Below are 122,643 nucleotides of genomic sequence, written 5' to 3' on the forward strand. Positions count from 1 at the left end.
AGTGAATCAGAGAGGGAATACAAATCAGATACGCACAGGGCACTGAAAAAAATGCCAGATCGCCCCTAAAGCTAATATTTATACACTCAAAGGCATTCGGTGCCAGCAGGGAAGGCAGGCAACTGCTTGGGCTGACAAAAGTTAAACTATGTACAGCACTGCGTGCAAATTTTGCAGATGACACTATGAGTGGCAGACTTCCCTAATAGGGCCCCGACTCTCACTCTGTTGCAATTAGCGCATGATTCAGTGTAAACAAACAGGTCTAACGAAACAAGGAAAACCAGCTGATGAAAATCAAGTTATCTTTCTGGGAGAGAAAAAAGAGGAACGGGAGAAAAAAGCAAGATAGTGGTAAGTGGAGCAGTGGATATAGTAGTAGTAGCCGCTAGTGTAGCTGTAATTGTGGTGAACAGAACTTCCACTGGTTTCACATTGTTTCTTTTGTTTACTTTGACATTTAACATGAGTTAACTTAGTTAACTAAGTTATGGAGGTCTGGTGGCTCAGTGGTAGATTGGTGGTAACATTGGGTTGGGATGCAGAAGGCAGTGGGATCATCCCACCCCAGGCCATCAAAGGGATCCTTGGTGCCGGTCCCGAGCCCAGATAAAATGCAGGAAGGGCATCTGGCATAAAAAAACTCATGCCAAATCAATGTGCCCAACAAGTTGCGCTGTGGCAACACCTGAAGGGACAAGCCGAAAACTCTTCACTTACCTGACTAAGTTAGCAGTTTCCAGCTTTACTGGAGTCACCATAAGTCAACTTGTTAGCTAAGGAGGCTAGGAGCTAGGAGGCTGCAAATAATCAGCTACCTGGGAAAATCTTTTTTCTGTAGTAAACTAATGAAAGCTCTGTCTGACTACAGTAACTGTCAAGCTATTAATTTTGTCTTTTTTTTTTTGGTCCTTTCGGCTTCTCCCGTGAGTTCAGGGTCACCACAGCGGATCATTGTCCGCATGTTGATTTTGTTTTTATTTTTTACGCCAGATGACCTTCCTGATGCAACCCTCTCAATTTCTACTGAGCTTGGACCGGCACTGCACAGCTGGGGAGGGGAAGGGGCTGTTAGGGGAAACTGTCAAGCTATGAATGCTGAGTTATAAAATTTAGCAAAGAAAGTCGAACAAGTGTATTAAAAATTACTATGGTATATTACTTTAAGTTATTGTGCTATATGCAGGGTGGTGTGGTGTGTAGTTTATTATATTTTCCATATCTTAAGCAAAGTGCTTTTATGATGCATATATTTTTGCCTACAAAATGCTCAAAAGAGTTTGGAGGCTGAGGACAGAAGGCAGGTACGACTGCCAGAAAAGCCACCCTGGCAGGTGAGAACCTGCCTTTTCAAACTTGAGGAAGTGCAGAATGGACCAATCCGTTACCAATCAAGATCTGCCCCTCATTCCAGCCCATCAAACAAGGCATCTACATATTAGCCACACGAATCCACACAAAGAGCACTCACTCTCACTCCAAACCCGTCACACAACACAATTACAAAGCAACAAATTAAATTACATATTTTGAGGGCTGTAACAGTAATTATAGACTATTTACAATTTCCTTTCCAGCCTATGTCATTCACCACCTGACCACCAGATGCCTTCAGAGCGTCTTTCTCTTTCCAGCCCATTCTGATTCCAAACGTGTCTGAAAAGCTGCTGCTTAGTCCAGTCATTTTTGCATTACATGCTGACACTTACGGTACCAATTTGTGTTGGTGATCAATGCACAGAGCTTTCATGGTACGACAGAAACCCTAATGCTTCAATTTATGAGGTCAAGCATTTGTTCACAAAAATGTTGTGGATATTGGTGGAAAAATAGAAGATACATTCATCCTCACTCAATGAGGATTACTTTTATAGTTTTACTTTCAACCTGGGATTCTCCTATTTCTTGCTCGATGAAATCAGTAGTGACCTACAGCAAGGCAGGATATTTAAGCAGCAACAACAACAGCAAATCAGCAATTTGTGTTTTGTGCTGCTTGTTGCAATGTTGCTTTTCCAAAGATGTATTTCCTGGTTCTCTATCTCTAGTACAAAATGGCGACATTTATTAAAAGCAAAGACCCTATTTTAAAAATGTCTGTTTGACAAACCTCAGAACCGGATGATTGGCAGTATATTCTGATTTTTACATCTTCAATATTTTCTTCTGTAAAAGACCAAGTTGTTAATCCAAATAGTCAAATTTACACTGAAACCAGGATTATTTTTTTCAGTTATTTAAAGGGTTGTTTCAATTAGTGCTACAAAAATATAGGCTACTTCAAAACTGAGCTAAAGTATCTGGGGATACTAAGCATTCGTATTTTAACTGTTTGGCATTTGAATGCATATAAATCTACGATACATTACACTCACAACATATACACACCCACAGCACACACACACACTGACAGGCAGGCAGGCAATATTGATCTGGAGGAGGGAGCCATAAAACGAGAGGTGATGGATCGTTGCAGTGGGTGGCTTGGCCTTGTCGCTGGTGATTTTCATGGCCGTAGATGTGAGCTCTCCACTAACTGACCGAAGAGGGATGACCAGTTTCTACATATTGACTTTCCATCTAACACCTGTAAAAAAAAAAAAAAACAGTTATGCCCCTGTGGTGTACAGGGGTTTCCCTGAGAGCTGCAAACTTTGCCATGCCAACTGACATATTTGATGACAAAGACTGCATCGTGGTATTGTCTTAGCAGAGGTAGATTGTTGAATTATATTTGATACTAATAAAACAAGATACATAAAGCACAACAAGAGTCATACAGAACAATCTTCAGAGACAACAGGATAAAGGAGTCCTGCAGCAGATGCTACGTTCCCCACTGAGCCTGATCTCAGCATGGCCGAGCCAGTCTGGAATTACAGACGGAAGACTCACAGAACATCTGTGACAAGTTCTCTGATCCTTCGAAAGACCTATCAAATACCTTTTGTGCGTTTGTTGCTATAAAGACAAAGGATGGCCATTAAAAATGTGGATATGATTTAGATTTACTGTTTACTGCACTTGTAGATAGTACAATTATAGGGGTATTATTTTTATAACGCATGTTCACGCCGGATGTCTCTCTTCGGAAAAGGATTAAACTCCCTGATTGTCTTTTTTTTTTCATAAGAGCAGTCTGGTCAAGTGATGACGCACAAGGAGTCCAGGGAGAGGGAGAGAGAGACAGAGCGAGAGAGGGAGAGAGAGAGAGCGTTTCTTCAGTGAGCGTCCCGCTCTGTGACAGTGACACAGGTCTCTGTCTTTTCTCACTGAGGCTGGAAGATGTCAGAGATGCTGAAGTAGATGGAAAACGCCATTTGTAATTTCCAGTTTCCAACTCTCACTTCTCCGAGGACAAACTGTCACTAAAAGGAGAAAAGACGCACAGAGACGCGCGTAATTCCTCTGTGCGTCTTTGTCGCGCCATGCCTATCCTCCTGTGACCGCCCTCCTGTATTTCACCTTCTTGGACGAACTTTCTTGCTGCATGCGGGGAAGGGACCGCTCGCACTGAAATCATGAAAACGACGCGGAAATGTCGCGCGTTGCTGTCGGTGGGTCTGAACCTGGTGGCCCTGTTCTTTTCCACAACTGCCTTCGTCACCACGTACTGGTGCGAGGGCACCCAGCGCGTCCCAAAGCCCAATTGCAGCAAACAGCGGCGCCACAACTGCATCGACTACGGCGTAAACGAGACGGACCAGAACAAGGTGCACTACAGCTGGGAGACCGGGGATGACCGCTTCCTCTTCCGCCGCTTCCACACCGGCATCTGGTACTCCTGCGAGGAGAACATCCACGAGGCAGGTGGGCACATCCGTCCTGAGGTGACAAGAGTTCAGCGCTGCTCCCGTGTAGAAAGGCGCAGAGCAAACAGTATCATCTGATATTATAGTTCAGTTGAGTCAACCTGCCCCCAAAATATAGTTTGATTTCGATTTCTGAATTTGCTCTACTAAAATTAATAAAGCATATTGAGTAATCACAGTATTTTTGCTCACACAGAAAAATGTATTTAGGGAAAACAGACTTTAACCAAATTGTTTGCCCATATATGATTAGTTTTAGAGTGTCACGGACCTGAACACTGACACAAACATGTTAAATGCATAGAAATAAAGGAAAAGTCCAGAGGTGGAATCTAGCTTCTTCCTTGTGCTGAAAAGCTGATTCAGTTATTACATTAGCTGATTGAAAAGTAATGTCACTTCATGAAAAGTTCCTCCTGTTGATGTTGGTATTTAAAAAGACCCAAAGTTTCAGTTTTACCTTGAAAAAAAGATGAGAACCTACACTGTGGGGGTGCATTTGTTTTTGATACAAAGGGGGGCCCAAAAGTAATTCACCTGCATGTTCTTCAGATGCTGAGTCCCAAACTGAATTTATCCGTGATGAGGGTAAAGTTAAGGTAAATTTAGGATTAGTTAAGTGCTCGTTACGGTTAAAGTTAGTTACTCCAAAAAGTATTGTAAGTCAATGGAACTGTTTGGCTACTGTAGGTTTGGTCACTAAAAACAACTTGCTAAGGTTTTAGAAAAGATTGTTTACCTTCGTTGTCATGGTTACAGCACAGATAAGAGAATGAAATGGGCATGGGGAAATGAGCAGCGGTCACCCATATCAAAGCGAACCCACAGGATTTGCTCCTGTAAAAATTACTATTGCCACTAGAGGTACCAATATACCAATATATACATTGTTAAAGTTGCCATTAGTCTAGTCAGACAGAGAGACAGTTTAACGAGACCAACATCCAGACAAAGTTAACTTCCAGAGAAAATAAAGTTGACCATCTTGTCTGGAGTCTATGATCTTTATCTGCCTCCAGCTGCCTCGGTGAAGGACAGTCTCTTTTATTGGCATGGTGCCCATCCCATTAACATTGCTAAGGTTCTAAAGAGTCTCCTGTGTCATATTTCATGTGTGTAAAATCTAAAAGCCTTGCAGCGTTATTATGTGGGTTGGCGAATGAGATACGGCTGCAGCAATGGAGGCTTGTTAGCCTTTTTCAGCCTCACTTAATTGAAACAAGACCCTCAGGAAAACAAATGTGATTGGCTCGATCACTTTATACAGTATGCATATACATATAATACATTTTGTATTAAGTAAATTTTTTGTCGTTATTATTATTTTTGTTGATATGCAAACTATAAATTGTATTTATTACATAATTTCTATTCCTGTATCTGTCAATAATGTCATGAAAGTCACATTTTGGCTCAGTTTAATGACATTTGCACGGTGCCAGTTTCTTGCTGAGCTTCATACTCTTGTGGTGAAAAAACAAGACATTTTAAAAGTAAAAACAATGTCTGAATTACCTGTCAGATCAGTCCTCTTAATGTGATTGATCCTGGCCTTTGAGCCAAACAAGCAGTGAAGTATTCTTCAGTGTATTTATATTACAGTTTGGTATGTCTGGCTTTGCAGGATAAAGAGGGTTTTGACATCACATACGTCACTGAGCAGAGAGTTATGTTAATTAAGATTTTACAGTGTGACTCCCTTCCTCTCATTCAATCACCCCTCTCTTCAACGTCTGTCTCTATTATCGTTATTGTCTTAATAGAACAAAAAAATCCCTCCTTGTTCTACCTCTTCCACTTCCACTAAGGAGGACAGTGAAGAAAGCAGATCCTGAGGAGGTGACACAAACACTGAGATGTGACTAATTAACATTGTTATTGATGGATAAGTGAACAATTGTATAACTGGATTTACTTTCAGGCTCAGTAATCCATTAAAATTTTTATTTGAATATAAAACAAGCATAGTCCATCTTTATTTATTTTACTCTTATTCTTCCCTACCTTTGATCAAGGCAGTTACAGTATGCAGTAATAAAATACATAAGATAAACACACAAATAGCTAATAAAATAAAGAGAAAACATATTGCAGAGCTGAATTAAATTTTGAACTTTTACGTTTGAGGCTATAAAAATATCACAACTTGAGTCTTATTGTCTCTGGTCCATGATAATTATCAGTAATGATATGAGGTCAAATCTGCCTTCAATAAAACATCTTTTATAGTTTTATGATCATGTTTTTAGCTTCTCTAACGACAGGAAGAAATGTGTGGCTTTTAAATACTGAAAAATCAATCAACTTAAAATGTATAAAAATATAATTGCTAATGATAACATTATGTTTGCCTTCCTGCTTTGAACAAAATGTTGCCAGCCCACATATTCTGGGCATCATTTACATGTTTACTAAAATATAATTAGGGATTCAGAGATGTAACTCAACTTGTATCTATGAGAAATACTCAAAAACAGTTTAAATGTTTTTACCGTTCTTTTAAAATGTGGATTTCAGCACCCCTACTAAAAGGTTTGGGGTTCAATCCCTGGAGTAGCTTTCAAAGTTCACACAAACACTTGAGCCTTGGTTTGCAACATATAAGTTACAGTTGTGTCTGTTGTGACAGAAAACAACATGCTGACATTTTATGGAACAGTGAGAATGGACCCCCCCCCCCCAACCCCCAATGTCAAACATGATTGTTGTTTGTAGTCATTTTGTATCAAGTTATGGTAAATTTCATTTTTGGTGTAGTCGTTTAGTATTTCTGTGTAGCTGTTTTGTGCCTTTTATGTTGCTTTTGTGCCATTGTGATAAGGTTCTGTCATTTAACTGAGCCCTACAACTTTAATAGAAGAATTATTACTAGTTACATACATACCCAGGGGCTCCCCTGTCTCTCCAGCTCCTGGGAATGTGCCCACTAAGCCTGTTTGTTAATCTAATTATGGATGCATACAATATATTTGCTTCCAGATAGATGCACTCTATAAAATCTGACAAAGTAATTCTCCAAATCCTTAAAAACTAACTGTTGTAAACTAAACAAAATTCTACATGGCTGCTGCAGACCATTACTGCTGCTAAATATTAAAACAGATTTTTTTCCTGCTGAAGCCTGATAAGAGGAATATTTTCGTCTAAAAAAATACGCAAACTCTACACATGAATAATTTCTTAGTTTGCTTTTTACCAAGGTCCGTTTTGGAGAAGTATTCTATATTTTGGGTGCATATGGGGAAACACAAATATGAAATATTCTTTGGAAATATAACTGCTACTTCCACTATCTTTGCCTTACTTGAAACACCATGTCACTTACTACTACTGGAAATAGGGGGAAAGCCTTTATATTTACAAATTAAATATAAAATTCAAGGCCCACATGATTAATCAATGCCACCATCAGAAGCAGGTTATAGAGAAGATTAACAAATCTTTTCTTCAGTATCTGCATCTTCCCTCAGTGCAAACAGAAGTGTGCCAGTGTCAGTGAAGCCTGGTCAGGCAGATTGATGTCGTACAACTTTACTGCTTCTATTCATCAGTCTCACTGTGCTGCTCTTCAGTGTCTGAGTGCTGTGAAATTTGTTTTAAACCCATTCCTCTCGAAGAATTCAAAAATATGATTAAACAACATAAGTCAGACCTGCTGAAAAGTCTGCTTATTTGTGTGCAGGCCCTGACTTCACTAAAGGTTTTAACCCTTGTTTTTTATGATTGTGAGTTTGAATGTGATTTTACCGCTGCAAATTCTTTACGCCGGTCAGCCACAACATTGATACCAGCTGGTGATCTCAGAGTAGGCTCTTCGACTGGTCTGCAGCTGTGGGTGCTGATCCCTGTCTACCACAACATTAAAACTGCCTGGTGGATTTAATGCTGTGGGTGATTGCTGTATATTATCATTCATCTCGCTGCTGTCACATCTATAGGGATAGAGTGAGATGAGGCCACCAAGGCAATTACAGGTTAAATTAAAAAACACTATCTTGCTGTAATGATCACTTGAGTGAGGCTTACTCACTTCATTACATCACTACAATCTGGCACGACTTGCAAAGAGGCTCATAAGCAGCTCAGCTCGATACTGTTTTAACAGCAGTAATGAGAACACTTGCTCCAGGAAGAGACTTTGGTTTGCACAAGGTTTAACATCAAAATTGAATTTTTATATACACTTCCGTGTTTCTATTTGCCCCTTTCAGCAGCCATTTTTATTTCTATGCATTTGTTTGAAAGGCAGTCTTACATTTAGTTTGGTGTGACTGCAGTATTTGCTGTTCTTTGGTACCTCGTTTTCTTCCTCCTGTATAAGTATTAACTGGTTTTTGCAGATGAGGACTGAGGTCTCAGTGACAGAAAACTTACAGATTTATAAGTTATATAGTGGCTGATGACAGGATAATGAGGTCAACTTGTTAATTTACATGCCGCAAACTGGACAGATTTCAGCCTTCACTGATAGGAGCCAGTTCAACATGGATATAGTTAGACAGGGTCACTGGTTAACAGCTTGGTCACACTAGTACCTAAAATCAAAAAAATGTGATTGTGCTAAACTTAATCCTCGATAAGTTAATGATATAGGCACTATAAATAGTCAAAGCCATGCGTGTGTGTTTTGTGGTCGGCTGTAGCATAAAAACTTGCTCATGTGATACATTTGGAAAAGTTGCACTTCGTCATTGCTGTTTTCGGTGAAGCAGATGGAAGTGAATTGAGGTGTCTTCGGGTGCAACTACATCAATTTAAATAAGTGTGGATTGTGGAAATCAGGCTTAAATGCGTGCACTCAGGTGTGGCTGGATAATGCAGACAGGGACCCAACGGTAGAAGTAATGGTACGTTAGCTGTTATTTCACAAAACCATTCATTCTCATTACAGCTGAAATTAGCCTCAAATGACACTGGATTACCGATTAAACAGAATGCAGAGCTGCTGACTGCAAGGAGAGGGAGTAATGAATGACTGGTGTGAAAGTGAGAGTTTAAGACTGAAAAACACAAGAAAAGACATGTGAAATCACCTGAAGCCTTTTTTTAATTTTTATTATAACCCAATAGACTGGGAGTGTGATAACTGGGATTTTTTGGTCAATTGACATTTTAGAACAGCATCATCTCCTGTGTGCTGCAGGAAAGTGTAGGAATACTGATTGTGCTGTTAGTTAGTCTTGTCGTCAGGTCACAGACAAGCCGGCTCACACTTTAATTACATTTTAAATTCATGTCCTAATCAGATGCTGTGCTACTCACCTTTTGGCTGTGGCACATTTTCACTGCATCTCAGCAAGTCTTCAACACATCTGACTGTTTTTCCCACCGGCTCTTCGCACGTCCCTCAAGTTTAACCTTGGAAAAGATGAATTATAACTACCTTAATTGTGAATTTCTGCAGTATTTTGTCAGAACGTATACTACATTTATAGCAGGTGAGCAACAGACCAACTTGTAGCTGAAGTTATTATCATTTAATTCTTGTTTTAGTTTAGGGGTAAGCAAGGACAGTAAGGAAAACTCAAATGCACGATGACTTGGAAACATTGCACTATGGTGATAGTCACACTGGGATTATAGTTTGCACCTGGCAGACAGGTGAAATAAAAAAACAGGAGAATAAGCAGAGAAGCAAGGCATAAACAAGTGGATAACAAACCGGCAGCCAGACACCATAGACAATGTGAAAATCTGGTGCTGAAAGCCTCTGTTTATAGTGGCAGGTTGATAAGGGGATGATGGACAGCTGAGCGGGACTGTGAGAGGGTCAAATGATCTCCAGAGGAGAGAAACTCACTGAAGGAAACCAAAGGGCATGTGTGACATGACAGATGGTGTGTTTCATTAATCGTTTGCCACGGCGTCCTTCACTTTGCTTTGGCACCATGTAAGTGGCTTTGTAAGAGCAGATTTAAGATGATGTTTTTATCTGGAGACACCAAAGTTGATGAGCTGATGGAAACAGACCGATACTGTTTCAAACACAAATTGCAGGTTGGGTAGTACACACAGTGTCCTGTATAGTATAGTCATCATTCATGTTCTCATTTGTCCATTGGAGAGGGACAGAAGTGGACTTGTGTTTTAAGTGTGTTGGATCTTCACAGTGGGTAAAATATTCAACACATCAACATTTTCATTTTGTCAAACATACAGTACATCCAGTGAAGCCATTTACATAAAATTAGGACCAAACATTGGCATTAAGTCAAAATAGTTATGTGCATTAAACTGAAATCACAGAGGAACAAAATATACTAAGAAAAGCACTGAACAAGATATTTCCATAAATTACATCTCTTTAACTGTGCTAATTAGATACAGTAAGTTACACCATGTGGCACTTCCACTTTTTTAAAAGGATTAGCCATCTGTGAATGCATCATCTGTTAAAAAGCGTTCATGCAAGAAACATGCAGGAAAAATATTCTGCTGGGTTAAAACACAATTGACTGAGCAATTCCAACAATTGTATTTTCTTTGCAGTATTGGATAGGAGTTGCTATACTGCTACATCGCTATGATTTCTAGTCAATAGAGTCAATGACAAAACATTTTTTATCTATTAAATATAATAGAGAAATAAAATATATTGCCTGAATGAACTGAAGTTGTACAGAAGTCCATCCCCCGGAAAATGACTGATGCCTAACACTGGAACGCTAAATTAAAATAAATAAAAAACAAGAAATAATAAATAAACAATAAATTAAAAACAAAGACAAAGCTAAGTTTTTTGTAAAATAAATAATTAAACTTTTAAATTATTTTATTTTGATCATTATCTGGTGTTGATCACTTATAAATATTTGTTTTGTCAGTTTTCTGGCATATAACTTACTATAGTTCTACTAATACGTGCTTGTGACATTGGTCCCAAAATGGTACTAGGAGAGTCAGTGACTCAAAAGGGGAAGAGTGTGTTTAAAGTTTGTTACATACATACTGTGTTGAATATTCAAAAATGCATGTTTCATATTGTCAGGTGAACAGAAGCGACCATATCTGGTGTATTTCATTGTAGTTTTCTTTGTAGACTCAAGTTTTAGCTCAGGTTCCTTCATCTGTGGTTGTGGAGTGTGTGGGTTGGGGTTCAGTGTGCATGGTGGTGTGAAGGTGTTGGTGCTCAGACTGAGAATGGATGGGCCTGCCTGCTGCCTGTAACACTGCAGAGACTGAGTTATAGCTCATGTCGTGGCTGCTGATCTGTGACTTGCGGGGTCCCACCAAGCTCTGATTAACTCTCTGCAGCCTGAACGTTGGAGAAATACTGTAAATGTAATAAGCCAAGATCAGACAGATACTGATGATACACTGAACAGAGACCCAGACCCTGAAAGGAGACAAGCAACTATATACAAAAATCACTATAAGCTTCACGGAGTCACTCAGAGGAGACATAGGCCATCAGGGTGCTACACTCTAGATGCAGCATCTCTGTGCCAGCTGCTCAGACTTTTTGCTGTCTGATACTCACATTTTGAATATGATCTCCACCCTTCTACATGATCACCTCAGTGCATCATCCTGCCAGATTTTATGTAGCTGCAACAGAGGATAGTAATGACCTTTGGCCACAGCAGTCAGCCTTTTAACCTACTCATATCAGAGTAACCTCTGTATCTACAGATGTGGATGACATTGATATTGGAGCAAAGTCAGCAGGAGGACGAAGCAAAGGGGAAGCAGGCAAAAAAAGCAAAGTCCAAAACCAAGAGGCCAAGAACTGGCAGGCAAACTAAATGAGTAGGAAACGCTGGAAGTTTACAACTGAGATACTAATGGGGCATCTCCAAGGGAGCTAGAGAGGTGATGATAAACAGGTGTGCAGGTGGGCCTGTCGAAATTATGGTAGTGAAACAGGTGGGAGAGCTAAGCTCTGAAATGACAAGAAAGTTAGGAAAAGGCTAAAATACAGGGAAAAATAAAGTCTGACACATACTTTCAGTTCAGGAAGCACTGTAGACCTGAAGCAGTTAGCTTAGTGGGTTAGTGTGTTAATCAACTGACAAATAAGGGTGAATTTTTGTTAGTTAGATGAAAAACTATTTGAATGTTTACATGGATAATGAATAATGAGTAATCTGAGTGATCACTTGTATGTATTGATGGTTGGTTAAATGCTTACGGCTCTTCATCTACTCAACATTCAGTAAAAACACACTTGTTCTACGACTGTTCTTGATTCAAACATCGTGGGTCTTGTGATGGAGGGTGGATGTTGTTATTCTTTAGTAGCTGTATTTTTTATTTACTTTTCATTGTGATTCACCAAATTATGTAGACATAAATAACATGGAGTAAACCAACAAATTCCATCCTGGCATTAGCTACAAAAGTGTTGATGATGATAAAACATCTGACATTCAGGAGTCACTGTTGGCTCGACTCTTTATTAGGATGTATTTTTAGATCAGGTTAACACAGCAACACTAACGCTGTTTTATTCTTTTTTTCTCCACTTGGTGCATTAATTTTCATCTTTTTCTCACTTCACTTCTGCATTCTCCATCTTTTTATTACCCTTATACCTTCCATACACTCTATTTTCCCCTTTTTTTCTCATTCCATCTCTCTGCTTCATTCCCAGCTTATTTCACCTTGAATTCTCCCCCTCTCTCCACCTCTTTACCGCTTTAAATCACTCCCTCACCCGCCTACCCCTTCATTTCCCACTCCCCCCTCTCTTCTCTCTCAGGTGAGAAGTGTCGGAGCTTCATTGATCTGGCCCCGGCGTCGGAGAGGGGTGAGTAATGATGGTCATTAGGCATCGTCACCACTCCCTGCCACTCCCTGCTGCTCCCCACCTGTTCATCCAGTCTGGAGAAAATGATGGAAAAACTAAATAGCTGTGTATATATACACATCTTTTCCCTTAACTTCACTATTTGCTATAAGTTCTTCATTACCTACAGCATTTTACCGTTATTCAGCCTGACTGACCTTGACTTGAGGTGTACTCATCACCTTGCCAAACAATGCAAGGATGTTAAAATGTAACATTCCTGTAGAGACAGAAGCTTAGAGTTTCAATAACTTTAACCTCTCCATGTAGAGAACCTTAGCTTCTCCACATGTTTTTTTATAATTTTTTTTTTGTCCTCTTGGTTTATGCCGTAAATTCAGGGTTGCCACAGCAGATCAGTGTCTGCATGTTGATTTGGCACAGTTTTTTTTTTTTTTACGCCGGATTCCCTTCCTAACACAACCCTCCCCAAATTCTACTGGGCTTGGACCGGCACTGGAGGAGAATGGGCTGTTAGGGGTTCAGTGTCTTGCCCAGAGACTCTTCGACATATAGCCAGGGCTGGGCATCGAACCACTGACCCTGTGGTCCATGGACAACTGCCTTTATCAACTGAGCTACAGCCGCCCTACTTTTTTAAAAAAAAAAAAAACACAACCAAAATAGTTGGACAGGAAATAGATAATTTGCTGAATCTGAAAAAAGTTCATTTAATTCTAGGCAAACTCAAAATGGGCAGCACGCTTCTGCTAATGAACTGATACCAATTTAACACTGGTCCTTGGCACAGTTCACAGTTCTCGACTATCTTCATCTCTTGAATCTCCACGTATCACTGCTGTGCATTTTGAAGAACGTGTGTTTTCTCCCTGATAGACGCAAACCAAATATTAAAACCAATTATAAACATGCACCCTTCAGTTCAGAAAACATGAGGTAAATAAAGATTTGCTGTCTGTGGTGTTTTTTTTTTTGGTATTTGTTTTACCTCATGTCATACCAATTTATGAGAGTGCATCGAGTGGTACGTATTGTTCTTAGCTGCCTCTGACTTCACATTTAGTTTAGTTTTAGGTTTTGCCACTGACAGCAGGGCATTATATGCAGCTCATCTCCTGGCTGGTGATGGATGTACATTAGTGCAGTTTTAACACTACCCAGCAACAGGTGGAAGCAGAGGAAATATTTAAAATATTCAGGATTGTTGTAATTTTTATATTGTTGTCAGTCCACTGCCTGCAGACAACATGCGGTTGCATCATTAGCTATCAAGCTCTGAAAGTGGGTATTGCATACAGTGCCCTCAGGTTTAAGTCTCACACTCGTATGTTTCCTGTACCTCTCATATTTTATCCACTTTCGTAGCTTTGAACTTCGTAATGTCAACGTGCAGCTTCATGAGTTCCTTAATAAGAACCTCAGTCATGTTTGAACACTTGGAATCAATTTTCTCTGTGAACACCAAAAAATGCTCTCTGATCTTGACAGTTGTTGCCTTTATTGCCAAAAAACTCCTTTTGTCTCTTCTGCTCACATTGGGAACACAATCTAAAATTATGGAGTAGTGTTTAACTGACCCAAACATAGGAAATAGCTATTTTTACTGTATGTTAAAAAAATCTTTCTGTGCTAACACATATTGCCAAACAGCAAGTACTGATAAGAATAATCAACTCTTCCAACAATGAAACTCTCTTTTGGCTTAAAGGTTATTAAATGAAAGCTAAAAACGCCCTTTCTTGGAAAAGCAGACTGATTCTCACTTTTCCAAAAGTTTACAACAGTAACTAAACATAACAAGCGAGGGCCTTTCCAGTGCTGTAAAGATAAAACTAATTAAAATCATCCTCTCTTAGTTAGAATATCTCAATCTTCACCACAGACAGTTTTCTGTTCAGCTCCGGTGATGCTGCTAACAATTATTGTTTTTGTGAAGCAGTGTTGCTAACTGGGTTAGCAATCTCCTGATTTAGTCAGGGACTTGAATGCACTGTGTAGATTAGAAGGTGGCCTAGAAGGCTGTGGGTTCAAATAATTCTAATCCAATGCTCTACCACTGTGCCACCAGGCCACTAGGAAAGTAGCATTTAGTAATTGATATAAAACCTAGTTCTTTTCCACCGTGTTGTCAGTTTTTATTTAAGACAGTTAGATGAACCTGTAGCCTAAAAAAAGAGGAGTATACTTCATCCTCACATCCACATCACATAAACTAATTTCTGAATACTGTCAAAAGAAAATTTACTGTATGTTTTCATTTATAATGCAACCGAAAAAGTTTTACCGTAACAGTGAGACACAAGTTTTTCTTACTTCAAATCCTACTTTAATTTATTTTCTCTTGGGAGACATTGTTGACACAGTAAAGTCAATAAAGAAAGTTCATATTGTATCAATCTTCCTTAATTGTCTAATAATTATTTATCAGTTTTATACTTATTTCTTTGGCCTCCATTACATTTGCTTCTCGGCATCTACACACCAAGAATAGAACTACCTGTATGATGTACATAACACTTATTAAATTTGGTCCCTTAGGCATAATATTTGCATTAAAATTATCACTATGCTAATTAATGACAAATATTGCAGGTACATTATCAGGATTACTCCTAACAGCAAACAAGAGCAGAAGCTTGTTTCTAACAGTACATTGTATTTATATCCTGGAAGGTATAAAGGGAATTTTTGAGCATCAAGAAGAAAGGGAATATTTTGGTGCATGTGGGCGTAGCTTCTAATTCACTGTTTCATGCAGAGCAGGTAGTTAATAATGAAGTTTCTCTGATGGTTTCATCTGTTAATGCCATCTGGATGAAGAGCAGAAGTGTTGCACAGAGCAGTGGTGGATGATATGATATATTGAGCAGGGCGACCTTGCTTTGCACACAAGGATACAATATGTTAATCTGCCTTCCTTTGCAGCCAATATGCTCACTGCTGTGTTTTATAACACACAGCTGCTCCTTGGTCAGATCCAAGTCTGTCCTTAATGAAAACTGAAACAAAAAAGTCTAATTTGTTTACAAGAAAACGCTCAGAAAATGAAGGTCGGTGCCAGGATTTGTAAAATATTGCATAATTAGTGCAAAGTCCTCCTGTAGAAGCAGATACACCTGAGACATGCATGTTTAGCCACCAACCAAATTACCATATGCTATTTATCTTATGGCTTTAAACTTTGTCACTTTATCTCAACTTTTCCTCTACACTGGGATTCTGGTAAATACTGATACTGTTAATAATTAATTTAGTATTTTGCCAAAAAATCTGTCCTAAATCTCCATGAATTTATGTTTTGGGGACATTTGGGGACATCAGTACAAGCTGTAAACACACAAATGACAAATTAGCCTACCACTTTATAAAGTTGAATTGGCAGACATGTTAACACGTTACACATCCAGCAAGCACACAGAAAAGACATGTTCATTCGCAGGTTATTCCATCCAGTAATTTAAGTAAGTTCGGCAGTATCTATCAGCTACTGTAATAATTATGATAATGTAATAATTATGACACAAACAAAGGAGAAAAGTGATGTACAGATGTAGGCATTGAAAGTGTCCCTCTCTGTCACAGCAACTGGTCACTTTTACAAGGACTACTTGTCATTTGTGGCACAGCACGATGTGTGATGAGAGTATAACGTCTGCAGGTGGGGCTCAGCTTTCACTCACCTAGACGCCAGTTATTACTAATTAGAAACTAAAGTAAAGAAAGAAAGTTTTAATAAGAAATGTGGTCAAACAATTCACACAGTTCTGCACTCCAGAAACAACAATGTAAAGTAGGCTACTGTACCACAAGTGATAAGGAGGCAGTGACTTTGCGATGCTGGCAGAAAGGAGAAGTACACGTTGGATTTCATGAGCCTGCAATGCAACCGGCAGAGCACAGCAAACATACTGCAGTGAAAAATGTGACACTTTAAACACCCACATCTGTATCATACAGAGTGCAAGAAGCCAGGAGGTTCAGGTGGATGGATGAGTTCTCACACATAAAATAAAGTTCAATTACAGTGTGAAAAGTAATGGTTTTTTATCCATGAGCATTCAACATTAATCCAGCTGTTTACTGTTGTAAGTCTAACGAAAGTGGTCCTGTAAAGTTAAGGATGCACCTATTTTAAATGTTAAATGTTCCTTGAACCACAAAAGCTAATCAATGTTTAGTGTCTTCTGCTTGTTCATTAAAAGAGAATAAAGTCAGACTTTAGCTATTTAACTCTGCAAACTGCAAATAAAATGTCCAATAATAATAAAAGTCCAGTTTGAAGTCCAGCATAAATAGCACTTCATTATTGAACTTCTCTACATAGTTCCTATACATGTGCTTTTACAAAAGTCACTAGTCAGCCCAAAGAAAATAGTTTTTGAAGTTTTTGAATTTTGGATAAATTATTTTACTTGTTTACAAATTTATATCAAAGACTGTTTATTATTTATTTTACATAAATAAATAGTTGCATCTAATCAATAGTTTTTTAGTTGGTTTTCTGGTGGATCTAAATCTTACCAAATCTGATTGTTTTGCAGAACTTTGAAACATGGTGTCAAAAAGGGAAAACTGTCAACCTCACGCACCACTGACACACTTATGAATAAACACACACGCACGCAGAGTAATTAAAGATGTAATTAAATCCATTTGAGATGAGACTCGGTCTGATGAGCTGCTTCCTTCCTGTTATCAGTCCTGCTGGCTGAGTCCCTCAAAACATGTTTTATTTACTGTCTTGAGTTTAATGAAGTTTCAGTCTAGTGATACATATTCAATGAGACTGAAAGGGGAATTATTTTGGTCAATATTGTCTATTGCCTTACAGGCATTTTATACTCCTTGAATTTGAATTGACTAGTTAGAAATTAAACTGCAGCCAACAGGGAACCAGAAAAATTATACTTGTGTATCATTGCAATGCTGCACATTCATGAAAAATCTGATGTGTGAAATAACAGTGGCAAACGATGTCATGCCTCACAGGGGCCTAAAATTAAACTTAGAAAAAGATTTTACAGAAATTACATTTCCTTAGTATAACAAAAGGTAAGACTGGAAAAAAATAGACAGCTGTTAACACCTGTGTGCTAACCCACTCAATGTAAATGAGTATTATATGTTTGTAATTTTTATTAATAAATTCAACACATCAGTGCTCTTAACACCAATAGTGATGTATTAAATGAACTGAAAATTCAAACTCACCAAAGATTTTCTCCTGGCAAACTGCTGTGGTTCTGAAGGTTTCAGTTGTGGAGACTCCAGGTTTACAGTTTTATCCTTCAGATGGCCTGATTGAAGCAGGTGTTACATTCAATTTAAACATGGACATTGTAAAAGTGGTTATTGCTGCTTTTATCACTGATGCCCCACGGGTTTTATGCTCATCCTCACCCTTCTTTCTTCTCTCTTGCTTTTCTTTGTGTTGTTTTTTTGATGCTTAACTTTCTTCACTTTTGCTGTTTTGAATAATCAACAGACATCTGTTATAATTTTGTCTGTTCCAAATTCATCATTGCATTCTCAACCCTCCCATCTGTTTTCATAAAGTGGTCTGTTTACATGTTGTATCTAAATTTACACTGGATATACAGTAGCTCCGCTGTAAAACACTGTTTCCTTAGTTTTTAGTACAATCCACTATGTGTTATTCATGGTTGTGCTGTATCAATTTCTGGCAAAAATGAACAGATTCATTTATGCTATACTTTACAAATTTAGCTCCTGCCATGTGCAGTTTTCTCTGGTATTGGAATTGTAGCTAATTAATATCTTAAGGCCATTTGTCAAGACAATGACTCTTATGATCCAGACTGTTGCTCATTTTGTTGCTTATTTCAGAATCAATGTGCACAATTCCTGTTGGATTGAATTGTTTGCTGATCTGTGGGATTCAGATCCTTTAGTTGTGAAAAATAGAAAAACTGGAACTGGTGAAGTTGCATTTACACTTTGCATCTTTTCTTCGCTTTAAATTCTCCTAGTAAATTCTGTTATTACTATTGATGTCTTATGTAAAATTATTTATAGAAATTATAGAAATAACGCCCCTTTTGTTTTAAAGAGAAGTGTGGGAAAAAAATTAGGTGTCATATTGTCTGTTCGGGGATCCTGGAGCTCCTCCATAGTCAATTTGGTGTTCAAATTGATAAGTCGGACTGCAGTTCAAATTTCCACCTCATCTACATCCCAGACAGAGCACAGAAAAGCAGATAATCCTGTTTAACTCTGAGTTGGGAGCCTCACAGAGTCCAGAGGAGCTTCTGCCTTTCAGAAATTATACATGTGGAAAGCTGTGGGGGGAAAAGAAATGAGAGTTCTGGTAGTGAGAGCAGATCCCAGGGGCAGCTTCAGTTACAGAATGATAATTTCTCTCGTCTCCAAAAATGTTTCATTTCCAGAGCATGTAGAAGTACAGTAGAACTGTAAAACCTGTTCACCTTCTTGCATAATGTCTCGCTTTGCTCTGTATGACCAGTAGGCACCTCCAGCATAGTAAAGAGCCAACAATAAATGTGTGTCCAACAAGCAGGTGGAGAAATCAAATGCACCCTCCCTTTCCCCCGAAGGCTGATCAGAATCAAATATTTCACCTGGTTCTCAGTTCCGAGTGACATATCGTGCCTGCTGCAGAGAGATGTATCATCATCCTCCAAACACTCATCAAAGTTTCATCAGGAGTTCTTGGGTAATCGAACACAGGATAAATGAATGACGACAGAATAAACAGAAGGACAATCAAATGTTCCCACCCTCAGTTTGTGCCTGGAGGACAAAAAAATTCAACAAGCAGTGAATGTAATGTTCTCATCCGTTGCACATAACAGGACCAATGTTGACATTTTGCCAGAGCACATTTCACATGCAAAAGCAGTTCAAAGTTCTTTGCATAATGAATTAAAGCATTAACAACTAAATTATTAAGCTGCAGATGGAAACATTACAACCAATTTTAAAATTAATTATAATAGTAGGTACTGTAGATAAACCTATAATTGCAATGATTAGTGCAAGAGCAAGGCAAATGTGGGTTTCATCTGCATAATATTAGCAGCTGATAGCTGATGAGTTTTGCATAATTTGATTGAATAAATTGAAGAAAATAATAAATAAAATAGGCCCGAGCAATTCCATGTGTCTAGTGGTTCTGCTGAGATGTAGAATTGTCAAAAATCATGTCCTAATCACTTTCAGTCAAGAAAGAAAACTTTGAAAAAGAAAAGACAGAAAACCTTTATCATTTGCTAATATTATATAATGATATAACCTGATCAGCGTCAGAATTCCCATTCTGTAAAACCATGAATTTGTACTGCGGCATGCAAACGAAATAAAAAAGGCACTAAAAGCAGCATTTGAATTCATTAAATAGGTTAAATTACTTGATGAGTTCCTCTTAGAGTCCGTCTTTGGAATTATGAATCATTCAAAATCATTTACACAAAGCAGGACCTTCTGACATGACTTCACCTCCTATTCAGGTGATGAGGAAAAGTAAAAGAAAAACCACTGATGCACTGGGACATTTGCCACGTTTTGTTGTTTTCTTTTTTGATATTTTATGTTCCACAACTCAAACTGTGGCGTTGAGGAAGTATTGTTTTTTGTTTAGATGCAGAATCTTAGCACCACATATCATTTTATAATGACTTTTTATAAAACACTGTTGAGCTGCAGATGAACTAATTTCTTCCTAAATTATTGTGTCTTCTCTAATGTGTGCATGGTAAAAGAGCTCCTTCAATCCAAACTAACTGCCTTCTGAATCTGTTCTGTGTGTAAAGATACTCTCACATACATTTCATCTCTTTATTCTAATTGGTTCCTCTCTCCTGAGTGTGCAGAGTGGGGAAGCTTTCAGATGTTTGGCAAGTGAAAGCCCTGACCTTCCAGAGTCACTTTGCATCAATGTGCATGTCTAAGAGAGTGACCCAGAATTAAAGGCAAAATATAGTCACAATAAGATTAGCAGTATCCCACAAGTGTCTGCGCTGTGACGATAATAACTGTATAGCTGAGAGCAAAATGTCACGTCACATGTCAAATAATTATTATTGGTTTTAATAATAAGTACAAACAATTATAAACAAGACATGAACAAGGCATTTGAAAGCAAAATGTCTATACTTTGCTGTGTAAAACCCATGAAAACATTAGATTGTTTGAGTCCTATTACACATCTGAGCATATTTTTGCTTCAAAGGCTTTTGTTGAAAACTTCCTTACTGAGTGACTATATTTAAGTTTTCAGCTGACATATCTTTCAGCGAGAAACGCATAAAATTAACTTGACAGTTAGATACAGCTATGATGAATTAGGCTTGTACTAAAGTAGTTTTTACAGTACAGTGTGATAGTATGTAACATCTTTCTGCTATTTCATTCATAACCCTTTTTAGTTAACTCCAATAATGTCTTTAGAAAAAAGGCTTAGAGGCTGAGGACTAATAGATGTGTGAAGCTATATTTAAAATGTTTGTGTGTCAGAGGCAGCAGTTTCAATCTTATTAAGGGGCAAATTTGGCAATACAGTAGTGCTTTAAACATATTCTCCCATTCCATCTTTGGAAAACCTAAAAAGTAAGATTTATACATTTAAAATGATAAGTATTTGCATAAAGCTACATGCACACTGTTTCAAAGGCTCTGGGATTTCTACACTGACTGGAAAATCAATATTTGAGTTTATATTTAGTGAACAGTCAAGTGATCCGAAGGTAAGTGTCTCTAACAGAGGAGACAGAGCTTGTGTTTGATTTTAGACTCCTCCACCACACTGGAAAGACCTGCAAATGTGCACATCAGTGCTCTACTACAGTATGTGCATCTCTGTATAGCTGAGTTGTGTGTTTGTTGTGCTTGCAGGTGTGTTGTGGTTATCTGTAGTATCAGAGGTACTCTACATCCTGTTGCTGGTGGTGGGCTTCAGCCTTATGTGTCTCGAGCTTTTCCACTCCAGTAACGTCATTGACGGACTCAAACTGAATGCCTTTGCTGCCGTCTTCACCGTGCTGTCTGGTAAGATGGAGAACTATACGTACACCGAACCTTTTAAAAATATTTCTCCTCTCCATGCACTTTGGAAGTAGGTGAAAAAAATCGGTTTTCTGGTTCTTGTCAGTAACTTCTGCACATATAGGTGATTTTGTAAATCTCTGTAAATCCTTGTAATAGACAATACATAATCTCAATGAGATCCCACCTGGCTAAATAATGGTAAATATTCATTGATAAGAAAATTGATCGGCACTGTTAACAGTAGAAACTACCTTACTACACTAACAGATAACATATTGCTCTGATGCACTTCCACACTGAGAATTAAACGAGGACTACAGAGAGACTGATGCAGATTTATGTGAGGCCATGCAGGGTCAGAGGTTATCCTCTGGAAGCCTCTGCTGTGCCAGGTGCCAGGGACTTTTCTCTCAACTCATGTTAAACCTCTTACACAAGAAGCTGGCTCTCTAGCCACCATGCTGCACACTGCATGCTTCCTTCTAAGGGCTTTTTAAGGATTTCCAGCAGAACATTGTTACCATTTGAGGCACATTTTACAGGTCTTGACATGATGGTTCCTGCAAAAGTGAAACTTTGCCTCTCCCATAGCGACAGGTAAAGTGACGTGTAAAGCTGACGAATATCCTTCATCATGAAAACATTTATTGACATTATTAAAATTTGTTTCATGTGAACATGCTGTCTCCAGCCTTTTTTGGAGAAATTGGATTTAGGCCCAAATTGTAAAATACAGTAAAGTGCAAACAGTTTGAAGAACCCACTCTCCTACAGAATATGCTTATATGGAGAACTATTTATAACCTGTATGTGTTTATATTTAAACCAAGATGAATCCCTACAATGTGAGTAATACATGGGTGCACACACAGACACAGACACACACACAGACACACCACACACACACACACATACACACACACACACACGCACACACACACACACACATACACAGTGTAATTATGCTGAGATTAAGGCTGAAGTTGTACAGAATCAGGAGGTACAGACTGTAAGTCAAACTGAGATGTTTCTTTTGAGATTCTGAAAATGCCTCTATACAAATGAAATCACAGATGTTGTTCATTAGTAAGGTTTATGATGAAAGACATGCAAAGCTGATAACGTTTCCAACAAATTTCCAAATTTTATTTGGGTTCAGCGCCAATTTAGCTAAATGTAGCATCATCACATAGACTAATTGCGATACCTAAAGCCAATGTTGTTTGGTTGGTCACCATTACTCTAGACTGAAAATATAAAAGAAAAACTACAGGATAAATTCCTTATAGGATAAATCATTAAATTTTTCTTGGACATTCTCTCTCCCTAATGAAAGAATAATCACCTGAACTTTTCTTTAGCCCTACCAGCAAAATTGGGCCTAATCATTTTGTATCTCTTGCTAACTGTACTTGTTTTCTGACATGGTGTCTCCTTTTCCACTGTAGAAATTGTTATGAACAGTTTATGTCTTAGAAGAGAGATTCATTAGTTACGATAAACTTTGAAATTTCAGGTCTAAAACTAACTGTGTGTATTCATGTTCCTCAGTGGATAATCCAGATGTTGAAATCTACATCAAAAGAAATAGTTAAAAAAAAACCTTCACACAATAACTATTCAAATTTAATGAATGCCATCAAATTTTGATAATGAGGACACACGAGAAGACGCTGGTACTGCATGAACTGTCCTCTAGTGCCAGCTACAGGACAGACTTTATTCCACTAAGAATCTGAGAATAGTTGAGCCATCTGTATGCTTTCTTCTTCTTCTATACCAACACTAAACCTTAGCACAATAATATTGGCCACCATAATAATTATAAACAAACATTAATAAATCACTTCACATCTGAGTTACAGCTCAACATACTGTCAATAATAAACCAGAACTCAAGTCATTATCATAATTAGCCGTTATACAATCCAATCCATCTGAGAGAGGAATATCATCGCTCAAAAACATTCACTAAATCAAAAAGTCACAATGTCAATGAACCAATGTGACATTAATACAGACGTGATACATCACAGCCCCACAATCTACAGCAGACAGTGCTGTGTTGTTGTGTATATATCATATGGAAGTGTGTGATGGGTCAGAGCCATGTGTCGTAATCAGCATTACTGAGCTGTGTGTGTGTGTGTCTGTGTGTGTGTGTGCGTGTTTCTTTCTTGCAGGTCTTCTGGGTATGGTGGCTCACATGATGTACACTCAGGTGTTCCAGATCACAGTCAGTCTGGGTCCTGAAGACTGGAGACCTCACAGCTGGGATTACGGCTGGTCCTTCTGGTCAGTCCACACATACACACACATTCCTACCTAACCTAACAGCAGACTGTCAGACTGTCCTGGATTTTATAATATACATAACACACAGCTCAGTACTTACATTTACTTACATTTGTATTTGCATAGTTTCTTTGTTATTTTATTCATTGGCATTGTGTGGTATAATCATTATAGATGAGAGAATTGAATGTGCTGTCTGAAGGTGTGCTACAGCCATAAGAAATTAAGGAAAATAGTTTCACTTCTTTTTTAAATAACAGAATTCATAATTGTCCAGTGTGTCAGCAAGCTCAGGTCATTGCTGTCTGAAACACACGCAGACAAATAGACAGGTGAACAAACATGTGCACATCATGTTTACATTTACTCAATTGAAAACGTTTTCTTTTGTTAGCAACAGGGTTGTTGTTTCTGGAATAATTAACCAGATGAGACCCTTGACCTTCTTGATGATCCCTGCTCTCTGCTCGAAAGAGTCAAACTGCAGCTGTCAGTCATCCAAATAAAGGTCTCTCATTTAACACCACAAGGGAGTGTTTCAGCGTCATTAAAATGGAATAAAGTCTGCAGGAATAATCAGCCTCCACTGCAGCAAAGGGCCAATAAGTGTGACTGTGCTCTGTTCTGTGGATGTCGGATGGCTTATGGGCTCTCATGTTCCATTCACTCTGCAAGCTGGCTGAGACATATGAAAATAGGATCAGTAGAAAAAAAAAAATTAAAAACCAGGAATTCCTCACATAGTTATGGCACACACAAGGCCACAGAGAAAGATTTCTGATTATCCCAAAGTAACAAACTGACCTTTGACCTTTCTCCTAGATGAATGAGAAAGGATCGTGTCCTTTCCCAGGACAAGCTTTAATAATAATAATAATTAATAATTATAATAATATATAATAATAATAATAATAATAATAATAATAATAATAATAATAATAATAATAATAATAATAATAATAATTTAAGGAAGCTTTAATAATTAAACTTGTTTCGATGAAAGAAGGCTGTTTCTTTTTTACTTATAAGTGGATTCAGGAACCATGACTGTTAGTTATTAACTGTCTTCCTCTAAATGTGAATTTAAATTTTTTTTTGCACTGATATTCAGCAACAAGTATACAAAAGAGCTAATATGTAGTGTATCATAGTAACTTCATAACCTGCATACTGTGCAAAGTAAAATTTAAGCATAAAAAAGCATTCCATTTACAATCTGAATAAATCATACAAATATCTGATTTTAAATTCATCTTGGAATCTGCCAAACACACCAAACTCCTCCTCGTCCTGCCCAAGCATGTCTATCATCCCCTCACTGAGCCTTGGCCAGCAGTTCAGCAGTCACATCAGACTTGGGTTCTGAAATCAAACCGTTTAATTCACTGTTGTTGTCATCCTCACTGCTGCCCTCTGCATCAGTGCCGCTCCCCTAACTCACCCATCTTCTGTTCCAAAAGCAACTTTTTACCAACAGTATCATTTGTGAAATACAGTAAACTTCAAGTCTGATTGTGATGATGGGGATGAGGAAGGGGCACAGTATCTCTTGTTATAAGCTACCACTTTGGCACCACGATATGGACTCAGACTCAGTCAGAACCATGAATATAGAAACCTGTAATATGCAGTAACATAATCACAACTGTTCTAATAATTAAAAAAAATCTCACCCTTTCTTCCACACTATGTGTCTCTCTAACCAGTATGGCCTGGGGTTCCTTCACATGCTGCATGGCTGCCTCCGTCACAACCCTCAACTCCTACACTAAGACAGTGATCGAGTTCAGACACAAACGTAAGCTGTTCGAGCAGGGTCTGCGTGAGGAGCAGAACTATCTCGACCAGGAGGCTTTCCATTATTTCCAGGACCGCTCCCTTCAGTCCATTTCCAGCACCGTGGATGTCTATCCTGGCCATAGCACAGCCAGAGGTGGACTCCTTGTAGGAGGCCCAGGTCCGGGACCGGGTCCAGGTCCTGGTCCAGGGAGGGGAAAGATGAGAGGCACATCAGCCTCTGTAGACATGGGGGAGAACACAGACTCACTAGGGGAAGAGCAATGCTGAGTCATGTGGAATGAGGTGTGATGAGATGATGAGGTGGACTCATTTAGGTCTGAACCCCGACACAAACCTGAAAGCACAGCCGCCCTTATTTTTATTTTGAAAAATAACAGACTAGATATTGATTGATGATAGATGGATGTGTTCTATAAAGTGTGATAAACTGAGACCTTTCACGTTGGGATGTTTGAGTTTGTGGATGGAAGTTATGTATTCGTCAGCATATTACAAGGTGCTATGTGTAGTATTTTAACATTATGGCCACAAGTGGAAGGGTTAAAAGCTTTTCATTTCTACAAAGAAGAATTGATTTATTCTTTTAAAACTGACAAAGCCTTTGCTAAAACAATGTGCAAATATTTTTTCCCTGTGTTTTGTTTTATGCAAATTTAGCGCTGCTGAAGACGTTTCTGATACAAAGAGACGCAGTTTCATTACTTTTAACTACAATAAGTAGCCAAATCTAAACATGATTCAATTTTCCAATCATAAACTCCAGTAAAAAAAGAACATTATGCCAAGGTTTTAAAGCTTTGATTTGGCTTTACTAGTCACTGCCATTATGTACTTTAAACGTACAATATATGTTTAACCTTTGGGTTGACTCAACATCAATCCACATAGGGTGACACATACTGATACTTTGTCAAAGTCACTGGCATCACCTGCTGACACGTGAGGTACCTTTTCACGTTCTCTGTTTAATTAGAAAGGGGAGCCTTGCTAAAAACTTAATCTAAAGTAAATATCTCGGTCCAACTGACAAGGAGACATAGTTTATAAAGTCCCATGAGGACTTTATAAACTATATATGCTTTATATACTTGTATTTGTTATATTTGTATTTGTATTTGGTATTGTATTTGGCTGACAACCCCCGTGTGTGTCACACCAATGCAAAGAGGCACCTAACTTCAATAAGCAGCACCAAAAGAAAAAACATTTTTCCATTTTTGACACCTTGGGAATGGGCTGTTCGTTACTTTTGGTAAAATATTTGGTCTTTCTGAAAAAAATTAAACACATTCCTGGACTTTTCAAATTTATGACGGCATCTCCAGAGATGCCCTATTTATGACAATAAATGTAAAAAGTGGTGGTAGTTCTATTCGGACTTTTTTCACCCCAAAGTATTTGTCAGTATCTACAGTAGGCTCTGGTGAATTCATCCTTCTGGGTTTGTGTTACATATCCACTGCCACAAGACAGGCCAGCAACGTTTCAGATTTGTTTTTTAGAAGTTGATCTATTCTTGTCTTACATTAGGTAACATGTTATTGGCATGTCATAAATCGTCAGTAAACCGCAAGACTGTGGTAATCAGTGTTTTCTCTATTTGGTTTAGAATTATTTCATGTAAATTCAAACTTCTTCCCTGAAATCAATATGCACCTCTATCTGTAGCTGAGCCTCATCAGAGGATATCTGCATAAAGCTAAGCCTTGCTAAGTGTTTCACTGTTGAATCTATCTCACTCTGTGGGACAAAGAGAATGGCAAAGTTGGCTTTTCATGTCTATGAATGACCTACTGTTACTTGGTGGGGCTTTTATCCTATGTGTGAACATCATGTAACAGTGAAAGTCATCCAATAGCACTCCCATACAGTCAAGGTTGTAACGCTTTAATCTTAATATGTTTAGAATTGCTTTAGAGAATATTGTAGTCAAATCAACATAGATCACAATCAAGAGAAATATTTCCTTAGTGCAACAAATATTTCTCTTCATTGTAGCAGTGTAATGTGCATGATGGCTTTTCCGTTTTTGGCAGATTGACAGATTGCAATATTTGGGCAAAGCCACTTATATTTCTTTTAGAAAGAAGTCCAGGTGAGCATCCTCCATTGTGAAACCTAACAAAAATAATGATGCACCATGTTGTCAGTCTCTGCGACTGTCATATTCCCATGACCCCAGCTGCAATCATTGTTCACAATGCAAAGTGCCAAAAAAGAAGTGTTGTGCTTACTTTCTTACATCTGCACAGCTGAAGAATCAAAGAGGGAAATGAGTGTGAATGTTATATTGTCAAGCTTTAGAAAGCTACAAAATGTTTCTACCAAACCTACAATGAAAATGTGTCACTGGGGAGGTTTTTGGTGTCACTCGATCATCCAACAAGTAGTTTCAGAGAAGCCCACTGACAGCTTAGACAGCATGTAAAGAAGCAGGGGGCAACTGTCTTTTCACATGGAAAAGTTTTGGGCAAACAATCACCCCATGCAGCTGTTATAGCACAAAGACAACAATTTACAAGGATTTTACTCTTACCCATATGAAATACCTCATGAAACATGCCACTATTGTGATACTTGTGTTTGTTGGCAGAACTGCGAGTTTTACATTCTCACTGACAGGTTGCATGTAGGTGGAACCGCATGACCGACAGCCCCATCACCCAGAGGCCAAAAGGTCAGTCATCCCAGAAGGTTTATATGCTCCACTATTGCAGTGTCCTTGCAGAGTCACTGACCTTCTGCCTGCTGAGGGAGTCTTTCACCTTTGACCTCAATGGAAATGAACTGCATGGCTGCAGTGTATATATGTCTCATGGGGATATGGAAATAAATTGTGGTTCTAAGTAAAAAGAGCAGACCAAAGGGCCACAGCTAAAGTAAAAAAAAAAAAGCCATTGCAGAAGGCAGCTAATCACTGGCCTATTGTATAACACTACTACAGATTTTTGATAGGTTAAAGTGAGTTTGTCAGGATGAATATGTCATTCACTTCTGACTGATTAGGGAAAATGTAATAAACCCCCTGCCATGAGTAAGATGTCAGACTTAATGATGTAGGTGATATGGATATGGCAGCTAAGTTGCAAATATATTTCATATAACGAAAAATCATATGTAAGGCTTAGTTTACCCTGGTTGTTATAGTTTTTTGGTTTTAACATATCATGTCATGTTACTGAATTGTGTCATGCATTTACAAAAACAAACCAATGCCCTCATTAATAATCTAGTGTCCATTCTGCCTCCATACTGATGAGACATGTCTGGGATCCGTTTTTGCGATGTTCAGAATCAGGTACTGGCGTATCCCATGATGAGTCAGACAAACAAGGTGGACAGAACACCAGCTGCTGCCAAGGCCACTACACTTTCTCCAATACGCTTGTGCTATGCTTTGTGTGTTATGTAGGGGCCAAGTGGATTGTAAAACAGCAGGGATTAAATTGGCTGGGAGTTGCAATTTTAGCAAAGAGCTTTTCAAATTCTTATTCTGCCTGGCTGTAAACTGATGGTTTGTGATGGGTCATGAATCCTCTGTATGCTGATGTAAACATACTGGTGAAAAATGGAAAACTAATTATTGTGTTTGAATGTATTTAATTACATATATTTATCTATGTATTACACTTCCTGTTTCTTGTATTATTTTTATCGACTTCTTCAGCACGTCAAAAAGTGACTGATGAAGATCCACTCAAGTGTCCTCCACGTGATAAACCACCCTCATTTCCTTCATACTCCTACAGATATAATGTCATCAAATTAGCTGAGTTATTTTTATCAGGTAGCTTATCTATAACTTAGTCATGAAAGAACAACTAACATTATTTAATTCAATTTTGTTTTATTTAATTTTTGGGTGTCATACAAGCATCAGAGCTTCACTGGGTTACAAGAAGAGCAGAGCTGAATAACTGGCCGCTGTGCTGAGGTTCCAGACCTCCAGAGACACTTAAACACTACAATTATCGTTAAAAGTCAGTGGGTTTGTATTAACTGTAAGTTTTTTTAATTAGCATTTTGTTTACTTTGATTAGTTTGATTCAGTTTGATTAGCCCTGCTAATGGAAATACTTATTGGAACAACAAATAATGATTCACCCAAACACACACACACACACCCACACACACATACAAACCATTTCCTCCAATTGTAGGAAAACAGAGTCATTTTAAAATGAAATTACACAGTTGTGTTTGTCTACAATGAAGACTTGGAGCCGGCACCCAGAGACAGGATGGAGAAGTCAGAATGTGTGGAAGACTGAATAAGAATTGGTGATTGGTGTTATAAAGAACAGTGCCAGCATACTCTATATACACTCAGTGGACAGATTATTAGGCATATCTGCACAGTATAATCCTATGTTTAGGATAGGTTATATGGTTATATGGTTATATGGTTATATGGTTATATGGTTACATGCAACAGCCCATATCCATTGTTATGATGCCTGTAATGTTTAATGTTTCATCATTCTTATAGAGAAGTTTATTAAATCATAGTTTGAAGATTGAAGTCATAGTATATTAGCATTCGTTACTCATTAATAATAAATGAATGAACCTTTTAAATGTTGAGCGTTTTTTGTGACATTTTAGCTTTTACTCGATGGATATCAGTGAAGTGAGGCAGGAAATATGGAGACAGAAAGGGTATGACATGCAGACAAAAAGCAGGGACAACAGAAGGCTTTTTATCTATGGCCCGAGTCAGTGATTTATGCAGTGGCTAAGTCAGTGGGAACATTAATTGAAATTGTACTGATGTATGTGCATATGCTTTGAATTTCCAGTGTGTTCATTTGTGCGCTCAAATTGTTAATTCAAAGAAACAAATTAAATAATATGAGGAGACACATTAATAATTTCATTGTAGGAAAACACAATTTGTAAGCACTAATTATAAAAGCAATTTCATGCTTATTACCAGAACAACACTCTCTAGAGACATCTAAAGGCGAATCAAGCTCCATGCTGACCGGTAGTAATAGATTCCTGTTCTAATTCCAACATAACGATAACTTCTCATTTCTGTGTCAGATGTGTCAGCTACACTGTCTCTGATCCATAACATTTCCACGGATAGACACGATGTCTCTGATATGTAGAGTGGGACGACTAGCTTAACAGTTGAAGTTTTGTTTTACTGCAGCACTGGATAACAAAGCAACATCATAACATACTGAACTGCAAACGGCATGTTGAAGGTGGCAGGGGGTCTTCATCTGCATACTGCCAAGATATTAAAAATAAAGTAGGTTTCCAACCAAAGAGACATCACAATAAATAAGAAATGTCTTCTAGACTTTGTCCAGTCGCTGTTGGTTCCACTGAAAATAGCTAATATCAATTCATTTATGTGAAAACATTGATTATACATCTAAGTGATCCACTTTATAACGTTCATGTTTTCAGAATAAGACAAACGAAGTGATGACCTGTAGCACTGACATTTGGAGATGTTTTTCTAGCGTGTGATGACTACTGAACCTTTTAATCTGCGTTTTCTTGTTTTATCACAGAGGGGCTGACAGCAGAGCAAGTAAAATAGTGCTAGAAAACATAGTGACATAACAGAGGTGGCGAATACACTTTATTGTGCACTTTACCTTTAGACGTGTTACATTATTCTCCAGTTATTCACTACGTTTGTCTGCTCTTTAGAGCTAAGCAGCTAGTTTACTGTAGAGTAAGTTCATTGGAGCCCGTTTAATGAAAACAGCTGCCTGTTGCTACTCAAAATCTTTTTGAACAGATGGGGGCATTGAGATTGAACCAAAACTGTAGAACCGTGGGCTATTACCCAAACCACTTGTGATAAAATACCCTAAACTTTTCGAAAAGCTGAGGGCCGTTAATGATTTATGGGATGTTTTTGTCTTTTTGAGAAATGTGTAACACCTCAAAACAGTAGCACTTTCCTTGTTGATACATGATGCACTTGTAAGCCTAAAAATGTTGACTTGAAGCTCTTGTTTGGCAGTAAATGAGGTACAGCACAGCCTTTGGAGAATACATTAAATGCACATTTCTGTGCGGCTGCTGCTTAATGGGGCTTGATGATAGCGATGCTTCATCTCAAGGTGGACCTGCATTTTTCATTCAGTACAAACAGGTTCACTGTGCAGTGTGACCTTCTCTGTTAATGACATGGAAAATATTAAACAAGCTTTTAGACACCACACTGCAGATTCTGACATTACTAATACAAATAAATTGGCCACAGGCATCTAAGAAGTCGAAGGGGAAATAGGGAATCTGTTGCATCAGAAACAAGGACGCATTTATAATAATACAATTTATTTCCAGACATCACAGCAATCAATACCTATTATTCTCAGGAACTTAACTGCTCATCCTTCACCCCAAACTCACCTCTTCCCCTGACTTTGGGGAGGCTGATCAATGTATAACAGTACCATACTGTATATCCAGGCACTGGAGCTGAGTGTTTTAAACTGGAGGACCACTGTCACGATCATAAGGAGGAAATCTTTTTTTTTTATTTAAAAGTGTCTTAAAGATATGGAATAGGAAAGAATAGGGCAGTGATAGGAAGTTCAAAAATTAAGAACAAAACAAATCACCAATCAACCCTCTGAAAAAATCCTGAGTCTGGGTGTAGTACTTTCTGAAGGCAAAATGCACATGCTTCTCCATCTGTACATGTACATGTCTACATGGAAAGAGAAGGGTGTTATGGGTAACTGTAGGTCGCAGAGGCCCAGACATAAACACCACCCAAATCTCAAACACACACTATGCGAAGCTGACGTCATAGGATCGGAAGGCAGAATTGAAAAAAAAAAGGAAGGGGAGGACTTGAGGTCACCAGTGTTGTTCTCCTGCTTTTCATTCAATAATTTAATGTAGGAATATACAATAAATTGTGAATACATGGGGGTTACTTCACTTTTCACTTCCTGTTTTATACTTTTACCTAAGTAAATACTGAGCTGCTAAACGTGACATTGCATAGACACAGAGGTCCAACATGCCAGTATTACAGAAATACACATACGAATATTTATAAACATAACCCGCAGTAAGTATTATTCCAGCTTGAAGCTTCAGGGACTTCTGGGGTTGGGCCTGTAATGTAGCTGATCGTTTCAGATACAGCAGCATTTCACACTTGGGGCTGAGCTAGAGGGTTTTTTGCCTTATAGATTATATAGTAGCTGCAGGGGTTTGAACATGAATACAAATGGAAAGTGGTGAGTGTCAGGACTGAGTTGGCACAGTGGGGGGCAACTTTGTTTTGTCTTGTGGAAGTGCAAGCTACAAAGTACTGGAGGGACTTTCATCCCATGGGAGCTTCTTGGACTTTAGTCCCATAGAAAGGAACTACCAAGGAGTTTCTGAGTGAAACACACAAAGCTTATGAGACACAGATTCTCTCAGCCTTCTCTTGTGTGAGGGCCAAATATAAGCAAAAAGAATGTGTGTGTCAGAAATCACTCTGCCTGTCTCTGTCAAAATACCACACGAGGCTACACACAGGCTTAGCTGATACTGTTGCTGTCAAGCATGCCACCTGTTATCTATCCAGCTGGGCAAAGTGTGCTCTTTCTGCTTTTAGCTGCCAAGTAGATACCGGACAATAGGCCGAAACAGCCAAAAATGACACCGTGATAGTGACATTGTATCTAAATGGTAAAGTTATGGTCCAGACAGCTACACTAACAACACTTTATAAAGCTCCATGTCTCACAGCAGGTTGAGGTGAGAACCCTCTTTGACTTAAATCTCTACCAAAAACTTGATTTTACAGTCACAAAAGTCAAAATGTTGCTTGTAGGCACTTTATGTTTAGACTGTTGGTTAATCAAATTAAGCTTGAGCTGAGGGAAAATTACGTAAATGCAGAGTTAAAATTTTAGACCTTCTGTTAACAAGGAGCTAAGGATGCAAAAGCCATGTGTAGTAGCTCTAGTCAAGAAACAAGAAACACAACATAAAAGATGCATCTTTATTAGCAATAGCAGACATCTCAGAGAGAAATAAGCAGTGAAGTGGTTTAATAGAACTTTGAGACATTTCTGGTGATTCCCAGAGGACAAATCAAAGTCAGAGAGCAGCCATGAAGCTTGTTTACTAAAAGTGAGACTTTTTACAAGGCTGCTTCTGGTAGTTATAAATTGTAAAACACCCTGCTGGTAGCTTTTATTAGAGAGGAGACAGTTGCATATCACCTCCCTTTAAACTCAAGCTCAGGAACATGTCTTTTGAAAACGTATGTGTCGCTGTGATTTCTGTCACTCTCCGGTTTATTGGCAGTGAATGTTTTTTTTTTAAACAAATCATCTTATCTTTACCGACACGTTCCCACAGACAGACTGAACCATCATCAGCGCTCTTCTGCACGCGAGCCATCAAAGCATTTCACACCGGTGTATGCAGGTGTATGTTCATGTTAAATGGCTTATTACTACTGATTAGATATTTGGATGTACTATTCTAATATTTTTACAGCACTTTAGGAAAGTACTCATACCTCTCATAACTATTTAACTGAAATTCATCAAACAAACATGTTGGTCATTTGCAGGTGTGCTTATCAAGTGACTCCACAGATATCATCACATGATCTATTCGCTATATACATTTTCTGGACCTTACAGAGCTCTAAGGGGCTGGTTAGCTACTTAAATGGACTATTACTGTGAGGTTGCATCATACAGCAGCTCTTTGATGCTGTTCGTGTTGTATTATTAACCAGAGACAAGCATAAAAGGTCAGAAAAAAGGGGGACATGGCTGCTGGCTCTGTATTTATACACATACAGTTATTCAGGTAACTGTATGTTCATAAACAGGTGATTGAATCTAGAAATCAACTGCAAAACTGAAATAATCCGTTTTGGCCACTAGGGGATAGAAAAAGCTCCAAAGTTGATCTTTCCTCTAGCCACCAGTCTAGACTGTAAAGTATGGCACAGTCATTGTCACTAAAGCGCACAGTGATCTGCACTGGTGGAGCTTCAATGGAGCTCTAGGGTGCAGGGAAATATGGTCCATCAGGTTGGTAGCTCAGACAATACTTAGAAGCAGTGACAATAACAGCTTGAAGTGCCACAACATAACGATGAGTGCAAATAGTGATGAACACAAGTTATACATGTTTAGCCTTAAATATTTCCAGGGAAGGAAAGTGTGAAAATCTTCTAAAGCCGGCTGATTTATTATTTATTTTGATGGCTGGGTGCAGATTAATTAAAAAGGTTCTCAATTTATGTTCTTATTTATTCTTTATTTTGTGTTAAAAATCCCTTTAAGGAGTCAATTAACACTCGTATTTGGGATCCTAACTCAGGGACTTAAAGTATCTGATTTGGTTTATTTAGATCACAAAACAGTAGCTACAGTTAAAGTAAATCAAAAAAGTGCCATTAGCTCCAGGGTTGTAAGCTGCTAATTGATGGATTTACCAGACGAGGGGTTAGTATAAGGTTTATGTATTGAATAATGTGGCTCTGAAGAACACAGTAAACAGACCTAAAGTACAATGTTAGAAATAGACAACCAAGCACTGTGGAGAACTCAATAATAACTTGATGCATTTATTCACAAACCCACACTCCCTTCACACACAAATTATCAACGGAACACATACTGAAAATTGTGTTTGTCTGTGTGTTTTCGTGTGTCTGTGTGTGTGTTTGTGTGTCTTCGTTTGTGTGTGCGTGTGTGCATGTGTGTGCGTGTGTGCTGTCTGCTGGCATTTATAAACAAACTGTGTTGATTCAGACGTCTTGATGCCTGATTGCCGTATGACTCTGTTTTTGGAAGCACGTGACTGTGCGCCAAAGCTCACTGAATACTTTTAAATAAATAACAGTAAGTGTGTGAATACATGGAACAATCATTCTTTGATATTTCTCACAATCTCAAATTTGTTCATTTAAAATATTACATGAATGTTGTTAAAAATACAAACTCACAGTATGGAAAGAAATTTTCTTGTCACTTCGTGACTGGGTCACAATATTTTCAGGTGATTTGTTCATTTTCCAGGAGATAGCTGATGAGCATTTACAGATGTGATACCAAATTTACTGGGATGTATCTTACATCTAAATTGTCTTTGCAATAACTTGTAAGGGTCATTGTAACCAGACTGTCCAGTTATGGAGATTGTAGTGTCTCGGTGTCCTAAAGACTTATGATTACAGTGGAATTTGTCTTCACTTGACAGACCATGACCTTGTCCTCTTTTCAGTACTGGCATGAGAGATTGGTGCAGTAAGGACTACAGCAGTTAATCCACTTTTTTATGCGTGGATTACATACAGAAAATAATAAATACAAAATAAAAACATTGATTTGAGTAACTATCTGTGAAGATTTTCAAGTCATGGTTATCGCAAAGCTGCTGTTCAGTGGCAACGGGACTTAAATACTTGTAGTTCCCAAAGACATTCTACCTCTCATCCAAAGGACTTAATCAGTCCTGACTATCTGGCCCAATCATTGCAATTACATGGGCTTAAGGAACCAGGTTATAGTCATAACTGTATGAATTCTTAACTGTCTTGTAAAAGGAAGAGCTGGTTTCCGAAATCAGGGTAGAGTATTAGGGAAACCTAGTTTGCCCAGGTAGATTTCTCTGCCATGAATACACTTAAGCAGGTTTCTGATCAGCTTTCTCCAACTGAGCATGTAAGCTGCAGACATGAACATGCAGCTGAGGGAAAATATTGAAAAAGAGATATTACTGGACTTTAAGCAACATGTTGCCAATGTTGTGCAGCTGAACCCTCTTGTGTTCAGCTCTGTGTCAGACTTGTAAAGTCTCCTGAGGGTCTGTATGAAATGTCAGTTAAATATCAGGAACATCAGTTCCTTCTGACCATAAAACCCCCTCTGAGACAATCTCTCACATGAGCAGCAGTTAAGTGTTGCAAATTGAGTGAGCAACAGCTGGCATACAGATATTACAGTGATCTATTTCCACCCCTGAGAAAAGAGACTGCTGGTCTGAGATATAAGACTCCAACCCAGCAAGAGAGTTTCTGGATTTTATGGTGAATTATCTGGGTGAAGCCAGTCAGGGTTCAATTCAGAAGCACACAGGTAGACATTTATACGGAAGATAAACAACAAAAATTCAGTTTTCCCACCTTTTTATGTGTGGAATTGATTTTACCACCTTTTGCCTGCAGTAGCCCCAACACACAAACACACACATTCTGAGCAAGAATACAAGTACATGCCCTCTGCTCAGCACACATTACTCACACAAAGGTGGTCCATAACTAAAGACCATAAGTGAGTTTTTACTGACACCTTATGGAAAATTCTCACCATTACAGCTACCTTAACATTTTATTTTTTTACTTATTTTTTGTCCTTTCGGCTTATCCCATGAGTTCAGGTTCACCACAGCGGATTATTGTCCGCATGTTGATTTGGCACAGTTTTTACGCCGGATGTCCTTCCTGACACAACCCTCCCCGATTTCTACCTGGCTTGGACCGGCACTGCACAGCTGGGGGTGGGAATGGGCTGTTAGGGGTTCAGTGTCTTGCCCAGAGACACTTCGACTGGGGATCGAGCCATTGACCCCGTGGTCCGTGGACGACTGCCTTACAAAGCTAACTTAACATAACTGATGATAAAACCTGAACCACAGTGTATATTGGACAGAAAGGTGTCAAGATCTTAAGAATGACATTTATCTTTTGTCAGTGTTAAGCATTTGTTATTTCCATGGTCCTTTTGAGCCCTGCTGCAGCAGAGGTTTCAGAAAGACCACATTTGGCAGTATTAGAGGACTAAGTCCAAATGAACAGCATAAATTCTTTCTGGGAACATGTTAAAGTGTACTTGAACAAGGCACTGAACCCTTTAGTAGTAGTAGTAGGTACCTTGAATGTAGATGCCCAACTTTTCCCCCAGTGGGAAAAAGATTCCCCAGGGGGATCAAAGAAGTACACAAAACCACCTTCTGTGGCTCATACTAACACTGTACTGTGTATCCCTGCAGATGATAATCCCCTCACAGCTCCATATTTGAGGTTCTAAGTAAAAGTCTCCGCAACTTTTGAATCGATTGTTAAAGAAGTCTACTTTGTACAGGCATAGTCACCTTAGTGTAATGACTGATCTTTCATCTATCACCCTATCTGATCAGAATTACCATAACCAAATATCTGCAAACCTGGGGATAGTTTCATCACCTTCTGTAGCCTTGTGCTAAGTGCTAATTAGCATAAGTTGGCATATTGTTGATCGTGGTGCTCTCACTGAATTTAAGAAAAATATATAAAACTTATTATTCTTTAATAAACAGAAACTCATTAAAAATGCCATGACCCTATAGATGAAGAGAGAAGTGGCTTTTGCTTATGTTGTAAAGCAAGATGTGGATTTTTTGTCCTTTTTCTTCAAATCATTTTATGTAGACTACAAACTTAAAGTTGCACGTAAATATTTCCCCTAAAATGTGATATGATTCTTGCTTTCTATGTAATGCCCAGTATGGTCTATATTTTCATAGGAATATGGATCACAGTCTTTTGCTCAGTCTAAACTTTTCCCCAATTTATTTTACATTAAATCACTGTAGTTGACAAGTTATTGTTCATCATTGAAAAAATAACACGTGTTATTGTCAGCAAAGAAGGAGCCTGAAGGAGACTTTAGATTCAAGGTGAAGGATCACTTTAAAGCTACTTAAGAGTGAATTACACAGATAATCAGGCTTTGAGAGGTTAAAGAGCATTTATAGACTTGTGCCTGCTCTGTCCGCTTTGAAAACCTTAACCAAATTAGCTAAAGTCAACAGTCAGCAGGCCTCATCATATCCTATTATGGTTGGGCCTTCTCCACTGGACATTTGGAATTTGAATATCCACACAGGCTTCACTTCACATTATGTAATGCTGTGTATTCGTTCAGCACCTGCAGCACTGTATGGACACAGCATCTTACTCTCACAGCTGACACTAATCAGACTATAACATAAGAAATACTGGAAAGTGCATGTGTGGAGTCCTTTTTTTTACTTTGTTCAATTAAATTTCTTCAAGGTGATGTCTTCCAATGACTTATTTGGTGTGATCAAGTGTCCAAACCCCTCTATTGCAGAAAACAAATAACAGAAGCAAAAAACTCCTTAACTGTTAAACTGAAAGAACCAGAAATTGCTAGGAGCAAAACAAAATGGTATTAGGAAAGCTTTTAAATTCCCTGCGTTAGTCTACCCACAAAGGTGGGTTTCACCCTTTTGTTTGCCCTTTTGTTGTCAGTTCTGTAACTGTTTGTTTATGAAATATTCCATGCTTTCACTCTCATGGGGATTGGGAAAAGCAAAAATGAAAATGATTTTAATAATGCTGGCGTCCCAGTAAGACAGGAGCGAGTCAACGTGCCCAATTCCAGGAACCTGGACTCTGCTCACCTGCAATTAAGGGTTTCTTACTGTTGACACCTGTGTTTGTCCTGTTTTGATGAGCCACGGGCGACTGTGGCTACCCCTGCTCCTCGAGTCACATGTCAAAGTGTCCTTGAGCAAGACACTGAACCCCAACTTAGTTGCTCCCGGTGAGTGTCGGCCAGCTGCATAGCAGCTCCCCCATCGGTGTGTGAGTGTGTGTGTGATTGTGAGTGTGAACTTCAACAAATAGTTTGGTGAGTATTTTATGTAGACAGTTAGTTCTCAGGGGACTTGAGGATCAAAAAGGTTCAGCTCATGTTTCTTCACGTAGTTCATTGTGGATTTGGATGCATGCTCTAGGTTAATGTCCTGTTGTGGGAGCCAGTATTTTCTGAGTTTCACTTTCTTTGGTGTCTCTGCGACATTTGCATTCAGACTTTGTTGGTAATTAGTGGAAAATGTTCTCCTTTCTTGCACTTCTTTAGTGCACAAAAATATTTTTGAAAATTGAACTGGAGGTCAAAGCTTACTTTGCATTTCTGGAAAGCATCCTAAGTACCAAAACCAAGATCTAAGTTGTCAAAAACTGTCAACTGCAGATTGGCTGCAAAGACCAGGACTGTTCTGATTTAAATGACACATCCAGCTACTGGTCTTATTGTGATAATCTTGTAAAATGAACCCATTTGATGCTTATCCAGTTATGTACAGAGAGAACTTCACGAGTCCCATAGTGGCTCATTGGTGATCAGTCATTTGGTCAGAGTTGAGAAGACTAAATATAGACAGACAAACAGACAGATAGATAGACAGACAGACAGACAGACAGACAGACAGGTCGATAAGATTTTTTTTTCAAAAGCAGTTAAACCAAAATAACCTGAAAAAGAAAATAGTGGGATCATTACGCTGGTATTTAAAGCTTCTCTTATCTTTAGATTAAAAGATACCACGAGCTCCTTCACATTAGTGAAGTAAACCTGGGTCTCATTACCTGTGTTCAGCCTGCCCACATTGTCTTCATATACAGGGAATATTGTTGGTAATCCAAGGAACATGCTCTGATTCTGGAATTAGATATGTGCTTAAGAGAGACTAAAATATCCAAAGCAGCCTAATGAGCATTAATAAAACTGATAATTAACTCATCTCAGACATGTGCTGGGCTGTATTAGAAAAAGGAATTAAATAGGCATTTGAAAACGAAGCAAAATATGTGAGAGCATAGTGTGCTTCAAAGCTAAAAGGGTTTTACTTTCACAAAGTAAGAAGTAGTAGTACCCTGTGAAGAAAGATTCATTTTTAATGTCTTTTTTCTGCAGTGGTTGCAATGACTTCTTTTCCCTTCATAATTTATAAATTACACACATACACACTCAAATACACACATAACTAGTGACTGCCTCAGTGTTCAATAGCAAATGTATTAGATTGGCACATTGCAACCTGGACCTGCTGAACTCTGCTGAACTCTGTCAGTCAACAACACACTATGCTGATTTCAGATTTACAGATCCAAAAACACATTACACTTTTTAGTGTTTAGTCATTTTGACATCCTTTTTTTTATCATATATCAGATCTACTGCAGCTGCTCAACCAACTCCTTGTCCATTTCAGTGTCTGAGGGGGGTTGAGGCTCCACTTTTTCAGTCTCCAGTTTCACCTTCGGTTTAAAGGCCACAGACACGACTTCCTTCTGGATTCTCTGCTCTCTCTGCCTCCTCAGCAGAGTCAGGATCTCCCTTCTCTGGTCCCCCATGGCCACATACCGCTGTCTCTCCTCCTGTCTTTGCCGGAGTGTGGGGACGCTCGGCGGCTCCACGGTGACGAGCTTGGGGGCAACAGCAGGGGTAAAGCCGCTGCGCTGCGGCCGGGACACCGGCAGTCTTTGATGGATATCCGCCGAAACCAGTCTGGACTCCAGCGGCGGAAGCAGGGACAGAGAGCTCCACAGCTGTCTGGCATGAGATATGTCCTCCGGAGAAGAGCCTTTAAAGACAGTGAAAAGTTTGTCAAACTCATCTTGCTCCGGAGGAGGAGTTTGGCCTATGTCCTGTTCAGACATAGGCCTAATACGTGTAGGACAGATATCTGGGAGATCAATTAATCAATGATCAATTTAACGTGAGCTGAAACACGTAAAGTGCGCTATTGTTTGGTGTGGTCACTATGGAAACGAGCTTACTACGGCAAGCTTCAGGAACAATACTCAAACCGTCCGCGTAAACCTTTCAAAATAAATGTGGGCCAAGGCCTACCTTGATCATCAGGTAAACTGGAAGAGATACAGATCACGTGGGGCTTCAGTAGCCAATGGGCTGATCATGTGTATCACTCCAGTTTGGGGGATATGCAGAATAGTCCTTACTAATGCATTATTTAAAAAAATGTACTCGTGTTTAATATATAACGAAAGCTGATGTATTTAAAGCATTTTCCTGTTGGATACTAATCATGCTTTCAAAAGTAAAATTCTAACTGTTACATTTAAGTTTAAGACATGTATCCCCCAAAGAAAACAAAATAACGCACACGGTTTCAACTCTTCACTACATCAACATTGTGTTCCCAATGTAAATGTTGTTATGGGCAGAGGAAAATGTACTAAATATATTTAAAATCAAGTACTAGAGGTTATAAATGGCTTCTGGTATTGGCTAATATTATATTTTATTGTGATGGATGTGAATGTGTGAGGAGCATCATAGTTAGCTAGCTTTATTTAAAAAACTATAAACTGTTAGAATGGTAAATGGTCTGCTAGGCTAACAGTAGGCTACATAATATATTATAAATGAACTGTTTTCTATGTATTTGTAAAATCTATATCTGAGAATCAACTAGGTGAGCTGGTGAGCTTTGTTCTTGTAGTTGTGTAGAAACCCAAAGTAATGGAAAATTACTTTGTACCTCATAACTATTCTTAAGCACAGTTCTTGAGTAAGTACGGTTTAAAACTCAAATAGTGACAAACTTAGCTGCATGTTAATGATCATCATTCAGCATCATTCACGGCTTTTAATTTGAAGTTAGACTAAGCGAACCTCTTGATTGCTCCCTCGTGCGCTGCAGACTCTTGAACGAGGCGGGCCGCACGCGCTGCTCCACCCCCAGGTATCGTATGGAGGAGGAAGAACGACATCATCATCATCATCATCATCCGCATCATTATCTCTTCATTTACCTGACTTGATATTCTCATTTCCTCTGAGTTCAGCCTCCATCCTGCACTGACGAGCGAAGCGTTGCACAGTGAGTACAAACTAGATTTTACTTTAACAAATTCAAATTTAACTCAACAGATTCTATGCATTTTAAATGCAAAAAATTCTACTGAGATTATTTGTTAAATTAATTATAAAGCTATGCAGCCTCTAAAACAAACAAACAAACAAAAAACATTAAGAGCAACATCCTGCTGTTGACAAGTAACAAATACAAGAGATTTTTTTCATTTTCTTCAAACAATGTAACTTCATTCAAAACTAATAGTCATAATGAGAGTAATGATTTATACTCCACTGGAAAATGCTTAACAAGTTGCAGAAGTTCATTTTAATCATTTATGTGGACTACTGGTTAGTTTGCAGTCTTTTAAACATTACATTTCCCAGGAAAAAATGACAGATAAGAGACAAAATAAGAAAAATAGGAGTTGATGTATATTGACTTCTGCTCACATACCTGCTGTGTTTTGCCTGAGTGCCAGCGGCCACACATGGATGCATCTTGTGACATGTCACCATTTTGGTGTAAATGGTAAGCTTGGCTGGACCTATGAGCTGCACCTTATAAGGTAGTATGCCTGCTAAGTCCCTAGCATCCCTCTTTGGGCTACCAAGCTACCAAGAGCAAAGGGTTAGCCAAACATGGGCATTCCAGCATGGCAGCTCATTTGTTTGATTATAGGGGTTATCTGTGTGCTGCTTTTCATGTTTTATTGCTTGCTGTTCAATCGGAGGTCAAAGCAGCCTTGTGACCCGCATGAAGAGGCAGAGACGAGGATAAGTGTGTAAGTAGCTCAATGCAAACCTAGGGAAATGTACCCAGGCTGTTATCAGCAGTCATTTTTCAGACAGTTCACTGAAGCCAAATGTGAATGATGCGTCTGAATGGGATGCAATGGTAGCAGTTTGAGTCATAGAGGTAGGATGGAAGAAATAGAAAACATGAGCCAATATCTTTTTATTGATGTTTGTTCGCATCTTCCTTTTCTGTGTGATGATGTTTAAAGAAGGAGCTGTGTGGTTGTATGTGGCCAAGTTTTACATTTTGTGACTGCTTAATGCATTGAACGATTCTGTTCTTTACACCTGGATTTGTTTTGATTTTGAAACTGTAAAACTATTAACAAGATGGCAGGTGTGAGATCATAAGTATGTTTCCAGTGCTGTCAATCAAATCAGTTTGATTGACAGCACTAAACCCACAGCTGTACATTCACCTCCACATTCCTGATGTTAACAGCTGGTAAAAAAAATGTAAACTCTAAATTAATTGTTGCTTATTTAATGTTATAGCAAAATACTCAGTTCTTTTGTTTAGTGGCAGCAAAATCATAATTTATCAACTGTGCTTTGCAATTTCTCTTTCATTCATCAGCTCACACACTATTGACAACAAGTTACATTTCAGGCAATAGTTTAACCACTGGGAGGAATTTCAAGGTTCAATGTCTTGCTCGGTATTACAGCCTGGGATTGAATCTCCTCTTGCTGACTTCAATTAACTTTTCCACAATGTTTGTGAGAACATTGCTTCCATTCCAAATTAATGAGACTTCGTGTTTGTGTAAATGTGGCAAATCTAGATTTACCTTCTTTTTGGTAACATTTAAAGCTTGGTTTCCATAGCAATGTGTGCCCTCAAGACTTTTCTCAATTTGCTTTAAACAAGAACGCCAGTGATTTTACATAATAACGTCAGTTACCTGTCATGTGAAAACAGGTGTATAATGTCGTCTCCTGACTCCTTTAATAACAAATTTTTTTTTTTAATTTATGTTTCGGGAAATGATAACTTTGCAGCGCGTTATAGACATAGCCATTTATTGATGAATTGAGTAAATAATAGAGACATTAATAAGAAATAAAAAAATCATTAGTTGCACTTCTGTATTGAGACAACATTTTTTACAAATGAAACATCACAATATGGGGCAATTGTAGAACCGAGAGTTTTGGGACTTTGACCCATAGTAAGGACTACAAGTCAGGCTATCTGGACCTTTGTTGAGTAAATTCTAACAATTTGTCTTTTGTGAGAATTCATCAGTGGTTTAAGTTGAGCAGGGTATTAAATATGAGACACAGATGGAGTTTTATTTACGCCCAAATGAGAAAAATGCTTCCCAAATAGCCCAGTAATAGTACTCATAAGATAGGAGTTATCAAAAGCACAAAAAAGACTTCAATCAATATAATTAGAATAGAAACAAATGAAGATACTTAATGGTATAACAAAGCATCTTTAGACAATCACTTTTGACAAGCTGTTGCACCCTCACTGATGGGGGACTCGTTTAACAGTACTTGCTACTATAATAACTATTGCTGGTTTTTCTATGTGTTAACAGGCCAGAGGGCAAACAGAGGTCAGAGGTCAACCCAAGTCCCATCACTGCACCAGAGGCTGAAGCAGTAACCAGTGACGACACAGTCATCAGTTCGACCTCCTCTCAGCCCCCTGATATTGTCTCTGACACACCAACCAGTAACATTTGCGACATGGCTGACCCAGCTGCTGATGACGGCAAGTACCTCTTCCTGGAAAATGATTTTCGCAACAGCGGGGTGGCACAAGCTGACTGGGTGGCCAAGAAGATGGTGTGGGTGCCATCAGAGAGGGAGGGCTTTGAGCAAGCCAGTCTCAAGGAGGAGAAGGGTGATCAGGTAATGTACACATGCCAATGTTATCAGGTGATGCTGCAGTATTCTACACTGTGTTTACATGTACTTACACAAAGTATCCAGATTACTCATAGAAACTGTAATGTAAACCTGTGTCGGACTAAAAAGATCTTTTTTTTTACTGCACAACTGTCTCAATCTAATGTGATTGTAACATTTATTAGACTAGTATTAGACTACTACTTTGACTACTACTACTTTTCACTTCCTCTGAGTACTATCCATTTATCTATCTATTATCCGTACTCGCTAATAGTAGCAGGAAGCTGCAGCATATCCCAGCTTTCATTGGCCGTGGTTTATCACCAGTTTATCTTATGGGTCAACACAGATAGACTGCAAACTCCACACAGAAAGGATTCGAACGGGGGGGCTTCTAGTAGGGGGGCAGTGCTAACCACTCCACCAGCATCCTGCCCCTTTGAGCACTAACAAAAACAAATGTTGTTTTATGTGACGACATACCTGTGACCGTTTACTAAATAGTTAAGCTGCACATTTACAAATGGAGAACCGTTCCAACAAGTTCTATGAATTACTGTTAATTAACAAAACATTTATCATCTTTTCTCTTTTTATGGGTAAGAGCAATGTGTAAATATTTTTAAAATTATTTTATTAATATTAATAAAAAAATTATAATGATGGTTCTACGTAAATTCAAAAGGTCTGGTTTTTAAAGATGCAGGCATCCAAAAACTAGGACCACATGTAGGCAACATTTAAGTACTAGGCATGCAGAACTAAACGGGTCATTCAGTTCTGTTGTAGGGTCTTTTGAATCTGTTGGCACAAAATGAGGAAATTACCTACCGTAGCTGGGGGTTGACGTTTCTAATACTCTAATTAAACTCTTATTGGCAGTATATAGAGTACAGAGATACAGTTTAGAATGGAACAGGGTATTTAAAAAAACAACATAGTCAACATACAACATATTACAGATTGGTATTTTGACTGCAGGTGCTGGTGGAGCTCTCCAATGGTCAGAAGTTGACAGTGAACAAAGATGACATCCAGAAGATGAACCCTCCCAAGTTCAGTAAGGTGGAGGACATGGCTGCCCTCACTTTCCTTAATGAAGCCTCCGTCCTTCACAACCTGCGAGAGAGATACTTCTCCAGCCTGATCTATGTGAGAAACACCCACACATTTGTATCTCGGTATTTATGAGCGTGAACACTGATCGATCCACACTGAACCCTAGACCTACCTCAGGTCTGCTGTATTGGGTTTGTCTCTTTGTTTTATCCACAAATGACTCCAAGGTGGTCACATCACTGCATTGTGGGGACCTCAGGACTCCTTGTTTTTTTTTTTGTCTCTGAAAATAGTTATAATGCCTCTGGCCCTGTGTTTATGAGTTAACAAGAGCCTCGTTGGTTGCTCAATGAGTAGAAATCTAAACAGCTAAAGTGTCTAAGCACAGTAAACAGTACTGTACTGTACATGTCTTTCCTCTTCCAAGGGGAATATGAGCATGCAGGTCTAGGTTAGCAGCACTGAATACAGAACTTTCTTTTGCTGTCCATCTATACCAGGCATCAAAATGTAAGAACATCAGACACTGTCAACTCTCTGCAGCCTATTTCTTCTTAAAAAACCCTTATAGTCCATGTTGACTCCACATTCAGGTAGAAAGGTCTTTGTTTAAGGACTGTGATCAGACACCATGCTCCCTACATAGTCTCAGGATGTACTGAAAAGATCAACAGATTATGTTTTTATTTTTTCAGTCAGTCTTACAAAGTCTAATAAGGTACGGGACGCAGAAATTAAAATCCAAGCTTATGGCATCTAATACCGACTGCCATGAAGATCACTGGATGTTACTAACTCCCGTCCCTCCAGTCCTTATATGAGCAGAAAGTGTTTAAAGAGCCGCAAGAAATCTAATAACCTCAAGAATATGAGCTATTACCCTCTGTAAGATGATGCAGTGTCCCAAAATGTATGCGTTAAAACACAAAGTAAATCCAAAGTTTAAATATACCAAGACACGGTTTCATTCCGTAATGGCTGTTTTATGACAGTTGGAGAGATTGAACAGTTTAAAAACGTGTAGTTTACTGTAAGTAAGCCGTGCTGTATATATAGTATGGCTTTAAGCTTCAAATGTGTTTTTTATATTAAAACATGGAAGATGATTGGGGCACTTTTACATAGTTGTTCTCTGATCTAGGGCTACTAACAATTATTTCTATTTCAATCCAGTCACATTTATATACACAAATACAGTATATATATATATATATTTTTTTTAATGACAAAGACACTGCTTCCATTAGAAATGAGATTCAAATGATGACTTACAGGAAAAGACACCTTATTCCTCTAAAAGTGTATCTCCTCATCCTAATTTCTTCACAAGTTTAGTGAGAGGGAATAATTCACAAGGAAAGTGAAGAAAATGTTTATTGAGATTTATCAATAAACAATAGTTATTTTAATCTGTATTGCAAATTTCCAGGCAGTCATAATTTATGAAAACAAACTTTTTTTTTTGAAAGTCAGTCAGAATAAGAAAGGTATATGATTACCATCTACCTATGTAATTTCTGGTTAGTTGTAGTGAAAATTGTGCCATGAAAAAACAGACTGGATAAAGTAAAACCAAATGCAATTGAAGTTGCTCATCAAACAGGTCCCCACCTTTAGTAGAAACAGTAAGTTATCTTGGCTGCAACCTGGTTTATTCCGACCAGGTGACGCCTGGACAAAATAGGTAAAAACTGGAAAGGAAAGCAAATACAGGAAAAAAGTCTAATCCCTCATGTTAGATGCAGATGATGTATCTCTCACACAAATACAGAAAAATCAAGGGATTCCGAGATTTGTATTACGAGAGATTGGGGAATCCTTTAAGAGAAAGTGAGCAGAACATTAAAAAACAAACAACAAGACATGAAGTTAACAAACTGCTCTTACACTCCCTCTACAGACATACTCAGGTCTGTTCTGTGTGGTGGTGAACCCGTACAAGATGCTGCCAATCTACTCAGAAAAGATCATTGAGATGTACAAAGGCAAGAAACGTCACGAGGTGCCACCACACATCTATTCCATTACTGACAACGCCTACAGGAACATGATGCAAGGTAACTGTGCGTGTGTGTGTAAGAGGAACGTATTTGAAACATCTGAAGCTAACGTTATGTTCTGTACACATCCAGCCACTGACAAAAAAAGCCACATGAGTGAGATTGGAAGAAAATAAGTTGAACTGCTTCAAGTAGATCCTCTAGGTAATGTAATTAAGTTAGAGTGGCCCTGAACCACTCAGTGACTAAGAGAAGGGTCATCTGGTGAGAAACGACAAGAGAAAGTCATGAAAACAACACACACACATACGAATTGAATGGTGGCAGTAAGGAGTCTCAGAGTGTGCTGTATGGTCTCCGAATGGTCCACCTGTGACCTCAGAGCAACTCTGTACTTTCCATTCAGCCCCGCAATAACCATACATGGAACAGTGAGACAAGATTACAGCGATGGAGCCCTGCATCCACCTGCTATTTTTAGATGATATGAGTGATGGAGGCTAATCTCCCTCTGAAACGAGATCTCAAAGCTCTCGTGTCTGAGTAAAGCGGCCAGCACCATTTCAGAGTTCATGTTTGGTCTGTTCAGCTTGACTTCAACTAATGAGTTCAGCTCAGTCAACATTATTTCCCCCGTTTATTTCCCTCCTTTTAACATACTTCTCTCTACTCCTCCCTCTTCACAGACCGTGAGGATCAGTCTATTCTCTGCACGTGAGTCAAAAACTTTTCCCATCAAACTGTACATACATGTGAGCGCACACATGGAGACTTGTGTGAAACACTCAGGATGGACATTGCATTGAGTTATACATTAGGCTCAACACTGACATTGACCCTAATATAAGTGCGAACTTTGATCAGCAGAATTGCGTTGTGTAGTAATGAGTCTGCATATTGTGACTATGTGAAGAATTTATATTCAGATTTATATGGCGCATATTAAGTTTATGAGATTTGTTGCAAAAATATTCTGTCAGTCCACTGCTTGAGTCATCAGCTAGTTATTTCCACCTTTATCTTTGTGAATTCAGTACTGTCATATCAAATTAAAATGAGCTGTTCTTGCCACATGTATCGATTTCTAACTGTCTCTCCTCTGTGTCCCTTCTCCTTTTGTCTTTCATCCCTTCATTTTTCATCACACTTTTCTTCACCTCCACTATCACTCAGAGGTGAGTCTGGAGCAGGGAAGACAGAAAACACCAAAAAGGTGATTCAGTACCTGGCTGTTGTTGCCTCCTCACACAAAGGCAAGAAGGATGCCAACCCCGTGAGTAGAAATGTCTTTTGCTCTCAGAAAAAATGTTCAAAGATTTCTCTAGATATAACTTAATTATATTCAATAATTCAGTATGATTAGGTAAAATAATTGACAGTATTGAATGACATTACAGGGTGGTATACTGTGAATGGGCTTCTTTTATGATTGGCATTTATTATTTGATGCATTATCATGTTAGCAGCATGTCAGTTTTGTATTTGTTTTTGGATTAGAGTTTTTTTAAATGCATTTGAATTTCACAGTATCATATTTTTATACTATATAAAAAACTGAACATTAAGCAAAATAATTACATTTTTTTAATCACGTTGAAAAATAAACAATCATACAAATTCAGTCGGTGTTTGCGGTTGACTTGTAATTCAACTTTGAAGGGGACCATAATGCCTATTAAAAGTCACAGCTGGTTTGATCAGCTACATTTAATCCACCAATGAATTATCTGTGATTTGTTTGGCTGAGATTTATTCATCCCTGATCCTACTACTTTTCTGCATTTTAAGCTCTCGTGTGGCATTGAATTTTGAAAAAGACTGTAGACTGAATAGAATTCTATTAAAATCTAGAAATCTATTAAAAATAGATCTTTACTGGGTTTTAACCTGTTGTGCTGTGCTCCTGTTTTTTACCATAGCAGCAGCAAGGCAATCTGGCCTATGTGAGTATAAGATTTTAAATATATTTACACAACATCACATGGATCTGTGTCCATGTTTGTCATGTCCAGCATTTAGAAACATTGTGTATGATGTAGGGGGAACTGGAGCAGCAGCTGCTGCAGGCTAATCCCATTCTGGAGGCTTTTGGAAATGCAAAAACCATTAAGAATGACAACTCTTCAAGATTTGTAAGGTTTTTTTTTATCACGTCTAAGTCAACACTCACAGTTAATTCCTTCATCAACTACTGGTGACATTTACTTGTTGTTGTTGTTGTTGTTACATCCACAGGGAAAGTTCATCAAGCTCAACTTTGATGTGACCGGCTATATAGTTGGAGCAAATATTGACACCTGTATCCTTCTTTTTAGATTGAATTTTCATTTTACCCTTTTTTATCATAAAATGAAAAGTAAACTATATTATCTTATTGCCACATTGCTTGAAATAATATCTGAAATTTTTAAAAAGTGGTTTGCTTAACCTCCTCCTGACCTGATCAGACCTGCTGGAGAAGTCTCGCTGTATTCGTCAGGCCAACACTGAGAGAGCCTTTCACATCTTCTACTACATGGTGGCAGGAACCAAAGACAAGATGAGGGGTGAGCAATTAAAATACACTGACTAAAAATTAAGTATACTAAGTAAAATCTTGAAGAAATTGCAAATATATTAGGTAAATTTCACTGTACCTAATGGTAATAAATGCTATCTTCATGAAGGTGATCATTTTAGATTTTTATGTTTGTTCTAGATGTTTTAGGATTATTTTGGTGGCTGCAGGGTGTGTGTGGTGCTGCTGAATTAGTGCAATATATATTCAATTTCTTTTGTATTTTGTCCACCACATTTATATTAGTGAGGGTAGGCTACACACCGCTAACATGTCTCTCTCTGTAATGCAGTAGTTTACCAGTAGCACAAACCACAGCTTCCAAAGTCTACGGTTAAATCAGTGACTCCCTGAAACAAAAACTGACACTATTACCTTGATGGAAGGTAGGATTTTTTGCAAGGATGTCGTTACTCTTGTATTAAACTGGGTTTGTCAACAAATTAGTAACTGAGAGTATTTCTTCGTTAGCAATCTAGCAATGGTTGAGTTCAAAATATATATGAGTTTGCTTTTTGTCCAGTACAGAGGTATGTCTTCTTCTTCTTCCTGTGTTAGGCTCAACTTATAACAGATGTTCATACATTAAGTTTAGCCAAAATATTTATTCTGTGTGTGAATATGTAGAGGAGCTGCTGCTGGAGGATTTCAGCAGCTATCGTTTTCTGATGGCGGGTCACGTGGAGATTCCTGGTCAGGAGGATGATGAGATGTTTGTTGAAACTCTGGAGGCCATGGAGATCATGGGCTTCACTGAGGACGAGAGAATAGGTACACACTGCTCAGAGTCATAAACACAATCAAACCCAGTACTTTTTTTTATTTTAGCACACTGCACTCTGCACATAAAGGTTTCATACATCGTCAGTACATTCAACTATTTTTTAAACTGCTTTTTCATGACAGAAGGGTAAATTCAAACCACCCAGAACTTGTTCCTGTTTCATGAATTCTATCCGAATTAATTTGCCAGGAGAAATACCATTTATTAGCATGTGTGTAGCTGTAAGTCTGTGTGCCTTAAAATGTTCTCTGATTACATAACAACATAGACAATTAAATAATGATGGATTGAGTTTTTACATTAAGCTGTCTTACATTTTATCTGAGGGCCAAAATGTGAACATTTGATCATTTTGACGAGTCATTTACATAGTTCCTCCACCAGCTCAGACACTCTTTTGGAAACAGAATTTACATTGCTAGAGATTTACTGATCTTCTCCATTTTTAATCTTCTAATCTGCAGGGATGTTAAAGGTGGTTTCTACCGTGCTCCAGCTGGGAAACATCAAGTTTGAAAAGGAGAGAAACAGTGAACAGGCAACCATGCCTGACAACACCGGTAATGCTTCAAAATACTTCAGCATCACCAGTTGCTTTAACCTCGAAACTTTTCTGACTTCTCTTTGCTCTTATCAACATAAATGTTTACTTGTCAACATCAGCTGCCCAGAAGGTGTGCCACCTGCAGGGCATCAATGTGACCGATTTCACCCGTGCCATCCTCACTCCCCGAATCAAAGTGGGCAGGGAGGTGGTGCAGAAGGCTCAGACCAAGCAGCAGGTAACAGCAAACCAAACCTCATTTGCTAAACACAGAAAACCAATGCTCTTCGGGGATATCTTCCTCTAAAATAACAGAGTTTTAAGTAGTGTTAAATGGTTTTATATGGCTACATAAACAAAATTTGATGTTCAAGGATGAAATTGAAATGCTCTAATAGTTTACTTAATTAAAGTATAACTGTTGACCTAATTATTTCCCGTTTCCATGTTTTTTAGTATAATGTACATGCCTTTGGTTGCATCACTTTTTTGCGACACAAAAGTCTAAAATCATTACAAAATAAATCACAACAGAGATCTTTCTCTGAATTTCTTTACCTCCATGCTCATTCTCATCACTCTTCCCACATCAGGCTGATTTCGCTGTGGAGGCTCTTGCTAAGGCCATGTATGAGCGTCTGTTTCGCTGGATTCTGGCAAGAGTCAACAAGACCCTGGACAAGAGTAAGAGGCAGTCGTCCTCCTTCCTGGGCATCCTCGACATCGCTGGTTTTGAGATTTTTGAGGTGAATACCCTCAGGATTCAAACATTTAAGTATTGGATTATCATTAACTTCATAATCATAATCACTGCTCCATTTATCTTCTTCAGGACAACTCATTCGAGCAGCTCTGCATAAACTACACCAATGAGCGTCTGCAGCAGCTCTTTAACCACACCATGTTCATCCTGGAGCAAGAGGAGTACAAGAGGGAGGGCATTGAATGGAACTTTATCGATTTCGGCCTAGACCTGCAGCCCTGCATCGAGCTCATCGAGAGGCCGGTCAGCAAGGGTTCTTGCCATCTCTTGACCTGATATGATTTAATTTAACCATGAATGACTATGCCTTAAAAAGATTCACTGCATTATCTAGAAGTCGTAATAATGTCCGCAATCTTTACGACACTTCAAGATTTAAAGTGATTTAAAGTTTAACCTTTATCTACAGATCGGCACAATAGGTGAAATAGAGGTTACAGTTTTAATGGTGTCAACTTGATTAAATAAGAAAATAAGTCTTTTTCAGACAGTTTACTCATGTGAGTACATCTTTGTCTGGGTTTCCCTAGCAGGAATGATAATGAATCTTCTGTTAACTGTTTCATCTGTTTACTCACTTGCTGATCTCTGTGATAGTGCACAGCAAAATCTAATCAAGTAGAACTTAGTGCAGTGAGAGGAATGTAAAAGGAGACGATAACTGTAGTTGGAAAAAAATATAATATATTATCCCAGACGACATCTCCTTGTACTTTTGTATCCTGCAGAACAACCCTCCTGGCATCCTGGCTCTGCTGGATGAGGAGTGCTGGTTTCCCAAAGCCACTGATATTTCCTTTGTGGACAAGCTGATGAACACCCACACTGGCCATGTTAAATTCTCTAAACCTAAACAACACAAAGACAAACTGATGTTCAGTGTTCTGCACTATGCTGGGAAGGTGAGCTTCAACACTGACTACAGGATTGACACAATAATCACTGTAATAGTATAGGCTATAATTATGATAACACATCAATAAACATGGGACTTATATTTATATTCTTAGGTTGATTACAATGCTGCTAACTGGTTGACAAAAAACATGGACCCACTGAATGACAATGTAACTGCTCTTCTCAACAACTCCTCCAGCCCTTTCATCCAGGACCTGTGGAAAGATGGTCAGTCAACTAAGAGGGCACATTAATTCCTTATTTACCTGATTTCAGCCAGATATTTACCATATAATGTTCATGAGTTATGATAATTCAGCGTGGTTTAAATCTTTCTCTTGGGTTTTTCCACTCAATCAGTGGATCGAGTGGTGGGCTTGGAGACCATGACCAAGATGTCAGAGAGTTCAGTTCCCACCTCTACTAAATCTAAGAAGGGCATGTTCCGTACAGTGGGTCAGCTATACAAGGAGTCTCTGGGCAAACTGATGACCACACTGCACAACACCCAACCCAACTTTGTCCGCTGCATCATCCCCAACCACGAGAAGAGGGTAGGTTATTTTATTTTAATTTAAGACCATGTTTGTACATACAACCCAAGAAGTTGGGATTATGTATAACACATAAATAAAAACAGTATGCAATGATTCGCAAATCTCGTCAACCCATATTTTTTTTTTACTTTAGAAAATCTATTTAGAAACAATTTTAAAGAAAATGTAGGAAAAAAGTTTTTAACAAGGATTTAAAATTTTGATTCATCTGACCACGGAGGAGTTTTTCATTTTGACTCGAACCGTTTTAAATGAGCTTTGGCCCAGAGAACACTCAGTGAACTGTGTTCCCAGACAGTGATTTCTGGAAGTGTTCCTGAGCCCATGCAGTGATGTCCAGTAGAGAATCATGCCTGTTTTTAATGCAGTGCTGCCTGAGGGACCAAAGATCACGCGCATCCAGTTTTGACCCTTGGCCTTGTCCCTTGCACATAGAGATTCCTCCTGTTCTCTGAATGTTTTGATGATATTATATACTGTAGGAGGTGGATCTTCAAAGTCTTTGCAATTTTACGTTGAGGAACATTTTTCTAAAAATAGTTTTTAGAAGCAGTTTGTCGCAGATTGGTGAACCTCTGCCCATCTTGAGGCTCTGCCTCTCTGAAATTCTCCTTACCCAGTCATATTAATGACCTGTTGCCAATTAACCTGATTAGTTGTCAAATGCTCCTCCATTTGTTTTCGATTTGCGAGACTCTGTATTTATTTGTTTTGCACATCGTCCCATCATCTTTGGATGGGCTGTATATTCAGTGCTTGCTGTTTGACTGCTGTGCTCCAGGCTGGGAAGATGGATGCCCACCTGGTGCTGGAGCAGCTGAGGTGCAACGGGGTGCTGGAGGGCATCCGGATCTGCAGACAGGGATTTCCAAATCGCATCGTGTTCCAGGAGTTCAGACAGAGGTGAGACCGATTACTGTATTTTGATTATTATTGTTATTTTTTTACACCCATAATAGTATTCTTTGGTAATGTTAATACTATAATACTTTGAACTACACATTTAGGTAGAGCTACTCTCTGTAAACACTAGAGGGCAGTAAATAGTCCACCATCAACTCCTGGAGCATTTACACAGCGGTCCTATATGAGGGTCAACACAAAATTTTGTTCCAAATTAAATGTTAATTCAAAACTGTCAAATAATGAAAACTATAAATATTATAAACAGGTAACATGTTTAATACATTTATTAATTAAATGCTCCTTCACATGTCTGTCTGTGAGCATTGAAGCATTTCAATCATTTAACTTATTGCTAATTCATTGTTGTACTGTTTTTAATGAACAAAGGCCGTGAGCACATTCTTAGCTGCACAAGGTTTACCTGACACCAGTAATTTGAAATTTAATTCATGGGCAAATAAAAGACAATTTAATTTCAAATATCATTTAATTTTGAAAAAAATAATAAACATTGACCTAATATGTTTATGTTGATAATGTATTACTTCTCTCACCTTAAGGTGCCCCTACTTTTTATTTTTTATACTTGTTTAAAACAGCACAATCTTTGCACCCTTATCATTTTATTATTTGATCAAAGTATCACTGTTGTTTTCTTTCGTGTAGATATGAGATCTTGGCTGCCAATGCTATTCCTAAAGGCTTCATGGATGGGAAACAGGCGTGTTGTCTGATGGTGAGCTTGGTGAAGCTGGACACTTGTGCACAATAAAATGTCACTATTGATTGAATAATTTTCTGAATTGGAATTAAAATAAAAATAATCTTTATTGTTCAATTCTATTAATCCCATAATCCCTCTTCATTTTTTCAGGTGAAGCACCTGGATCTGGACCCAAACCTGTATCGTATTGGTCAGAGTAAGATGTTCTTCAGGACGGGAGTTTTGGCCCAGCTGGAGGAGGAGAGAGACCTGAAACTGACTGTTGTCATGATCGCCTTCCAGGCACAAGCAAGAGGCTTCTTGGCTCGCAAGTATGAAAAATATTCACATTAGAATAAGTAGTGATATTTTTTATTACTGATGGTCCGACAAGTACTTTCATTCATTACATTCATTGTATTTGCTTCTCAACTTAGCCGATGACGGACCCATTGTACATACAAGTTTAAGAACAGTAATCTCACGAACACGTTCACAAACAGTTTCATCAAACAAGTTTCTCAAAGTATGTCTAAACCCACAGAACCCGTTTCTGAAAGTATAGCTAAACCCGTTTCCCAAAGTATGGCTGAATCCACAGAAACCGTGTGCCTACACAGCTACTCACTGAACCTTTCACTTCCACCTTGTTGCGGTCCCCACCACCTTGTAGTGTTACCGTGTCATGGCCTCTCCCTTCAGTGGCTGAGCCGAACTGCGTCTCTTGAACAAAACCTTTGCTATGCATTGTTCCATTGACCACTAGATAACAAACTTAAAAGGTAAACAAAAAAGTCAACCATCAAAGCCGTATGATGTCTAATGACATCATCAGTACGCCTAAACATAACACAATACAGTACAGTACACGATACACAATACACAACATAAATAAAAAACAGAGGAAACCCTGGTTTGTTCATACAACCAGGGTTTCTATTATATCTATTATATTGGCTTTCGAGGAACCCATGTCATCTAATCTGTGATGCATTTATGTTTTCAGGGCATTTAGTAAACGGCAGCAACAGCTGAGTGCTATGAAGGTGATCCAGAGGAACTGCGCCTGTTATCTCAAACTGAAGAACTGGCAGTGGTGGAGGCTCTTCACTAAGGTTTCATACAGACACACACACTCATGTTATTCATGTATGAACATTAAGACATTTGTTTAATTTGTGAAAGTCCCTGTTGTAGTCTCCCAGAGCCCAAGATGATGTACTAATGTATTATTGTTATTGTAATTTTAAGCATGCTGACATTGGGCTACTAATGGTTTCACTTGAAAGCCAGCAATATGGCAAACCACGTAATTAACGCGATTACCTAAAATGGTCACTGTACAGAGATAAACCCTTTTGATTTAGATAGCAACATGGCCTTTTTCTTTGGCACTATTTTTGGTTTAGAGTTGAATGTGAGATTTCAAAAACAACTCATATGTGTCATGAGATTTAAAAAGCAAATTGAAACATGAAACCATGTAGTCCATATTCAAGAGAAATCAAGACTGAGTGTGTCTGATGTGTCTGTGCCTGGACCAGGTGAAACCCCTGCTGCAGGTAACCAGACAAGAAGAGGAAATGACTCAGAAGGAGGAGGAGCTAAAGGCAGCACGAGATGGAGCTGCCAAGGCTGAGGCTGAATTGAAGGAAATCACCCAGAAACACACCCAGGTATGATAAATGCAAGTTTTCCTCCTGTTTTATAAAATATTTTCAGAACTAATTAAAGTCTCTTTGTAGCTGATGGAGGAGCGAACGCAGCTGGAGTTGAAGCTTCAGGCAGAGACAGAGCTTTTTGCTGAGGCTGAGGAGATGAGGGTGCGCCTGGAGGCCAAGAAGCAAGAGCTGGAGGAGGTGCTGCACGAGATGGAGGCCCGGTTGGAGGAGGAGGAAGAACGCAGCAACTCCCTACAGCAGGAGAAGAAGGACATGGTGCAACATCTGCAGGTGGAAACAAATTATTACACACTTTATTATACATAGGGTTTATTCTTTGTATTATTTTAAAATTAAGTCAACTTCATTGTTTTGAAGTAAATTATGAAAAATTGTGAAAATGCCACAGAAAAAAAACAAATACCAATATTATAGACGCTAAAGTCGGCAAATATCAGGCATCTTTAATTGCTTAACAACTGTAATAATAACTTTTCCATCAACATTTTGCATTGTTTAACTCGGTTGTTTCAGCTCTATGAATTATTGTATTACATTATATTAGTATTCATTCAAAGTACATTAATTTCACTAAAGAGAAAAATAAATCAAGGAATATAACAATTAAAAAGCAAGTAAAAACATAAAAGACTAACTGTATTCATCTAAATTTAAGCAAAAGTGTACATAATCAAAAAACTGAAGAGCAAAGGGTAAAAACATATTGTAGGTAAAAGCAAAAGTAGTTGCTAAAGTGCTTATTAATATAAACAAAGAAACAATATCTAGTATTTTTTGGGAGCTTTTGGAAAGTTCTCTTTTTTAAACAGTGTTTTAGATTGTTGTTTGTTTTGACAAATGTTTAACCATATACCTTTTTTTTTAAATCTGCAGCTCATGGAGGCTCACATAGCCCAAGAAGAAGATGCTCGACAGAAGCTTCAGCTGGAGAAAGTGGCAGTGGAGGGAAGAGTCAAAAAAATGGAAGAGGACATTCTGCTCATGGAGGATCAAAATAACAAACTTCATAAGGTGTGAATGAGCAGTTTTCTGTACTTTCACACCCAGTACATACAAATACTACTACATGGTATTTGCATACGCTATATGTACTCGTATGTCTCTGTTTTTAGGAGCGAAAGCTTCTGGAGGAGAGGATGGCTGATATGAGCTCTAACTTGGCTGAGGAGGAAGAGAAGTCCAAGAATCTCACCAAACTCAAGAACAAACATGAGTCCATGATCTCTGACCTGGAGGGTCAGTGAGCAGATGTCTTAATCATATTTGTATTGTCATTATTTTAGTTTAATTCTCTTCTGTCAAGATATATAAAAAATGCACTTCCCAAGTTAGTGACCTTTGACCTTTAAATCAGGCTGAATATTTAGAGGCATTTTTTCTTAATTTCTTAATTTTCTGTCTTTACTGAATTAACAAACATGTACAAGTTATTTATACTGTACAAAATAAAAAAAAAAATACACAAAATATAAAGGAAAGAAAATGTCGAAGATATATCCTTCTTTAACATACAGGCCCAGACTAAAAATGAAATCTACCAATAGACATAAAAACATAATAAACTGCTACTGAATTTCCTCAAGCTGTGAAACAGTTGGGCCTAAGAACATCTAATACATTCATCTCAAGTGCTTTACATTTTTGGTGGTGCAAAGATACCGGTGATATTAATTGTATAATTAATCTTACGCGACTTTAGGGTTAATACGATACAACTTTATTAACTATCATCTTTCATTCGGTATGTGCAGTGCGCCTGAAGAAGGAGGAGAAAGGTCGTCAGGACATGGAGAAGGCTAAAAGGAAGGTAGAGGCTGAGCTGGCTGATCTCCAGGAGCAGTATGCTGATCTGCAGGCCCAATTAGCTGAGCTCCGAGCTCAGCTAGCTGCTAAGGAGGAGGAGCTCCAGGCCACACAGGCCCGGTAAGAAGGCACTACACAATACAAGACTGTGTTGGGCAGTGGCGAAGCAACATACTGGTGAATGTTATCCTGGGATTGTTGCTAGACAAATGAATATTAGTTTTCTTCTATGGTAAAATGCTCACAGGCTCTGTTGAACATAAGTATGTCCTCAGACCACACCATAAATAGGAGCAATAAAATTAGTAAGTTGTTTTCATAGGTACCTTACGTATGGATGTCATTTGGTTCTCAGAAACATTTTGACTAACTTCAGATTGTCTTAGAAAAAAATGTTCCCAAGAAAACCAGTTAGATTTTACCAAAATGTAGCTGTAAAAACCTCTAAATCTCTGGTCCTAATTTTTCCCAGCAACCAATAACCTTTTACATGCCACAGTTTGGAGGAGGAGAGTGCTCAACGTGGAGCAGCGGTGAAGCGGATTCGGGATTTGGAGGCCATGCTCTCAGAGTTGCAGGAGGACCTGGAGGGTGAGAGAGCAGCAAGGGCGAAGGCTGAAGCTGCTCGACGTGACCTTGGGGAAGAGCTTAATGCTCTACGCACTGAGCTGGAGGACAGCCTAGATACCACTGCTGCCCAGCAGGAACTACGGTCTGTTTTATGTGATTTAACCTACATATACGCCCAAGTGTTTTACACATTCTAATTAGTGTTTTATTAACCTTTGTATGAAATTGAATGTTCCAGTATTCCAGTAAGAAAGGCTGTGTACATAAAAACTAGGTGACAAATGTATCCAGTTTGACATAATTTAGTGTGCAGTCAATGGCTTTCGGCTTGTCCCTTCAGGGGTCGCCACAGTGGAACACTGACGATTTGGGATGTGTTTTTACACCAGATGCCCTTCCTGCTGCAGGCCTCCCATTTTTTTTTGTACAGGCTTGAGACTGGCACCAAGGTTCCCCTTTGTGGCCACACCTGGTGGGTTGGGTTTCAAATCCGCTGCCTTGTGCATCCCAACCCAATGCTCTACCACTGAGACACCAGGCCCCACTGGTCGATGTTAAAAGCAGGAAAATAGCATAAGACACTTTCTGAGATGGTGCAGAAAAAAGAAATGACAGTATCATCTGCAAATAGTTAATGTTTATTAGCAATTCACAAGCTGCTGTAATCACATCTCTGGGTCACGTTGTTTGATGCGTTGTGTTTATTTGGTCGGCAGAGCAAAACGTGAGCAGGAGGTGGCCATGTTGAAGAAAGCCATTGAGGAGGAGGGACGGAACCATGAATCCCAAGTCCAAGACCTGAGACAGAAACACACTCAAGCTGTAGAGGAGCTCACTGAGCAATTAGAGCAGGCCAAGAAGGTACTCTCTCACACACAAGCACACACACAGACTCTTGAACGTACACACAAACCTAATTTGCTGGCCTCTAACTGTAAAATTGAATTGTCCGTATAGTTGAGTAACATTACATTAAACACATTTTCTCACGTAACTCCCATATAGAGTTTTATTCCATCTTACATTTTTAAAAAATTCAAAAGCAGCATCTTTTTAAAGAAACGATTTTCTCTCTCAGTGGAATACACTGAACACGGTCACCAGCTTTTATAGGTACTGAGGCTGCAAAAAACTATTATATTCATTACTAATATTTAGATTTTTCAGTTTAGATTTCTTGTTTGACTATTATTAGTCTTTCCATTGTCTGAACATTGTTACAAATGCAGAGTGAAGTTGGTACTGCTAGTCTGACAAACATGTGAACAACTTAAACTTTTAAATTATATTGTGAACAACAGCACAAATCTGCAAAGTCAAACATGATAGAGTTGAAAGCAACACATTTAACTGAACATGATGAAATTAATACATTTTTATTGAATTGTCTAAATATTTCATTAAAAACCCTGTCCAGGTGAGAGCTGGTCTGGAAAAAGCCAAGCAGGCATTGGAGAAAGAGTCAGCAGACCTGACCACCGACCTGCGATCCCTCGCCAGCGCCAAACAGGATCTGGAGCACAAAAAGAAGAAGGTCGAAGGTCAGCTGAACGACCTCAACTCACGATTCAACGAGAGCGAACGGCAGAGAACTGAGCTGGGGGAGCGAGTCTCTAAGATGACTGTAATTCATAAAAATACAAATGTTTTCTGCTTATGTATAAATATAGACTGTGTATATATCAAAATAACGTATATAAAGTATATACAGATATATAAAGATATATATATATATATATATATATATATATACTGTACATATATATACCTACTAGCATTCTTCATCCTTGATTCCATTTCTCTTCCTATTTCCTTTTCAACCTCTCAATTCTTCTTTGCCAGATGGAGCTGGACAGTGTGGCAGCTCTGTTAAATGAGGCGGAGGGTAAGAACATCAAACTGAGTAAAGATGTCTCCAGTCTGTCCTCTCAGCTCCAGGATGCACAGGTTCGGGACACAAAAATTAGAGCATATAGCGGCGAATAAATCACTGGAATTTATTGTCTAGAAACCTTTAACTTTTTTACACCCAAAAAAGTCAAGATATTTCTTTCTAAATGACAACTTCATATTGGCAGCAGAAGATTCCTAAGTATTTATTCCTTTGGGGACCATGAATCTATATAAAATTGTATTACAATCAATCCATTAGTTTGTTGTGATCTTTCCGTTTGGATGAAAGCAGTAGATCATCTTAATAATACTAATAATTATCCTTCTCCACCAGGAACTTCTGTCAGAAGAGACACGTCAGAAGCTGAATCTATCTGGGCGTCTGCGTCAGATGGAGGAAGACAGGAGCAGCCTAACTGAGCAGTTAGAGGAAGAGACTGAGGCAAAACGGACTTTGGAGAGACAGATCTCTAGCCTCAATATGCAGGTCAGTTTCTTCACACTGGAAAAACATCTGACTTGTTTCATCCATGAAACAGCCACCATTTCTCTTGCAAGAATGGTGCTCTCATAAAAATATAAAGATAGATTTTTAATCACAGTGACTAAATAAATGTCAAGTGACTTAACCTCTTGCACTTTTACCTATTATCAGCTGTCTGACCACAAGAAGAAGTTGGACGAGATGTCAGGGACAGTGGAGCAGCTGGAGGAGGGAAAGAAGCGTTTGCAGCGTGAACTGGAGGCAGCCAACAGTGACTACGAGGAGAAGGCGTCTGCTTATGATAAGCTGGATAAGAGCAGAAGCCGGCTGCAGCAGGAGCTAGAGGACGTCCTCATGGACCTGGACAGCCAGCGGCAACTGATCTCCAACCTGGAGAAGAAGCAGAAGAAGTTTGATCAGGTCTGTGACTTTAAAAGATGCTTTAGTTTTTCGTCTGACTACAGTAAAAACTGCTTCAATGTGAAGATAAGCACCTGACATGACTTCATCTTAGAATGAAGAGTCAAAATGAAAGAATCTAAAATCTTTTATAGAATATTCCCATTCAATAAAACGTACACTGTTGCATTTACTTTACATCTTTACATCTCCTATAATCATTGCCTTTGGTCAGATGTTGGCAGAGGAACGAGCTGTATCCTGCAAGTTTGCAGAGGAGCGGGATCGAGCTGAGGCAGAAGCCAGGGAGAAGGAGACCCGGGTGTTAGCCTTGGCCAGAGCACTGGAGGAGAATCAAGTGGCTCTGGAGGAAGCAGAAAAGACCATGAAGGTCCTCCGAGCTGAGATGGAGGATCTCATTTGTTCCAAGGATGATGTGGGAAAGAGTGTAAGAAGCAACTTCATCCATTCTCTTAACCATTTATGGTGTTCAGGGTCTCAGGGGATTCTGGGGCAGTATAGAACTATAAGATGGGGGTACACCCTGCCGCCAGTCTATCTCAGGGCCAATACAGGGAGACATACACAGACAAACACACATTTACACTCACACTCACATTCAAACCAACAAGCAATTTAGAGTCACTAATTAACCTAATGTCTTTGGACTGTGGGAAGAAAACCGGAGTACCTGAAGGAAAACCAGCAAAAACAGATAGAACATGTTAACTCCACAGAGAAAGGCCAAATGCCGGGTAGATTTGAACCAGGGACCTTCTAGCTCTTAGGCAGCAGTGCCAACCAGTCAACTGCTGTGCTGCCCACCTCTGAACCTAGATTAAGGATTTTAGGTTATTAGAAAATTTTGCATTAATTCTGATCTTCTCTTTATACTATACATTAGGTTCATGACCTTGAGAAGGCAAAGCGTGGTCTGGAAGCCATTGTGGAGGAGATGAGAACCCAGATGGACGAGTTGGAGGATGAGCTGCAGGTCGCTGAGGATGCCAAACTGCGTCTGGAAGTGAATACTCAGGCTCTCAAAGCTCAGCACGAAAGGGAGCTACAGGCACGTGATGAAATGGGCGAAGAGAAGAGGAAGCAGCTCCTGAAACAGGTGGATATTGACTGCGGCTATTCTTAATTAATTGTAACTACTTTAGAAAACTGGAGCTAGGAGTATTATTAAAGTTTTTCCCTACTGCCCCCACCCTGGTCTTACATTAATGTCAGTTTAGAGTTTTTCTGCACATGTTCAAATATTAGAAATCTGTTTAGCATAAAGAGGATAGTGGTGTGGATGAATCTCACCTTGCTGTGCTCCTCTCTTCCTTTCTCTGTCTTCATCAGGTGCGTGAGCTGGAGGCAGAGCTGGAGGAGGAGAGGAAGCAGCGAGGTCAGGCATCAGCAGGGAAGAAGAAGATGGAGGGGGAGCTGAAGAACATGGAGGATCAGTTGGAGGGCATCAGCAGGGGGCGTGATGAGGCTATAAAGCAGCTTCGCAAGACTCAGGTCAGCAGAAAGACATTTATATTTCTGTGAATAATTCTTTCGTCACATTTAATCCGATAAAATCCAAAGTCTAAAGAGAGTAAAGTTGGAATTATATTTTTATGTGCTACTATTCAGCATCATAAAACTAAATAGATAAATAAAGTAATTAAACTAAATAGTTCAAATTGTTTTATTTCCTGTCCTATGGGGTTCCCAGCTAACTAATTAGACTTAACCCTTTTACTAGAATTAACCCCTCTACTGTCCCTATAGGGCCAAGTCAAGGATCTCCAGCGGGAGCTGGAGGACTCTCGTGTAGCCCAAAAGGAGGCCCTCACCTCAGCCAGAGAGTCTGAACGCAGGACCAAGGCCATGGAGGCTGACATCTTCCAGCTGCATGAGGTATAACCAAAAAAAACAACAAAAAAAAAAACATAAGGATGAACCTTTCAAAGCAAAACCTTTTATTTACAATATTTATTTACAATAACAAAAATGCTGAATATCCTAACACTAAATTGTGTTTTTACCGATCTCACCTGCCTCTGACTGTCCAGATGTTGGCAGCAGCTGAGAGAGCACGTAAGCAAGCGGAGACAGAGAGGGACGAGCTGTCTGAAGAACTGGCCAGTAACTCCTCTGGAAAGTGAGTGTCTTGTGTTGTTATCGGTTATTATGGGCATATCTAATCTAGTTATTGATAACAAAAAAACAAAAGAGTATTTGTCAGTGGGTGAAAGCTGATGTGACATTGATTTGATTTAGCCTAAAGCACTAGAGGAATGGTGATAGTCTAAATCAGTAGGAATCACAAAATTTTAATTTAAAGAAAAATATATACATTTATCATGTTAAATTCTATGTTTTGTTTACGCTAATGGAACTGGTGACAAATTTAAATTTTTTGCGGGGGATTTTTTTGTGGGCCGTAACTTCAAATGGCCTGTACTGTCCACTCCAATTGTTTTAGCCCCCTCATCTTTGTATCTTATCTCTCCATCCTCCCATATCCTCTGTTTAGGTCAACACTGTCTGATGAAAAACGTCGTCTGGAGGCTAAGATCAGCCAGTTGGAGGAGGAGCTGGAGGAGGAGCAGGCCAACGTGGAGAGCCTCAACGACCGACTGAGGAAGAGCCAGCAGCTGGTGGGTTCAGGCTGGACTAAAGAGGGTCCCATAAGTGATGTTTCCTGCCTGAATCCATAGCATGTGAGATGTAGTAAGTAAAATTGCTGGTGCAACTAAGATGCTTTCTTGCTGACTGCTTTTGTTTAGGTGGAGCAGCTGGGTGCAGAGCTGACAGCAGAGAGATCCTCCTCTCAGAGCAAGGAGGGATCCAGGCAGCAGCTGGAGAGACAGAACCGAGAGCTGAAGGCCAAGTTGCAGGAGACTGAAGGCCAGGGCCGCTCCAAACTCAAATCCTCCATCGCTGCTCTCGAAGTCAAACTAAGAGAGGTTGAAGAGCAGCTGGAGATTGAGAGCAGGTACAAGTGCATCATGGGACATGGAGTTCAAATACAACTTAATTCCAGATTACATTTAACCAGTACAACAAGGAGGCAGAAAAAAAATCAACATCAGTAAGTAGATGCGTGAAAAAAATGAAGATGACTTAGTGTCACTTGTGTTGTGCAGAGAGCGTCAGGCCAATGCCAAGAATCTGCGGCAGAAAGAGAAGAAACTGAAGGATATAACCATTCAGATGGAGGATGAGAGAAAGCAGGCACAGCAATATAAAGACCAGGTAACAAGCAGTTATAATATCAGTAATGGCACATATTACCTGCCAGGAGGGACTGATGGGTCAATGGGTCAAGCATCCGTTTGGATATTCTTGACTTTATTCTGTAAATTGCCTTGAGATGACTTTATTGGGAATTGGCGCTGTATAAATAAAGTTGAAATGTGAATTGAATTGAATTGATGCAGAAAACCAGGCGATCAAATCCCATCCCACCAGGTGTGGCATTGCCCAGCCATCAAGGGCCACCTTGGTTCAAGAAGGGCATCAAAACTCATGCCAAATCAACAGAACATGTTCCGCCATGGCGACAGCTGAAGGAACAAGCCGTTGATCTTTTTGTGTATATTACCTGCCAACGGAGTAAAAGTTCGTCACAGCTTTCAATCACATAATGTTCCTGTTCCATCCTTTTGCTTTGTACAGGCGGAGAAAGGCAACGTGCGGGTGAAGCAACTGAAGCATCAGCTCGAGGAGGCTGAGGAGGAGGCTCAGCGTGTAGCAGCAGCTCGCAGGAAACTACAGAGGGAGCTAGATGAGGCGACTGAATCCAACGATGCCCTTAGCAGAGAAGTGGCTTCTCTCAGGAGCAAACTGAGGTACTGATGGTCCTAATAAAGTCTGAGACAGACTGAACTCTAACTGTGATGTATAGAAGAAGGGCCGAGCCACACAAATAAGTATTATTACTAATAAAATGTGAAAATATTCAATTACACACAAACAAATATACATTATATATTTATATATCTGTATGTGTATATACACACACTGCAGCTCCACCTGCAGTAGATAATATAAAGGTTATACCAATCAATTATTATATCAAAGATGAGAAGCATTAAGGCACAAGATCTTTTTTTGTTTTCAGAGTTGTGATTTTAAATTTCTTTTTCCTCCTTTCATGTCTGGCTGCTGTTTCACACCCGTCCTCAGACACTACTAATCTGCTAAATAATTTTTTCTTCAATATCCTAATCCCTTGGGTTTATATCTGCTGAAAGACTTTAGGGGCTTCAACTTTTTTGTCTTTCCTTTTTTTGCTTTGCATTAAGCCACCAATTCCTCGCTGCTCTCCATCCTTCCTCTTGCGTTCATCTCCTTCTGACCCTTCTCTTCCTCCTTTCTTTTCCTCCTGATGTGTTGGCTGTCCCCAGGCGCGGCGGTGCGGATGCAACGTTTGGCAACCCAAGTCCTCGGAGCAGCAGCGGCGGGTTAGGTGGCAGTAGCATCAGGAGCTTCGGCATGGGAGGGAGCATCAACCGCAGGAGCACAGTCAAAGAGAACTCAGTGGAGCTGCAAGAGGAAGAACCCCTGTCTCCATCTCCTCCTGCCTGCACCCCACCTTTTGACGCTCATGGGGAGATTTACACAGGCTCCTCCGATGAGTAGACTGAGCAAACCCGATGTTCTGATTGGATGATTTCACTGCAATAAAATGAGCAGCACAAGCTGTTCAAGAAAAGTTTTTTAGCTTTACAATTTAAGAGGCCTCTCACAATATACAGCTGTGTTCCTGAAAATAGAAACATTATTTTTACCTTAAAATGGTTTTTAAAGCTCCTAAATTCAAAATAAAATCTAGAGATCCAAAATTAATTGGCAACTATTTTCAAAATTGATTCAATCGTGTTCAGGAGGTCAATGTATCAGTCATGCCTGCACCTGATGAGTGCAGTGGTGGCGAAACAGAAGAATTTAAATTTAATCATAATTATAAGTAGATCGGTTCAATGATGAAATGTATAATAAGTGAGAACATTAAGGACATATTCTGCCATTCATGCACACTGTGGAAAACTCTTTAGAATTAATTTTCAAGATTTTAAACCTTTTCACAATAACTGTAGGTTCTCAGAACAGCCAAAGAGCTGTTAACACCACTTTGTTCAGTCTTTTGTTGAACTTTATTTAGGCAAATGAACCTCATAACTAAAAACAATATGATGCAATGAGGTATAAATGCTGTGGGTGTACTGTAGCGTATTTTAAGTTCATAAACAAAACCCAATTATCCCCAAAGTAAAGGAAGATTGTGGAATTTGATTCACAGCATAATGTTTTAACAGGTTTTATACAGTGAACCCAAGAAAAAGAACTGATTATATTCAGTGTTCAAGGATAAACCATTTGTGAATATAATACACCTATTTATATTCCTGTATTTAAAATCATCCCCAAAAATAAAGTGTTTTCCTGGATTCAGTTTGTGCCTCTCATTTGTTAACCATTACATCCAAATCACCAAACTGTTTAATTTGACCTAAACTGTGTTCAGATTTTGAAAACCCAAAGTTTGACAAAGGGAACCAAATTAAACAAATAATTCCACCTATGTACTGTTGACAATTATCAACATATGTGTGGCAAAAGTATGTGATGTACGTAAAGTATGTACCTTTCATAAAAGCTGTATAGAAATCTCCTTTGTTCCAGTCATGGCATTATGCCGCAAAACAGACTAGATAGATCTTGATGATTGCAGCAAGTAGAAGTTGAGTCAACGTAGCATAAACTGGTTTAATTGTCTAACTGTCTAATCTACCCGGCCATGGGCCGTTTATCCAATCAATGTTAAGTAAATGTCAGTTCAAAACATCCACCCACGAATGTTTTGTCCAGCCGCAGATCTTTTGTCCAATCAAGGGTAAAGTCTAGGGGAGCACATGCAAACCAGTTGTCAAAACCTGACTGACAGTGAAGATCCAAATAACCATGTAACTATAGGCTGGAAAAGTAATTGTAATAAATAATTAAAACAAATGGAGGATATTTTGACAACTATTTAGGTTAATTGGCAACAGGTCAGTAACATGAGTGGGTGTAAAAGGAGCATTTCAGAGAAATCGAATGTAAAGAGTGGCAGAGGTTCACCTGTGACAAACTGCGCCAAAACATTGTTAAACAATTTCAGAAAAATGTTCCTCAACGTAAAATTGTGAAGACTTTGAAGATCCCACCGTCTACAGTTTATAAAATCATCAAAAGATTCAGAGAATCAGGAGGAATCTCTTCACAAGGGACAAGGCCGAAGGTCAAAACTGGAAGCGCGTGATCTCGGGTGGCACTGCATTAAAAACAGGCATGATTCTCTACTGGACATCACTACATGGGCTCAGGAACACTTCCAGAAATCACTGTCTGTGAACACAGTTCACTGAGAAATCCACAAATGTAAGTTAAAGCTGTGTCATGCAAAGAAGAAGCCATATGTGAACACAATCCAGAAATGCCGCCATTTTCTCTCGGCCAAAGCTCATTTAAAATGGTCTGAGGCAAAATGGAAAACTGTTCTGTGGTCAGATGAATCAAAATTTGAAATTCTTCTTGGAAACCATGGATGCCATGTCCTGCGGACTAAAGAGGAGAGGGACCATCCAGCTTGTTATCAGATGACAGTTCAAAAGCCTGCATCTCTGATGATATGGGGGTGCATTAGTGCCTATAATGTGGGCAGCTTCCACATCACAAGACAGGCACAAAGGCACCATCAATGCTGAAAAGAACATGGAGATTTATAGATGGATAGAAAACATTTTGCGCATCATAAAACAAAAAAATCCAGCAACAAACAAGACAAGATTCCTCTCCTACAACTCCAGCAACTGGTCTCAACATCTGATATGTTGTTTATGTTGCAAATAAAATATAGATTGATGAGATTTGCAAATCACTTAATGTTTTTATTTACATTTCACACGTTGTCCCAACTTCATTTAAATTGGGGTTGTATATGCAGCCAGGTTTTTGTTTTACTTGAAATGGTAAAACATGTGATTATAATTATCACTACTATGAAAGTTGTTACTATTCTAAGCTGAATGTAAAATTTACTTTATTTTCTATTTTATGTATATTTTATTGTGTATATTGCCCTGCTGAGTCCAGAGTTATTATATATATTGTAGTTTAATTTGTGACAGAATAAATATACTTATAATTTTTAAAAAAAACTATAATTAACCTTATATCTGACATATATTGATATCGACTGATATGAAAGAAATTATTGTGATAAGATTTTTTTCCCCATCTCACCCAGCCCTAAGACAAACAATATACAAATCTCTAGTACACACAGTTCTCCTCCCTTCAATATTAGCTCCTTAGGTTTTTTCTTGATTGAAATGTTCAGACAAGGCACAAACTGGGGATGACTTAATTTTAATGCACATCCTTTGAAGGATGTTTAAAGAATAGAGACAAGCTGTTAGTTTAGGACCTAAATTTTAAACAAAATTCATAAATCAACTGTTGTATATACAATTGTATAAGATTGATAAGTATGATACCTCAACCTGCTATTAAACTTACCAAATGTTTACAGGTTTTGTCATTTCAGTTGTTCCAAAGTTAAGAACAAGTAACATAAAGAAAAGCTTTTTATCATTTCAAGTTTTATTCCTTTTTTCAAGAAGCATCATAAGCAGCATTGACAGTAAAACAACAAAAGCACAGAACAGGTTGTAACACATCACCATGTGAGTACTGTTACATGCATGTGATGGCAGGAAACCCAAAGCCTCATTATCCACCTCTGTTTTCAAACACCGACCTTTAAACTTTACAGTGAAGGTCTCGTTTGCTGCTGCTATTGTTGCTTTACATTCACCCTGAGCAGCTACTTGTTAGTCCTGTACAGACTGAACCACAACCTACATACATTAAACCCGTTAGTAATCCTAAAGTCAAGATACAGTTTATTACCACTACAATCTATTGCTTTTCTCTTTTCATTATAAAATACACGTAGCCTTCACTGAAGTATTCATATTCCCTCATTTACAGAAGAGGTTGAGCAGATTCACTCCTGAAAAGACAGAAGTAGAGCTCTAGAACTTAATAACTTTTCTAACTGACTCTCCACTCTAACAACAAAGTATAAGGAAGCATTAAATCAGCATTCTTCATTTCACAACGTTGTATCAATTATGATGATGGACCTAAACAAGCACCAAAAAAAAAAAAACCTAACATTTTAAAGGCTAGCACTTTTAAATTTTTCATGCTTGTTTACGGCCTACAATGGATAAGTACTGTGCAGTTGGACACAACTTGATACAGTTTTGAGTGTTTTACAGTAGCTACATACTAAACATACTGATGACTTTCCAATTCTACAAGGATGGTGCCAAAACCATTACACAAAAACAAAGGTTCATCTTCGGGGGGCTTGAATATAAATTATATGCAGACCATTTAAATCTGAACAATAACTTACTAGATGGTGATCTTTTGGTCTAATAGTAGCATTAAAGCAAATGTAAAAATATCAGCAAAAGGGACCATAAATAAACATGATTAACTTCACTGTAATATGGCCAGAAACTGACTATTTATATTCTAGAGATCAATTAGGCATGTTTTAATTAATCACTATTTGCTTAAATAAGATCAACCCCTCTTATTGTACTCAGTCAACATTAAAAACCTCTTGGAAAATCTGGTCACAGCAGTCGCTTTCTACTAGTTAAATTTTTAGGACCAAGAAATAACGTGCACCAAATACATATTTAATTATCATTGCTTATCTCATGCTGATGTGCATGTAAGACATTTATAGTCTCGGGGGGTGAAGGTGTTGACGATACTAGAACAAGCAATGCTTCTAGCACTGTTGGGGGACAGAAAGCAATTTGGTTCACTATTATAACAACTTATTAAGGCAGATCTAAGATGAAGAACCACAGATGACCTCCAAAAATATATCTCTTGAAATACAAAGTAAACATTTTCCACACATTATGCTCTAAATAACTAACTTTACTTTTTTCCTCAGTCCTAGTGATAAAAACATGCTTCACTAAAACATTAGGGACTAGAGAAAGTGACACCTGGTGGGATTTTAGCAGTAACAGATTTCACTTTTTTAACCAACCCATCAGTCAACAGTGGAGTCAAATTGATCAGTTAGCAGTGAGTATTACAAGAACAAACAACAAGTCGTAAAATTAATATTTAAAGATATTCTCAAAACCCTCTGTGTGTAAAAGTGCCATTTCCAGTGTGCAGCACTTTGTGTGCCCATAATGTGTGTTCAGACTAAACTAAGGTTTCTGAGAGATTCTTTACTTTATGGGTTTAGCCATGAAACAGTTTAAGTATCCCATGCTTTTTAACAGCCAGTGAACATGACAGTTCAGATGTTTGATGTAGCTACAAGTAGGTCACTGGCTCCAGCTGTTTTGCTGTTGTTGCTTTTATCACTTTCTTGACCCTAACTGACTGTATTTACATATCTCAATATCTAATCTCAAGAATAGTCTCTTGTGCTAAAGGCTAATGATGTAGAACTTACATGGAAAAAAGCTAACTTTTTATACATTAATGTAATGTTGTCTCTAAAATGTATTGGGCATACAGTCTGAAGAGACCTAAAGAGGGACAAGGGGGTGGGGAGAGAAGTGCAAAATGACGTGGTAACATGCAGTACAAATTCAGAAAGTTAGCTCATGCTAAGTGCGAGTGCTGAAAACAAGTCCTGTAAATGAACAAAACACAAGCTCTGACTGTATAGCTTTACAGTACAGACTGTATGGAGATCCCTCCACAATAACATACCCATTCATTTAATAACTGCACTTCCTATGAGAGTAGTTTTGTCCCCTGAGGACTCAGGGTCTGTCTGAAATCAATTGTGTCATGTGCAACACGCAAGTACCATTACACATTTGAGAGATCCTGGCTGGACGGACAGGAAGAACTAAGCATCCCAGCAGAGGCTTAAGGATGAACATGGAAGACGTTTTTACTTTCACAGCAACAGCTTGGGTCCCGCTCCAAAGTCTAACCTCTTTACCAGCCTGAAAAACACAACACACACACACACACACACACACTCAGAGGGCTGCTTTGCGGTTGTCTTACTCACAGCACTTACAAGTTAACATTAGGGAAAAACAAGTTTGTGGTTGTATACATGCTGGATTGTTACTTCTGAGTTCTCTTTTATCCACACTTTTCTTTTTACTTGTAACAGGTTACATAACACGTCTATAACTGTACTTCTGTAGATGCTGCTAACTTGATGGACCGTTCACAAAAGAGCCCCTCACCTATTGTTGCAGAGGCCGTTGGTAGTATGGGTCTCTGAGGAGTTGTTTTGGCCTGGCCCAGGTGGCCCCTGCCCTCCAGCAGGGCCTCTGCGCATCGTTGTCTGCTCTCTAGCATATTCCCGACACGACGCCAGCTTGGACTCCAGGTTCTGTGAGAAGAGAAGAAATAAATCATCAGATGCTTCTGTCGACATTCAACAAAAACTTGATTTCAACAACAGCAACTACCCTGTTCTACATGAACTTGGTACACGTGCTGGTGCTAGAGGTGGTTAAGGAGCGGTTTTACTTGAGAGCCTTTTAAGAACTGCTTCTCTTCTACACAGGCTAGAGAGCCACATCATTGCATGACTGTACATTGTTGAGTCTACAACAATGTAAATGCTGTTCTAAAGTAAGGACTGGCTCCAAATCAGCCATGAAAATCGCCTGGTGGAAAAGAGGCACGAGTTCCTAATGTTTATAAGCCGTTTCTTGTTGTTTGCTGATGACATGTCTATCTGTGACTGCCACAGCCTCTTTTTTTTTTTTTTGGATGCGCAGTTCTGGACTGTAAACAAAACAGTTTCCCACAGCTTTACACTGGTGACTTGGACAATCTCCCACTATGTGTTACATGTGATAATAAAGCAGATTTCATTGACATTGTCTGAAAGTAATTTGTGAAAGAGGCTCATTAGTTTGTGCATGACTTTTGAACTCTAGAAAAGTAGTTGTTTGTGTCCTGCAGCCTGCAGCGTCACATGTTAAGTCATCAGTTAATAAAAACAAACGAGAGTACTAGATCAACAGTAACTGGAATTTTACTTACCCCGACTTTCCTCAGCAACTCTCCAACAATGTTCAGAGCTGTGATTCGTGCTGAAGTAGTAAGAGGAGTCCCTGAAAGGCCTTCCCCTCCAGAAACTAATGATGAAAATATTCACTTTACAGAGATATAAACATAAGAAACCTAAGAACAATTCTCACACTGAAGAATTATTAGTGGTGGAAATCTGTAGCGTTAAAGTGTCAAACAGTAGAAATAACCATGTGAGAAGAACTGATAGACCTGATGCAGTAAATATTATTGATTACCATGTGATATTTTAGCTGGTAAATCAAATTTTAAAAGTGGATGTGAACAAGAACAGAACTTTAAAAAGTGTGGGCAACATGCATGGGTCAGACAAACAGACCTCTGGAGGATGGTGGGGTGGTGTAGGACTCTGCTGAGGCTGGAGGTCTGGACAGTGCACCAGCAGAGGGAACAGGCTGGTTAGAAGATGTAGTTTTGTCTTCAGTCATTTTATCTGGAGGGGTTTGAGGTGGAGTGGGCAACCCAGTCGAGGACGAAGACTCTTTGACTACACTGCTGAGGGACGGCTTCCTGTCCTGTACCTGCTGTTTCTGCTGCACTGCCAACTCCTGCCTCAAGTCTGATTACGACGACAATCAAATAATAGAAGAGTTACAGATATACAGAGATCTTTAAAGACAGACAAACCACACACTGTTCATGTCAAGGTTTTTGACTGGAAAGTGATCGTTTCCATGTTCAAACCGTGTACTTTAGTTATAACAGGATTTTAATACGGTTTTTAACAGGAAAGTCCTGATAACAGTTAGCACAAAGCTTCACCTCTGGCCTCATCCTTCAGTCTCTGGACAGACTCTAACAGGTTTTCTTTCTCGTCCAGCTCACTCTCCAGGAAGGCGTTTCTCTCGATAACCTGGTTCATCCTTTGCTCAAAGTCCTCCAGTGACATGATGGTCGCTCTGAAACACACAAACAAAATAAGACATGAGTGTCATGTGTCTAACAACCGGTTAGTTAGAAGGTCAGTGCTCCTAAACGGAGTTTGGAAACACCTTCAGATGTACTCAGGAGAGCTCACAGTGCATTAAGTTGGATTATTTGGGAGAAAAGATGACCTGACTTGACAGTTCAGTGGTACATTTTTCTAAGTACTGTTAACTATAAAAGATATAACTTAGTGATATAAACATCAACATCAACCGTTTACCCCAACTTAAAGTTTTTAAGGGCCATAACACACCAAGTAGAAGCAGCTTTAAACTGTCTGGTTAACAAGAGCAATTCCATCAAGCTGCAGTGCCTCAAGACAGCTCTAACCCACGATAGGCTGAGGGAGGACCAAGATGTTGTTATTTGTACCTTTTATTTTATTTATACCCTTTATTTGTAATATTAACACAATCATACTTTCAACAGGTCCCAACTGAAGAATTAAATCAAATTACATAAAGCTCTATTTTAACAGGATATTAAGACAAATGTAATGCTAAAACAGGTTATTTTCAAACCTATAGATCTCTCATATAACAAAAAAAAATGGGTAATGTCGGTGTTCATGTTCACATTATTGCTAATCCTTAAAGATGGAAAAAAAACACTAAGCTAAATAACACTCACCCTTCTCCATCATTCATGTACACAAACAACATGTGGGCAGGATAAGCTACCTTTAGCTGCATGTTAGTAACAGTCATGAAAAACCTGCAGAAGGCACATTTCTATCATAGCTCCTCTTCTCCTTTCTCCTACAGACAGACATTATTGGTTTTTGCTTGTTTTTGGCATTTTTGTTTGGCATTTTCATTTTGGTTTAGAGGCATGGCTTGAGGATTATGGACTCAACCTCAGGCAGGGGGCCTGGCTTGAGGTGCTGCAGCTGGAACCTTCTCAGCAAGAGTTGTGTGAATATAGTAAGCAATTGTTGATTTTTCTATGGTTTCCACATATGCAGTCTCTGGGCTCAGTTATCTCTTTCTGTCATGCAAACTCAACATTCAGTTTTACTGACCTTGAATTCAAATATTTTTTTATATATTGATTAAAAGACTACACAACAGTATAACTGTGATATGCAAGACATGATGTAAGGGCACCTGCTCATATTTGTACAATTACTGAGCTTAACACCAACAGACCTATTTACTGTGCTAAAAGATTGTCCATCAAGTGTGTGCGTGTGCGTGCGTGTGCGTGCGTGCCCACCTTTTGGCCCTCTCCAGGTCATCATTTGCCTGCTCCAGCTCTCTGATGTATTTGTGAAGATGGTCTCTGATGGCCGTGGTCTCAGCCAGGTCTCCTTCTAGGCTTGAGATCTGCCGGCAAGCCTCAGAGTGCTGTGTTTCATACTTCTCCTGGCAGGGGGATGAGTACAGTGTTAGGAGCAGACAGAATAGACAACAAAATCTGAAGAAAAGGACAACATATGAAGGCTGGAGAACAGCAGAACAAGCAGAAAGTTGCTGACTAAAAATTGTCCTATAAAAGATTGAACTTAAGAGGATACATTTGTACTTTATAGTATAAGTCGTAATTCTACAATTATTTTTAAAATATTGAATTATTTAAAAAGATAGCAAAATAGGAACTTAAATGGTCTGCACTTATATAACGCTTTTCTACCTGTTGGCACTGAAAGCGCTTTACACTGCTTCTTATTCACACATTTGCACTGACAACCACACACACCGATGGGGGCGTGGCTATGCAGCTGGCCAACGCTCACCCCGAGAAACTAAGTTGGGGTTCAGCGTCTTGCTCAAGAACACTTCGGACAAGGAGGAGCTGGGGATTAAACCAACAACTGCGAGATTGGTGGACAACCGTTCTACTTTCCTGTGCCACAGTCACCCAGTACTTAATAAGTAAGAGAATAGACACCTGAAGAAAGCAAATACTACATGAACTGGTTTAAAGTCTGATAGTTCCTTCCCAGAAACCACATCCTCTGGTGCACAGCATAGTGCACCAATTTGTGCATATGTGAAAACTTAGGTCAACATTGACAGACTACGTCAATAAAGAATACAAGGAATAATCCTTCACAATTAATACTATAATCAGAGTGTAATCACAGTAACTTTGTTATCAAACCTTTTCCCTCTGGCAGATGACAACAACAATGTGAGGTATAACATGGCCTCAATTTGCCTTGAGCAGGCTGAAATGCCACCTAGGAGTAAAAATCGTCAACTTCCGAGAACAGAAGCCTTCTGGATAGTTACCACATCTTACAGAGAGTAATACCAATAAATCCAATACTAATACTAATAAAAGTTAAAAAGACAGAAAAGCTACAGACAGAATAGAGTAATAATATTATCAAAAACTAACTAAAATCTCTTAACAAGCCCATATCTAGCAGTTTTTTTCGGATAGTGTGATTTGTTTTTTATAATGCGGTACATTATACATATGTGTGTTTGTCACATTAAAATAAAGGGTATTTTCTAAAGTTATTAACTTTTGTAAATTTGACCTCCAGATCTGAGGTGATCTTTTAATTAAAATCCTTAAAGAATAAAAAAATAATAATTGGGAGACCAGCATCAGTTTGTTTATACTCAAACATGTCTGGATGATATGAAAAGGTATGTCTGTTCTGCAGGCAAGTTCAGTTATATACATGCTGGAAGTCTTCAGTTCGAGCAACAACATGTTAAATACAACTCCAGCAATACTGAAACAAGCTCACTCATCACTAGTTAATACATTGTTTGACAGCAGCCATATGATAAATGGAGTTGCACAACTAGCAAGAGAGCTAACTCCTGACATACCAGAAATCATATGAAAGTCAGAAATCCAAAGAGCTAGATCATTTACCATTGAGGTGATTGATGCTACAGAACCAACTGCCAATACACAACACATGGAGCGATTACCTCATTCACAGCCATTCACCAGGGACACTGCATGATGCATAAAAAAGGACTTAGCTCTGGAAAAAACAGCAAGCAATTTATAGAAAACTTATCTTAAATAGGTGTTTTGTTCTAATGGGACTTTTTGCCTTGTTTATGTTTTAAACTGAGCCGCTGTCTATCAAAACACCAAAATGTTATCAGAAAATAGATAAAAGTTTTTTTTTCTGAAAAGTGAGGAGAGTTAACTGTGATATTACTGGATTGGATTAGATGGAAAGTACAACCATCCCCCCAAGAAAAACCCTAAGCAGGAGTCACCAGTTGTCTTTTTCTGCCCTGAATCAGCCCTCTGTGCAAGTGTGTGTGTGTGTGTGTGTGTGTGTGTGTGTGTGTGTGTGTGTGTGTGTGTGTGTGTGTGTGTGTGTGTGTGTGTGTTCAGACAAGAGACAAATGTACCAGCAAAACCTATTCACCGCAGGCAAATGGGAGCCATAAAACCCATGTACTATCAGCTGATAAACATGGATATCACCCCAGTCAAATCCACTTTAACCGACAGTTGTGTCAAAGCTATATTAATAACATAACTTTCCCTGGAGAACCCGGAAACAGCAGCTTTACACTTTGTTGAAAGCTCTAAAACTCATCTTTAGAAGCTACTTATTCTACAGGCATTTCTGAATGCCTTCAGTAACATTAGGAGCAGATCCTGCATTACAAATACATGTGCATTGTTTATTGTTTTATTGTTAATTTGTCAAGATGAGATGCAACCTGTTGACATTTTTGCAGATATAATAAAAGTACTGCAAGTATTGATAATTTCCCCCCCAAACCTTGTAGTTTTCCAGTTCCATACAAAGGCGACTGTTGGCAGCAAGGAGCTCATGGTTTCGACCCTCACACTGTTTTAGCTCGGTCTCCAGCTCTATCTCATAGTCCCGACTCATCTGCTGAAACTCCTGAAGCTCTTCTTGGGCTTCCTTCGCACTGCACACACAGACACGAAAAAAAAAAAATACTCACTTATGTTTGGAGTTTAACAACGAAACAACGGCATTGTCTAGTTTTGCCAGACTAATGTTTGAGACCAGAAATGTTTGGACTTACAACATAACATTGGCATTTTCCAGTAAACATAAAATAAATTAAACATAAAATTCTAAAAATTGCAGAAATTGGTTTTATTAGGAAAATGCCCAGAGGCTCACATTAGATTCTCTAGCAGGAGTTTGTGCAGACTCACATTTCTACAAACTGAAAATCAACAGTGAAGACAAGGTATTGATTATTTCTTCATAATTTATTACGGAGCCCCAGGCATCCTGGTATTTTTGGTCTTACACACAAATTATTGCCTTGTTCACACAAGATGTGCCTACAAGGTAAAAAAACAAACCACACACACAAAAAATAAACACTTTAGGAAGTGTTAAAAAAAATGGTCAGAAGTAAGGTTGGTGAAATATGCAAAATACTTGGATCATCCTTCTAAAACACAACACTGCAGGCAAATTAACCTAGGGCTGTATTATCGTACCAAGATAAAGTGTACATATTACCAGAGGTTGCGTGTAAAGTCTAAATATATAGATTTAGTATGTGCACACCACTTGAGCAACTTTTACATCTTCATATAAATCAACTGCAGGGAAAATCATAAAAAAATAAGTTATTTAATACGAACTGGAGAGACACACACCTCTGTTGGTGCATGATAGCCTGCTCCTTCCAGTACTCTAGCTCTTGCTTCAGGGACCCAAACTCTGGAAGTTCTTGATCCCCCATCTCCAGTCCTGGGCAGATGCAGATTCGACTGTTGTTAAAAAAAATAACATAAAAAAAAAGCATCAAGAAGCCCTACATTTCACAGAAGCCGCATTATTTGGTCGGCATCAAAATCCACTTGTTCACAAATTAACCTTAACTAACTACATAACAATATAACTAGGTGAATTAAATGAAATGAATAAAAATTGCTTCTGTAAATAATGAGGGCATGACGAATTACAAATTGTTACAATCGATTCATGAAACATATTCAACGTTATTCACATTCAATACAATGAAACTTAAGCTACTCCTGAAATTAATTGGTTAGCAAAATAACGGGTAGTTTGTCATTACGATGACCTCACCGTCTAAACATTACAGAGATTTATCTCAAACAAATATCTACAAACATTAAACCATTCACCATCAAAAGTTGGGAAAATGGTCCAGCGGATAATTTTATGAATGACACTCAAATTAAATGAGCGTTAGCTGCTCTAGCTAACGAAGTTCGGCGTTAACCATTTAAATCCCAGCTGAAGATAACGTATTAGTCACAGCTGTAGATTTAACTTACGATCAAAAGTTTGCTATATTCGAAGCAGCAACGTTATGTTTTATCCAAGTCCTCCTCGTATGCTGGTATTACCACTAACAAAGTTTGTCGGTTAAATTTAAAGTTGAAATGGTGAAAAAAAACTATTTCACAGACTCGCCCGAGTTGAAAATCTCAAAGTTGCTACTGGCTTTGGAAGGACGTCGAACAATGCAAGTTGCCATTCATATTGTCCAGACCAATTCACCAATCACAAGTTAGGTGACAGTCCCGTCTCTTGTTGCTATTAGTTATCTGTCTGTCAATCAAAGTGTAAGAGGCGGGACCAGGATCATTGTCCAATCAGAGTGGTCCTCAGTCTAAAAGCGTCTCGGGGTTTAGATGAATTACAAGAAGCCGGTGCTGCCTCCTAGCGCTATCGGGGCCCATCACCGTTATGTTATTTAGGAAAAACGGAGCTGATGTTGGGGGTTTTCCACGGCAGCAATTTGATGTAAAGTAATACATTACAATCCAAGCATCAGTAGTGGGCCTCCTGTATTTACAGGCACAATACCCTGGGCCCGTTGAAAAGCAACAATAAAGTTCAAAATATGTAATCAAAGCATTGCAATTAACTGTCAAATAAATACTCATAAGACTATTTATTCTTATGATAAGATGAAATAGTTAAACGTGTTCATATTGAAACTGAGACATCTAAACTTGTTTTTACCCATGTGGAGCTTATTAACATCCAGTTTACAGATAATTGATATTCTGACTCATTTTGGGTTTGCTTTTATGATATAAAATTAATTCACATCCCATTGTTGCAATGTAATGTCTTGTTTTCCTTTAAGCTGTTCCCTTTCAGGGGTCGTTACAGCGAATCATGTACCTCCATCTAACCCTGTCCTCTGCATCCTCTTCCCCCACACCAGCTAACTTCATGTCCTCTCTCACTACATCCATAAATCTCCTCTTTGATCTTCCTCCTGACCTCCTGCCTGGCAACTCCAACCTCAGCATCCTTCTACCAATATATTCACAGTTTCTCCTCTGAACATGTCCAAACCACCTCAATCTGGCCTCTCTGACTTTATCTCCAAAACATCTAACATGAGCTGTCCCTCTGATGTCCTCATTCCTGATCCTGTCCATCCTCGTCACTCCCAAGGAGAACCTCAACATCTTAGAGCTCTGCCACCTCCAGCTCTGCCTCCTGTCTTTTCTTCAGTGCCACTGTCTCTAAGCCGAACAACATCTCTGGTCTCACCACCGTCTTAAACATCTTTCCTTTCATTCTCGCTGATAGTCTTTTATCACACAACACACCTGACACTTTTCTCCACCCGTTCCAACCTGCTTGCACTCGCCTCTTCACCTCTTTTCCACACTCACCGTTACTCTGAACCGTTGACCCTAAGTACTTAAAGTCCTTCACCTTCTTCACCTCTGCTCACTGTAACCTCACCGTTCTACCTTGGTCCCTCTTATTGACACACATGTATTCTGTCTTACTGCGGCTAAGCTTCATTCCTCTGTTTTCCAGAGCAGACCTCCACCTCTCTAGATTTTCCTCCACCTGCTCCCTGCTCTCACTACAGATCACAATGTCATCTGCAAACATCATAGTCCATGGAGATTCCTGTCTGACCTCATCTGTCAGTCTGTCCATCACCAGAGCAAACAAGAAGGGGCTCAGAGTCGATCCTTGATGCAGACCCACCTCCACCTTGAACTCCTCTGTCACACCAACAAGACACCTCACCACGGTCTTACAGCTCTCATACATGTCCTGCACCACTCTAACATACTTCTCTGCCACTCCAGACGTCCTCATACAATACCACAGCTCCTCTCTCTGCACCCCGTCATACGCTTTCTCTAAATCTACGAAGACACAGTGCAATACTATCTGTCCTGCATACCTGTGCTGAAGACCAAACCTGCCCATCACATTCTCATCACCTCTTACCTACATGTCCATTGAAATCTGCAAAAATCACTAGTCTCTCACCTCTGGGGATGCACTGCATCACTTCACTTAACTCACTCCAGAATTTATCCTTTTCTTCTAACTCACATCATACCTGTGGGGCATAACCACTAACACTGAAAGCCCTGAATTTCCAGCTCACAAACTCCTCTTTCAGGATAACTCCTACTCCATTTTTCTTCCTATCCGACCCATGGTAAAATAACTTGAACCCTGCTCCTAAGCTTCTAGCCTTGCTACCTTTCCACCTCTTCTCCTGGACACATAGTATAACCACCTTCCTTCTCTGCATCATGTCAACCAACTCTCAAGCTTTCCCTGTCATAGTGCCAACATTCAAAGTCCTTACTGTCAGTCCTACATTCTTAGCTTTCCTCTTCTCTCTTTGCCCTCAAATACACCTTGCTCCTCTTCTTCTTCGACCACCAGTAGCCCAATTTTCACCGGCACCCTGTAGGTCAACAGCACTGGTGGCGGTCGTTTTTAACCAGGGCTGCAACCTATGTATGGAAGTCAGATTCAGCATGGAAGTCAGATTCGGTGTGGAAGTCATGATTTAAGTCATGTTTAATTTGACACGTGTTTTACGTCGGATACCCTTCGTCACACAACCCTCTGCATTTATCCAGACTTGGGACTGGCATACCTGTATGAAGACACTAGCTTGTGACCCCTTGTGGTTGCATTCCATTATTCTAGTGCAATGTAATGTAATGTAACCTTTATTTATATTGCACTTGACAACAATCAGGGATTGACCTAAGCACTTTACAAAAACATAAAACATTAAAATATTAAAAAGAGAAGAATAAAATAAAACAATAAAAATAACAACAGTCTGAATCGCTTAATGCCGGATTGAACAAGTGAGTCTTATGTTCGTTTTAAAAATTTGGAGCTTAAATATAACACAAATATCATCTTAGGGGCAATAATAGCAAAGACCCTGTCACGCCAGACCAGAACAATAGGGGCTTTAAATGTAAGTAATAATATCTTAAAATTGACTTTCAAGTGAATAGGAAGCCAATCCAAATTATGAGATTGCACTAGTCAGAATAACAACCCCATCTCATTGCTGTGACTTGTCCGATCAATTTTACTAGACACAAGCATTGCTACACTATATAATTCACATTTAACTGGAATGTTGTTGGAAAAGAGTGTTTTCTGTGTGCTCATCCAACCTACCTGTGTAAATTAAGGTTATATAAATCTTGTGTTTTTCATTTTATTGAATGTGTTTTTTCCTGGTAGAAATAGGCTTTCATTCATTGGAAGATATAAACTTAAATCTATGATTTTTTTTTAGACCTCGGTACATAATCATGTTGTGTTTTAGGTTTTTGGGCCCTTTAAGACCCCATCTGTGGCACTTACATTAACTATAGAAGATTATAGAGGGAAGATGCATTAGCAGCATATTTGACTGGGGAATTTTCCTTCTGGATTGTAGGGTCAGAGGTCACACTGTCTACCTGCAATCCACATGCTCCATCACTAGTGCACAGATCTGTCATATGCACACACACAAACACAAAAAACACACACATATGTATGTAGAGAGAAAGAGTAGTGCCAAGAGAAGGCCTCACTGGTGTAAAGCAGAAGTATCAAGCCTTGTAAACAGAGCTAAGGAATTTCACTGCTTGTTTTTATATTCAATAGCACAACCAAAACATCATAACAAAAATTATAAGCACAAACAATAAAAAAGTGCTGCCTGTTGGCAAGTTCACGATACTACCTTCACATTGAATTAACAGGGAGGTGGAGGAGAGAGGAGAAACAGTTTGCCTTCTGAGTTCGACTTGTAGTAAGGTTGTGGGAGGAAAAACTTTTTTTTATTAAAAATGTTTTCAATATTGAACAAGACTGGGATCTTTTCCTGCCTTTACCAAATGCTTCAAGCCCCTGAATGTAATTATAAAATGATTTTAGAAGGGAAACATTAAGAATAAGGTGTCCAAACTTTCACTGGTACTGTATACCCAGTATGAACATAGGTAGAACATAGGTACAAATATATCTACACATTTACCTAAAGCGGGTCACAATTTCACCTAAAATGGACTTGACGGTGAAGGTGTACTATATAAGCATCATTTCTAGGAGACAGGGTTTGTAAAAAACTAAATGTTTAAAACCAAATGTTTCTCAAGTAGCTATAGGGCCACAGCACTTCCAGTATATGGTAAATACTTCTTGGCTTTGGCATAGAAAAGATCAAATGTAATAATATCCAACACACAAGGAGAATACATACATACAACATTATTAATATTACATTATTAATAGTTCAAAATCCGTAACAGTCAGTAAATTGTGTGCGTATATGAAAAATAGTGACACTGGCCATCCATACTTTCCAACTACTGACATGTTCTTCAGTTTTTCTAGAGTGGTTTCAATTTGTGGGTACTAGTTTAGCAAAGGTCAAGCTCAAAGGCCTCCTGCTCGCCCTCCTTTCAGTTTTCCTTCTGGATCTTTTGTTTTTTTCGTGCTAACCGGGCCTCACGCATCTCCTCCAGAGTCTTACGAGGGTCTATGATGAAGGCAAACGCAACAGCAGCAGTGCCATCGCCGTTCTGCCGAGAGAAGCACAGAAAGGTGGCCCAGAGAAAGGCGCAGCAGCCCATGAAGGCCGTCCGCATGTACAACGGCATCAGGACAAAGTTCAGAAACTGTGATAAGGCAGCAAGATGAAAGGCCAGAGAACAGGTTGGGGAAATGAACAGGAAAAGTTGCAGTGATGATAAATGCACTGTCACAGGTCGAAAATGTCACAAAACACAAATACCTACATGACCTGTCAAAGTGAAACAGTCCAAAAAATATAACAATGTTCTTCATTGTTTGTTTTGCATGTTGTCATTTAAAAAGAAAATGTTATATCTTATAAGAAAACTGTACATATAATGTGCACATTTGAAATAACCTTTTAAAATACAGTTGAGTTTCTGATAATAATTAGCCTTCATTTACAATTAAGTTATAGCCATATAATTGGAATTTTAGCATCGTTCTTGTACAATAAGACTAAAAATTGTTTCCATAGTTACCTGCATGAATGGCCAGTACATAAGTCCAGTCTGAAAGTGAAAATATGACATAACTTAAGTGTTTTTTGAAGAGAGACTCAAAATCTGCACAATCATTCTGTATTTTACTGCCTTGATATATTATGGGAGATCAATTTTGAATTTAAAAATCGAAAGATGAGGATTGTAGCTTGGAAAGTGCGTTAGGTTTGGAAACTTCTTAAATATACCACAAACCATCTTTTAAACTCTGTGTCTATCCTGGAAGCAAAGGAGCATCACACTGCTCCTGGCTTGCAGCATCCAAGTTGTTTTTATAAACTGTCACAAGAGGGACTTGGGAGTGAATTTTGGATATAATTGTATCGGTATGATTGATTGTAGCATTGTCTCGTCCAATGTCAGCTGGACGTGGTTTCAAAAACACTTCTCTATATATCTCTATACTATCAGAGCAGCAGGACATTGTGATTTGCAGGATTTCAGCTCCTAGGCGTCCTGAAACTCGACTTTTTATCCCCTTGCAGTAGTTACGTATTGAATTACCCCGCTTGCTCCCGAGCCTTCTGTCCGTGGCAGTGGCATAATCTAGGTTAATCTGTTGTGAGCTCGCAGCAGCAGCAGTTACCGTGTGTAACGGGGGGGCTTTCCCTCGCTTCATGCTACTGGAGCCTTATTTACCTTCCAGGTGTTGAAAAACTTGTCCCTCCAATCTTCAAAGATGTCTTCTTTACCCTCCAAGAAACTTACACCTGCAGGAAACAGCAGAGTTTTACTCAAGTGTGCGATTACCCACAATCTAAACACTCTGCACCTCGGAACATGTGACTTTATGGGCGAGAAATTATGACAGGGAGCTTCAACGCCTTATACTGGCTGCAGTGTTTGTATATTACCTAATTGTAGGCTGTTCTTTACTTTGAAGATTTGTGTACACAACTGGTCTACCTGAGAAATTGCGTTTTATGAGAATTTATGTTGCTATATACATTTTATATAGATTTTGAATATAAATATATATATTTAAAATAAAAATTCAATTTTATCAAAGGCATAAGGTGTGTGTATTGTTGATTTGACACAACGAAATCTTACCTGTGTAGAAAACACTGGTGGCCAAAGGCGATGCGAAGCTTTGGTCCAGCAGCAGCTTGCGGAAAACCATTCCGGCAGACTTTCCAGGGAACCGCCTCTCCAGGGCTCGTAGCCAGAAATAATTAAAGTTTCCATGGAAACTGATTGCCACGATGGCCACGTTGCGAGTGTGTTTCCAATCTATCCGCTCTTTTTGGGCAAGGAGCTGATGGACCAGGTCACCACCGGCGAACAAGCATCCGTACAAAGTGACATTGGCCAGCCAGGGGAATCGTTTGGCGGCTTCTTTCAATACCACTCTCCTCATTTTGGCCCCGAGGGGGACACGGTGGGACCCCGTTGAAGTCTACAAAATGTTGCTGAATTGCTCTAAATAGCTAAAGACGTATGCATGGAGGGTAAATTAATTTGAGTAGACCTTGATGCCAACGGGCTGGCCGCCACTGAGCAATCCATCTGTGCGCGGTAATCAGGGAGGGATTAGACCTTTTCACTGGCTGCAAGAATATCACACATTATCAGAACTCAGATGACTAATGAAAGGTAGACTCTGCAGACACCCTGGACGGCATTCGTGCGTTATGCGTAAAATGTGCCATTGCTCCACTTTAGTCTCTTGGTGAGAGCTTCTCCAATAGTAGTTTATGCAAGAAAGCGTAAAATTTGTACGATGATTACAAAAAAGTAATCTTATCGAAACGGTTAGATATAACAAAAGAATAAAGTCCAGCTCTCTGGGTCGGCGTGTCACTTCTGGTGAATCAGGTGCCTCTCTAACAAATCCAGCGAGTCAGGCGCTAATCTCACGGATTGTCCCGAGCCGCTGAAACGTCCAACCCTGTCCGACTACGTCACTGATGTCAACAGCAGCAATCCGCTGCGCAGCTCTGTCCCGATGCGCTTTCATCCAGTGTGCGTTGTCACTAACAAGACTGTCAACAGTCAAAAAGGCACTGGAAACTAACAAATATTAAAATGTGAGAAGCCGGAGAAGGTGCATTTTTGGGGCAGATTGAAGGATTGTTACCGCTTTTTAATCAGCCTCAAACTTAAAATGTAAAGCCCCTGTATGCAAATTAACACACTTGTTTAAACAAGGTCAGCGTCCAGCTGCAAAGTGCAAACTGGTGTTTTTTTTACACCACTAGAGGTCGTTATCGTTTGGCACTGAACATTGCTTCTGTTTTAGTATCTTCTTCGAGACGTTTCTAATTTAGAGCCAAGGCTCAGCTGCACTCAGTTCTGACAGTTGGTCATAAAAAACAAGACACTGGATAATGTTAATATGGGCGGTAAACTTTCCAACATGTTACACATTGGATGTTCAATCAACTAAAAACTAAAATTATTTGCGGACCTATAGGCTATATTGATAATTACATTGATGGCTGATGGTCTTATTTTAATCTCAATGATGAAAAAGCTCAATCTTGCCCAGTTCCAAATGCTGTTCAGTGCATTTTAATGTTCATACCAGTTACATGAACATACAGTCATAGACTTTTTTAAGCCTTCTAAGTTTATTTGTGCATTTTGGAACTTTAGGTACCATATAATTACTTGACCAATAAAAAATGTATGCAATGAACAAATGATCAAAATATCAACGAAAATTATCTATGGTCCCTTTAAAATTAGACTTTGCTACAAAGCTGCTCTAAAAGAGCAGAGATGATGTGATTTTCCAGTTTAAATGCCAAACACATTTGTGACAAACCAGACTTTACAGAACCAACTGAGATCGAGTGAAATTGAGGCTTTTATGGTGCTGGGTGTTCAGGCCCCAGCAGTTGCCTGTTATGCTCCAGCCTTGGGTTTGGACTCGCTTCAAATCATTTCATCAGTCACACTTCGACCAGAGAGGGGAGGGCGGTGCACGGCTCCATGCCATTGGCTGGTGTTCATGTCGCTCCAAAAGATCTTGACTCTGATTTGTTGTTGCAATTAAACCCTCGGAAGTGTCATTTTTGGACTTGAGCAAAACTTCAGCCAACAGAGCGGTGCAGTGGTGGCGGCTTCGATTTGATTCACAACTTTCGGGACTAAATGGCCATCAGAAAGCAGTAAAACAGGTACGTTTCCAAAGAAATTCTCAACATAAAAGCGGGAAATTTACTTTACTTTTAACTATAATATGGTTTTGATAGTAAATGCGGATGTTGGGTTTGGTCTCCGAGAAGAAAGACGAGTTTCGTTGTCTTTTGACCCAAGCTAGCCCCAACTTTCCTGATTTAAAACGCTTTACACCTTCAAGTGACACTAATGTCCCGCTAACTAGCAAAGTGTGGCTTTCATGACAAAACAAGTTTGCCCTAACGGATTGGTACAACTTCTACGGTTGCTACGGACACGTTTTTTTTCGTTTGTTCGTCTGTTATTGTGATGATCTTTTTCCATATAAATACACAATAAGTCCTGGTGGATACTATCTGTTGTTGCCATCGTTATATGCATTCGAGTGTTGTTTAGCGAAAGGCTTCAAGCCCGAATTTACCCAAATACATTATTTTTTTAGGAGAACTTACTGTGTTGTTATTATTGTGTATCAGATTTAGTCGAGAGTATGGCCAGTTTAAAAATAAGACCTTTCTGAATAGAGTTTGGGATAACATCTCTCTACACCCCGGGTAGGTACCAGATTCTCTGCGATAGACCCACTGAACTGTATCCTGGTGAGATTCCAACACGAATATATGCAAATAGGCATTTTACCTACCCGCACTGTTAAGGAAGACAAATCTTTCAGGGTTAATGCTTGAGGGTGGGGGTTTAACTTGATGAAAATAACTCCAAAATAAGGAAGTTATTAGGAGCCCGTTTAGACATGTCTGTCTCCTGTTGTATCGTTTTGTCAGTGGTCTGCTGTAACCAGAATAATGTGGGTTTGGACTTGAGTGCCTTTCATAATTTTCCTATTAGTCAGAACAAGCTCAGGATGCCTGAAGGAAGTGCATGCAACTTCTGTTAAGTCTATGGAAAGATAAAACTTTTAAAATTCAAAGTAGGTCATAAACCTTTTATGTTTTCATGTGATTACCAACAGCTCACCTCATGTAAAGTTTAAGACCAGTCAGGACTTTGTTGTGTCGGAACCACATCTTTTCGAGGGACTTGTGAAACAGGACAGTAGGAGATCCTTCCATGCAGGATGACCTAAATTCTTCACAAAGCACACTGGCGTCTGCATTTTCTAGCTGCTTATTTACATAACAGGCATAATACATTATAAAGGCATCAGGAGATGACAGTTTATTTCTAGCCACACCCATATGATATAAATAGACAGAGATAGAGATTTTCTGTGCTATAGCAAAACCAGCTTGACATTTGCTTGGCTAAGTGCCATGCATTCACTTAAAGTCTTTAGTAGGTTATGGAGAGAAAAAGGGATTATTAACTGCAAGATTAAATTGAGAAGATTGAGAGAGATGGTGAGAGCAATCTCAAAGGCAAGCACTCACTTTGGAGGATAAAAAAAAAAGAAAAGCTGTGCTGTTGGTAATTTTTAATGGCTGGACTAAAGGCTACTGCTGTTGTGGCTTTTCTGTTAGCAGAAAGATGTGTGTGAGAGAGAGGAGGACCAATGTTAGTGATGTGTGCTGTACATCAAATATTGGTGAACAAGGTCATCTGTAAGCAATGGACAAACTTACTTTATCAGCTGCAACGTCTGTCAGTACCTATTTTGATTATTTTGAATAATCATTTTAGTGAAAATAATTCATCTCTCAGCTTCCCAGATGTAAAGACTTAGATCGATATACACAGCACTAAATTTGGGCCTTTTTACAACCGGTCAGAAAAAACATGCAAATAGCAGTTGAACATCAGGGTCTTAAGGAAATTATACATCAATAAATTAACATTTCTTTGACTAACAACGCTCACATTTATCAAGACAAAGATATGCAGATTAATTAGAAGTAAAATAAAGCATTAAGTGCAGCCCTACAACAGGACCATCAAATCATAATTTTGTGAATTATATAATTTTTTTTGTACATGAAAACATCATGGTGCATAGATTTTATATTCAGAGCGAGTTGCACTTTCTATAAAGGTGAAATGAACACTGAAAAAGATCACTTACTATAGGAGAGTAGCAATAAGAGGGTGAGTCACGTGGTTCTTTTGTTGGCTGTTGTGTCAAAAAGCTGTTTATTACTGTATAGATGGGAAATACAGGTCAAGAAAGTAATTAAATGCATCTATCCTGTACTTAATTACTTTTAGTACACTATATTTTCTAACATATTATTTTGCATATAATGTTGAGATACAACATTTACAGCAGTATGCTGTGTCTGAGTCACCCAGCAATACTCTGCATACTGTATGTGACAGAAGCATAACTCCTGTTAGCAACTTCCTCTTTAGATGCAGTCAAGGAAGCAAAGCCGACCACAGTAGGAGTAGGAGGCCAGGTACAGTAGTGTCGCTAGATTTAGCTTTGAGAAGGACGAGCAAAAGATTAATTTGATATAATAGAAGATGATACACCTGCTGTGTGAAGTTACAGATTTGTAGTCCAGTGCATTAGTAACTTATTTGATTTCATACATTTCATTTGGTCTCTATGATCATACAGTGTCTTGTATTGAATTTAGAATATTATATAATTTATGCTCACTATTCCCACTAACCAGTATGAGAATCCTGCAGTAGGTATGATCAATAGTATATGGAATTATTATTATTATTATAAGTGATTAATCATAGAAAAATTTACCAAGGACAAATGCATAACCTTTATTTGTTTCAGCATATTGTTAATGAAAAAGATTTGTTTCAGTTAAATAATCAGTTTTTATCAGAAATATACATCTGTGACAGGAAGTCCTTTTTAAGCTAGTGTACAAGGAAATTCATCACATTTTCATTTTTTATTTATACGTGTTGTGAACAGATTTTTATCTTGTTGTGTCAGTTTTTTATATGACGTTCAGTTCAGCCGTGCTGTCAAAGCCAGAAAAGTGTGTCAGTAGTGATATATTTGTACATTGCTGCATTTAATGAATGTTTGCTTTTAAAACCCTTGTGTGAAAGTGAAATGAAATAAATGAATGATGTTGAAATACATATTATTTAAAGGTATACACTGTATAGTATAAAACGGATAAAAAGTAGTAGTTGTCTAAAGTCAGTTAATAGTTATAGTTGGTTTGAAGCTCTGAATTACAGCCTGACTAGGACGTTACTGAAAACGCCTATGCTATGCATCCGTCCTGCTACATACTGGACTACATAACTTGATGTTACACACTGCCAAGTGATTTCAGCTATGTGCTAAATGCTAAGACACAAAGATTTAGCTGTTGTTTAACTCTTCTATAAGTGTAATGTCAAATTGTCCCTGAGGGAGGTACTGAACTCTAAGTTGGTCCCGGTGGGGCAGATGAGCACCTTGTAAGGCCGCTGCCATCATTGATGTGTGTGTATGAATGGGTGAGTGAGAAGCAACTGACCATTTACTAACACTAGCTATGCTAAAATAAACTGTGCTGAGGGTTTGATTAGACAAACTCCCTTAGCACCTTAGCTGTAGTGCCGAAGACTCAGTGTTACCCCAAAAACTAAAAAGCAGCAGGCCAGCAAACTGCCAATCACAATTGTTAGTCAACACCTACTGTAAACTGCAGACAACAAAGCTTTCAATGAGCCCTAAATTCTTTTTAATGTATCAATGAATTTCCCTAATACACTTACTGGAGGACCATTACTAAGCAGTTAAGAAAATCTTGTGTCCTGGACATCGAATGGCATTGTAGCTACAGGCCAGCATCTAGTCCTTCAGCCACCGAGCACTTTAAGGTTTAACAGACTGGCTTCAGTCTCCAGCTGTGGTACTTGTTGACTCGTTTAACCCAATCAAAAGTACTTTAGCTTTAATACTTTAAGAATTTTGTTGGAGTCATGTAGAGTTGCTGTGAAAATCTTTGTCACTGTGTCTGTGTGTGTTATGGCGTTATCAGTGTTGTTTTAAAAGTAGATGAACTATGTTGATGTTACATTGTTCAGTGCTGTCGGTTTTTCCATACTGCAAATGACTTTAACCCTCAGCCTAAACAACCAAACACAGTAGAGCAGCAGCATTATTTCAGTGATGTTTGCTAATGAATCTTAAAGGTAACAGGAAGGAGCTTCATAAACTGACATTCTATTACTTTCAATAAAAGCAAAGTATTATTTTGGGGTCAATGCTGCTTTTAGTTTGTGTGTATTAGTATTAGTAAGTATTGTGTTGTGGCCACAGCACAAAGTGTCTCTGAATTGTATTTAGGGGTCAGTTATTAGTCAAATTGCACGATGCCGAGTATTGAAACCAAGTCAATCATGACGTGGTGTGTGTTGTTAGCTGAGTAGTAGCTGGAGGAAGTGGTTTTCTTGTTGCAACATATCCTTTATCAGTTAGAAGGCTCTGCATGCTATGTTGTACTTTGTAGTTTTTGTGGAGGGTGCAAGGTATTAAATGTTTGGCCCCATATCAATTTTTATTCTTTACACGCTGCATTATTTTCACTGTAGACACTGTATAGCAGCCTTAGGCTACTGTATTTGAGTCTGTCACCAAAGGTTCAATTCATCATAAAATCTCACATTCTTCATTGAACTTCATTCACTGACTCAGCTGAATTAATTTATGTATTTTACATTTTTAACAGGGTTAGCTTCATAAATGTTACTTATGCAAAACCTATTGCACATGCCGTTTAAACCTTTGTGTAAAACCTCAAACACTAGAGAGAACAGCATTAATTCCCAATCAGCAGGTAAATATGTGGCTAAATTAGAACCCTGTGTTCAAAAGATTAAGCTTAAGTAATTTGTTTCTATTTCTGAACACATTTGGACCTAATGTAATTCCTGCTTTTATCATGTTCACGGTTACAATGTTTTGATACCACCTAGTGCTATATTTTAAAGTCATACACAGGTTGTCTGGAGATGTTCATGAAAGATGGTTGATGCAAACCCTTGAAGGGTTTTCACTTCGGTAAATAGCTTGTTTATGTCATCTTAACTAAGTGCTGTAAATAGCTAAATATAACCAATAAACACTGTCCAGTTTAGCTGTTTGTTTTAGGTATGAGGTAGTTTCATTATACAGTGTTTCATTTAGGTAAAATAGATCTTTAGCATTGCATCATTTTTTTGGGTCTATTTTTTAATACACAGTGATGAAGATTAATTTTAATGACCTTGAGACTTGTGTAGCATCAATGTTTGCATTCTGTTCAGTTTCATGTTCCATATTAGGCAGAATTTAAGGCAATACTAAAATGTTAGCAACAAGCTATTGTAGGCTGACAGATGTCAGTCTGGCTCATTTATCAGTCTAGCTTTTAGTGTAATTATTCTCACGGGATAAGGCGAAAGGACAAAAAAAAAATATGAAAAGAAAATGGCTTATTGGTTTGCTGTCTGTCTTTGTGTTAATATTGTTTGTATTTACATAAATAATGTTAATGGTCTATAATAATTCCATCAGTACGCACATTTAAAGTCAGCAGTGAAAATGAAGACGACTCCTAAGGACAAGAGTCCAGACTTTTTGAGGCGTTTCTGCCATGGGCGACACTAAACACTGGAGTGTGTTTGTGCCGGGTGTTAGATTGTACTGGTCATTGCTTGTGTTTGGTAAATATTCCTCTCTTTTGTGTATTAGGAGGTTGGAGGATGTCTGTGGAGGTGGACTTGTTGCTGCAGGAGGCAAAAGAAAGCATTGAGGCGGCCCAGAACTACCGCAGTGAACTCCAGCAGCGCCTGCATGGCCTCAACCAGGCTCGCAAACAGGTACAGCAGGTTGTCCACACCTGTATACATGTATAGAATAAAGTAAACAGGCTGAATGGTGCCATCGTTTAGAAATGTATAAACCGGATTGTATTCCTGTGCGTGGCCTCTTTTTGGTTTTCCTTCTGGTTCACTTCTTTTCTAAAGGGCAATGGCATATATGACTGCAACCAGTTTTCCATTTTTTTAACCCTTACTGCCCTTTTTGTCTGTTTTAAATACACTATCTCTTAAGTCAAGCAGGTCAGGGAAATGTGAAGTGTACTAGGCCCCTGACCCAAAATTATCCCATGAGAGTGTGTTCTCCCTCTCTCTGCTATCTCTTCCTTCCTCTTGCTGTCTAGATTTACCCGTCCAGCTGCTCACAGTAAACAATGCTGTTTCCTGTTTCTATGGATGCACTGCAAGCCTTAAAGGAGAGGATATCAGAAGACAAGGAGGGGAGAGGACTGAGACAAGACCCTTGTCCAAAAACATGAGGCTCACACTTATTTGAAACTTATCAATGATACTAATAATAATTACTATTATTATTATACTTGATCTAACTCCTTCCGGTTGCCTTTGAAGATGGCACTCTATGAATCTTGCTATGTGTGGCCAATTGGACGCCACCTCAATGATGCTGAGGATGGATAAAATAAAAACATACAACGGACATCTGTCTCAAAAGAGATTAAAATGAGCACAGTTTTGAATGTGTTAAAAAAAAAAACTTAAATACAATGTGTGTTTGTGTGCGTGATACTCCTGCTCCTCCATCCCATGGGGGGCATAGCCTTCAAGTGTCCCATTGCAGGGCTTCTTCAAAACCAGATTATCGTAATCCAGGAAACATTAAACACTGGGACACACAAAGACAATAAAAAAGGAGATGGCAGAATGTGTGTTTGAAAACTCAGACAATACTATCACTGCCCCATCTTGTCTTTGTAAAAGGAGGAGTCCAAACATTTGGGAAAACTCTTTGTCTGTTTCTGTTTTGTCTGATGTCAGCTCATCTCCTCCCATGTCAGAAAAATGCTTTTGTCATATTTTTAGTTGACTGTTGGTTTATCCACCCTCAAATATTGATGATCGTCTGTGTCGGACTGGCAGTCACCAGGAAGTGATGCGATGTTGCCCTTGGAACATGTCCTGTGTTGCTCAACACAAAGGTTCTGAGCGTATTCTGACAAAAGTATAGTGTGTGTATTTTCCATTCTCATTGTCATACTGTTCTTTATCAGTGTAGCATTTGTCAGTTAGTCTTCAATTTGCTGCTACCTTTACACTAACTCAGTATACTCATTGTGAAATTCCGGTGTGTGTGTGTGTGTGTGTGTGTGTGTGTGTGTGAGTGTGTGTGAGAGATGGTGTATGAAAGGCATGTGTTGCAAGGAGGAAGTGAAACATGAGCTTTACCAGCAACTACTCGCAGTGAGGGTAGTTTGTGGCAATGTTGTGCTCATATCATCGTCATTTTAGTTTTACTACCACTTCTGTGCAGTAGCAGTAGGAGTAGTAAAAATAGTTTTCCTCAGAGCTTCATCATTGTCCATTGTTACTATTTTTATCTGCTTTATGTTGGCTAAGATCGACAGTATCCTGTTTTTTTGTTTTTGTTTTCTTTTAAAAAGATAAAATTATGTGTATGTGATAAATACATAACATTATGTTCTCATTAGTAGCTGAGAAGCTTGATGCTTAGAAGGTTAGAAGGTTTGGAAATGTTTCAGTCATCAATGTGACGGTGTTTCCAAAGCTTTTTGTGGGTAACATGACTTGATTGAGAGGTTTTAGGGTTCCTCGCTTCTGGCTGACTGCTGTTGTTTGTAATGCTACTGTGACATTGTAGTGATGCCTTATTTGCCCCCAGAATTGTTAACATATCCTCAAACTCATCCCATTTTTTTCAAAGGCTCACTTCTGCACTTTGCCATCTCCTTCCTCTTTACTTTTCTAAAGATCCGGGGAAGTTCAGGTCAGGCCCGTGAGACCCTCCAGCGGCACTTTGCCGTGCTGCAGGCAGGAGCGACTCGGTTGCTGAATGAGCGACTGGCCGCCCTCCTGGCTGAGGTGGACGCCATAGAGGCCAACAGCGTCAAACCACTAGATGACTGCCAGAGCCTCATTGAGAATGGGGTAGGCCAGGCAGATGAGCTGCTGAGAGAAGGTGGGTCCCACAAATACGACCCTCCTCTCACATCTCTGTTGGACAGACACCATGAACACATCTGCAAAACATTTATTTTTTTCAGGCAGGAGAAAAATGGTGCTTGTTTTCTGTGCTGTCTTGTTCCTTCTTACTTCTCTGGGTCATGAAGTTCTGGAATTAAAAAAACTGTGTATCATACTGTGTAATCACACATTGTAAAAATACCAGACAGTATTTTACTTCAGATAACACATATAAGGAAGTCACACTTGTAAGTATACAAAGTCTCTCTCTCTCTCTCTTTCTCTACCTCAGGGGAAGCAGCGCTACGTTGTGGTCTTGGAGAAAAGGAAGACAAACTGGGCAGTTTCACCAAGAAGGCCATGCATATCCAACTGGACAGGTATCGCAGATAATTGCCTGATATTTTACTCAGTATTCTATGATTTTGTTTTAATTAATTATAATTAATGGCTGCTCTTATATAAAGGTTTTTACATAACCACTCTATTGAAATCTTTACTGTTTCACAGTCTGCCAGAGGTACCGGCATTGGTGGATGTGCCGTGTGTTTCAGCCCAGCTGGACGACTCCTTGCTGGGGCTGCTGAGGGAACGGGTGTCTCGCCATGGCTCCGTCTCCTCCCATCCCCCCGTCCAGATAGAAGAGCTACAGGAGAGGCCGGGTGGCATTCTGGTCCGCTGGTGTAAGGTCGGCAAAGAAGAGAGAGAAGAGATGCAGATACAAAAAAAGATGCTCCCATAAATGGTAAACATGGTTATGTCCACACAAATCATTTGTAATTTTATTGTTCTATGTGCCTTAGGTGGATGAGGACTTTGCAGCAGCAGACTATCGGTTGCAATATCGGCGGTCTGGCAGTGGGGGGAGCCAGTATGAGGATTCTTACATTGGTCGGGACTGTGAGTTCCTAGTTCTCCACCTGGACCCTCACACAGAATATCTTTTTAGGGTCTGCGCCCGCGGGGAGGGTCGCAGCGAATGGAGCCCCTGGAGCGTCTCACAGACAGGATACACCACACTGGCACCACATGGTAAGTGAAGACGTTTGATCTGACCTCTAAATATTGGTGGAACTGTTGCTGCGAAGATTGAAATGTCGTGACCATGTCCAGTCCTGGTGGAAAAGTAGGTAACTCAAACAACCAATGTTTCTTTAAATGTATTTGATCCATATGTAGCTAATGGTAAAAATTGCCACGTTTCCATTGATTGGCTTGTTTCCCATTATTGTAAATTAGGGCAGGCCCAAATTCCTTTTACTGCCACAATGGTTTGACACCATTACTCAGATTCTGTTTGATATGACCCCTTGCCTCACCTATACAGGACTTTACATTGCGGGTGACTATGACTAGGGATGCTGACAGATTCTCAGATTTGTATTTGCAATTATGAAGTTGTGGAAGTCAGAGATGTGGTATTCATGATGCAGTTTCTCCACTGTCTGCCCCTGTGTCCATCAGAGGGTGGGGCAGCTCCTACTCACGCCACACAACAGACAAGGCAGAGACCAGCTGAAGTGAAACACAGGTTGACAAATTAATGTTATGCCCTCTAAAAACTCAGTGAGTATAAATCCATAAAAGCAGTTTGTTAAAAACACCATTAAAACAAAAATAAACATGCCATGTTAACTTTGCCCATAGTCTTAATCCACTGTTTGTATGTGTTAATCATTAATTAAGAGTTTGTTGACTAAATGCTTATTGCTATGAATACACTACGGGAAGAGCTTTCTTTTCGTTAGGATGCAGCAACATGAGTTATCAATATTACTATTTAATATGCATTGCATCAGGTATCACAATATTGTAGCACATATAAACCCTAATCAATAATTTCTTTATCCTCTATAACAGATCATCTATAGTTATAACCACTCAATAGTTGATTAACCAGCCAGTGGTGAAAGAAAATTAGTTAATCTCAGCTCTAACAATAGTGCTAAGGTTACATTTGAATCACTTGAAATAAAGTATATCAGTAATCTTATGGTAAAATCTGGGAAGAGAATTGCTCTCAGGATCAAGGACAAGCGTCTTATGTTGTCCCCGTCATTCTGTTGTGATGAGGATCAGAGCAGACAGAATAGGTAGTCGGGTTCTGCTAGGATTCTGGTCCTTCGGCCTGATGTCTAGATGAACTTGTAGCTAAATTGAATGATTGGCCACAAGGTAACTTTGGTAAAGGTTAACTGGTTGTAAGCAGTGGGATTCAGGATTCCAGTGCATGTGCAAATGTGGCTTTATCGTGCAGAGGTGCTTTCAATGCCTCGTGTGGCTCAGACTCACAGAACAATACTGGCAACAGTGTTGAGATACTGGATTCTCAGAGTTTGAGAGAGGCTTGCACTTGTAAACAATCAGAAAATTTCAGTCATTTCTGTTCCATTTTTTGGTTTTACAGCTTATTTATTCTAATTTGAAAATACACAAGAGGCTGTGCAGAACACGATGGAGAACAGCAGACAGAAGAGCATAACCAAGCAGCTGGACAGCAACAGTGGGCTGATTTTGAGTTTCATGCTGTCACTAGTTTACGTTGCATATTGTAGTTTTAACTTTGGTAATGTACAATGCAGTAGTAGTAGTATGTGAACAATGTAGTTTGTTCACGGTGAAACAGAGAAACAGGAAGTCAGGGTTTTAAATTAGAAGTAATTTATTGTAGCAGATGCCCACATGCTAATACTGGTTTGAAAATAAACACATTTCTGTTCGTTTCAAATGCTCCCTTCTCTCAAAAGATAGGGAGATGTAGCTCAGTGACCCCTGCCTCAGTGGTCTCTACCCAGAATTTGCCTGTGAGATTTCTGCCTCCACCATACTGTATGAAACTAAACCTGATTTGGTTTGTTCTGATCTTAGCACTAAAAAATAATTGTAAACATGGCTGTTACCATTCACATCCTTTCAAATCACCTATAAACAATTGCTATCCAGTGTGGTGGGGTAGAGATTATTTAGCTGTCAGAAACTACAACTGTGTGTGCGTGTGTCTGATCTCTCACTTTAACAGAGTGGTGTCCGGGCACCGAGGGCTACATTCTGAGCAGCAGGAGAAACATTGCCCTACGCAGTGACTCCTCCAACTCGCGCTTCCCCGTCCTCTACTCCAACACAGCCACTTACTTCTGTGGCCAGACACTGACCTTCAAGTATGTACAACACCCAAAGATACACAATAAAAAAAACGCATGAATGGACATCTTAACAATTGTCTTTTCTTATAGGATCTCCGCAGCAGGTCAGATGGATCAGAGGGACAGTCTGGGTGTGTGCGTGGACAGTGGGAGGGAGGCAGAGTCACTTCAAAGAGACCAGGCCGTCTGCATTTCCACCAATGGTACGCTGATACACAGGGATAGATTCAGCATGGCTTACGTTTTTTTGCTTGTAATTTTTAAGGATCCTTCATCATATCTGACACGTACGAGTTAATTTGCAGCAGATCAACACTAACTGCTATAACTACTTCTTTTCAAACAGAACATGTCCCTTTGTTAAATGTGACTTTTCCGACTCCTATTCAGAAGTACGTATTTAACCGCAATAAAGTGATGTGAAGTTTGAAATTATGTCCCTCGTCTCAGGTGCTGTATTTGTGAATGGTAAAGAGATGACCAACCAGCTGCCCGCCATCACGGTGGGCTCTGCTGTGACCTTTGACATGGAGGTGGTGAACCTTTTCCCCAGCAGCAACAACCACCTGAGCGAGGGCGGCAATTTTAAGCTGAGGGTGACCATTGGATCAGGAAACCGGGAGGTGGTGTTTGATTGGCTGGTGGACCAGGCGGTGGACTCCCTCTTCTTTGGCTGCTCATTTGCCCACTCCGGCTGGAAAGTGCTCGTCTATTAGGAGTTAAAAGCATGGATTTTCCAGTCTGCCAGAGTTTGGAGACTCCTAACACAGGCTCCATCATCAGCTCAAAAATGTCTTATCCTTTTCTTTTTACATGTCTAAAAAGGACGGTTGCAAAAATCTGGGAAATCGCTTTCACATATATTTCTCAACATCAGCAGCTGCACACATTTTTCATCATTAACAATCTGGGCAACCTGACAAATCTCTACAACAACAATTTCCGAAGTGCAGCGACAAAGAACTGTTGCCATTGTCACCATTTGAAGCATGGCCCCTCAGCCCACGATAGCAAAATCTTTCACCTGTCATTTCTGTTTGGGAAAAAAGATGAAACTTAAAAACTGTAGCTTATGGTGCTCAGGTGGAATATTCTGTGTGTTAAATAATGATCTACTGAATGTATCACTTTTATTTGACTTTGTCAAAAACAGTGGCTGGTTTCTTTGTCTCCCCAGGCACAGATTCAGCAGGTTTACATGCACTTACAGGAAGGAGTTACTGGACTTACTGCAATGAATTCATCTCATATAAAACAGACCATGTCCCTTAATTGGCCTTTTACATGTGACCCTGACTACGTGTCACTGTACAATTCTCTCCTAAAGCTGTTACATTGCATGTGATGGGGGCCAAACTTACAGCATGTTTTCATATTCTAATCTGTATCTGAGGCTGATAGGCTTAAACAGACTGAGTTGTCTATATACAGTGTCTCCCAGACGTTAGAGTGTGAGAGTGAAATTCCCTTTTAGTGTTTCCCTGTTAATGTGCATTGAAAGAAATGTTAGGAAAATGGAATTTTGTACTAAAAGGCTGCACTCTGTTAAATTTGGAAGGTTGGAGCCTGTTTATGAACACTGTTTTTAGAAAAATGTAAACTACACATTTTTTCACAGATGGACGACTGTGGATTTTGGCCCCTGTTTCTTACATTAGAAGCATCTGTTAAAGTGATACTACACACTATGGTTTCTGCCTTGTTCATTTCAAGCAAAGTAATTAAAACAGGAGCAGAGCAGGAGCTGTGTGCACACTCCGCCCCCCTGGACACACAGGGTGGAGTGACAGTGGCAGGTGTTGGTGTTACACAACAGCCAGACACAGACATAAATCCTGGATAGTAGATGTCAGTGAGGGGAAAAATTAAGGTTTAGTCTTTTGAAACCCTGCATTAGCAGTATAACTGATTTACAGCAAGTAAAACCAGTTTGTGTTCATTTTGGCACCTGTTTTAAGACAGATGTGAAAAACGGTGAATCTGTCTTTTTGTTAGGGAAAGCTTGTCAGTAAATCTCCAAAAGGCTTAATTTAAAAAAAATACAATATATTCATACTTGAAACTGTTGCTATCTGGAAATGGGGCCTTTGCATCTTGTGTGCATGTGAAAACGCTGACTGACTTGAGAGTTCACTCGTCACTCTGCCCGGAAACGTGATTGATCCCGATTTTTAAAGAAGCTTTTCACACCCTTTCGATCCTCTGTCCAGCATTTCTTCACTCTGCACATGAAACAACAGTCTCAGTAGCTGAGCAGAAACTGCCTACGTTGCTACGACAACCAAGGTCCTCAGGGAGCCTGACGTTAGGAACCTCTTGGCTCTTACTATGTTTTGTTCTAGTTTAGTTTAGTTTGATTCTCAGGCCTTCTCGCAGGGTTGGGCACCGTTTACAGCGTTGGTTTATTTGGCATTTCCCTTGCTATGGGGGAGAGATTTTACTTATCTGTTTATCTATGCATTGTCTTAACTTAGCTTTATAGTAACAGTTTGGCATCTTGTAGAAGAACATCACAGCCTGGACACACACACTGTTACTATTTGTAGTCTGGGAGCAGAAGGAGAGCAAAGGACGTGTTACAATCTGCTGCTGCCTCTTTAAAGGGTGCTGCTGAACTGTGAAAGCCTTTTTATCGGTCTTTGCCCGTTTATGTTTAAAAGGACAGGTCGCCAAAACTCCAAGAACAACCTGAGACTCGCCTGCCTGTCTGTAAGATCTAGAGCTCAGTGGAAAATTGTAGAGAGATGTTTGGAGGCAGTATATAGACCAGTGGGCCTAAAAGGGTTAAAGGATGAAACATTCTCCCTTAATGTGATATGTTTGTCCCACAAACATTTTTTTTCTCTTTAAGTTCTTGTATTCTTCTTGGTAATGTCTTTGTTTTTTCATGGCCATATTCTTTTTATTTCGATATTTTAAGTTTATGAACAGGCATTTAGCACTGTGACTCTTCTGACCTCTGAGCCAATCAGAAACTTGAGATTTATGAATTTCTGTGTTTCAAATTTGAAAGCAGCTGATCTGGCTTACTGAAGAATTTCTGCTAATTATATCTCTAAAAAAACATACATTTATAAAGAAAGCTGAGAAAGCTTCTAGTTAAATTAAATTAAAGTAATTAAAAAATGAATGGACCAGCTTTATCTTTGAGGTTTTTTTTTTTACATTATTAATTTCAGCCCCTTGTAGAATTTTCAATCTAAAGATGAGGATGTGCTCAAACTTGTGCTGCAGTCACATTGTCTCCAGTCCAAGAGTTTTTATTTAATTGCCTCCCTAACAGAACCTGCAGCCTTTCATGCTGATATATTATTCTGTTATTCTGCGATGCAAACAAATGAGACAGGGACTCATCAATGCTCCAACACTTATTTCACCTACTGACTTATTATTGTAATGTGACTTCTGTCCATGCCGTTAATAAGGGTGAGTTTAATGTGAGGAGATGACTGAACCTCTTGTGTGTTGATGCAAATATATTGTTTGGAGAGATGTTAGCCCTGTAAACAGCAGAAAGACAAGGAAAGTGAGACCTGTAAAATGGATTTCAAAAAGAATAAGACACAGAAAAGCAGAAAATCCATAAATATCCATATATTCACTTAAATTTAGGAGCGGCTCCCTTTCAACCAGCACCTTTTCTTCGGCTGTGTAACCAATTTCTTCAGGGATGTTTCCTTGTTTTTCTGCTGCTCTGAGGTCAGAGTTGTGTCTTTGAAGAGGACACTTGAACCTTGGATGGGTCCAGCTGATGGTACAAACTGCCTGAAACCAGTAAACAGAACCTCATCAAACTTCTCAGTCATAAGTGACTGAACCACATGGAAGTCTCTGTTTAACAGTCTTTGAACAGTAATGTCTGCTAGTCAAAGCTTTGCACTCATTCGTTTCACTGTGTCATATTTTGTTCACTTCAGAATAATAAACCCTCAGAATAAGATCATGGTATATTGTGCATATTTATTACAGGATTTACAGAAAAGCATCCATAATTACCAGGTATATTATTTATTGTTATAAGCCAAGTAACTACCATCTTTGAGGGGGTTGAAATGGAGGGGGAAGCACCACCCCTGCATCCCCCCCATGACCCAACACATAAGCAATTACAGTTAATATAGGGGGATTTTAGAGGATGGATTTTCATTCTCATGCAGTTATGTTAACTGCCCTTGATATTTTTTTTTACCCTAATTTGACCATTGAAGGAGGCCTGGTGCATCAGTGTTAGCATTGGGTTGGGATGCAGAAGTCCGTGGGTTCAACTCAAACCCCACCAGGTGAATCCCCACCCACCAAGGGCCACCTTGGGGCCAGTCCCAATCCCGCACAAATATGAAAAAAACAAAAAAAAGGAAGGAAGGGCATTCGGTGTGAGCAACATGTTCCGTTTTGACAACCAATGAAGGGACAAGCCGAAAGCCGTCGATCTACAACCTCAATTCAAAAACAATGGGAATAATGTGTACAATGTAAATAAAAATAGAATGCAATGATTTGCAAATCTCATCAACCCAACAACATCTATGTTATGTTCTTTTGTGATTAAGAGATGGGTTGATGAGATTTGGAAATCATTGCATGTTTTTATTTACATTTTACACATCGTCCCAACTTGTTTGAATTGGGGTTTGTAAATACTCTGTGCTCAAATATGCCTACAAATGAATTGTTAGTTTTGTGTTTCATTTACAACCATTTCATTGAATAAAACAAACAAAAGCCAGGTGTGTAGGTACAAAGCTTTTTCTTGCCAGCGTACAACCCCAATTCAAAAAGTTAGGACGATGCCAATATTGTGACAGGGAATCTGGTCAGTAAATGTGCTCAAATCACATTTTGTGTGGTTTATTTGTACATATACAATAAATGAAATGTGACTGAAAGAAAAAAAAAACAAGTGGCTGATAATACAAAACAGTTTCTTTTAATAGAAAACCATTCAGATTCAACTGAAAAGTTCAATTCATGCTGGTTTTACAATATTGTTGGAGAAAAGTCTTGCTTTCTTGTAATGGCTCCTCACGTTTTGTGCAAAATACTGCTGGTCTCTTGTGAATGAAAAAAATAAAATCCCTTAATTTCCACAGCACGTTCTACAGAAAACTCAAAGTCCTCAGAATGTCACAGATGAACACAAACAGCTCTGGAAACCAACAGAAAACTGACGTTTTTGCACGCTGGTTCATTTACCATCCGTTGTCTGGCTGACATAAAGCTTTTAAAAAGTGGGCCCACAGTATGAGAAGGTACAAGTAAGTCTTCAAACTATCTCTGCATTAGTACCAATCTTAACAGCTGGACACATCTGGAAGGTCATACTGCCTATATGTTCAAAATGGAGTAGTAACACTTAATGTCTTACTGATGACAAACATCAGATCACTCCATGTCAGGGAAATTAACAGGTAAAACAATTCAGGGATGAGATTTGCACTTTTTTTTCCCTCCCCAACGAATCAAACAAGGAACATTTTCACAGAAGACCAGAATCAAGTGCAGAGCAATCTGCAGCAAATTTAGCCCCTTTGGTCGGTGAACTAAGAAACTAACAAAACTTCCCAGTTTGTGTTCACAATTACAAACATTAATATTCAAACTAATTTATTATACATACTTTCTTATGTACATAACAGGTGCAAAGGACACGCACGGCAACATCGAAGAGTAAAAATAAGCCAAGAACTAGTTAAGAAATCACACAAAAAAATAAAATACATTTAAAAAAATTACTTGTTCTGCTCCATTTGCTGTTGGTGCTTCTACCTGATTGTTCATTCACGCTCAGCCTCCTTTGAAGATGTCGCCCCAAACGCAAATTTATATTTGCCATTTAGTAAATTCATTGATAAAATAATCAGCCATTCCCAGATCTTGGCTGTGTGTCTGTGTGACAAACAGGAGAGCAGCAATTAAAGCAGCGTATGGACATTAGTAACCGTTATCTGTCGATTAATAAGTGACTGACATGATGATGATTACTGACATATTTATGCTTGTGTTGTGTCCAGATTTTGTCAAAGATGGCTGCCATTTCCAGAGGTTTTGAAATAAGTCAACCTGTTGAATTAAGCTCTGACTCAATTTGCAAATTTCAAAGGAGGTGTAGCATGAATTAGGACATAGTTTTCTTGACCTGGGACTGAGCAGAGTGGAGCAGCATGATAATAAGGAGCACCAGGAGGAAAACAGTTTGTTTTCAAATATTGCATCTTGGTGTTTGTGACGCAGCAGCAGAGAACTTAACTGAGATGCATCAAAATGACCAGTGAGTTTGAGGATGAAAAAAGCTCTAGCACCAGTAGTACAGACTGTACTGAAAATGGGTTTAGATGCACAAGGGTGTTCCACTTCGAATCTAGTTTATGGTGAGTCCTAGTGAAAACTTCTCTGCACATGTAAAAGGGATTTATCCAGTGACATCCAATCAGGAGCCTGACCTAAATGTCTAAGCAGGTTTGTAGTCAACTTATATGAAAATGAACAGCATAATAAATATTAATGTTGGTCAGATAGAGACCTAATCAGACATCTGTGACCCTTTACTGACACTCATGTGCATGTAAACACCCTCTGTAATAAATGAAAACCTTTGGTGGAGGGAGTGTGCATGGAAAGTCACTCATTGGCCTTTGACACTGGGGAAGACAAAAATAATCGCGCGTGATGTTGACTGACAAACCTATGGAGTGAGCACAAAATTAATGAGAACACCAAACTATATGTCTGTCCCCATGTAGAGACAGACTCCAGGGAAAATTTAAGGAGCAACAGAATTAAAATCTCAACCGTGGTCATAGTTCTCAGCTCAGAAGAAGAGTTACAGCTGCAGATGTGATACAACCTTCTAGTGTCAGACTACTTCAGAGCACCGCATAAACTGATAAAACACTGATGAGCTACACTGTTGGAGTCTGTGACATGTTCCTTCCAACACACACACTGTAGTTTCGTTTGACTCAGTCCCACAAATTCCATCCTGCTGCACTGCTCCGCTTTAGTAAGAGCCAGTGGAATATATTGGCATGAAAAACAGCCAAAGATTTCACCTTAACTTATTTTAAATGCACAAAATTATGGCAGTTTTTTTTTTTTTTTTTTTTGGGCTCGCTCCATAGTTTTAAAAACTGACAGGTCTACAGAAAAAATAAATTAAAAAAAGGATTTGTAACTTCGGGTTATCGCCTCACTGTGAAGGTATGACACTTTTTAAACACCTCTGTAGCATCTCTTCAATGTAAACATGGAAAATAAAAAAATTAATGACTTCAATTACTCAAAGTTCATCTTGTTTCTGATATAACGTGCGCTTAAAAACATAATCCCTGCAGTAACCTGTGTGTGTTTTAAGATCTATTTGTCTGCCGCCTGTAGCTTTAATTTTCCAAACTCAAGTTTGGATCTTTGTGGCTCTGACAGAGCAGTCAGTCAAAAACCAAACCAGAGCCGGAGAGTTTCGGCTTGGTGGCTGTTCCTCCTCTCTCTTCCTCCTGCTGGCAGCTGTTGCTAGTCTCATTACTACAGGGTTTATACTCTGACAGATCAGGATCAGGATCTGGATCCGGCTCTGGCTGGGACTCTACAGCTGTCTCCCAGTCCTCCTCTTCGTCTTCTTCTTCCTCTTCGTCCTCTCTGGCTTTGTCTCTGTGGGGCACCTGGCTCTGGATGAGGCGGAGTCGGGCCATGGCACGGTCGATGGTGAGCGTGCTGACCAGGTTGAAGTCGTGCATGCTGATCAGGTGCAGCAGGAAGTTACGGCAGAGGTCGTGTTTGACAATGTGGTCTCCATGATGTTCGGCAAACAGCAGGCAGGCCTCATTCATTTGGTTGTCGGCTATGAAGCTAGAGGAAAAACAGTGAAGTCATTATGGCAAACTATCAGACTATTTTCAAAGGGATTTTTGAAATGTGGCTTAACAGAATGTAAGCCTAAGTTAGTTATCAGTAAAAATAATCCTGTTATATATAATTATCCTATATGTCCAATTTCGTTCATTGACTGAAGTCTGAGGATTGACTTGCAAATCCTGAATGAAATCCTCTTGCACTTTAAATAAAAATAAAAGAAGCCAAGTGATCAGCATTTACCAATTCGGCTTAGTGGTGATGATGTTATGCAGCTTGGCGTGTGGGGATCCTTTCAAAAAGGATCACGGGGCAACCAATCCTGCATTGTGTGTGTACTTTGAGCTCGTCCACACTTTCAACACCACACATTAGAGCAGTGAGTGTGCTCAATTTAAGGGTTACATTTCAAATGGACATGTTTCTGCCTTCTTATCCAACAAATGATTATCTCGTCAGAAATTACTCATCTTTGAGTTGCATGTAGTGTTATATTATGTTAATATTTTGTGATTCTTACAAATGCTACACTTGATTCTTACAAATTTGGTACACCAAATCTGACTTCACACTGGACGACTGGCTACTGAACTCCATCCCTACTTTATACACACCCATGCTTCATGACGTGCAAGTTCCACAGCTTCATGATTTCTTTCTCCCCCTCATTGACGTCTGTGAATTCCTCAATTTGCTGCAGTAAGAACAGAGTAAACCGACTTAAGACACATTTTCACAGTTTCATTGTAGTGAATAATACTTTCAGGTGTTTAATTTAAATCTGAGCAATACAAACACAGCCTTAGCTACAGTAAGGCTTATGTTTTAGCTGCACAGCATAGCAGCATCTACTGCACCAAATCTCCACACTATCAAGGCGTGGTCTTTTAGTTAGGGCTACTCCAGCATTTATTACTGCACCTCCATAAAAGCCCAAATATGATGACAATGCCTACAAAGCTTCTCTGAATCCAAAGATGACACTAAGATACAGTTTTAACAGTTGGATGACAAACTAAACTTCATGTGCAAAATAAGTGGAGTATCCCTTTATTTGTTAACCTTTTAACCTGTTAACCAACCTTGACTGTTTTCTCTTTCAGCCAGTCAGGGTCTCTCTCATCCTCACTGTCCACTTCCATCTCCTGAGGCCGGAGTGGCAGGCAGCTGTCACTGTGGAAATAGAGGCGATTATGTCCGCTAATGTACGTCCTCTGCAGCTCACGATCACCCTCCTCTGACTCCAGAAACTCAGAGAGACTCGGCTTCATCCTCTTGGGTCTGGTCAGACAACAGAGAGACAGCATTTAGGTTATCTTTAGGAAATCTGTGCGTAATAAGTAATGACGCTGTACAACAGTTAAATAATGACAAATTATTTGAGTTATAATATTTGTGCTACCTGCAGACAAGAACGTGGGTAACAGCCGTCCTTTTGACAGGCCCATTTCTGCTGAAGGCAAAGCCCGGCTGGCTGTGGATGTCCTGAGGGTTTCCTGCGTATGAACCATCGTAACACTCGTTTATGGACACCTCGATCTTTGCCCCTTTAGGATGGGGCTGCCAAAGACAACAGAACAGTGTGTGTTAATTATAAAAAAAACCTTCAAACTGTGTCCCTTAAATGTCGCTTAAAATGTTTCATATGATTTATAAAAAAGAAAAAAAAAAAGGTTAATGACATGTAAAGCTGTGACCTTAAAAAATATTGAATGCCATCAATGAAAATATCATCTTCTTTATAAAAATTATTAGTCTGTCAAATGTATCTGGTGTAAAGTGAGCCTGAAAGATTTAACATTGGGAAGCATGTGTGATTTTTCTTTTTAAGCCTAATCATATTAACTTGACCTTAATTAACGAGCATGATTATTTTTGCACAAACAGAAACAGATTTTTAATCATTTCAAATGAGCCACTGTTTTTATGCTTCGTTTTTTTAAACCTGTAGCATTTTTTTGACTCAGAATATTTCCTAATCTATTGGTCTATCAGCTTGACTCACCACGTAGTTGAAGATGAAACGGGAGTGGGACAGTTTGAGGTGTTTGAGGAGACTATAGAGCTTCCTGCAGTTTAGTGTACACCAAGGACAGTGGAGGTCATCTCTGGCCTCTGTCTGTTGTCGGGTGTTGTTGTTGTACTGGAACTAGAAAAAAAAAAAAAAACGGAAAAAGTCCCAATCTGAACTAACATAATTTGATTATACGCTTCCGCTAGATGCATCTTATGCATCTGCAGTAAGGCATATGGCACTGTCCACTTGGACAGTAGACGAATCTATTTAAATATCTGGGAATTAAAAAACATTTACAAAATCATTTAACCTTGTAGGTGAATACATTTCTATAAAATGAACTTGACTTTAGTGATGTGTGAAGTTGACATGTCAATTCTCTGCTCCCCAGAAGTGAGTAGAGCCCTGAAGACCTCCAACACAGATTTTCTTATGCGAAGGTCCACAGTGCAGATATAATAACTTGGACTGACCTGGTAAAAGATACGTAGTTTCTGTCTGGGCTCAGCAGAGATTTGCTCTCTTCTACTGTGCACATCAGCATTTATGGATTCTTTAACAGCTGCAGCACAGAAGAGAAATGCAACATCACTAATGACCTTTCACCACTAGCTGATCATATACACTGAGGCAGATTAGATTGTTAGATTGTAAACTACAATATTTGTCTTGCTGTTTCTTGCTCACCCAGTGTGTGTGGGGCTCTCAGGGAGCTTGGTCTGGTGTTCTGATTTGTCTCAGAGTTGCGGGTGGCCAGAGGTTTAGCCACGGGCGCAGTGGAGCGATCAGAGGAGTCACTGGTCCAGCGCAGGGTGAACTGCAGGGTGGGACCCTGAGAGAAACTCTCAAATGGAGGTAGACGCTACAGAACAATAGCAAATAGTTTGAATAAATTGTTTCCAAAACCAGTTTTCTCTGGTACATGGACCAATTTGTAGAGCTCATTTTTCTCTTTGTTCAGTTTCCTGTCACAAATAAAAAACAATCCAAGCAAACCGAAATAAGTAACTACAAGTAACAGGAGAATACTTTGCATGAACGTAAACAAAGGAAGAAGATCCTGTTCAGTATAGATGAACATTCAATTCACAATTACTTGCTCTTAACTGTGGTATTTTTCTGGGCAATATACCAGGCAACATTCAGAATGCTGAATGCACTTTGTAAATGCATCTTGAAATTATGACACCCCTTCATATTGTAATGAAGATGTATGAAAATGAAATGTAATGTAATGAAAATTTGCTGTTTTGAGCCAAATTCTTATAAAAATTAAACTGCTCTAGGGACCAGTCCTACAACCCATACAGTCTCTTTGTGGTTGTTTTAGTCCTCACAGAGTACGAATGTTGTGATTAGACCTGCAAAAAGCGATCAAAGGGAGGAAACAAACCAGAACAAAAACAGAATATATCTGTACATCTCTCTCTCTCTCAATCTCTATACATCTATCTCTAGAGAGAGGTACATGTAAATTAAACTTCCCTACATTAATCATGTCTCTACTTCTAGCACAAAAACGCCTCCAGATAACATCACTCGGAGGAACCTTCAGTTCAGATTATTTCATTTTGTTACTCTTACTATGGACTAATTGTGGTCAACCTGCTTTTCCAGAGCTCCCTCAGATGACCATCTGAACAGCTAATGATAAAAAAAAAAAATCTTCTCCAGGTGATTCCATCTGGAGGAGTTTTTCAGCTAAAGCAGAGAAATATTTAAGGGGAAGTCAGAGGAAAGTTTAAAAGCATTAATGTATATCTACAGCTTAAACTAAGGTCATAGAAAGAGAGTGTAAAACTGGTGAAGTCACCCTTTAACAAATTTTTCTGATATGAGAGAAGTATAGTAAAACAGAAGATTTTAACGTTTCTGATCATGTTTGTTGTTATAATAACCTCTAATTATTCACTAAACACAATCTGGACTAAGTATCTTGAGAAACAATCTTGTGTCATTGTTAAAAGACCACTGAGGGGAGAGTTCAGTTTTTTTATTTACATTATGCAAAATGATGTTACTTACATGTCATTTTATACTTCATATGTAAACACATTCAGGATATATCCTCGCTGCATTACTTTACAAGTCAGTCTCTCACACACACACCTTTCCGTCCAGGATGGTCTCCCAGGTTGCCCTTTTCTTATTGACAGGACACTCCTCCATCTCTTGCATTGACACCTCATATTCTCCATCTAACAACTGCAGACGTCTGAACACAAGCATACAACATCATTTTCTCACTTCTTGATTCTGCTATATGGTGAATACAACACCTTTTCCTGTGTGTCAGAAGAACATTTTGTGTGTCACATTCTGTTAGTGTGTGTGACTTTCACCTGTTTTTATCAAAGACAGTCATCTGAGTCACAAATGTGGTTTCTCCCTCCTCCCTGAGTGAGGAGCTCCTCCTCTTCCTGTTTATTGCTTCCTCTGTAAAATCTAAAAAAACACATAATGTCATGTACCTCTTTGCCATCTCACATAACTGAGGGTTAGAATCAGCTTGAAAAAGCTGATCAGTAGCCCGTGTCAGATTAAATGTTGAGGATTATATTTAAATACAATTTAGGCTATATTTGTGTAGTTCTGGCCATTATTTCTATCAGTAATTATGCAGTCAGATTGCTGGTCAGATTAATTGCTGAGGTGCTTAAAATATTGATAGGAAATGCATGAATGTTTAGTTAGAAATTTCTCTCACAAGTGATCCTTGTTGTCTTACATGTCTCTGCTCACCTCTGTTGTGGTGATTCTCTCCATTGGTCAGACCGTTGATCTGTGTGTGGGGGTATCCGGGTCTTGATACTCTGAAGAGCAGTGAGTAAGACTTGACCATGTGAGAGTTGCTGGGTTCAAATTCGCTGCTGGGGACCAGCAGAGAAGGAAAGGAGCCTGGCTTGGCCTGGACTCCAGTGTTCGTGTCTGGGTTCAGAGGAACCTGCTTCTTTCCCGTAGGGATCTGCTTCACCGGGCAACTTACATCCTGCACTCGGAAGGGAAAAAACTTAAGATATCTTTCAGCTGGATAGCTGGAAATTACATAAAACTTCAGAAAAAACTATTTTTCTTTCCTATAAAATACAATGAAATAATTATATCACCAGCGATGAAACAACAGCAACACACACCTTCCTCTTTTTGTGGCAGACTTTGACGAGCAGCACCTCCAGAGACACAGAGTTCTGCTCATTCTCGCAGTCCTGAGATGGCTTCCCTGAAAACGCAACAATACAAAGCAGCTCGTAAGTCACACTGAATCAGTGGGCAAATTATATTTAAAAGAAATACTGACAAGGAGAAACTAACCAGCTTTGTGAAAGAATCCAGTAAAGGTGAGCTGCAGGTTAGAGGCCAAGCTGTGGAGAAAACCCAAGAAAATTGTCTTATTTTCTTTAAATAGTAACAGGTGATGTTATGATGTTATTTTTGACTTAATTATTAGCTGTTCTACTGGGTGTTAAGCCCTACTGGTAAAGTTTACCTAAATCAGTAGTTAGAAACTCAATTATACCAACTATTCACACAATTCCACCAAAGTTCACCAATACATCTTAAAGCATAACTTAGGTTATTTTCTGAATTTACTGTATTTTCAACAATCCTTACACAGGAATTTCAAAGATAAAGGAACTCCCTCGTTTACCAGAGTGCCTGCACTCTACATCAAGTGTTTATGGTGTATTGGTAGATCACCTACCTCATTCAGGAAATATAATTTGGTTTTAGTGTGTTGTTACAGTGGCAGCTACTAACATTACATTTGGATATTGTTATGTGGAAATTATAACCTTGACATGTCTTGGAATACAGATAGTTACATATATAATAGATTTCTTGGGGACCTGCATTATGTTGAGGTGCAGAATCAATTGAAACGGTGAGCGACAATGGAGAACTATCATCGACACCACTACCACCACAGACCAACATGAAATAAGTCAACTCTATAGAGATCAGCGGGTTCTATAGTACATAATATTTACCTGTGAGTTTCCTGTTCTCCCCTCATTTTTTCCACTTTGAAAAGCAGATTGTCAACCTTGGAGCTTTTCCTGTATGCACAGACAGAGAGTAGTAGTTAGCAGCCGGGCATCCACCACTTGCTGACCTACAGGTCGGGAGACTTCATCCAGTGATAGGTCAAAACTAAATTAACTTCTTCTGAAGATAGATTATGTCCACTGTACAACACAATATGCATAAATGTTGTACAAATAGCATGAGCCAGCAGGACGATACATCAAGTTACACAGCAGAAAGTAGTGGAGAAAACTGGCAGAGATAGTACAGAACGCTTTGTTTGGTCTCTGTGTTTATTATTCTGTATTTTTGGTAGATGTCACACACACGCTCTCAAGCTCATGCAAGTTGGAAGAAGTGTGGTGTTTGTGCCCTGCACTAATTTAAATGGAAAGCATGCTCACCAGGCACAAATAAGCAGAAGTAGGGTAGAGTTCATCCATTAGCACAAATATTTTGGTGGTGTCACATAAATCCAATATCTGTCCAACTGGTAAGCTGAGTACAGTTCTAATAAACCAGAGTAACTGAAAACACCTGTGAGGCTATGCAGGAGGCAAGTTTATACCGGCTCAACTTTTATTGTAATGCAATGTGGAAACATCTATTTTTGACTGATTTAAGTGTAAATTGTCCAGTCTTTTAAAGTCTCCAGTTTTCATCAGGTGTGTTCCTAGCTTTCAGCTTCACCCCTTTCCACAAGGTCATACTACAAGCACAAGTACTTGCAGTCACTCTTTGAGAAAGTCATATCAGCAATCCCTACTGAAAAAGACATATCCACACCCCTCTCAAGCCACCCTACCTCTGGCCTCTGGACCCTATCCCCTCTACTCTCTTACAAGCAAAGGCACCCACACTTAACCCAGCCATTAAACAAGTCATTAATACATCTCTCACAACAGATATCCTCCTACCACATTTAAACAGGCCTGGGTAACCCCACTTCTTAAGACCCTCTTGTCAACATTTCTCTTGGGGAAAATTACAGACCCGTCTCTCTTCTTCCATTAGTGGCAAAAACCCTTGAACAAGCGGTCTTTAATCAAATTTCAGTTTTTCTTTTTATGAACAACCAGTCCGGCTCCAGAAGTGTTTATTCTACAATTATAACCCCCCTGACAGTTGTGGAATTCGTGGAGGCTGCAAAAGCTGCAGTCTTCTGTTATAATCCAACTAAGTCTATCTGCAGCCTTTGACACTGTGAACCAACAGATCCACTCTTCTGCACTCTCTGAACTGGTATCTCTTGTACAGCTCTGTCCTTGCTCCGGTCTTGCCTATCTCGATGAACCTTCAAGCTATCTTGGAGGTTCTCTCATCGCCTGTCAACAGGTGTACTGCGGTGCCCAATTACTGATCCTTTTCTCTTCTTCATCTATACCACATTCCTGGGTTCTATCATCCATTCACACATCTTTTCTCATCATTGCAATGCCAATGACACAAAGCTCTTCCTTTCTTTTCCACCAAGTGATTTCACCTTCTAAAGCATTTCTGCCTGTCTCTCTGTCATCTCTGCTTGGACAAGAGAGAGACATCTTTAGTTTAATCTCTTACAACACAGCATCAACATTAGCTTACGATCTTCTGTGATTGTCCTAGCAAAGTCAACCAGAAATTTGGGGGGAGTGTCATCATTGACGACTAACTTATCTGTACTAACCACATCTTCTCCATCTCTCAAGCATGAAGATTTGCCGTCTAGAACAGAAAAAATAAATCAATCAAACCCTACTTTTCTGAATACCTTACTGAACTCCTCATACAGGAACTGGTCATATCTCATCTACTACTGCAAAGCTCTGCTAACAGGGCTACCAGCATGCAAAATCAAAACCCTCCAGACAATCCAAGATGCAGCAACAAGTCTCAATTTTAATCAGCCAAAAGGTTACATCACACCGCTGTTGAGCTCTCTGCACTGGCTTCTAATGGCTGCCCACATCAGATTCAAACCAGTGACACTGGCCTACAGAGTAGTCAACTCAACAGCACCTTCCTAGCTAAACACTCTCTGTCAGCCAGGCTCCACCATGTTTAGTATAGCCAAAAGATTCTAAGCAAGATGGTTCACCTGCTAGCTAACACTACCTATGAACTGTAGCACAGCGAGTGAGAGAAACGGTTGTTTGATTTTTAAAATGTAGGTTATCACAAAGTGATAAAACTTATTTCAAATGGAATGTCTGCACCCAAAAATGTAATAGGTATGTCAGAAAAAACACTATAAAACATAAACGACTCATGCACAGCCTCACCTATTTATTAATTTTTAGTTTGTTTTTCAGTTGCATAACCAACATGTATTTTAAATTCAAGACAATTAACTAATAAAAAACACATTTAAAGTTCAATGATTTTTCCAAAGTCAATAAGTAATGGAATTAAATAATTGTGATTATGATTTTTGCCCAGAAGTTCCCCTTGTGAAGTCCTGAATACAGCCTTCTCTGATTGGATGTAAGCTTGAGCTTTTCTCAAAAAACTACAAAGGTGCATATTTCTGCTTTGAGAGCATGGTTTCAAAATAGGACAAGTTACGTAACATATCTCTACAAAAAGTATTGGGTTACATGCTTTGAATTTTAGTTACTTATATACACTAAGTACAGGACCGTCCAAGTTTAATGATCTCATGCAGAAATCAGGTGTGAAATAAAACTATGAAAGTATAAAATAGATAGACTAATGTTTCAGATGTAAAAAACAATTAACAAATAAATCAACAAAAATGCAATATCCACTAAAATACTATACATTTCTCTTTTGTTTTCTGGAATGTTTAAATAATAATTAAACTTAAGAAATAAAGAATATAAAAAGGACGGAACAAAAAATAAACTGATTGATAAGAGTTAATTTGTTTATCTATTCCAGCTAGAAACTAATGGTAGCAGAGCAGAATACAAATGTAAAACTTATAGTGTCACCACTACATTTGAGCTTTGGCACAATCCAATCACAATACTAGTTTTATTAATTTTCTGAGAATATGCATAAGGCAAAATATAAACAGCTGTATAAAAACTGTATTTTCTGAGTGCAAATGAAAAATAAATGACTAGCTAATACTTAACTTGATGGAAAAGTTGATAAAGTGAGCTAGTTATCACATTGATTTAAACAATTATCCAGCCCAAGTGTAACAACACATAAAGCCATAACCTACAATATACATCCCCAAATAATAACACCAGACCTCAAAGTCTTTTACCACAGCCTTTCAATGCGACTTAACCACAAGCAGCCCATGTGTATCAGCAGGATCGTTTTTCCTTTTTTTAGCGCCTGTATGCAAAGCAGCTTAACTGAAAACGTCTCTGTCAGCTTTAACTGAACCAGTCAGCCCCCACCTACGGCGACCTGCATGGCAGCTAAGTTTCACTCATGATAACAGCAGACCTGCTTTCTAAGAGGCAAACTATTTAAAACCAGGTTTCAATTAAACATCCAGTTTTGCAACTTAAAACAGAAGGAAGCAAACGTAAAGAGGCACACAAAGTCAGAAATCCCATAACTGTAGATTTTCTAATCCTAAAAACAGCCATGAATAATACAGTCCTTTGAAAAATGTGACGAAATGTGAAGAACAGACATAAATCAGCATGTTCAATCGGTATTTCTTTTACCTTTTAACATTATTCCTTGAGTTTCGGTGGGACATATAGGTAAGTGTCCTGTGCAAGAAAATAGGCTGAAGAGACAGGAAGAGAGAAACAAAGTTATTTTAATTTAAGTTCAACATGCCAAGGAACACGGAACTGTTTCTTCTTAACTCAGCCATTTGAGTACCATCTGAGTACTTTCAAGAAAAGGCAACACTCACAGCAATTATGTTCCTGGTGCGGAGGAACCGGTAGATTTGGGTCGGTTCTGTGAATAAACACAGTTACACCATCAAAACATGACTTTATTTACTATTCATTATTTAAATTGACTTTAGAAACCACCAACAAGCATTAGTCGAAACATAAAGGTTGACCTTCTCTGTGCACTTAGTGCTGAAACAATACGTTATTTATCTAGTAAAATGCAGACGTCTACCTGCTTTACCTTCAAGTCAGACAAAACTTCATCACACTGTAGTCACATTACTTTGGCTTTGTACATTTCTGACACTTTATAAACGATATGATTGACTGCAAATCATCTGATGAAAAGCATGACAGCAGGCAACACGTGTAATTGACTATACATGGAAAAGAACCATGGATAAAATCAAATTGTGCTGCATTTACAAAGAAAGTGGATAAATAAAGTAGGCTGTAAAAAAAGCTATGCAGACCCTCTTCTCAGCATTCACAAGTCCGCTGTAAAGCTTCCTCTGATCTTAAATTATACTTTAACACCGATATGTTTCAATATGCAACTTGAGGAGGGCAATAACTCACTCTCGAAGGCCTGCAGGAACAACTCGTGGTCGGCTTGAATGAGTTGCATATTGGGCTTCTTGGCTGCAGCCATCGCAGAGGAGGACGACTGATATAACCCGTTGGCTTTTCCTCCAGGACCAAAACCCGCTGGGTGGCTTCCACCTGAGGAGCTCTGCTTATGTGGAGCCATTGGCAAAATAAAAAAATGGCCAAAGAAACTACAAGATGTGAACTAACGTTTAAAAAAGAAGCAAAGAAACTCAGATCCTCTTTCTTTGTCAAAACAAAAGAGCAGCGTTGGAAGAAAATCAGCCGATTAGGAGAAACATTGTTGACTACTAATTTTTAAGGAAGATATGGACTCTTTTAAATTTGACACTGGTGGAAGTAAAGTATAAAGTTAACGTATTTGTTCATACAGCGTTGCCGATTTAACAGTTATAGAGGTCGGTGAACGGGCTTGAAATGCGCGAAACAAGAGAGCAGCCTCCGGCAAGCTGACGCGACTTGCTAGCTAACCGGCTAACTTCCTTAGCCAGCTAGCTATGACCCGGGGCTAACTGGCTAGCATTGTCAGGCGTTCCGACTACAACGATTATTAACAGAATGACAGCTCCCAAAGTAAACTTGATAAAAACATATCAATGATAGACCTTTCCAGTGTATTCAGTATCTATTGAATACTTTAACAAAAATCCACGTTATTTTTCCTCTTGCTCCTTTTGGAAAGTTGGGTTAGCGTCATGAAAAGCAGGTTGGTACAAAATAAGACCATCATCCGGTCATTTCAGAATAAATTCTAAATAAAGTTAAAAAAATCAACAAATAAACCTATGATTCTATTTGTAGGCATTATATTGCAAAAAGACCGATATAAAAAGCATCTCCAATGAAAACACGTAGTACATAAAACACACAATTCCTAAAAATCTAATCTTATTGAATTATATGCTTTTATTTTAAATGCAGAAGCGTTTTGACTTCCGTCTGCTTTAACCTATATATAACGCTTGTCAAATGTAGGTTGAAGATTCCATTGTGACTTGTGTTAAAAGATTCCGCCTTCTATCAGCTTTAACCAATCACCGTGCTTGTTTGTGAAACCCAGGGCTCTTATTGGTGAAAATAACAGCCGGTGTCAGATGCACATTTGCCGCCTGCAGTATGGAGAGTCAGGGTTTTGTGAGGTTTCAGAGGCAAACAAACTTTATTAAATATACATACATTTGATCATGTATTTTGCTTTAGTAGAGTTTGACATACGTGTATTTTGCTTGAGTGTTTTCATTTGATTTAATTTGCACAATACACAGTCACTAAAACAAATGAGAGCAGTGGCAAGCAGAATATAGGGGTCCCCAACATGAGCAGGTCTCTTCAGCACTGTGAGATTTGTCGACAAATGTAAAGTGCTTTATAAATAAAATGAATTTTTGTTATTTAAAGGCCTGGAAATTGCCTGAAAACCTGGATGCTTATAGTTGAAAGTACTGCAAATTATGAATTCATTCCTTGAGCTCACTGAAATATACCCCACCATCTCACACTATGAACCCTTTTATTTATCATGGGCACTAACCATGTTCACAAACCTACTTCATGCATGACATAGCATACACTGTCAGACACTCCTTCCTTCCTTGTGACACCTGTGTCCGTGAAAGTTTGTTTGGCTTTTCTCAGTGTGGGGAGCCAAAGAGGAATTTCCACCAATTTCTCTTGTCCTGGGTAAGAGTTCTACAATATTCCTCATAATGAGAGCTTCCGTAATTAAATTGTTTTAGAAAAAATAACATGCAGACAAAATACTGAATTTCTGAAATTGGCTCCGCATTTAAAATGTTAGTGAAAAACTATATAATTTGACTACATGAGTTCTTTAACTGAATTTTAAATATATTAATTACATTTTGCTGATAATGCTACTAAGGCAACACGATTTTACATTAGGGTCTACAGCCACTAATGTATTGATTACAATTTATATTATATTATATAGGAAATCAATTATCAGTTCTTTTAATAATTTGAATAATTACATTTGATGACAAAAACTAAGTTTATGTTGTAACTGGGAAATCCACATTATTAGATGTGACACAAACATCTCTGCATAATTTGAGGAAAGTCTGCTCTAACGAACACTTTAAGGAACAATGACCCTCTTTGAATTTACAAGACTGTGGATGAGAATCATAATATTATGATTCAAATACTGAGGCTAACATTGTGGTCAAGAGAGATGTTAGACAATAGTTTCTCTAGACATGGCTTCAAATGAACACTGTGTTGCCTGCATATGACTAAACCACTAACCTCAGAATGTAGTGAGGACTAAAATAGTTCATGAGCACTCAGAACTTGATCTTGTACATTGACGATACATTTCCACTGTGCTACTCAGCTGGACTAAATTAACACAGAAGCAAATCTATTACAATTTTATTTATTAATATAACATAATCCCTTTAACATTATTATTGTAGTTGTTTTATACTTATTAACCTTCATTTAATTCATACAGTACAATAGCAATAAAGCCCAGACAGTAAGCAGGTACAATGGTGAAATGACTGATTAAATCAGTAGATTCCATTTTAAAACTTAATAGGGAAAAACATGAGGAAAAGTAAATGATACAGACTGGACAGTGTCAGTAAAAATGTAAACACAAAGTTACAACCTGCCTAGACATCACTAAACAATCTAATCTCTAAAGTGCCACAACTCCAAACCTCTTCCCTCAGCATGAAAGACATCACATAAACGATTAATTAATTCCCCATTGTTTCAATGTCTTGACTTCCTGTTATTCTATTTTTACCACTTGGAACTATAATACAATTGCAAACCCCAGGAGCTGAAGGCATTTGTGAATGTTTTAAAATCTCTGCTTTAATTAGAATCTTAGATGGATATTTGGATTCAGTCCAGTTTCACTGATCACACACAGTTTGATCTCTGACATTTCCATCACATCACCACTGTGCCCTTGTAGCACCATGGCTTGGCTGCAACTTTTAAGAGTAGAGCACACACACGTTGGCATTTTGCATCCTAGACAAACCTATTAGATAAAACTGATTTACAGTTAAAGTTCTTACTTACAAGGTATGAAAACAGAGAGCATCAGTCACTGTAAATAACTTGGATTTGCTTACCTAAGATCCCAACTTAGACATATTATAATTTAATATCCTATGACAGGGTTCAGAAATCAGCAACCATTTTGATTTACAGGTTCAGAGAAAAGACAGACTTGTATGTTTTTAATTTGTTCCTTTGCTTATTTCTTTTAAATTGATACAAGAATTAAACAGGTTCATTTAATAAATTTAGCAGTGTATTGGAGGGCATTTTTTAAAATTCCTATTATTCAGTTTGTCCTTCGGACAGCAGCTTATGTGCAAACCCACTACACATAAGTCCTTGCAAAAAACTGGTGAGATAAAATTAAATTACAATTTGTACACACAAGAAAACAATTGATCTTGAGGTAAATATGTTGTAATTTAGTGATAAAGTAAAAAGAAAGTGCTACCCACTGCAATAACACTTGCCCTCTATAAGAAACGCTAAAACTTCATTCTGTCAGTGCGTAACATCAGTATTTAAATTAATAAATTAATTAATTCAGAGGGTTTTTTCTGGACAGTAAACTCCTTCAAGCTTGGCAAATAAGTCAAAGTGCAAAGTTACCTTGAGAAATGGTTAATGTGGACTGTGACACCTGCTGAAGGCAGTTAAAAAAAACAGGGAGACAGTCAGATCACATGTCCACTACCTAAATGATTCCTGACAACATTTTACAAACCACATCTTTGTGAAACTTTATGGTTTGGGTTAGTTGCCCGTCAGTGTTCTTGACTTCATTTGGGCCATCTCAACAACTGATGAACATGCTTGATCTTCAAGTGACCAGTTGTGTGATCCAGATGTCTCTCTGGGCAACATCTGGATGAAAACTACCCTGGGTAACATAAGACATTGTCCTGGAAAAAAGAGAAGGCCATTATGTGGGAACCCAGGTCAGCGAGGTTTTAGTGTTTTCTCCATAGTATGTATGTCATAAGCAGGATGAGACCCACTGACAGGGCTGCAATCACGAACTGGTGGATAGATAGGACATTTTCCAATGTGTGGATCCTCTCCTCCATGGCACTGGTGTGGAAGTAGTCATAGATGCCAGCTCCAATGCTCCACAGCGCCCAAACAGCATCCACTATGAGTGGCATGGTGAAGCAGAAAGGGATGCTCAGCAGCTGCAGATCACACCTAAAGACTGGAAAAACAACACAAAACACAGATTCAAGCTTGCTATATGAGACTGAGCAAATATTTCCAAAAACTAGGATAAAGCAAATTTATGCAAAATCACATGTAATATAAGCACACATTTTTGTTATATCCAAATCTATTAATCTTATAACATTATTATTTGTTACCTCAAGAAGTCAAAATTAAGTATTAAGTCACCTAAAAGCACTTGGTGTCTAAATCTTCCTGTAAAAGGCCTTACGTAAAAGATAAACTATATTGATGTGCCGAATTGAAGAATGTCATATACATCCAGTAAAACCTTATTTCACAATTTGCTAGTATTTCAGTCTATCCACTTAATTAAAGTTTAACGTTAATTAATATGTAACAAAATTTAGCTTGAGAGAATTCCGTTATGTATAACAGTTAAACCAAATACAACTTCCATGACTAGTCCAGAGGCTAGGTCAGTCATTATTTTTATTAATTTGCAAATACAAGCATATATACACACACACACACACACACACACACACACACACACACACACACACACACACACACACACGATACCGTAGCACGGTCATCATCTCACAAGCTAACATTTTGAGTTAGCTTGTGTACAGTCTCGATATGCTAGAGCTGATCATTCTCAACAAGTCAACTCTTTTACTTACAAAATTAAGTAGTCTCGAAACTCGCAATGGCCGCACAATCTTCCGACCATCTGATACCCGAACATACACGTTTTACATCATCGTATTACATCTGTAGCGACCATATTTCAGCCACAGATGAAATTCCATCTGCTGTGAGCCTCTGCAGCTACTTCCGGAACTGTTGGTCAAGATTTCCTTTCCTTTCCTCGTGTATGGCTGCTGCTACGCCAGATTTTATGCAATATTTAACGCATCGTCGATGACTTGGAAAATATAATGTAAACATTACTAAAGCGTTTTTTATGATCAGTGATACCCCCTTTCTAGGCCTCCACAGTTAGTCCGTCAAGACGCACGTTGATTTTTATGTCTATAGCTCCTGAAATGTGTGTGGGTTGACGGTAA

At 38.9% G+C, this 122,643-nt stretch overlaps 7 protein-coding genes across 11 annotated transcripts; 3 read left to right on the forward strand and 4 right to left on the reverse strand.

Moving 5' to 3' along the window:
- Window positions 1-3,167: 3,167 nt before the first annotated feature.
- gsg1l (gsg1-like) lies at window positions 3,168-29,309 on the forward strand. 3 transcript variants are annotated; one of them, XM_067478106.1, is made up of 5 exons: window positions 3,169-3,810; window positions 12,514-12,561; window positions 21,433-21,585; window positions 23,769-23,880; window positions 25,587-29,309. In XM_067478106.1, exons 1-5 carry the CDS (start codon window positions 3,522-3,524, stop codon window positions 25,945-25,947), a joined length of 963 nt encoding a protein of 320 aa, XP_067334207.1. In that variant the 5' UTR covers window positions 3,169-3,521; the 3' UTR covers window positions 25,948-29,309. The 3 variants fall into 3 exon arrangements, with proteins under 3 accessions (XP_067334208.1, XP_067334207.1, XP_067334209.1); XM_067478107.1 differs by lacking the exon at window positions 12,514-12,561 and having other exon boundaries at window positions 3,168-3,810; XM_067478108.1 differs by lacking the exon at window positions 21,433-21,585 and having other exon boundaries at window positions 3,170-3,810.
- Window positions 29,310-40,395: 11,086 nt separating this feature from the next.
- hoatz (HOATZ cilia and flagella associated protein) lies at window positions 40,396-41,333 on the reverse strand. The gene has a single exon (XM_067477837.1). It carries the CDS (start codon window positions 41,132-41,134, stop codon window positions 40,649-40,651), a length of 486 nt encoding a protein of 161 aa, XP_067333938.1. The 5' UTR covers window positions 41,135-41,333; the 3' UTR covers window positions 40,396-40,648.
- An 888-nt stretch (window positions 41,334-42,221) lies between these two features.
- On the forward strand, window positions 42,222-67,996 carry LOC137100205 (myosin-11-like). Its single transcript, XM_067477861.1, has 43 exons — window positions 42,222-42,321; window positions 44,645-44,960; window positions 45,942-46,112; window positions 47,920-48,076; window positions 48,706-48,733; window positions 49,193-49,292; window positions 49,939-49,962; window positions 50,059-50,151; window positions 50,255-50,318; window positions 50,467-50,565; window positions 51,204-51,347; window positions 51,825-51,920; window positions 52,024-52,142; window positions 52,498-52,650; window positions 52,737-52,910; window positions 53,396-53,569; window positions 53,678-53,792; window positions 53,925-54,118; window positions 54,903-55,024; window positions 55,694-55,763; window positions 55,902-56,062; window positions 56,737-56,845; window positions 57,275-57,406; window positions 57,476-57,682; window positions 58,286-58,423; window positions 58,525-58,648; window positions 59,164-59,335; window positions 59,715-59,927; window positions 60,502-60,646; window positions 61,203-61,409; window positions 61,628-61,732; window positions 62,013-62,165; window positions 62,334-62,582; window positions 62,797-63,009; window positions 63,466-63,678; window positions 63,912-64,073; window positions 64,329-64,457; window positions 64,613-64,701; window positions 65,077-65,200; window positions 65,330-65,538; window positions 65,690-65,798; window positions 66,222-66,394; window positions 66,953-67,996. Exons 2-43 carry the CDS (start codon window positions 44,796-44,798, stop codon window positions 67,185-67,187), a joined length of 6,033 nt encoding a protein of 2,010 aa, XP_067333962.1. The 5' UTR covers window positions 42,222-42,321; window positions 44,645-44,795; the 3' UTR covers window positions 67,188-67,996.
- Window positions 67,997-70,181: 2,185 nt separating this feature from the next.
- On the reverse strand, window positions 70,182-80,063 carry LOC137100206 (nuclear distribution protein nudE homolog 1-like). Of its 2 annotated transcripts, none has more exons than XM_067477863.1 (9): window positions 79,863-80,063; window positions 79,215-79,308; window positions 78,349-78,502; window positions 75,852-76,000; window positions 74,472-74,608; window positions 74,029-74,268; window positions 73,662-73,756; window positions 72,851-72,999; window positions 70,182-72,598 (listed from the first exon to the last, which is right to left on the reverse strand). In XM_067477863.1, the coding sequence occupies exons 2-9, from the start codon at window positions 79,298-79,300 to the stop codon at window positions 72,550-72,552; spliced, it is 1,059 nt and encodes a 352-aa protein (XP_067333964.1). In that variant the 5' UTR covers window positions 79,301-79,308; window positions 79,863-80,063; the 3' UTR covers window positions 70,182-72,549. The 2 variants fall into 2 exon arrangements, with proteins under 2 accessions (XP_067333964.1, XP_067333963.1); XM_067477862.1 differs by having other exon boundaries at window positions 79,215-79,328.
- A 2,610-nt stretch (window positions 80,064-82,673) lies between these two features.
- On the reverse strand, window positions 82,674-87,799 carry mpv17l (MPV17 mitochondrial membrane protein like). The gene is made up of 4 exons (XM_067477868.1): window positions 85,959-87,799; window positions 85,545-85,615; window positions 84,885-84,914; window positions 82,674-84,506 (listed from the first exon to the last, which is right to left on the reverse strand). The coding sequence occupies exons 1-4, from the start codon at window positions 86,263-86,265 to the stop codon at window positions 84,291-84,293; spliced, it is 624 nt and encodes a 207-aa protein (XP_067333969.1). The 5' UTR covers window positions 86,266-87,799; the 3' UTR covers window positions 82,674-84,290.
- A 115-nt stretch (window positions 87,800-87,914) lies between these two features.
- Window positions 87,915-102,995, forward strand: crlf3 (cytokine receptor-like factor 3). 2 transcript variants are annotated; one of them, XM_067477865.1, is made up of 9 exons: window positions 87,915-88,030; window positions 93,625-93,752; window positions 95,700-95,907; window positions 96,205-96,292; window positions 96,423-96,600; window positions 96,716-96,944; window positions 98,932-99,070; window positions 99,146-99,258; window positions 99,506-102,995. In XM_067477865.1, exons 2-9 carry the CDS (start codon window positions 93,636-93,638, stop codon window positions 99,769-99,771), a joined length of 1,338 nt encoding a protein of 445 aa, XP_067333966.1. In that variant the 5' UTR covers window positions 87,915-88,030; window positions 93,625-93,635; the 3' UTR covers window positions 99,772-102,995. The 2 variants fall into 2 exon arrangements, with proteins under 2 accessions (XP_067333966.1, XP_067333967.1); XM_067477866.1 differs by lacking the exon at window positions 87,915-88,030 and adding an exon at window positions 90,341-90,382.
- A 790-nt stretch (window positions 102,996-103,785) lies between these two features.
- LOC137100208 (polycomb protein suz12-B-like) lies at window positions 103,786-118,092 on the reverse strand. The gene is made up of 16 exons (XM_067477864.1): window positions 117,338-118,092; window positions 116,773-116,819; window positions 116,576-116,640; window positions 112,907-112,975; window positions 112,230-112,279; window positions 112,052-112,137; window positions 111,660-111,906; window positions 111,260-111,362; window positions 111,027-111,132; window positions 109,605-109,779; window positions 109,391-109,479; window positions 108,906-109,049; window positions 108,303-108,460; window positions 107,983-108,181; window positions 107,515-107,594; window positions 103,786-106,897 (listed from the first exon to the last, which is right to left on the reverse strand). The coding sequence occupies exons 1-16, from the start codon at window positions 117,507-117,509 to the stop codon at window positions 106,480-106,482; spliced, it is 2,208 nt and encodes a 735-aa protein (XP_067333965.1). The 5' UTR covers window positions 117,510-118,092; the 3' UTR covers window positions 103,786-106,479.
- Window positions 118,093-122,643: the final 4,551 nt, after the last annotated feature.

Source organism: Channa argus, chromosome 15 (assembly GCF_033026475.1).
Source record: "Channa argus isolate prfri chromosome 15, Channa argus male v1.0, whole genome shotgun sequence".
Classification (NCBI taxonomy): Eukaryota; Metazoa; Chordata; class Actinopteri; order Anabantiformes; family Channidae; genus Channa; species Channa argus.

Excerpts from the sequence above, each read along its gene's own strand:
- crlf3 (XM_067477865.1), top strand. The coding sequence starts at position 93,636 with ATGTCTGTGGAGGTGGACTTGTTGCTGCAGGAGGCAAAAGAAAGCATT. Across the intron at positions 93,753-95,699 it reads TCAACCAGGCTCGCAAACAG|ATCCGGGGAAGTTCAGGTCA; the intron begins GTACAGCAGGTT and ends ACTTTTCTAAAG. Across the intron at positions 96,945-98,931 it reads CACCACACTGGCACCACATG|AGTGGTGTCCGGGCACCGAG; the intron begins GTAAGTGAAGAC and ends TCACTTTAACAG.
- LOC137100205 (XM_067477861.1), top strand. The coding sequence starts at position 44,796 with ATGGCTGACCCAGCTGCTGATGACGGCAAGTACCTCTTCCTGGAAAAT. Across the intron at positions 53,793-53,924 it reads CCAGGACCTGTGGAAAGATG|TGGATCGAGTGGTGGGCTTG; the intron begins GTCAGTCAACTA and ends CCACTCAATCAG. Across the intron at positions 57,407-57,475 it reads TCACCCAGAAACACACCCAG|CTGATGGAGGAGCGAACGCA; the intron begins GTATGATAAATG and ends GTCTCTTTGTAG.
- hoatz (XM_067477837.1), bottom strand. The coding sequence starts at position 41,134 with ATGTCTGAACAGGACATAGGCCAAACTCCTCCTCCGGAGCAAGATGAG.
- gsg1l (XM_067478106.1), top strand. The coding sequence starts at position 3,522 with ATGAAAACGACGCGGAAATGTCGCGCGTTGCTGTCGGTGGGTCTGAAC. Across the intron at positions 12,562-21,432 it reads GGCCCCGGCGTCGGAGAGGG|GTGTGTTGTGGTTATCTGTA; the intron begins GTGAGTAATGAT and ends TTGTGCTTGCAG. Across the intron at positions 23,881-25,586 it reads GATTACGGCTGGTCCTTCTG|TATGGCCTGGGGTTCCTTCA; the intron begins GTCAGTCCACAC and ends CTCTCTAACCAG.
- LOC137100206 (XM_067477863.1), bottom strand. The coding sequence starts at position 79,300 with ATGGGGGATCAAGAACTTCCAGAGTTTGGGTCCCTGAAGCAAGAGCTA. Across the intron at positions 74,269-74,471 it reads ACTGAAGGATGAGGCCAGAG|ACTTGAGGCAGGAGTTGGCA; the intron begins GTGAAGCTTTGT and ends CGTCGTAATCAG. Across the intron at positions 73,757-74,028 it reads CACCCCACCATCCTCCAGAG|TTTCTGGAGGGGAAGGCCTT; the intron begins GTCTGTTTGTCT and ends TTTCATCATTAG.
- mpv17l (XM_067477868.1), bottom strand. The coding sequence starts at position 86,265 with ATGAGGAGAGTGGTATTGAAAGAAGCCGCCAAACGATTCCCCTGGCTG. Across the intron at positions 85,616-85,958 it reads CACCAGTGTTTTCTACACAG|GTGTAAGTTTCTTGGAGGGT; the intron begins GTAAGATTTCGT and ends TGTTTCCTGCAG. Across the intron at positions 84,915-85,544 it reads AGTTTTTCAACACCTGGAAG|ACTGGACTTATGTACTGGCC; the intron begins GTAAATAAGGCT and ends TTTCACTTTCAG.
- LOC137100208 (XM_067477864.1), bottom strand. The coding sequence starts at position 117,509 with ATGGCTCCACATAAGCAGAGCTCCTCAGGTGGAAGCCACCCAGCGGGT. Across the intron at positions 112,138-112,229 it reads TGGATTCTTTCACAAAGCTG|GGAAGCCATCTCAGGACTGC; the intron begins GTTAGTTTCTCC and ends TTGCGTTTTCAG. Across the intron at positions 109,480-109,604 it reads GAGAGCCCCACACACACTGG|CTGTTAAAGAATCCATAAAT; the intron begins GTGAGCAAGAAA and ends TCTGTGCTGCAG.